The 104,430-nt window shown below is 52.0% G+C and overlaps 5 protein-coding genes across 12 annotated transcripts; 3 read left to right on the top strand and 2 right to left on the bottom strand.

Moving 5' to 3' along the window:
• Positions 1-7,169: 7,169 nt before the first annotated feature.
• Positions 7,170-30,374, top strand: LOC308566900 (scavenger receptor cysteine-rich domain-containing group B protein; the record flags this gene model as incomplete). Its single annotated transcript, XM_081157913.1, has 17 exons — positions 7,170-7,473; positions 7,594-7,623; positions 11,018-11,200; positions 12,533-12,577; positions 13,665-13,982; positions 14,111-14,140; positions 15,141-15,179; positions 15,528-15,675; positions 16,943-17,133; positions 19,255-19,296; positions 20,376-20,429; positions 20,989-21,303; positions 23,981-24,292; positions 25,821-25,853; positions 26,334-26,509; positions 29,132-29,514; positions 30,092-30,374. 17 exons carry the CDS (start codon positions 7,170-7,172, stop codon positions 30,372-30,374), a joined length of 2,886 nt encoding a protein of 961 aa, XP_081014039.1.
• Positions 30,375-33,457: 3,083 nt separating this feature from the next.
• Positions 33,458-48,130, bottom strand: LOC308567088 (ATPase PAAT). Its single transcript, XM_081158331.1, has 6 exons — positions 47,379-48,130; positions 46,439-46,636; positions 45,703-45,775; positions 45,055-45,261; positions 42,552-43,006; positions 33,458-40,592 (listed from the first exon to the last, which is right to left on the bottom strand). Exons 1-6 carry the CDS (start codon positions 47,540-47,542, stop codon positions 40,358-40,360), a joined length of 1,332 nt encoding a protein of 443 aa, XP_081014457.1. The 5' UTR covers positions 47,543-48,130; the 3' UTR covers positions 33,458-40,357.
• Positions 48,131-48,182: 52 nt separating this feature from the next.
• PSTK (phosphoseryl-tRNA kinase) lies at positions 48,183-53,014 on the top strand. 2 transcript variants are annotated; one of them, XM_081158355.1, is made up of 6 exons: positions 48,183-48,407; positions 49,060-49,351; positions 49,585-49,783; positions 51,023-51,098; positions 51,551-51,644; positions 52,799-53,014. In XM_081158355.1, the coding sequence occupies exons 1-6, from the start codon at positions 48,192-48,194 to the stop codon at positions 52,996-52,998; spliced, it is 1,077 nt and encodes a 358-aa protein (XP_081014481.1). In that variant the 5' UTR covers positions 48,183-48,191; the 3' UTR covers positions 52,999-53,014. The 2 variants fall into 2 exon arrangements, with proteins under 2 accessions (XP_081014481.1, XP_081014482.1); XM_081158356.1 differs by having other exon boundaries at positions 48,190-48,389.
• A 2,053-nt stretch (positions 53,015-55,067) lies between these two features.
• Positions 55,068-68,270, bottom strand: IKZF5 (IKAROS family zinc finger 5). 7 transcript variants are annotated; one of them, XM_081158345.1, is made up of 5 exons: positions 68,061-68,270; positions 66,527-66,667; positions 61,146-61,320; positions 59,176-59,358; positions 55,068-57,458 (listed from the first exon to the last, which is right to left on the bottom strand). In XM_081158345.1, the coding sequence occupies exons 3-5, from the start codon at positions 61,276-61,278 to the stop codon at positions 56,515-56,517; spliced, it is 1,260 nt and encodes a 419-aa protein (XP_081014471.1). In that variant the 5' UTR covers positions 61,279-61,320; positions 66,527-66,667; positions 68,061-68,270; the 3' UTR covers positions 55,068-56,514. The 7 variants fall into 7 exon arrangements, with proteins under 7 accessions (XP_081014471.1, XP_081014472.1, XP_081014475.1 ...); XM_081158346.1 differs by having other exon boundaries at positions 66,519-66,667; positions 68,061-68,202; XM_081158349.1 differs by having other exon boundaries at positions 61,187-61,320; positions 68,061-68,196.
• Positions 68,271-68,381: 111 nt separating this feature from the next.
• Positions 68,382-93,692, top strand: ACADSB (acyl-CoA dehydrogenase short/branched chain). Its single transcript, XM_081158344.1, has 11 exons — positions 68,382-68,519; positions 80,296-80,455; positions 80,661-80,761; positions 83,127-83,333; positions 83,832-84,002; positions 84,648-84,773; positions 85,562-85,654; positions 87,999-88,088; positions 89,882-90,019; positions 90,298-90,397; positions 91,256-93,692. Exons 1-11 carry the CDS (start codon positions 68,478-68,480, stop codon positions 91,324-91,326), a joined length of 1,299 nt encoding a protein of 432 aa, XP_081014470.1. The 5' UTR covers positions 68,382-68,477; the 3' UTR covers positions 91,327-93,692.
• Positions 93,693-104,430: the final 10,738 nt, after the last annotated feature.

The following is a 104,430-nucleotide window of genomic DNA, read 5'->3' as shown; positions in this document are numbered from 1 at the left end:
TGTTAGTGGCGCTCAGAGGGCGATCCAGGGCCCTTAAGGACACCAGGGAGCTCAGAGGTGCCGCTTCCCCACTGACAGAGAAGGAACGGGGCTTGATAAACTGAAACAGCCCTGACCTTTTCTTGTCCCGTTGATTGCGAGTCCAGGCCACGAATCGTAATCACAAGCCCTTGACCAGTTAGCAATCACCACGGTCACTGTGGGCCCGGGTTTCGCAGCCTCAGCGCTGTCGACGTCCGAGGCCCCGGAACTCTTTGCGGGGGGCCGTCCCGCGCGTTGTAGGCTGTTCAGAGTTATCCTGACCTCCAGCCACTGCTTAGTGACCAAAAATGTCTCCTGACATCGTCAAATGTCCTCGGGTGGGGGAGGGATGGGGGGCAAACTGACCCCTATTGAGAATCCCTGGTCTAGATACACAAATGAATCTCCACCACCAAACACGTGATGAATATTCCACGCACTCCCCACGAGGAAGTGACGGGAAATGACGGAAACGGTTTAGTGCCGAGCAGCGAACTTGGCACGTGCTAAAAATTCCCGTTGAAAGCACCAGAGAGACACTGACGTCATTAATAAGTTTTAAAAGTCAATCGAACGGCTCAAATACTGGGGCGGGGGGGTCTGTGCGTTGATTTGTTCACACGCAGTTTCTTTTCTCTTTTCCCCTCTGGTCTGGCTTTGTGCCGGGGGTTGGGGTTCAGGGCCCTGTGAAAGCAGCCTGTCCGCTCGGGCCTGGGCTCCCCCGCCCGTGTGTGCGGCGAGCGTGGCCTCCCGGTTGGGGTGTCACGGGGCCCGCGGGGTGAGCGGGCGCGGCCACCGCGGAATGAAGGGCGCTCGCGTCGCCAGACACGCCGCAGCGATAAACATTTAAGCCTGGCGGTTAATTAACAGTCCCCTGAACCAGGGCAGGAGAGGCAGCACGTTCATGTCCGGGCGTCATAGTGCTTCGTGTCAAGACGCATTTGAACGGAAGTTTTCCCGGGAAAACAACGGCCCTTCCCTAAAGCCAGCTTTTCTTTCCCACATGTCAGCGGAGACCGAGCCTTCGCAGCCGGCGCTGGGTAAGTCCCTGCTTTCGTTTTACCCGCCTGACATTTTCCGTTCTCCGAGCCACCTGGGCAGGCCACAGGCAGGTCGTAAAGCGAGACGTGGACTAGGCCCTGGAGGCCCCGGTGGCCCTGTTTCCACCACCGCTTGTCATTCCCACGTTCCTGGGCGTTAGGATGCGCCCGACGCCGGGGGAGGTGCTGCTGGGCCGCTTCCTTCCGCGAGAGCTCCCCTGACCTTCAGGCGCGAGGGTGTAAAGTTACTCTCTAGTATCGGAATTTTCATTTTTCTGGTGGAATAGCTGTTACGAGCGCTATTCCCACCACCGTGCCAAGGAAAATCTCCGTAAACTATTTGCGCAGCTCCTGCAGCTGTTCCACGCGCGTGCTTTCCGGCCGGGTGGCCCGGTGTGGCCGGCGAAGGGAGTGCAAACTCTCCCACCCCGGCAGCCACGGGAGCCTCGCCCCCTCCGCCGAAGGGAAGGCCCAGGCGGGAGGGGTTTCCACGCTGAATTTTTCCTGTTGAATTCGCCCGTTTTTGGACAACATTTTCCCTTGAGTTTAAAACCACAACTTTTCCTGTTGGCCTTGGGGAGCCACGCGGGGAGGGGAGAGCCTTCCACGTGTATCCTCCGTGAGCTGTTCATTTATCCGTGGCCTGGGAGCCTGGTGAGTCCTGCAGCTGGCGAGCCCCCCGGGCGTGTGTTCGAGACGGGCGCGTGCCCAGGCCCAGGGCGGCTGGGAGGCAAAGGAGAGACCGAGGGGCTGGCAGCGGGAGGTCCGAGCCTCAGGCCCGTCTCCACCGCTCGCCCAGCGGGACCTGGGCCGGGCCGCGGGCGCCGTTTTCTGAGGAGGGGCTGGAAGCGCCGCCCCGCAGCTCACAGAGCTCCGCCGGGTTAAATGAGATCACGGGCACGAAATCACAGGAGGCGACTTCCGCTGCGCGTCAGTGATGCTCCAGGCGCTGGGTCACGCCTTTCCCTGCGTGGCTCTGAACTAATTCTCTCGTCCCCACAGATGACGGGAGCTCCGCCACCATATTATCAGGTAAGAGAACGTTTTTGCTGTTTCCCCCGGGCTGTTTCCAGCGGCCCATCAAGGACAGAAAAGCCGTAAATAAGACAGTCGCCGTTGAGGTGTTTTCCTCAGTGACTCCTAACCTGCTCCTGATGGTTGAGTTTGTGTGGAGCCTATTTTCAGGGTGTGGCCCCCAATAGCGTCTCTAAATTCTTAAAAAAAAAAAAAAAATGACACTGCCGCTGTTCTGATAAATACTGGAGACCATTTGCGCCTTGGTGGTTTCCTGGGTGTCTCGGCATCCTTTTGGCCCAGGGCTCTGCCTCCGGCCTTGGCTCATGGCCTCCTTCCCCGTCTTCAAAGCCGACCGCGTGGTGTCTTCGAATCTCCCTCTGACTCTTTGCCTGCCTTCCACGGCCACCTAAGACCGCGTGTGACCACACCGGGCCCACCTGGATAATCCAGGCTCATCAACCAGCCGATCGGCAGCCTTAACCCCACCTGTGGCCTTAATTCCCTTTGCCGGGCGACTAACACATTCGCAGGTTCTAGGGGTTGGGCTGGGGGCACCTTGGGGGGCAGTGTCCTGCCTCCCACTCTTATTCATCAGGAGGGTGGCACTCAGGACGGAGGCTGAGCTATGGTGACTCAGCAGCGAGCAGAGAGGAGGGGCCTGGGGACCGCAGCATCCCCCAGGCCAACGGAGATCAACAGAGGCCGCCGGCCGGCTGTCCTTCCTTCGGCCAGGGTTCCTCATGGATATTTTACTTTTTAATTCTCACCGAGGATAGTTTTTCCATGGCTTTTTAGAGAGTGGAAGGGAGGGAAGGAGAAAGGGGGGGGAGAGAGAGAGAGAAACATCGATGTGAGAGAGACACACGGATCGGTTGCCTCCCGCACGGGCCCCAACCACGCCGGGGATCGAACCTGCAACCTAGATACGTGCCCTTGACCGGGAATCGAACCCCGGGCCCTTCAGGGTGCAGGCGGACGTACCCCGAGCCACACCGGCCAGGCTTATGGATATTTTAAGTAATTCCCATGGTCAGGTGTGGCGTGGGGTCGGGGCTGGAGACAGGAGGGACGTGGGCGTTAGGGATCACGGGGAGGTTTCACGCGGGGCAACACCTGCGACACAGACGCACGTCGGCAGTTACTCAGCTGAGGAATGAAAAGAGCAGAAGTGAGTAGAAGCACCAGGGGCCCGGCGGTCCAGACCACCAACCATTAGGGGGCAAATGAAGGCCCCGAACACGTCGCCCTCGTCCGAACACCAAGCACCTGCGCTCAGTAGGACACAGCGTCCGGGGGGGGGGGGAGCTGGACGGACCCAGCGTCCGCGGCTGAGGCGCGTCAGCACGGCCGCCACCTGCGCAGTGGTCACTTCAGAGCGGAGGCAAACGGCCTCTTGTGACTCATGGGGAGCCCTGGCGGCCACAGCCCTCGTCATCACTGCGAGCACCGCTGTTCACGAGCGGTTTTTAATTTATCTTTATTGCCGGAGGTACTACAGATGCCCCCCTTGCCCCCACTGACCGCCCCCCAAGCCCCTCCGCAGGCGTCGCCGCCCATTGTCTGTGCCCCAGCGTCCTGCGTCCACGCACACGAGGTCCCTGGCCAGTCTCTTCCAGCCCCCCCCCAGACCCCTCCGTCCGCTCCACGCTCCCTCGTCTTTGGGCCGGTTTTGTTCGTCGGTTTATTTTGCTCGTTAGATTCCACGCAAGGCTGAGATCGGGTGACGCCTGCTGGCTCCGCCCGGCTCACGTCGCTCGGCGTCAGCGAGTGTCTCTTCGTTTCAGTGCTGCCGGCCGCCCTCGCAGCCCGGCTCCCTCCCGTGACGGCGCAGCCCCCGGCCTCCCCAGGTAGGCCCGCCCGCCCTGACCGCGCCTGGCGGCTGCTGAGCCCCTGCCCCCCCGCAGCCCGCGGTTCTGCCCGTCGCTCGGGGACGCGAACGTCCCACGTGAGGTCGCGCGGCCGGAGGAGGAACGGACAGGGGGACCCTGGGTGTCCGGATTCACGCCGTCCGGCTTCACTTGATGTTTGACCGTCTGTGGTTTTAGCGTCAGAGAGCCTGGTGGCAGGAGGCTCCTCCTCTCGCCCTGTCGCAGGGAGGAACGGGACGGGGAGGCGGGCGCGGGCGTCAGGGAGAGAGGAGCCGTGAGGGCCACCTCACAGCCTTGAACTTAGGACATCAGTGAGAGCAGCGGCCTGGCCTCCGGGAGTGCCCGGCTGGGAGGACGTCACCGTATTCCCCTGTCGGTGTCCCGCAGACGGGACGCGGCTCCCCGGTCGTGGCGGGCAGGGGCACCCACGCGGGCCCTGCCTCTCATCACGGTGCCGGTCCTCCTGGGAACCTGAGGCGGGTGAAAAGCCCTCCCTTTCGTTCAGGAGTAAACGTCGGGGTCATTTTCCTTGAATTGTCTTTTCCCAGCCGCGCGCTCGGCTTCCTCCGCCCCGGGGGACACGGGCCACCCAACGCCGTCGTCAGGTGGGTCAGCCAGCGATGGGTTAAAACGGCAGCAAAAGGGACGTGAGGCGTTGTTTGTGCCGCTTCCAGCCTTTGAAGCCCATAGTGAGGATGAGCCGAAGCTCAGGGCCGGGGAACATCCCCGACCAGGGCTCTGGGGACAGCGCGGTGCCCGGCGTCGCCTTCAGCGCCGAGCTTAAGCTCCACGGGGAGGAGGGTTTCTGTGCCTTGCTCGTCAGGGCACCTCCAGCACCCGTCACCGTAGGTGGCACGGGCTCGGCACCCCATCAAAGTAGATGGGCGTGCGGGGGGTGCGTGTGGGGACAGGCTGCTGGCCCCTCCTGGGTCACTTCGGTCCTGGCGAAGGGCAGGCCCGCTGGGCGGCGCACAGTGGGGGCTGAACCTCTGCTCAGAGGCGGGGGCATCGCTCTGGAAAACGCACCGTCCCCCGTCCCCCCCCCCCCCCGTGTCCTAATCTCCCCGCTCGGAAAGAAGCAGAAGCACCCCCCTGAGCAAACTAGCGCAGCCGGTCCCTCCAACAAACATTTTTATTTTTCAGCCTCAGCAGATACTGAAATGATACCAACCGTCCCACCAGGTAGGACCGCGCTTCCACCGCTGGGTCTGCAGGCTCATGGCTCGCCACCCGGGGGGGGCGCAAGCAGAGGGACTGCGGCCCTCGGTCACACGTGTCGTCTGGGGGGCCGTCAGAGGTAGTCAGCATCCTGAATAATCCTCAATAGCCGGCATTGTGAATATGATGATTTTTAAAACTTTTGCCCCGCTCGTCAAGGGCTTGTTCTGCTCCTGCTGAGCACCCCTGGCAGAACCTGGAGTTCGTGCGGGTGAAGGGGGCGGGCATCTGGGGGCAGCAGGGTGACACTTAGGAGCTTTCTACCAGCCGCCTGGACTCGGCTCCGACCTCGTTAGAAAGCGGTTGTTCTTTACGAGCCGGTGGCCGGTCCCGAGGTTTTGGTAACGTGCGGCGCAGCAGGTAGCTCCTCGGCCGCTCCCGGCTGAGTCTTTCTCTAACGTGGTCTTGTCTGGCTCAGGACGAGAGGTTTCAGCCCTAACCACCTTCTTCGTGCCGTTCTAGTGCCACCTGTGGCTGACTCGCCACCGTTGAGTCGTAGAGCCGATGTTCCTTGGCCCAGCCCGTCAGGTGAGCCAGCTCCTGCCAGGACACAGCACTACGCTCGCGGGCCCCAGGGGAGAGCATCACAGCCGGGGAAGGAACCTGGGGGCAGCACAGCCAGAGGCCTCGGTGGTGCACGGGGACCGTAGTGAGAGGACCACGGCCCCCAGGACGCGGCCGAGCACCTGGGCCGCCCACGCCGCTGGCACCTGAACATCCCACTTTCCTGCTATTCCAAGGATGCATTTTATTTTATTTTATATTTTATTTTATTATTTTTAAATATATCTTTATTGATTTCAGAGAGAGGAAGGGAGAGGGGGAGAGAGAGAAACATCAATGATGAGAGTCATTGATCGGCTGCCTCCTGCACGCCCCCGACTGGGGATCGAGCCCGCAACCCGGGCATGTGCCCTGACCAGGAATTGAACCCCGATCGCCTGGATCCTAGGTTGACGCTCAACCGCTGAGCCACGCCCGGCCAGGCACAGACGCATTTTAAAGTTCAGACAATACAGAGAATAAGAAAGAAAATGATCCTGTCCCCTTTGCCTGCAAGGATTGCGGCTCACATTTTGTTATATTGGTTTTCCAGTCTTATCAAGAAATAGAACATTATAGACACAGGTGCAGTTCCCCCAATTCCCACCCCCACTCGCTGGTCTCTCCTCCTCCCTCAGAGACAAAAGCTCTCTTGAATTTTGTGTATATCTTTAGAGTTCATTTTTAATATTTTTACAAATATGAATTATACCAGCTCCATATATGTTATTTTGTGGTTTTTGTTCACGCAAATGATATCAGTCCCTGTATATCATTCAGTACTTTTTATTCTTTACTCAATGTCACATTTTTGAGATTTATCCATGTTGATACATATAGAGACAGATAGATTTTTACTGCTCTTAATGACTATAGTGTTGAATTTTTTTTTTTTTAAATCTTCACCCGAGGATATTTTTTCCATTGTTTTTCAGAGAGAGTGGAAGGGTGGGAGGGAGAGAGAGAGAAACATCGATGTGAGAGAGACATCGATTAGCTGTCTCCTACACACGGCCCAACTGGGGCAGAGCCTGCAACCAAGGTACATGCCCTTGGCTGGAATTGAACCCGGGACCCTTCAGTCCAAGGGCCAACACTCTAACCACTGAGCCAAACTGGCAGGGAAGTGTTGAATTTTTTAACGAATCCCTTAATTTACGCGTTCCCCCACTGGTGGAAATACATTTCCTTAATGTTTCATGTCCACCTGGCTGATATCAGGTCCTGACCCACCAGCACACGAGAGACACGTGTTCCATCATCTGATCTGATCTATCGAGTGACTAACAGGGGCCGCCTCACGCAGTGGTGGAGCTACCCAACAGTTTTTCTAGGATGCGCTTATGGATGTGGAGTAACGAAAAGATCCCCCCTAATTTGTGAGCTGGGCCAATAAGATGCATGCATAAGTGAGTGTCAAAAACGTCCCTTTATTTTCATTTCCACAGAAGACTGGCCCACGATGAGGCTCGTGAACGGGACCGGAAGGTGCTCTGGACGGGTGGAAGTTTTCTACCAGGGCACCTGGGGGTCGGTGTGTGGTGACGGCTGGGGTCTGGAGGAGGCGCAGGTGGTGTGCAGGCAGCTTGGGTGTGGCTGGGCGGTGTCTGCCCCACTGGGTTCCCACTTCGGCCCCGGCTTTGGGAAAATCCTCCTGGACAACGTGCACTGCAGCGGTGAGGAGAGCCACCTGGCCCTGTGTGCCCACGACACCTGGTTCACTCACAGCTGTGGCCACGAAGAGGACACCGGAGCCATCTGCTCAGGTGAGGGGTCTTTTGCACTCTAAGTACCTCATGGACAGAAGGGGCTATTATAGAAAATGGGAAATGAGCCAGGGGCCTCCTCCAATGAGGGTTGATGGTTTTCTCTCTCCACACGTGCAGGTTCTCTAGTCGCCGCCTACTCCCCTCCAGGTAAGACTGATTTGGGCAGTTTCTATGTCCCATTCTACTTACTTCTGTCTGGCTAATATTCATTTTCTGTGGTAGACGTGGAATGAAAATGACCTTGTTAAATCGAGCTTTAAGCAGTTTACAGAGCCTGGTTTGATTGGTCCATTTCACTTGAAACCTGAAAGTCTTTCCCAGTCTGTATGCCAACCAACCATAACAGATAGAGCTCAGAACTCAGGTCTGGTGTTGACCTTGGTCTCTTGCACTCAGGCTTTCCTGCTCCAAGAAACCTGCTAATCCTGGCCTGAATTGCCCCTCTTCTGGGCAGGTGCCCGAGGGTAGAGCACAGGCACCCCTTAGGGTGTGTCTTAGAGGACAGGTCAACGTTCAAGAGTAACATCAGCAAAAGAGACTTTGGAAATTAGCTAACAGTACACAACATCCAAGTGCAGGAACCTTCCCAAATCAGAACCAAATTACACGGCAGCTCCAGGCAACTTCTGGACTCTTTTGGGGCCACTGAAGGACTGTAATTGATAGTCATGGACTTTAGGATAGAGTGTTTCATGACTATGCCCATCAATCATCACAAATCACTTATTTGAGAGAAAATTGCCATTCACTTTCCAGAGAGATTAGGTCAGAAAATGATCTGTCTGGAGTCTGTGCAGCCTGATTATTTTTAACAGGCAATGAAATGACATCAGTTGAAAAATTATAGTTATGTGATATTAAAGTAACTTTGTCACTAGAAAAACCCATGGGGCTATTTCAATCCTTTCTTTTTTTATCCTAAAGCAGTGGTTTTAGACGTTACTTTTCATCAGAATTACCCCTGAGGATTTATTAAAAACACATACTGCTGGGCCCCACCCAGAGTTTCTGATTCAGTAGGCCTAGAGTGCGGTGTAAGAATTTGCATTTTCTGCAAGTCCAGGATGCTTACACAGTGGTAGGGGACCACACTTTGAGAACTGCTGCCTTAAAGAAGAAATCTTTTGATTTTTATCCTAATAAGCAGAAACAGAATTATCATCGTCTTCATCATCATTATTATCCTCATCATTGCCACCATCATCTTCATCACCATTGTCATCATCACTGCCACTGTCATCATCATCACCATCATCACCACCATCATCACCATTGTCATCATCACCACCACTGTCATCATCATCACCATCATCACCACCATCATCACCATTGTCATCATCACCACCACTGTCATCATCATCATCACCACCACCGTCATCATCATCATCACCATTGTCATCATCACCACCACTGTCATCATCATCGTCATCATCATCACCACCACCATCATCATCATCACCATTGTTGTCATCATCGTCGTCATCATCACTACTGTCATCAGCAGCAGCATTATTATCATCAGTATCACCACAGTCATTAATGTCATCTTCATCATTATTATCATCATCACCATTATTACCATCACCACTGTCATCATCATCATCACCAGTGTCATCATCATCATCACCATTGTCATCATCATCACCATTGTCATCTTCATCATCACCACTGTCATCTTCATCATCACCAATGTCATCATCATCACCATTGTCATCTTCATCATCATCACCACTGTCATCTTCATCATCACCAATGTCATCATCATCACCATTGTCATCTTCATCATCATCACCATTGTCATCTTCATCATCACCACTGTCATCTTCATCATCATCATTATCATCATCACCACCACTGTCATCATCATCACCACCACCATCATCATCATCATCACCATTGTCATCATCACCACCACTGTCATCATCGCCAATGTCATCATCATCACCATTGTCATCTTCATCATCATCACCATTGTCATCATCACCATCATCACCACTGTCATCATCTTCATCATCATCATTGTCATCTTCACCATCATCATTATCATCATCATCATCAATGTCATCATCACCATCATCACCACTGTCATCATCTTCATCATCATCATTGTCATCTTCACCATCATCATTATCATCATCATCACCAATGTCATCATCATCACCACTGTCATCATCATCATCATCACTATTGTCATCATCGGCATTATCATCATCAGTATCACCACGGTCATTAATGCCATCATCATTATCACCAGCAGCATTATTATCACCACTGTCATCATCATCATCATTACCACTGTCATCTTCATCATCACCATTGTCATCATCATCACCACCACTGTCATCATCATCATCATTATCATCATCATCACCACTGTCATCTTCATCATCACCATTGTCACCTTCATCATCATCACCTTTGTCATCATCATCAGCATTATCATCATCAGTATCACCATGGTCATTAATACCATCATCATTATTATCATCATCACCATTATTATCATCACCATCATCACCACTGTCATCTTCATCATCATCACCATTGTCATCTTCATCACCACCACTGTCATCATCATCTTCATCATTGTCATCTTCATCATCATCATTATCATCATCACCACTGTCATCTTCATCACCACTGTCATCTTCATCATCACCATTGTCACCATCATCATCACCATTGTCATCATCAGTAGCACCATGGTCATTAATATCATTATCATCATCACCATTATTATCATCACCATCATCACCACTGTCATCATCATCATCACCATTGTCATCATCATCATCACCACCACTGTCATCTTCATCATCACCATTGTCATCTTCATCATCATTATCATCATCATCATCATCACCACTGTCATCTTCATCATCACCATTGTCATCAACATCATCATCATTATCATCATCATCACCACCACCACTGTCATCATCATCTTCATCATCATTGTCATCTTCATCATCACCACCACCACCATTGTCATCATTATCATCATCACTATTGTCATCATCATTATTATCATCATCACCATTATTATCATCACCATCACCACTGTCATCTTCATCATCATCATTATCATCATCACCACCACTGTCATCTTCATCATCACCATTGTTGCCTTCATCATCATCACCACTGTCATCATCATCATCATCACCACTGTCATCATCATCATCACCATTATCATCATCATCATCATCACCATTGTCAGCAGCAGCATTATCATCATCAGTATCACCATGGTCATTAATGTCATCATCACCATTATTATCATCACCATCATCACCACTTTCATCTTCATCATCATCACCATTATCATCATTATCATCATCACCACCACTATCATCATCATCTTCATTGTCATCTTCATCATCATTGTCATCATCATCACCACTGTCATCTTCATCATCATCACCATTTTCATCATCATCACCACTGTCATCATCATCATCACCATTGTCATCATCATCACCACCACTATCATCATCATCTTCATTGTCATCTTCATCATCATTGTCATCATCACCACTGTCATCTTCATCACCATCACCATTGTCATCATCAACACCATCATCATTGTCATCAGTATCAACATTGTCATCTTCATCATCATCACCATCATCAACATCACCATTGTCATCATCATCAGTGCCATCATTATTAGCATTATTGTTACCAGAAGCAACACCATTATTAGCAGAAAAGAGTCTACCTGGTAAGTTCAACTTTGTATTTCTGAATCACTACCCTGGCTCTTTTTAGTTTGTGTGTTTTTATGGTTATGTATATAGAGAGCTAAGCATTCAAGCAAGAATATTTAGTAAATTATTAAGATATCTGGTATTATGCAAACAGACAGGTCTTTGTGGATGAATTAATTTTCCATTTACAGCTAAGAGGCTGAGGTGGTATTCATGGCCTTCTCTTCATCTGACAGCCTTTATCCTGATCCAAATCCTCATCACTTCCTCCTGCCTGGACAACCACAGGCTTTTCCTAATTGACTTCCCTGCCTACAGCTCTGGACATTCTAATCCATTGTTTGCATGCACTCAGAGTTACCTTGTTTAAAGTCAGGTTTAATTGAGATATAATTTACCTTCAGTAAAAATCACTGTGTAGTTTAAAGAATTTTGATAAATGATTACAGTTGTGTAACCACCACTATCCTGATATAGAACATTTCCATTATCTTAAAAAGTTCTTTGTGCCCCTTTATGGTCAATTCCCTCTCCTAATCCCCCAGATCATGGCAACAACCAATATGATTTCTGTCCCTGTAGGTTTGCCTTTTCCAGAATATATAACATAATCAGACAATATGCAGCATTTTGTGTTGAGCTTCTTTACTTAGCATAATGCTTTTGAGACTCTTCCATGCAGTTCCATGTATCAGATACTCTTTTTTTTAGTCTGAATGGTATTCAGTGTGTGGATGTACCAAAACTCGTTTATCCACTCACTACTGGATGGACATTCAGCTTATTTTCGATTTTGACTATTATGAATAAAGCTGCTAAAAACACTCACATACAAGTGAAACTATTTTCCAAGGTGGCTGTACCATTTTGCGTTCCCACCGGCAAAAGATGAGAGTTAGAGTTGCTCTACATCGGTACCCACAATTTGGATTTTCTGGGTTTTTGTTTAGCCATGATAGTCTCTACTACAACGAGATGGTGATATCTCTGTGTGGTTTTATTGATATATATATATATATTACTGATTTCAGAGAGAAGAAGGGAGAGGGAGAGAGAGAGAGAAACATCAATGATGAGAGACAGTCACTGACAGGCTGCCTCCTGCATGCCCCCGACTAGGGATCGAGCCCACAGCCGGGGCCTGTGCCCTGACCGGGAATCGAACCCTGATCGCCTGGATCCTAGGCTGACGCTCAACCACTGAGCCACGCTGGCCGGGCTTGTCTCCTTTTTTAAAAAGTGAGATATGTGAGGCAGTTCTTCACGTATCCTGGATATGGGTAATGCCTATGTTGTTCTTTCCCCACTGCTGACTGACGGTGACCTCGCTTTGTTGCTCCTTCTAGCACATGGCTTCTCAGCCCCTGAGGCCCGGACACCGCCACCTGCAGGTACGGAAAGCAGTTCCTGGGTCCCCATGACCATTGGTCCTCTTCGAATTGCAAATCGCCGGCAGAGAATTTGGCCCAATTCCGCACAGGGCTTGGTTCCCCTGAAGTCAGACGTACCCTCAATCGGACTGGGCAGCCTCAGTCATGGGTACATTGGCATCGGCCTCATGCCCCCGCCTGGCTCCGGGTAGGACAGGTCATCTAGGAAGGGGGCATGGGTGAAGAAGACATGTTCGAGTTACCTATTGCTGTGTAAAACCACCCCAAACACAGTGGCTTAGAACAACCACCAATAGAATTGCCCGGGAGTCTGTGGGTCAGCAGGGCAGCCCTGCAGATCTGAGGCAGGCTTGGCTGGTCTCGCCTGGTCTCGGCTGGTCTCGCCTGGTCTCGCCTGGTCTCGCCTGGTCTTGGCTGGTCTCGCCTGGTCTTGGCTGGTCTCTGCTGGGCTTCCTTGTGCATTAAGGTCGGTTGAAGACTGCCTGGCCTAGGGCAGCCTCCCTCACATGCCTTACATTTCCATAGCTGTTATCTGAGGTGACGGAGGTGACAGGTCTTTCATCACCCAGCCCCCTAGCTGAAGTTTATTCACATGATTGTCCCAGAGTGTCCATGGAGCACACGGGAGCCTGCCACACCTCTCCGGGGCCTCGGCTCCGCATGGCTCTGGGTGGGACAGGTTATATGCACCATTATTGCTGCTACATTCTATTGGCCAAAGCGAGTCACAGGCCACCAGCCCAGAATGAAGGCGGAGGGAAGTGAGCCCAGCCTCCTGAGAGGGGGGCTGCAATGCCCCACTGTGGGGAGCAGGCCACAGGGAGGAGACAAACTGGGGCCGTTCATGTGAACAGCCGGCCACAGGCAACTGCTTTAAAATAGGGTGTGAAAGAGGAGGGCGTTGGAGGCCCCTCGGAACACACACATCTGGGGACACATCTGGGGACTGGCATGGGACCTCCATGGCAGCGGGAGGGTGTGAGCAGCACAGCCAAGGGGAAGCAAGGGGAGCCAGGCTGGGTAGAAGCCAGTCCAGCCCTCAGCGGGCAGGACGCTGCTCTCACCCCGTGTCCCCTACTGTTCCCAGGAGACGGGGCCCCCATGAGGCTGGCGGGGAGCCAGAGGAGCTGCGCAGGCCGCGTGGAACTTTTCCACCAGGGGACCTGGGGCACCGTGTGTGATGACCTCTGGGACCTGCGGGACGCCAGCGTCGTTTGCAGGCAGCTGGGGTGTGGCTGGGCCGTTTCAGCCCCGGCCGAGGCCCACTTTGGGACGGGCTCCGGAAAGATCATGCTGGACGACCTGCGCTGCAGGGGCGACGAGAGGCACCTGGAGGAGTGCCCCCATTCGGGCTGGTTCTCCCACAACTGCGGGCACGGGGAGGACGCCAGTGTGATCTGCTCAGGTAAACTGGCCCCCTTCCCGGGCGGGGGCCGGCCCTGGCTCGCCCAAAACAGTGCTTTTCAAAAGACGGCGTGAAAATAACGGTGGACAATGGAGCTCACAGCAGACGCTTTCGTCTCTCACTTGCAGATGCTGCAGACCCGGCGGGCACGTCACCAGGTAGGGGAGGCGCCGCCTGCAGGTGCGGCTGCTCAGAACTGGGGGAAGGGGTCCTGCCGGGACTCAGGTGTTCCTTGTTCTCTGGCCGGTGGGCAGGGCCGTGGAATCCCCGATGGCCCCGTGGAGGGGTGGGCAGTACCCCAGAAGCCGCCCCGTCCTGACTCGCCTCCTGCCTCTCGCCTCCTCTCCACCGTGCATTCTACACACAGCACGCAGGCTCTAAACGCCTCGGATTCTGTGCAGCACTTTCAGCTCCTCACTTCCGAGGGCTGCGAGGGGGTGGCAATGAGACACGGGCAGGGGCCGGCTAAGATCCGAGAGGCAGCTAAGGACACTTCCTGGCCAGGGGCAGGTGGCTGGCGGGCCAGACCTGGCCAACGTCAAGGTGACCCAGTTCCATTCCCACCCTCTCCTTGCCTCTGCCTTGTTCTTGACGCAGCCCTGGCCCCGCAGAGCTGCCCTTGCGGTTGGTTTTCCCGCGTGCCCTCAACGCCCACACCCAGGTGTTTTCATGCCAAGTGCCATCTCTCTTTCCTCAACCCCCCAGGTCCCCGACGCCCTGCCTTTAGCCAGCTCTGGGCCAGAGAGGGAGTCGTGAATCAGGCCGAGGGGACTAGGTCTAGTGACTCTTCAGTCACCCCCCCTCCTGGGTTGTCAGCTCTAGCAGGTGGGGATGGATTGGTCCTGGGAGAGAATCTCCCATGGGAAGTCCAGGGCCAGCTGCCACTGGTCGGAGAGAGGTTGGGGCATGAAGGAGGACTCCAGAGCATCCTTAGGTCCTACCCACCACCCTGGGCAGCAGGTCGAAGGAAGCAGCAAATCGGTGCCTCTTGCCAGTCGCACATCGTGACATCCCTCCACACCCTGGCTCATCCCGAGGCTGGCTCCGTAGTTCTGGGCGGGGCCCAGACAGCACACGTGCCCCTCAGGTCTCACGTGCCAACAGGGCTGTGGGCCTCAGTGCCAGCTGACAATTCGGTGTCCTTTGTATGTCTGACAGGTCACCCTCTGGCTGCCACGGCAGGGACGGTCACCGAAGGTGAGACTTTGGTCATGAAAGTGTCTGAATTTTTTTGTGTGTGTTTTTTTAGGGTGAGGAAGGGAGATGGAGAGAGAGATAGAAACACTGACGAGAGAGAAACATCATCGATCGGCTGCCTCCTGCACGTCCCCTGCTGGGCATCGAGCCCGCAACCTGGGCACGCGCCCTGACCGGGAATCGAACCAGCGACCTCTTGGTTCCTGGGTCGACGCTCAACCGCTGCGCCACACGGACGGGGCAAACTGTCTGGATTTTGAAAAAATAAAAGAAACAATGTGTCAACTACAAAATTAGTGAACTGAGTGATGAAAAAAGGGAAATTCTAAAATACCTTTCTGCCTTCAGTGAGAGCTCCATGCGGCGGCGTAATTACGAACGTGTCCGGAGCCATTCGGAGCCCCCCGCAGAGGGAAATGCACAACAACACGGCCTGCGTCTGGGAGATCAGGGCCAGCGCCTCCCACCACGTGCTGCTGGCCTTTCCGTATCTCCGGTAGGTCGTGAGGACGTTACCTAAGCACATGGTGTCGTTTAAAATTCCAGGCCTTTATTTCCTTGGTTGGTTCTCACAACTAACAGAGTCCTTCGTGTCTTTCAGTTTTATCTTGAAATAATTATAAACCTGCAAGAAGCTACAAAAATAATAAGAGTCCCACGTACCCTTCCTCCTGCCCCCCCCCCATTGGTGGCATCTTAATATAACCGTAGAACAACATCGAAAGCAGGAACTTGACGTTAGTACAATACTGTGAGCGCGACTACAGGCCTCTTATTCAGTTGTCACCATTTTTTAAAAAATATGTTTTTATTGATTTCAGAGAGAGGAAAAGAGAGAGAGAGAGAGAGAGAGAGAAACATCGATGCGAGAGAAACATTTATCGGCCGCCTCCTGCACGCCCCCTCCTGGGGATCGAGCCCGCACCCCGGGCATGTGCCCTGACCAGGAATCAAACCAGTGACCTCTTGGTGCAGGAGTCAGTGCTCAAGCCACTGAGCCACACCGGCTGGGCAGTTTCCACCATTTTCCACATGTACGTGTGTGTGTGACAGGGATGGGGGTCAACGCGCAGTGTGTGTCTGTAGCTCAGCCTGCTGATTAAAGGTACAGATTCCAGGGAAGCCCAGACCTAACAAATCAGAACATGTTAGATTTTAATGCCGTAGTCAAGGTTGACATCCTTATAGATAAATGTCTTATGGAAACTACCCCCCAGGAACAACTTAAATTATTTATTACTCTTGAACTTTGCTTAATTAAAATCTGACTGGGAACAGAGGGCCTGTGGGGCCGAGGCCTGGAAATGGGTTTCTGATTGGAGCACTAGTGGCATCTGGACAGAACCTGACAATGGAGAAAACAGCTAACTAACCGGGTGGCTTCCGCAAGGCCAGCGGGGCGCACGTGGAATCGAACTTCCCTCTGGGCAGGTCAGCCGTGAAAAGCTTACAAATGGCCTGGTGGGAACCGGTAGCCGAGTCCTACGCGGGCCCTGCCCTTGGCCTAGGCTTTGAGGTACCCTGTGGCCTCGGGTCTCAGCACGGGTCCACCTAGAACTTCAGCCTCCCCTTGCCTGTTCCAGTTAAAATTCCACTTCTTCTCGGAGAGAAAGTGAAATCAAAGGAATCCACCCTCCGTCTGAATGACTGACAAGCCCTTCACCGGGTGCAGCCTCTTTGTAGTCACGCACACAGGGCTGGCCCGCAGCACGGCTCTGAGGTCTGCCGGTGAGGCACTGAGAGGCACCGTCTGTCTCCCCCAGCCTGGACTGCACCAACGAATATTTCGAAATCCTGGACGGGCCTCCGTCACTGGCCAAGTCCCTGGGGAAGGTCTGCTCTGGCTTCCACCTCACCTACGAGTCTTCCTCCAGCTCCATGACCCTCAAGTACTTCCGGAGATTCAACAGCATAGGGAAAATCTTCATCGCTTATTACTATTCTGAAGCCAAAGGTAAGAATGGGGGCTCAGAGCCAGAGCCTGGAGCTGGGCGGCCTGCCTGGGGGCCAGTTACAGTCCCATCGCTACCCTGGGACCTCGGGCAAGAGACTTGACCTCTCTGTGCCTCAGCCCCTTCCCGGTAGGGCGGGAAGGACGCGATCACCCGAGTTCCAGGTCTGCCGCGTGGGCGACTGAGGGCACCAGGAGAGCACTTATTATGGGACATCACAGGTGCTCGGTAGTTGGCAGCTGCATCGTGGGCTATTTAGTTTTTTGTTTTTAAAATACGTTTTTACTGATTTCAGAGAGAGGAAGGGAGATGGGTAGAGAGAGAAACATCAGTGATGAGAGAAACGTTGGTCGGCTGCCTCCTGCACGCTCCCCCCTGGGGATCAAGCCACCTGGGCCTCTGCCCTGACCGGGAATCGAACTGTGACCAGGGGTCGACACTCAACCCCTAAGCCACGCCGGCCGGGCATGGGCTATTTAGCTTCACACAAGCACCTCCTTACAGTCGGCTCAGTAGGAAGCCTTTTCTGAAGTTACTCTGAATTAGCTCCGGGCGGGGGTGTTGGGACCTGCAGAGGAAGGTGTGGTCCCAGCCTAGGAGGGGCTGTGCACATGCAGAGGGAGTTCAGGACCGAGTCAGGTGACTCATAAAGGACAAACAGAATATAGTAAATTAATGTGCGCCTGCATCTCAGCAAGACATTAGGAAAAAGAGAGAGAGGCTAATGTAGGCTACAGAAAAGTGTTAAGGAAAATAGAGGACCCAGCCTCAGATCCGTCTCCAAACCTGACTGGCCGTGAGCAGAGAGGCAGGCGGGGGGCACAGCAGGTGAGAGCCGCGAGAGCGCAGATGGGGTGGAAAAGGCGTGCGGCGAGGAGGCGCGCAGGAGCTGGGCCGAGGGTTCCGGGAGGGGCCGCGTGCTCGGGTTAGGCCGTGACAACGGAGCGGTCGAGATAACTATTTTGAGCCGGGCAACATTTTAAGCACCTTACATGTGCTGCCTCCTTTCATCTTCACCAAACCCACGGTTCCTCCCCTTCTACAGACGGGGAAACTGAGGCTTGAGAGGCACAGCCTTTATCCCGAGGTCGCCCAGCGGCGGGTCCTGCCCCACTTGCCTCCGAGGGGCTGCGCACACAGGCGGCTCTTCGAGCTCCCACCTCGGCCCACACGCTGTTCAGAACAGCCTCCCTTTAGCAAGCGCCAGGGCGACTCGCTGAGCGGGCGTGGGAGACGCGCCGTAGACACAGCAGAGGCCCCGCGTCGCACAGTGGATCAGGGACGTCGCCGTCATTGACATTAAACAGTTGTTGGTTGACTGATTTTTTGAGAGAGAGAGAGAAACGCCGACTTGCTGTTCCACTCATCTGCGCATCATCGGTCGATTCTCGTATGTGCCCCGACCCGGGATCGAACCCGTAACCTCGCGGTATTGGGACAGCACCCTAACCAACCGAGCTACCCGGCCAGGGCGACGTTAGACAGTCACTGACCGCGGTTTCCTTGTATTTGCAGAGCCGGTCACTCCGACGCCGCATCTGATCAGTAAGTCACGCGGACGGTTGTGCCTTAACCTCCATTCCCAGTTCCCGAGCCTCCCTCTGTCCCCACCCCAGGGCCCTTCCGGCCATGGTTGCTGTCCCATACGCGGCTCCCAGGTGCCCGCCCGAGCCCACCTTAGCTGGGGGAGTCTGTCCGCACACTTTCGCCCAAGGACGATGGTCGCTCACAGTGGAACGTTACCCATGTCAACAACCGGGCCACTGTGCATGGATCCCTGTCGATTTGATTTCCTGTCAAAAACAATGACACGCACGTAACAGGCCACGTTCGGGGAAGGTCGACAACAACGAAATGAAGCAGGCCCGGCCGCGAGCGCGTTTCCGCGCAGAGGGGCGCGGTCCGACTGCCGCCCCTCCGGCCACCGGCAGAGAGGGGGCGCTGTTTCCATTGGATCCACACACCAGGGAAACATCGAGACCCACGCAGAGAAAGCCTGACTTCAGAGGTCACGTCTGATAGTTGGCAGGAGAAGGGACCTGCCGCCCGCTGAGCGGGGACTCTGCCGTCTCCTCTGGTCCAAGTTCTCCCTTTTATCTAAGAAGGTTTTCTTGTACCCACAGCCACCCCAACAGCGACGCCCGAGGCGGTGACAGCGAGACCAGGTAAGGCCCGGGATGCGCCCGTCGTTACCAGGCGTCCTTTCCGTCTCGTGCCCGCGTTCCTACCCGCTCCGCGGGCAGAGGCTGGGCCAACGGCGAACGGACCCGTTGACTCTACCCAAACTTCTCAGGGCCGTTCAAAACCATTGGCAACTTTGGGCTCTAGCACCCCAGGGTGAGCAAAGTCCATCTTTTCAGAGCCTTTCAAAGTCTTCAAACTCTGAGCAGGTTACAGCGCCTCCCCGTGGGAGCCTGTCTCTCCGCGGCCCGTCGGGGTCGTGGTTAACGGCACTCATGGACTTTCGAAAGGGGAGCGAGGCAGTGAGCTAGAACAGCAGGGACAAAAAGGAAAATAGTGAACTTTTTTTAAACCAAGGAGCGTTGTTCATTACATGTCGCTTGATCGAGTTCAGTTTGTTGGTTGCTGGTTAGCATAAGGTTACACATGTCCTCTGGAGCACGTCCACCCTTCCAGACGGCGAAGACCCAGCGTTGTTTCCGATTCTCCCGGGGCCCTGCTCCTCTGCTCTGGGTGTCCGCAGGTCGAGGTGTTGTCCTTTTCTTACTGAATAACGCCTGCATCTGTGATTCTCCGCAGCCAGGCCACCCTCCCCCTCGAGGCAGGTGGAGGTGGGGCTCTGACCGGATGACAGCAAAGTCAAGGGCACGGGTCTTTCTCTCGCACTTTATTGCTCTGTAGTTTTTTAAACCGGAAGAGTGAGTGTTTCAAACAGGCCCTGGTGTCTCCTGATGGAAACTCAAGAGTTAAAATGGCACCGAGCGCCCAGCTGTTTATTTTGTAGCCTCAGGTCTCCTGAGGGGCATGGCCCTGAAAAAAGCTCAGGTGCTTCCCATTCATGTCCAAAAGCCAGGGTCCCACCCAGGTGAGGGAAGGTGGTTCAGAGACGGCCCCCGGCTTGGACTCGGGCTTCAGAAATGCCGACGGGCCCAGGATGGTGCCTCCTTGGCCAGAACGTCCTGAGAGCCACCCTGGCACAAGCATGGGTCCTGTGCCCACTCTGCTCCCGCCCGCGAGTGTTCTGTAAATCGCTAACGTGGGTGCCTTGGGCTTTCTCTTCCAGCTCCCAAAGTCACCCCGGATTCAACAGAATCGGGATCAACAGCCCCCACAGCTGGTAACCCTCTCACCGTCTCGTCCCCGCCCCCTGGTTGCTGAGCCCTTCTAGTGGGCTCCCTGGGGGCGTAGCCAGCGTGGCCAGTGCCCGCCTGGATTCCCGGCCCCCAGCACCGAGAACACGCAGGGCCGGTGTGCCCGCGGCGTGACCACCACGCGTAGCGGCCTGTCTAGTCTCCGGTGCTCCCCAAATTTTTTAACATTGAATCTGGGCCAACAGACAAGTTTGACCTAAAGGAAATAACGATATATTCGGAGGCTTTTGGTTAGCAACCTAGTGAAACTGTCTCTAAAGTTATATTTATCTGGTCCTTACATTGACCATGTCCAAGGATGGCAATGAAGGGACAAAATGCATGAAATAAGGAACAGCCTGGAGAAGCCAGGGGCTGCGTTTGCGAGCACGTGTTTCCCTTATTCCTGTGGGGCCTAGAGAAAGGAAGGGAGAGACTCCACAGGGCCCGAGGCCAGGGGCGGCTGTTAGAGTCAAAGAAAAGCCCCACCAGGAATTCCTGGCCCGGCTGCCGATCCCACCCCAGTAACATCCCTGGGTCCCCCAGACTTGCCCTTCGTCAGGCTGGTGGACGGGCGGAGCCGCTGCGAAGGGCGCGTGGAGCTCTACCACGCCGGCGCGTGGGGGACGGTGTGCGACGACCTCTGGGGCATCGGCGCTGCCCACGTGGTGTGCCGGCAGCTGGGCTGCGGGACGGGCATCGGGGCCCCGGGGGACGGCCACTTTGGGGGGGGCGCGGGGAGCATCCTCCTGGACAACGTGCGGTGTCGGGGCGACGAGGCCACCCTGGGCCAGTGCCAGCACCTGGGCCTGTCCGTCCACAACTGCGGCCACCACGAGGACGCCGGGGTCGTCTGCTCAGGTGCCCACTCCCGGTCCCTCCTGAGTCTGCCAGGGAGGTTTAGTTACTCCCTGCATCCTTAGCTCTATTGCAGTCTCACCCAAGACGTCTTTTTTAAAAAATATATATATATATGTTTTTATTGATTTGAGAGAGAGAGGAAGAGAGGGAGAGAGAGAAACATCACTGATGAGACAGAGACATCGATGGCTGCCTCCTGCACGCCCCTGCTGGCATGCGCTTTGGCCGGGAATCAAACTGGCGACCTCTCAGCGCAAGGGGCTCAACCACTGGGCCACACCGGCCAGGCCCTTTCTTATCTTTAATTTCACATTCAGAAGTCATATTTATCTAATTTTTGTATCTCTGAGGTATACATTTTTTTTTTTTTAAATAAAAAGTATCTTCTAACTTTCCTGTTGGTGGGTGGGATTTTTGTTTGGAGTTTGTCTTTAGTTTGTTTTGTTTCACAGTTTCAGCATCAGCCACGGTAATGACCACCTCAGCAGGTAACTTTGTTTTCTTGCTTGCTTTTACAAATGGCATATGGTTTGGGTTGGAGTTTATATGAAACTAAGTATCAAGCTCACATCAGACTAGCACAAGGTGCTCGTATATTCACTGAATGAAACAGGAAGGTGGGCCGGTAGCGACTGGGCACCTTTCGCGTGCAGGACGCAGTGTGTCCGGTCCGCCCCCTCCCGCCTCCGGCAGCAGCGGGTCTCTCAGATCAGCACACAGCGGAGGGAGCGTCCTTCCTGTTCTCTTATTGCTGTCTTGTTGTTTTTGTTCATTTACAGCTTCGATCTCAATGGCTCCGACCTCCGCGCCAGGTAAAACACTGTCTCCTGTCCCTTAAGTGCCTCTCCTTGGAGCCCCGCTTATCAGACCGGGCTCTTCATGGAAGCACTGTCCCCAGCACGGACTCAGTAAAAACAGAAACCCGGCCCCCTCTGCAACGGTGTGTAAGTTCTCTCTTCTTTTTCCACAGATACCTCTTCAAGCTCGGCAGGACCGTGGGGTAAGGGCTCGCTCACTGTGATGTTTAAATCAGCGAGACCAGCTTCAGACTTGTCATGTTCTAGTTAGAAAATGAGCCGCTTAATGACCATTTTTCACCACAAAGCCAACCTCAGTGAAAAGACACAGAAATGTCCTTTCTCTCGTTTTTAACACACAGATGTGTCTTCCACCTCGGCAGAAGTGGACGCCCCGCCTGGTAATGTTTCCTGTGGTCACTTCTCTTAAGTTAAACATGATCAACTCTCCCTCTTTCTGTTTAACAAGTGGCCATATATACCGAATATTTTGTCTACAGTATAAATCCCAATGTGAGCTGAAGTCCCAGCATCCTTTCCATGGAAAATAAGCTCAGTGTTCTCCCTACTCATCCAGAGACACGGGACTGGTCCCTGTACCAGGGACTGCCTTCCGCTTGCTGCACTGGTCTTGACCAGACGTGCCCAGGGAGGCGGGGAGGGCGGGGGCTCCACACCTCCACCTGCTTGCCGGGCGATGCTTGACCCGTCCAGCCCACCCAAACACACACACAGAGAACTGTGTTGTGGCAGCATTGATTCTACCCATCGCTCTTCTGTTTTCTACCAACTGTTGTTAAAAAAAAATTCCTTTTTTTTTAAACTGATAGTTGAGTTTGGCTCTTGTTTGTTTGCAGATACAACTCCCACTCCAAGCAAAGAGCCTTCCTCACCAGGTACACTCTCTGCGCCCCCGGAGTGGTACCGATGGATGACTGAGAAACCCCAGCCCAGCAAGATCACACCCCAGAGCAAACCCTTCCTGTTTCCCGGGAGGGGGCAGAGGGGAGGGGAGGTGGGGCAGGTTCCAGGCCACACCCCACCACTGGTTACTATTCTGAGTAAAGCAGATTGGGGGGCAGGATGAATAGGCTAAAGTAACGTCAGGTGTCAGCCCTGGAGGAGACTCGGAGATGAGCTACACAGCAAGTCTCAAGCATCAATGTGCACGGGAGCGGCCTGGAGACTTGTTAAGATGCAGGTTCGGATCCAGGGGCTCCAGGTGGAGCCTGGGCTCTACAGTCCTCACAGGCTGCCAGGTGGCGCCCGCTGGGGGAGTTAGGATGCTGAGCAGCCACCCTGTTCCGAAGGGAAGTGAGGCCCAAAGGAGGAAGAGATTTGCCTGAGGCCACTGTCTCAGTCAGCCAGGGCTGCTGCGACAGAACCACAAACCGCAGGGCGTACAGGGCAGGAATTGATGCTCTCTCGGTTCTGAAGACTAGGAGTCCAAGGTCAAGGTGAAAGGAGGATCGATGTCTGGTGAGGGCGAGAGAGACAGAGAGAGACAGAGACACAGAGAGAGAGAGGCAGAGAGACAGAGACAGAGAGAGACAGAGAGAGAAACAGAGACAGAGAGAGACAGAGAGAGACAGAGAGAGACAGAGACACAGAGAGACAGAGAGACAGAGACACAGAGAGACAGACAGAGAGAGAGACAGAGAGGGACAGACACAGAGACAGAGAGAGAGACAGAGACAGAAAGAGACAGAGACAGAGAGACACACGGAGAGAAACAGAGAGACAGAGAGAGACAGAGACAAAGAGAGAGAGAGAGAAACAATGAAACAATACAACAGGCGGAACGCGCCCAGTGCTACTTGTTTCCGTTTTGAAGGACGAGGGGCCCCAGGTCCCCGCCCTGACTGGCTCTCCGCCCGCAGCCCCGCCCCTGCGCCTGGCCGGCGGGCGCAGCCGCTGCGAGGGCCGGGTGGAGGTCTGGCACCGGGGCCAGTGGGGCACCGTGTGCGACGACCTGTGGAGCCTCAGGAACGCCCGCGTCGTGTGCCGCGCCCTGCGCTGCGGCCGCGCGCTCGGCGCCCCGGGGCGCTCGCGCTTCGGCCCGGGCGAGGGGCCCATCCTGCTGGACCGGGTGCGCTGCGCGGGCACCGAGGACGCGCTGGAGCGCTGCGCGCACCGAGGCTGGGCCCGGCACGACTGCCGGCACCGCGAGGACGCGGGCGTGGTCTGCGCAGGTACCTCCCGGGGCGCTGCCCCTTCTCCCTCCCCGAGCACCCCCGAGGTCAGAGCTCGGCCCCCGAGGGCTGTCAGGCGGCCAAGGCGGCAGGGTCTAGGGTAACCAGAGCATGTCTGTTACCCAACCATTTTGGTAAATGTTTCCGTGATTTTATGAATCAGTTTTGTCCAATTACAATTCAGAGCAATGTTCCGAAATATAGCTGCAAGGTCATGAGGCCAAGGGAAGAAGCGACAGTGTCATAAGTGATTGAGGTCATAGGAGTTACAATGTATCCAAGTGCCTTTCTCAGTCTCAAGGTCATCGAGGACACATCCTGGGCTGAGGCCCTTCTTCATCTTGCCCTGGCCCTCAGAAGTCAGACCCTACAATGTTCTGAGCTCCCCTTGTGCCCCTTTCATCCAAGACTTGGCCCATACCTTTCCTTAAGTACTCTGATTATCTCCCAGTATCTGTCTTGTCACCCTGACCTCCACAGTTGTCACCCTGACCGCCACAGTTGTCACCCTGACCTCCACAGTTGTCACCCTGACCGCCACAGTTGTCACCCTGACCGCCACAGTTGTCACCCTGACCTCCACAGTTGTCACCCTGACCGCCACAGTTGTCACCCTGACCTCCACAGTTGTCACCCTGACCGCCACAGTTGTCACCCTGACCGCCACAGTTGTCACCCTGACCTCCACAGTTGACCCCCCTCCTCCCGTGGGGAGTGGTACTTCCTTTATCTCTCCTAGGCTTACCCACGTAAGTGGGATTCTTAGATTTGGTGACCACGTCTGAGCTCACCTTGTCTGCCCCATTCTTGGTTTTTTATGGGTAAACAAGGTAAAGGAATCTCTGCCATTCGTTTTACCTTGATGTAGGAATTGCCTTTGTTTTGCATAGAAATGGGGCCCAAATAGAAAAGGGTTCAGAGATCCCTTGAGACAAACGTGAATCCCGAGGGAGCCTGAGCGTCTCAGTTTGCCTGAGGCCGTGGGGTCTCTGTCCTCCAGATCCTCACTTTTATTGTGTCTGTTCACAGTCTGGGGCCGACAGTGCCTGAGGGGGCTGAGCGAGTCCGGCCAGCCACACGCCCTGGCCTGGGCCCTGGCCCTAGGTCACTGTCCCGCTTGCGTCTGGGCTGGGGAGGCCTTTGCTAGCCACAGGCTTCCTGTTTCCAGCCCGAGTTTCCAGGTGTGCCAGGTGCCTGGGAAGGGGCACCAGCCAGCGTTCAGAGATGGGACAGCGTTTGTAACCTGCACAGCCCTGTGTTTGCTGGTCTCTTGCTTCCACAAACCTTCCTGTAGACGACACCGTGTTCTCAACACTACTCCACACGCTCAGCATCCCTCCCTGTGGCTCCATCAGGGGCGTGGGGCTCTCCTTTCCTTTGCGTTGCCCTGGAGCACTCTCCTGCCCTAGTGCTAGCTTTGTAGCTAAACCAAGTGAGCGGCGTCCCTACATTTCATCTACTGCTGGCTACACCTCCTCCGGTGTCTCTGCACAGCTGACATTGCTCCCCCCTTCTCCCCCCCCCCCAGATGGAGCCGACCCTGTCGTGCCCAAGGACCACGGTAAGGTCTGCTCTCCTGGGGTCTGAGGCTGCAGAGGGGGAGCTGGGAGAGCCATTGTCTGGGGAGAAGAGGACAGGCGGGGAGGGGGACCAGCCTCCCGCATCTCCATCCACTCACTGGGCTTCTGGAGGTTGGGGAAGAAACCCCTTTGAACCCCCCTTTGCTCCCACTCTTTTTCCAACCGGACAGCGTGTGAAATGAGCTGTCCTTTACCTCCTTAGATGAGGCTCTGACCCCGGGCCCGTGGGGTGCACGTGGTGGGTAGGGTTCCCCGAGGCTGCTGTGTGACTTTTGGAAAAGGGGGTTATAAATTAAGTCAGTGAAAGTGAAGTCGAAAGTGGGGGGCGATGAGAGCTGAGCCCCCCACCCAGGGCACTGTTGGTACTTCTATAAAGTAAACAAACACCCACAGCCCACGCCCCTGACCCACACGCCCAGTGGATCAGGTTCTCGTGTGAGTGTCCCCCTGTCTTCCTGCAGCCCAGCTGACCTGCCTGCCTCACTTCTTCCAAGTCACCATTGACCGGGGCTACCTCTGGAGGCTGGGTTACTCCTCCTGGGACGTCCACTTAAACGACGAGCTGTGTCGCCCCCAGGTCATGGGGCACTACCTGGTCTTCAACGTTCCTTACGGCCACTGTGGCACCGTCCAGCAGGTGAGAAACTGTCAAGGTGGTGGTGCCCTTCTGTGGATGGAGGCCCAGGAGAGAGGCTTGGAAAAGTCAGCCACCTATTTAAAAACCTTGAGGAGAGACATAAGCCGTGACTTTATTCCTGAGTTCAGGGAGGCCTGGAACAGCTCCCCAGTTTGTCTGAAACTTTCCTCCCATTTGGGAATGTGCTGAGTTTAGAACACACAGTAACAGCGCTGAGTGCTGGTGGAGGGAGGGGTGGGGGTGGGTGGGGGTGGACGGTGGATGGGTGGGAGCTAGTCCCTTAGCTCCAAAGCCACATTTCACAACAGGCTTCGTCAGCATCAGTGCACACCTGCCACGTGAAGCGTGGCGCTGGGTGTGGGATAGGACAGAGGGTCCGTCTGACGGCTGTGTGTCTGACCAGGGCGCCAGCTGTGTCTCCCAGTCCAGGAACTAAATATCCAGGACATTTCTGTGTAAAGAAATGCACGCTTATTTCATGTTCCTTAACCACCCGCTTATTTCACAAAACAGCGTCACTGGAGTCAAGGAGACAAGACCACCAAAGGCAGGGAGAGTGTGTAATCACAGAACGGTTTTCCTCAGTACACACAGCAGTGTAACATGTTCCAAAGCGAGATCCCCGTGTGCTCCCTCCATCCTTCTGCACCTGTGTTCACGCTCGCACACATTCACACACACACTCGCACACACACATGCTCGCACACACTCGCACACACATGCACACACACTTGCACACACTCACGCACACACACTCACGCACACTCGCACGCACACGCTCGCACACACACATGGAAAACACGGTGTTGTTGGAGTCAGATCCATTCTGATGGTCTGCACAGTGCCAAATCATTGCATTAATTCCACACTTGACATCTTGTCTTCGGTTGGGCAGAACACGGTCATTCTTACCCTTTGTGCTCTGGAAACTCCAGTTTTCGCCCCAGAAGTTTCTGCCCCAGGAGCGGTGAAGCCCCAGGGTCTGGGAGGAGGGCAGCCCCAGGAACTCCCGGGCCTCAGAGAGGGCCACCAGCTGTCCTCCCTGGCCCTGGCTGGCCCAGCTTCCCCAGCAAACCTTGTGTGCCGGCCACAGTGCCGGGGCCAGAGGACACCGCAGGTTGGGAACCCCTGGGGTGGCAGCCCCCAGGCTGCCCGCAGGGAAATGCCCGTCTGACGTCAGAGTCAGCCAATGAAGAGCCCTCCGGGCGCTGAGGACACAGGGCCAACCAGACTGGCGGGGCCGGCGCCCCGGCTCCTACACGCTCGAGAGAGGGAGACGGGCACGGAACCAACGCACCGACGGGCGTCCTTTACACTGAAAAGGGTTGAGAGGGACAGACAGCCCTGCCGGACGCTCAGTGGCTGGAGAGTCGGCCTGTGGGCTGAAGGGCCCCAGGTTCGATTTCGGCCAGGGGCACGTACCACGGCTTCAGGCTCGAGCCAACCCGTCGATGTCTCTCTCACATCGATGTTTCTCTCTCCCCCCCACTCTCTCTGAAAGCAATGGGAAAATATCCTCAAGTGAGGATTAAAAATATATATATGTTTTTTAAAAAGAGTGATAAAACAGGAAGGGAAGGGAAAGTGGCTCGGGGTGGAGGGCGGGTCACGTTGAATGGGGTGGCCGAGGGCCGGGACCTGGTTGAGAAGATGGAGCCGGGGAGGGCGAGCGGGTCGGCCCCGGGCACAGCAGCTGGAGGTCCCCCGACCCAGCGAGCTGGGAGGGCTGGGAGGGCTCCGGAGGCCCGGGAGCACTGGAAGGCCCCGGGTCAGGGGTCAGGTTGGGAAGGGCGGGGCCTGGGGGCCTGGGGGTTCGCTTTCCTTTAAAACTGCGTTCGCAATGCGATGCCACCCTCAAGGGGGAGGAGAGAGCTTGGTTCTTAAGGGCAAAAAAAGAAAAAAAACACCCTCCCTTGTGGGTAAAGCAGATACACATTCAGAATATACACAATGTCCTGTACTAACATTTCGTAACGGGGGGAGGGGGGGCGGGAAAGAAAAGTCCCAGAAAGGCAGCGGGTGAGAGACTGGTCTGAGCAGCCCCGAGGGCTCCAGGGCAGAACGTCACAGGACCCCAGGACTCCTTGGACAGATGTCCCCGTGCAGGCTGTGTCCCCGGTGAGACCCAGGGCAGTGGGAAGGAGGCTGCCCCAGGGCGTCAGCCTCCGTCCCCCCTCGGCCCCTTGGAGTCCGGCTGGAGGGCAAGGAGCAGGGCTGAGAGCGAAGGTCGGAGGTCAAAGGTCGGCAGGGCCAGCCTGCCGGAGCAAAGGGTTAGAGCCCCGATGGGGGGGGGGCTGTGCTTGTCTGAGCACCGGGGGCGGAGATGGGAACTGAGTAGCCAGCGTGGTGGACCCACGGCCCCCTCTCACACCACCACGGCCCGGCCCTCGCAGGAGGGAGGAGGGAGTCAGGCTCACCCACCGGAGGCACCCTGCACACACCCTGAGCTCCCAGGAGCAAGGTCACCGGTCAGGGCCTTAGGTGGCACAGAGCTCAGGCCCGAGGCCTCCCGGGAGTGCCCGTCAGCAAGCTGGCCCCGAGCAGCAGAGGTCCCTGCTCACGGAGGAAGGTGCCTGTCGGGAGCCAGGAGCGCTGGCCACCGACTCTCCTCTCGTCCCCCAGGAAAGCCTCGGCTTCCTCAGCTACTCCAACTCCATCCGAGGCCGGGTGTGGGGCCACCCTGGCCAAGTGGTCGTGCGGCACCGGGTGCCCCAGCTGAAGTTCACCTGCACCATGAGTGGCCCGTCAGCAATTGAAATTGTTCCTGGGGCAGCCGTCCAGAGGCAGGGCGCCCGCTACGACGTGTCCATATCGTTCCTCGAGCTGCCCGTGGCCTCGCCGGTGGGGAGCCTGGGGCCCCACTACGCCAGCCCGAGAGAGAAGGTTGTCCTCCAGGTCACAGTCCACAGCCCCGATTGCAGCCTGAAGGTCTCTGTGGACACCTGCGTGGCTTCTCCAGACCCCCGTGACTTTACGACTGTCAAGTACGACTTGATCCGGCGAGGGTAAGGGAGGGGACGGCCCTCCTGGGTGGACTGTGGCATTCCGTGGCATTCCTTTGGGGGAACCTTTGGCTTCTCAACTGGTCCTAAATCATGAGATTGTGCGAACGGGTCCCCATCCTGCCGCAGAGGCGGTGTCAAGGCCCTCACCTGACCTCCGACCCCAGCAGGGGCAAGTAGTTACGGGACATGTGGACCACTTCCCTGGACTTTCCCGAGTCCTGGCACAGCCCTTGCTGTCCCATCCCCCCTCGTGCCCACTCCCTTCTCTCTGAGTTTTATGACTGTTTACACTCCCCACCCCTCGGGGCACCGGGCTGTGGCGGGTTAGCCCAGGCTCAGCACCGGCTCCTCCAGTTAAACAAAGGACTTGTCAAGTTAGAACTGGGGTGTCATTTCACCTTATAGCTCCCTTGCCCCCCAACAGGCAGTGTTATAAATTTTTTTATGTAAAACAAAGAGTGGTAGTGGGGACAACTCCACCTGGAGTTCAGAGGCCTGGGCCCAGGCCTGACATTGGGGTCGGTGATTCTCCTGTGCTGCCAGTTACTCCTCCTGCTCTGGGTTCTTCTTCCTCCAGGTGCATCAAAGACGACACCTTCGTCAACCTGCACCCCCCCCGGGACAGCACGGCCCAGTTCAGGTTCAACGCCTTCGGCTTCCTCAGCAGCTACAGCGTGATCTACCTGCAGTGTGAGGTCACCGTGTGCAAAGTGGGGGACCCCTCCTCCCGCTGCTCCCGGGGCTGCGCAGGGCGGGGCTGGAGGGGTGCGGGGGCCGCGGAAGAGCAGGCCCAGCACCTCCAGGTGGTGGGGCCACTGGAGATCCACAGAAGAACTGATCAGAGCAAGAACGTTGGGTGATTTCTCCACTTCCCCACGAATCTGTTAGAAATTAGAAGCAACGTTTCTTTCTCTTCAATAAAGTAATCAGTCTGGTCAATCAGGGGTTGTCCGCATGGAGACGGGTCAGGAAACGGCTACGGAGGTTCCGTCCGAGGTGTGTGCTAAATAAATGTTTTCTGATGACTGAACTTCTCGGCAGTCGCTCTCCGTGACGAGAAGGGCTGTGTTGCCTCCTTACTATCAGGACTCGATCAGTGTCTCAAACTGAGCAAAGTGTCACAAAGAACAGTTCTCTCTATAACATGTTGCCAACCTGAAGGGTTTCTTATTTATTATGTTTTTATCAATTTCAGAGCGAGGAAGGGAGAGAGAGAGAAACATCAATGACGAGAGTCATGGATCGGCTGCCTCCTGCTCGCCCCCAACTGGGGATGGAGCCCGCAACCCGGGCCTGTGCCCTGACCGGGAATCAAGCAGTGACCTCCAGGTTCATAGGTCAAAGCTCAACCACTGAGCCACACTGGGCGGGGAAGGTTTTTATTTATTTTTTATTGGCTCCTTAATGTTGAGATGCGCTGGTAGGTGGATCTTTTTGTTTCCATCCCTCTGGTACTGTGAGAATTTATTTTCAGATCTGGCTAAGAGTCTTAAAAAAAATAAACTGTCTGTGGGGAAGGCCCTGCTCTCTTTTAAGAAACTCTAATAACTGGTCTGTCGAATCAAACACATCCTTTATTCTTCATCATTGACTCAAAACAAGCTTCGTCAGTTTATTTCAAAGGGAACAAATTGGCCCCCAGCTTTGTTCGGTTCTGGTTATAATTTGCAAGTTAGATTCTGAAACAAATCACCAGAACCACTCCTGCCCCCATCCCAGCCCGCAAAGGGGAAGTGGGGAGCCGAGGCTTCGGCTTGCCCCCAGCGCCCCTCACCTCTCCCCCCCAGGGTGGTGTCGGAGGGGCAGAGTGGGGAGCTTCAACTTTTATCACCTCCGGGCAGTAACCAGGGCCTCCCCTGCACCCCCTATGTCAGGTCGGGACCAGGCAGGGAGCCTGGACTTGCAGCCCACCCAGCAGGTACGAGGCACCCCTTTGAGACAGCTCTGGGGTGCTGGCAGAGGCCCAGAAGAAAGCCAGGACTCCCTGCCCCACCCATGGGTAACCCCACCTTGCTGACAGGAGGGGGCAGCAAGGCCACGTGGGCAGCCTGGCTCCTCGCTGCTGGTGGTGAGGAGATGGCCTCCCCTTCCCGTTTGCACCTGCTGCTACTCACCGGTCGCCGGTCCTTTCTTCCAGCCTTCCCGAGACACTTTGTCAAGCATGTCTCTTGAATACAGCAGAGCCAGGCTTGACCTTGTGAGACGGTCTGAAGATCCTGTCCTTTAAGGAGGGATGTTGTGCCCACTCTGGTGACACCCAGACCCCCTCGGATGAGTCACTCACTGTTCACTCCGAGCAGCGTGCCGGTGGCCCAGCTCCACTGCTCTCAGGACCTTCCCGCAGCTCAAGGCAGCTGCCGCGTCCAAGCTCACAGCCTTCGACCAGCTATGGGTCATAGAGGCACTTAGAGGCCTGAGCACCGTGGCTGAAGGGAGTCCACCCCTGTCCGGCCCAGTCCTCCCCCCCTCCTGGGGCTGATCCCGAGCACAGGCCCCAGGGATCCTCTGCACACAAACCTCTGAGTCCGAGGTGTTTCCCAGGAACCCGACACGTGACCGTGAGAATCAGGCGTAGTGGACCACGCAGTGTGGCTCAGTGGTTGGAGTGTTGGCCTGAGCACCAAATGGTCTCGGGTTTGATTTCCGGTCAAGGGCATGCACTTCAGGTGCAGGTTCAATCCCCGGCCCTGACTGGGTGCATGCAAGAGGCAATCGATAGATGTGTCTCTCACATCGATGTTTCTCTCTCTCCCCCTCTCTTCCTCCCGTCTGCCTCCTCTAAAAATCAATGGAAAAATATCCTATGTGTAAAAAGAGCCTAAGTGTAAATATTCTCTGTATTAGGGCTAACAAAAGGCATTAGACGTTTAAAAAATTTGGGCGGAGGCCTCTCACAAGGTCTCCCCTATTTTGATTGCCTTACCTTCTGACTTGACGGCATTAAAAAGGCCAAAGGGATGAGCCTGCCCGTGGCTTCCATCCTTGCAAGGGGAGGGAAGCCTGAGGGCCAGTGGCTTTTACACCCCGTTTCACCTGCCTGGTTCCACAGGCCTCCCAGTGACCTTCAGGGCAGCGTGTCCGTGTGAGCACCTAAGGGGTAGATTTGTGACCCGCTCACTATCGGCATCCTCCACGGAGTGTTTGCTCCCCTCCCCTGGTTCCCGGAGGCCCCGTGGGTAACCCCAGCTAAAGCTATTCATGGGGAGCCTCCAACACCTGGCACGGGGTGGGCACTGAGGAATTCCTCCTGGCACTGATAGGAATCGGGCCTTTGCCTGTGACATGTTCAGATCACTGAGGGGAGAACATCACTGCCCTTCTCTAAACACTGAAGCCTGTGGGGTCCAAAGAATCAAGCTGGGAGGTGGCCCCTGGGAGGTGGTCACTCTGATGTTGCCAGGCTGCTGGCAGTGAGGCAGGAGACACAGGGTGGAAGAAGTCTGGGCCAGGGCCAGGTTCAGTTCTGGGAACTTCTAGCTGGTTATGTCCAGAGAGCCTGAGGCAGGTGAATTAAAACCCTCAGACACTGTTTTACAGGTGAGAGGAAGGAATCCTGACGCCCAGACCCCTCGCTGGGCTCTGGAGTGTTGGGGTTGCAGAGGGCGCAGGCCTACGCTGACCCGGGGCAGGTTTACGGGGTTCACCTTCGGGACAGTCAAGCAGGACCGTCCGCCGTGGAGTAGCTGGAAGGGAGCGGATGACTCCCGGGAAGGAGAGGAGCCTGAACGAAGGCCGCCAGCTTCGGAAGATTAGCTGGGGCCGAGACAGGAAACGCCCTAAGATCAGTGTGAATCCTCCGGGGGCTGGAGAGGTTTTATTTCCTACCTCACTCTCCTTAGACTGCAAGAGGACATCACAGGCTGGTTGCCAAGTCCCAGCGCGGGCAATACACCAATTTAAGAACATCTGTAACTAACAACAAACATACGCGAGGCGGCGAGGGTTGTTTTCAATACTGCGTTTATTCAAAAGTACACAAACACGTTACACAGCACACACTACAAACACTATAAAACTTGCCTTGAATATAAAACACTCTGCTAAGAAAGAAATACTGCTCGTGAAGATGTTTATGCCCGCCCGAGTCAGAGACCCTCGTTTACATCACAGAAGCATGGAGGCAGGGAATCAAAGTCAGCATAAAACTGGCAATCGTCACAGTACCGGAGGTTGGGGTAGTAGCCAGCGGTTATGGCTGTGGCCGCCGTGATCTTGTCCTGGGTGACCATGGAAGGATGATTTTTTACAGCCAAACAAGTAGGTGGATTTGGAGAGCTTAAGAAAAGACAGACACACATGTGGGATGAGAACTTCCTTCTTAGTCCACTGGTCACAACCGTCAGGGGTTTCTGGGAAGCTGAGGGCTGGAGCCAAACACAGGACACCAGCCTCAGGTGGACGCTTCCTGCCCCGGCCCCCGCTCGTCCAACTCCTTCGTCTCCTGATCACTAGAGACGCACAGTCAGGTTACAGCCCGTAAGGGGGAGGGGACTGTGCGTGTGGATCGCCCAGCTGATCGCTGTGGGCCCCTAAATGCAGAGCATGGGGGGGGGAAGGCGCCACGACCGGCCGCCCCAGGTTCTGCAGTTACCTTCAGGTTCACGGGCTCCCTTCCTAGTGTGGGAACAGCACGGCTCCTGACAACCAATCTCCCATATTTGAAGGGTCCTCGCCCCCAAATGTAATTACCTGTCTGAGCTACACTCCTCCATGCACAGCTCGGCTTCCCCACACTCCTGCAGGCTACAGGCCGCCTCCCTGTCCCCAAGGCCATGGACGGTGAACGAGAGAACATCCTGAGAGCTCCCCGCTCAGGCACCGGGAGGTCACCTCAGCCCGGCCTCTGGGTGAACTGAGGCAGAGGCTCATTCACACGGCCAGCCCCACAGTCTCCAGTGTGCAGGGCCTGGGACACAGGGAGGGACCGGCCAGTGCCCCGCGTCTGCCAGCTGAGGGTCAACTCCAGGAGGCCTCAGGACAGCAGACGGAGCTGACACACAGCGCCTGGCTGAGAACACGCACTATGAGCTCACAACCCCAGCCAGAGGGGAGGAAGCCAGGATTCTACCCTCACCTGCCTTTGCCTTTTCACACCTGCCCGCTGATCCGGCCTCACCCAGGGTGTCACCCCCAGGCAAGGAGGGACCCTGCTCAAGCAGAGCCCGGGTGTCCCACGTGAGGGGTGTCACCCACTCTTACGTGACTTACTTCAGTGCCTTGGCCACTTTGAAGTAAATACAGGTGACGATACCTATCAGCAGGAGCATAGCTGCCAGGATACCGCCACCGATGCTGAAGGAGATTATCGAGTTGATCTTAGAAGACGTTTCATCTGGGCAGAGGAGGGTGGGTGGGCAATGAACATGGCTCCCCTCCCCACACAGCCAGGCAGCAAGCTCTATAAGCTTCTTCCGGGGAAGGGAGAAGGAGCCCAAAGCACAAAGTCTTGTGCGTGTAAAACACAAACCAGCCTACCCACCCGCGTGGCTCAGCGGTTGAGCATCAGCCTAAGAACCAGGATCGATTCCCAGTCAGGGCACATTTGCAGGCTGCCAGCTCGACCCTCAGTGGGGGGCGAGCAGGAGGCAGCTGATCAATGGTTCTCTCATCATTGATGTTTCTCTCTCTCCCGCCCTCTCCCTTCCTCTCTCTGAAATCAATAAAAGCATTTAAAAAAACAAACACAAACGAGTCTTCCCAGGGAGGCCTAGGAGACTAACCTGGCCAAGCGATGATGGCTTATTTATGAATGAGATGGACTGAAATGAAAATCCGGAGGAAGCGGGGGGGAGGGAGAACCTCCCTCTCCCTGTCACAGGCAGTAATGTGCAGCCACGTAACAAACAGGCCTGCAGTGAGCAAGTGGTTTTACTCCCAAGCACCTGGGCCCCTAAAATATGTTCACTTTCAGAGTAAGAACTAACCCCTCACTGTACATCAGGCTTAAAAATCCCCTATGGGAACGACTGTGAGAATAGCTTTTTCAAAATGTCATGATCGAACATACTGAGAAGACACAAATCCGTCTGGGGTCCTTGTTCTAGGAAACAGGGTTTCCATTCTCCCACTCACAACTGCCTTTTCCCCTCCTGAATCCTAAACCCTCCCAGGAAGTCCAATTTGTCTCGAACGAGCAATTTGCTGAATCTGACTTCCTGAAACCAGGGAACGGTGAGCCAGGAAAGAATAAACGACCCTCCGCCCAAGCATACTTACTGTCTAAGACATTAAGGCTGGACGAGTGCCGACAGTAAAGAAAAAATACAATGAAAACAAGCTTTAGGGGACAGTACATCTTAACGTGAGAGAGAAGATCCTAGCTGTCCTCGTTCCGAGCAGTTAAGATATAAGCTTGAAGAGCTCGCTGTTAGGGGCACAGTCTGCACCAGAGCCAGCAGAATGGACGGCACCCGGCCGGCTCCACCTTCTGTGCTCACCAGGCCGCAGGCTGTGTGACATCAGCACTGTGGACACCCCCTCTCCTTCTCGAAGTTCCGAGTTCCGCTGCATTCAGACACATTTCAGCCCCAATGGAAATCTGGTTGCCCGAATACTATTTTAAATCATTTGATCTCAGTCTCACCTTTTGAGGCTTTGTGTCCCTCAGAGAACCTTTTAAAGTTTGACTCTTAGCAAATTTGGGTTTGTAACAAAATAAAATGTAATGTGGAGGGACCAATATCTAAACATACTGCTCCAGACATTTAAGATAATCTCTGTGCAATCCAGGAGCTGACCACTAAGTAATCAAGAGAGGCTTCAGCGTCCACACACAGCAAGGAATACAGACTTAACCGAATTTGTTAAGAAAAGTCGCTAAAAAAACCACCCAGTAAAACCTCAATATAACGAGCTAATCTGGGAGAGGGGGTGTCCGTTAAGGCCAAAAGTCCGTTATGTAATAAAGTAGGTTTTCCAAATGCGTATGTCAAAAATTTGACAAATTAGTTGACCTGTTTTTACTTATGTGGACACACTTGTGTAATTAAGTACGAAAAGTTTATTTCACAAAAAAGTTTTTTGTATGTATCACTGTAATTTTAAATTTATGCTGAGTAGGTCTAGTAAATGCATCCAGTCACCAGTCACCATGAGTAAACAGATGCACAGGCTGGAGCGGGGCTTAGTGCCTGAGAACATCAGCCTGCTTGAGTTAAAAGTGCTGCAGAAAGTCAGCCAGTGACAACAGAACCAATTACTGTGCTTGACGCAGTGTGATCACGTGCTAATCATTCACCAAATATTGTTTATGGGCGGTGACTCTTGGATTTAAATATGTAGACTATAGCTGTAGATACTTATTTATGTCGACGAAATTACTACAGTGTTTTTTCCAATATATGGCCTAATCACTAAAATTTGTTAAAAATTAGTGACAAAAAAATAACCTGTTAATTATAAGTAAATCTTGGTTAAAAGCATTTTAAAATTAACAGGGTGTTAATTTTCACATGACATATGGACTGGAAATTGTATCCATTAAATCTGAAGTCTGTTAAATCAAGGTCCCCAAAATCGAGGGTTTATTGTAACAACTATAACAAGCAGTAACAATAAAAATCCTTGGAGAGTGGGGAGAAGCTTATTTTCAGAGTTGCCATGTTATATTATTTTAAATGTCCAGTTTTCAACAACAGACTATAGGACTTGCAAAGAAACAAGAAAGTACGGCCCATAAAAATAGGCGGAGGGAAGCAATTAATTGCTGGTCCAAAGAACCCCAGACATTGGCCTTACTAGACAAAGACTTTAAATCAGCTATTTTAAATACATTCAAAGGAACCATGTCTAAAAGAGCAAAGTATGATAGTGATGTCTCTAATAGAGAACATCAACAAAGAGATAGAAAGTCATTTTTTAAAAAAGAACCAAATGGAAATTCTGGAGTTGGAAAGTAAAATAACTGAAAAAAACTCACTAGAAGCTTAACATCTGACTTTAGTGAGCAGAAGAAAGAGCCAGTGAGCTTGAGGATAGGTCAGCCAAGATTATCTAGTCTAAGAACAGAAATAACAAAGTGAATAGAAATGAACACAGAACTTCCAGTTTTCACTGCACCATGTAAAGAGCTTGTGAGTTGTCATCCTCAAAACAAGAAAAAAGCTGAAAAAACTAAACTGAAAGTCAACCAGTCTTCTTAGGCCAACCAGAGAATTGGAGTCACAGGGCAAAGAGCCACCCCAAAAACTGAAGAGACAACTGACTGCAGAGAAGAGAATCAGCTTAGCAGGAGCAGGCCACTGCTCAAGCAGCAGCTGGAGGGAGCAAGTAAACGATAATTAATGAATTGCCAGAGGCCGAATGAGGATTAGCTTGAGAGTTTAAAAAAACTGTGGACCCAGATTTTTTTTTGGGGGGGGAGCCGGGGGAAGGCACGCTTTCATGAGTTTTACCTCTAGGAGCTCAATGAAGTCCTTACGGTTAATACTGCAGGAAAAAACTTCATGCTTCCTCCACTGGCACCACAGAAGTGGCCTTGTTACCCCGGGTGCAGGAGAAAGTCCTGGATCTCAACTAGGCCTCCTCTGATGCCACCCCAGGAGGTAGGTGGAATGGTGCCTCAGTGCCACTGGGTCAGTGAGGAAGTCGACTCCCAAGGTCTCCCCGACACCACAATGGATGGGCAGGGGTGTTACAACTCGGAGATAAGCCTCAGTTCCCCATTCGGCCTCCTGGGACACGGCCCTGGGACACCTCTCTACAGCCCAGTGAGCGCGGAAGTCCAGGCTCTCCGTTCAGTCTCTGCTGGGGGGGTGCAATTTTTTCTGTGATCCTCTTGGGTCAAGAGAGGGTGAGAGGCTTATAACAAACTGCTTCAGAGAGAGCTCGCGCTTGCCTCCCTCTCTCCTCTGGGGGACTATCATGAAACAGCTTCTTATCGCCCCTGGTTCTGATGAGGTCTGAGGCTTTCTGCTTGCACCCCCCGCCCCGGCAGAACCTCAGAATAGGAAACCACTTGGCTTCAGACTAGAACTTCCTTCTCAGCATCAAAACACCCCACAATGTGCTCTGCAGTCACCCGGCCCCTTCTGTTCTGGCATCATCCCTTCTGGGGTGTGGGACAAGCTTCTGGCACCTCTGGCTCATCTCCCTCCCCGTGTGTGTAAGTCATAACCGTGTGGCTCTGGAAGTGGGCGGCTGCATGTCTGCCAGCAGGACGGGCCAGGCTTCACCCTCTCCCGTGTGTTCCCAACGGCGCCGTGCTGTCCACTTTCATCCAGGCCGGTCTTTTCATCTCTAGATTTTGCATTCTTGGGGAACAGCAGAGAGGGTTTAAATATTCAATGACGCCAACTCGTCTATAATCTTAGCAAGCAGTAGGGAAAAGCAAGGATGCCAATTTGATTGCACGGCGAACACAGCGCCAGCCATGTACTGGGTGTGGAGGTGGCCGGGTGAGGGCCCAGGAAGAGCCGCGCAGGCCCCGCCCCTCTGCCTGCACCCAGCCAGGCCCGTGGGAGAGACGCTGCTTCCTCTCTCGCCCGGTCCCGTTAAACCGGGACACTGCCGGCCCCCGTGCTCCACTTACCAAAGTCACAACGTGCGTCAAGTTCACGGAACAGGCAGGGAAACCATTCACACATGAAATTTCACATTGACGAACATTATTTTTTAAAATGATCGTGATATTGCTCCCCAATTATATTTTCTCATCATATACATGCAGGAGACTCTATCATCAGTTTTTCAACCCCTTCCACCCGTTTTTATCCATGGTCCTGGCTCTGAGGGTAGTGACTGTGGCTACAACCACGTGGCGGCATTTTTGTAAATCAGTGAAGAGACTACAAGTACCAGAAGCTGTAACCTGAACTGAGGGTTCCCCTTGAGGTGAGGCAGAGTTCTCATGAGTGGAAAGGAAAGGCTACCTTATAGCTACACGCGCTGTGAACGCCTCATAAATTAGAGACCAGAACAGTGACACGCAGGTTCTCCGTGACTGAGGCCGCAGTGAGGCCCACACACTGTCACCTGAGCAGTGTAGGAGTGAACACACCGTGTGAATGAGCAGAGACTCACTGGCAAGGAAGCGTTTCTATTTACTTAAGACAAGGCCTGTCCAAAACGAACACTCTTATTTCTTAGATGCAAATGCATCACCCTTCAGCACACAGACAAGAGTTAAAGTTTCTGAAAATCAAGCCCGTCCCCGAGAACTGCCGTCTCCTTGTCACTGCCTTACTCCCTCCCGCAGCCTCGGCACGTCCCACACCCACACCCAGGAAAGGGCTCAGGTCCAATACACTAAATCAACAGTAATTACGCCAGCAGGGAAGAAGCTGTTCTGACTTCCTGTCCCAGTTACTGCAGCACTCGACTGGCACGACCACCACACCAGTAACAGTCGCCAACGCTGCACCTTGTTATCTGAGATAAACAATACAGAATGTGACCTGGTGACCTGAAATCAAAGGCTGCGTGTCCCAAGTACCTGGTTTTCCAAGAACAATGAGAAGAAATCAATCAAATACTCTGAGCACTTTTCCCATGTCCCTAAAACATAGTCTGTGTATAAACTAAAAAATACGCAGCTCAAACACATACACATCACACTAAGGAGCTGCACCGGAAACCCTTAAACGTTTTAGACACTTAAGCACAGAAGTGCGTGTAAACTTCCACAGCGCGCACAGCACTGCAAACACGGCCCCTGACCAACCGCGCTCCCTCTCGGGTGCAGGACGGGTCCCACCTCAGGCACAGCTGAACGAAGGCCGAGGTCACCTGGTGCGAGGAAGATGACGATTCCCAAACGACACTAACACGCCTGCTCGGGACTCTTTGGGGTTTGCTTTGAAATAAATAGGTAATAAATATCTGCAGTTCATTGCGCATGGAGCCCTCATCTTTCCCCATTTGAAAGCCCTTCCCCGGAGTCGTCGTGTGTGAGACGCAGCCCAGCGGGCGGGGAGCTGGGACTTTGCAGCAAGTCCTCCAACACAGCGATCTTGCTGTCGATGTGCTCCTGGAGCTGACAGATGCGCTGATCGATGTGGTCCATCAGCTTCTTCTCCATCAGTTCCATCTTTTTAGAAAGAATCTTTTCCAGGTAGGAGCAAACAGGTTGCTCTCCCATCCTAAACACAAATTTAAAAACAGTAACATTATCTCTAATGTGGTAAAAAAACCACCCAACCCTACAACAAGCAGCCGGCAGACAGCTTTGTTTTACATGAAAGTCCATCATCCACCCAGAGCTCATTTTTGTACAAGGTGTGAGGATTGGGTCAGGGCTCACTTTGCCAACTGGAGAGCCAACGGCTCCTGGACCCTGTGTTAAAAAGACTATTCTTGTCCCATTGAATTGCTGAGGCCCCCGTGTCAAAATCGGTCAAGCATATCTGTGTGGGTCTATTTCTGGGCCCTCGAACGTTCCACTGACCTGTGCTCCTCCCCCTCTGGCAGGACTTACTCCAGTCTCAACACTCTCACCATGTGAGACGACATTAGGAAGAGTGACCCCTCCCAATTTAACACCTTTCAAAGTTGTTTTAGCTGCTACCTCTTCTGCAGTCTCTTAATTTTAAAAAGAATCATGTCTATGTCCACAGAACATCGTAGTGGGGTTTTAATACACATGTTCATTAACCTCTACATTAATGGGGAGAACTGATACCTTTACCTGCCTTAGAAACTGAATTTATAATTGAAAAGTTTCCAAGAAAGAAATATCCAGGCCACCTGGTTTCACTGGAGAATTCTATTGAACATTTTAAGAAAAGATAACACTAATTTTATGCAATTTCTTCTAAAACACAGAACTGGTTTTATGAGGCCAGTGTTCCCCTGATATAAAGCCAGACAAAGACCAAGCTGTATAAAGAAAAATACAGACCAGTATCTCTCCTGAGCTAGATTCAAGACTACTCAACAAAATATCAGCAAATCAAATCCAGCAACGTGTAAAAAAGAATTACACCCCTGCCATGCCATGCCTTACCTTAGGTATGCAAGGCTGGCTCAGTTTTTCAAAGTTAGTAATTCCCCACATCAACAGACTGTAGGGAATTCATATGATCATGTCAATTGACACCCACAAAATATCTGACAAAATGCAGCACAATCTCTGGCAAAGCAAACCCTCAGGTAACTGAAAATGAAGGGGTGCTGCCTCCCAGTCCCCACGCAGTCCGCCCCCGTTCCACCTTCTAGCCTTTGGATGTTTGCTGTATGACATGCAGGATGTCTGTCTGCAAGGGGAGGCTCTGAGGGCACGGGGGCATCCCATCTCAGCTGGACCAGAAGCAGCTTCGAAATCTGTTCAGTTTTTTGTTTGTTTCTTTGCATTTCTGTTTTTTGGGGGTTTTATTTTTGCCATATCACATGCTGGCCAGTTACCGTCCTAGACTATCAACAATTAAAGACTAATGTTATCTTTCTCTACCCTTACTAAGAACCACGTTTTTAAAGTAACTCCTCAAAGTTCAACACTATTGAAGACCTTAGGAAAATTTCAAACAATATAACTACCTCATTTTATATGTGAAAAATCTAAGCCAAAAGATTGAAACAGTTAAAGCAAAACAGTTAAGCCAGGACTGGGGCGCAGAACTGAGTCCAGGGCAATATTGGGACACATTGCAATTCTGTAAAGGACAGGCCCACACTGAAGAGCCACCTCCATCAAACCAGGGCTGCCAAAAACTGGAAGCATGAGATCAGGGGATGAGAGCCTGGGCGCTGTAAGTAATTATAAGCTTAGAAATGATTTGATGGTTCCAAAATTAACTTAGGTTAACACGATACAGAAAAAATAGCCTGTAACCATGGTTCAGCAAAGAGGCAAAACATGTTCAGTACGGTTCCCACAGCTGCTCGCCACTCAACAGGCAGCTCTCTACTCCAACCCTTCCCTGGTGCCTGCGCCCTCCCTTACACCTGAGAAGCCTCAACACCTCCAGGTTCAGGCTCTTCTTTGAAAACGATCCACTCTGCTCAGAATATTTATTTCCTGTAAGTGTGTTAGCGGGAAAGTGTAAAAGCTCCTGAAACGATCTGTGGAAACACTTTCAGCCAGCAGTTATTTAAATACTCACCCAACACCGACGACCCCTTCGCTGGGTCTGGGGGCATGTCCCGGCCACTCGGTGTCCTGTCCCCCTCGCAGGCGGCTCACCTGCCCACACAGGTTCTGGAGAAAGGGCAGCAGCTCGGAGTGAGCTGTGCCTGAGCTGTCACTTGCCCTCTTTGGGAGGAAGGAAGACACTGCATGCTTAAGGTCACTCTCGAGAAGAGAATGGTTCTGTGGCACAATTTTACATTCTCCCAGGTGTGACATATTTCCTCCACCGGGCGGCTGCGAACTTTTTTCAATGTAAGCTTTCAGGTCCTCAGTCCCGTTTCCCGAAGTCAGTCGGGTTCTAAAAGAAACAGGTGTGGAGGGCGACCCGTCAAGGGCTCCTGAGGCAGGAGATGACTGCAGGCCAATCATTCGCTTGTATGCTGCGTTTCCCAAAATCGACTGCAGCTGCTCTCCAATGGGAATACAATTCTAAGCAAGGCAAACAGGTAAACATTAATGATAATGACAGCTAACTTCTGGAGCAATTTAGAATCAGGCAATGTGCATTCTTTCACTGGACCCTCACAACCTCCCTATGAAGCTACCACTGCTGTCCAGTATGAAGTTGAGGAGACCAAGGTTAAGGTAACTTGGCCAAGGTCACACGACTAGTAAGAGGCAGAGCCAGGACATCAACCAGGCCACCAAACTCGAGTCTGAGATTTTAATCATTTCCACTACAGCGGCCTTCTTCATTTATGGTAATAAAATGCCGTGCTCTCAACTGAGTCACAGGAATTGGTAATTTTCAGAGAATTAAATAGTACCTGTGAACCTGCACATCTGGGAAGCCCACCTACGGACATCTTTAGCAACTGCTCTCATGGAAGATGCACCAGAGAGTTATGTAGTTAGAGCGTGATGTTCTATGGGCAAGTCTGCGATGTCCTCAATGACTAACACGAGCTACCTTGGGGCTATGTCTGCTTTAATAATTTGTAGGATCTTTCACATCGATGTTTTTGTCTTTCCCCCTTCCACTCTCTCTGAAAAGCAATGGGGGGGGGGGAAATATCCTTGGGTAAAGACTAAAGAAACCCCAAAAACCTGCTTTAAAAAAATATATAATAATAGTAATTTGTAGGATAACAAATTATGTTTTAGGACCTCAACTCAACTGAATATATTTTCTTTGAGAAAATGGGATACATCCTCTCACAGTTACACCGAGAGACAGCTACATGCCAGGCACTTTGATACAGATTCCCCTCCAATTATCTGAAACTGCTGAAGCAAAGACAAAGCCTACAAATTTGAACTTCAAGTACAAGAAATCATTAAGACTTTCAAAAACCCAAGTGCTCCCAGGCACAGGCAGTGCCGGGAGAGGTCTAGGACTTCTAACCCGGCTCCCAGGTCCCTCACGACAGGCCCTGCCCAAGTTAACAGGTGCAGGTTTGAACAGTGTGTGTGGCAACACCACTTCCGCAGAGGCAGGAGTCTGGGTCATGCAACATCCTACTTTATTCTCAATAAAGAGTCACACGGCCTACACGACACTGTCCAGGGAGACTGTCCACAGCCTGCTGGTTGGTAACACTAAGCAATCCTAGAGGACCAGGCATGTCCGGCAGAGTCACTCCATAAGCACGGCCTGCCCACCTGCAGGAAGTCTTTCATTAGCATATTTAAAAGAAGATTTAACGGGACCACTGTCTTTTTTCCCCCGGAGGGCTCCCCAAGTGTCCCCATAGGTAATGATTTCTCAGGTGTGTGGGGAAAGCAGGTTACCGCCCATGTGTTGGGTGGGGGGACTTGTGTGTGTTTCTACCAGGAAAGAAAACTCCAGAAGGAATCACATCAAGGTGGGGAATAGAGTGCCCATGAGGAAAGAATTAGAACATTTACTTAATGCCCTTCTGAACTGACAGAAATTCATGGCAGAGAAGCCATAAGATATTTGGAATTAAACCAAAAAACCCCCAAACCTTAAAAACATGACCAAAAAACCCTACTATCCATTCCTAGCTATATCCTGCCCCTTCTCTCTTTGAAGATCTAACCCACACTTCTACCCGTGAAACTGCATCCCTCCAAATTCACCTGCGGACTCCGAGCCTCCTCCTCGAAGGCCTCGGCAAAACGCCGCTTCCTTCAGCAAACCATCCTGACCACCCTCGTCATCTCTCACTCAGGCATCCTAACTGCCCTAATGAGACTGTGAAGACCCCTGAAGATGGGCTACAGAGAACCGATCTCTGAACCTCCTACAGTGACCCAAACAGTGGCTTCTTCACTGAGAATTTGCTCAATAAACACTCATTCATCAAAGCTACATGACTGAGTGAATTCATGGAAAATTGTGAACTCTGTAACAAAAACATTCTTTTGCAAGAGGGCAGGTATACAAAATGCTATCTTATACAAAGCAATAATAAGAGTTCAATGAAAACAATTAAGTCACTACATGTCCTTAATAAAAAGCCATCATTTAAGGCACTTTAATGGTATCTGGAAAGAAATCGCTTTCTACGTACCTGCTGCTGGAATCTAACCATATTCATCAGCTGCTGAGCCCCAGGAGAGAGCGTGGACCCAATGGCCTCCACAATGGTTTGGACCCTCTCGAGGTCCACCCTTGATCCCAGCGCAGGAGAGCTTGCTGAAGAATTTGCTGAAACAGGCCTCATGTGCACCACAACTTTACTGATGAAAACACACTGCTTTTCACCAAAGGAGAGCAACTATTTTAAAACAAAAGTTCAGTTAAATAAATAATGATATTAAACACAATCATCATGTGGTGCCCTTGTCTGAAACGTCTCTAACTGTGTTTTTTCTAAGTATTTTCGGACCAAATCTGCTTGTGGCTTTCTTGGCACCTAAGTTTTATATAAAAATATTTTTTTAACTTAGTTTTCCAAGGCTTAAGAGTATAAAAGTATTAACTGTATTAACAATGGTACATGGCATGACATTGCGACAGCTAGTAAATGGTCAAATTTTAAAAGGAGAACGTTGAAAAACATTTTTAGAAAATAACTTTCTTTTAATGTTTACTAAGTATTCCTGAACTAAAACCAGAGACTAAGTTGGACTAACTGCATTACTAACCCGACATAAAGTAGATATGCATCATACAAGAACTGCAGTCTCAAGTTAGTTCAGATTTAGTGATGACTTACCTTTATTTTACAAGCTTGTGTGGAGGACTCCAATTTTAGATATTTTTTGTACAAAATAATCTTTTCATGTTCACTAAAAATAAAAAATAAAAATTGACTTTTTTACTTTCAGACATTATCAGTTTTAATAGACACATTTAAAAATAAAGGTTTCCAGGACAACACCTTCCCTGAGATTCAGCTTGTCCGGGGAGGCATGAAGGTGCTGGCCTCCTACTACACTGCACTGAGCCTACATCTGCCACTTACTAGTACATGAAAGAATTAAATTTGATAACAAAGGTAGAATCATGGAGCACAGAGCATACTTTAAAGCTCAATAAACGTATTTACTATTTCCAACATGCATGGTACAAGAGAAAGATTAGGACAGAACCTTTGTAAAAAATCAGAAAAAAAAACCACCCCAAAAAGTGTACTGACGGGTTCACAGGCTGGTACAGCCCAGCGCTGGGCTCCTGCGCTGTCTGCAAAGGGCCTCCCAGGAGAAGCTATGTTCAAAGTTCCAGCCTGAAGCACAAATTACTTTCTGGAAAACAGACCCCCGGGAGTTGCAGGAAACAGAAGAAACCTGCACCGACGGGCTGCGCTTCTCCCGGCTTCCCTGCCTCTGGTGGCTCAGTTTCCACCCTCCTACCAACCAGGCCGACGGGGCGGCCCCGGGGGGTCTCGCTCCTCCCGCGACACCGACGCCAGGGACCGATCCGCCGGCGGGGGGGGGGGGGGACACACGCACCCGCCGCGCTCGCCGCCCGCGCGGCCCCGCCCGGTGCCGCAGTACTCCCCGCGCAGGTAGACCTCCATGTTCCTGGCCGAGCTCAGCAGGCCCACGGAGACCATCTCTCCCCCGCCGCGGGGGTCGCAGCGCAGGTGCAGGAAGCAGGGGCTGTCGTCCTGGCCCCGCGGGCTCCTCCTCAGAGTCACCAGGTCCTGGCTGAGGGGAGAGGCACGAGTGTTAGACCACACGCTCCTCTGACCGCCCGCGGAGCGCGGCCGTCTGCCTCCGGTCCACGCGCGGCCACAGAAACGGCCCCAGCCCGGCCGGGCGGCTCGGCGGCTGCGCGTGGACCTGGGACCCCGGCGATCGGGGCTCGATTCCCGGTCGGGGCACAGGCCCGGGCTGCGGGCTCGGTCCCCAGTCGGGGGCGCGCAGGAGGCAGCCGATCAGTGACTCTCATCATTGATGTTTCTCTCTCTCTCCTTCTCCCTTCCTCTCTCTGAAATCAATAAAAATATTTTCAAAAAATTTAAAAAAAAACTGACCCAGGAATGGGCGCCTCGGCCCCCGGGCCCGTCTCTGCCGGGTGAGGCTCGGGGACCCCGACCCGCCACCGGCGGGGAAAGAGCGCGCCCTCTGCCCAAGGGGACAGGACAGTCCCCGCGGCTGGGCCTTCACGCCTCGTGGCGGACACGCGTCTGTCCACCGGGGCAGCGGCGGGCCCGGTTCTGACCGGGGCCTTCGGGGCCGACCCGAGGGCAGGAGGCGGGAGTCGCGGCGCCCCGCGTCCAGGTCACCCGCCCCGCCCCCCGCGCCGGGCTCCCCGCGCAGGCCGGTCCCGGCTCCGCCCCCGGCTGCCGGGCCCAGACCCGTCCCCTCGCGGCCCCCGGGTCCCCTCGCAACCCGCCCGGAGCCGGCTGTCACCGAGCAGCAGCCCGTCCCCGCCGGCCAAGCGCACCCCGGGGGAGGCGGCGCCAGCAGCTCGTCCCAGTCGGAGTCCCGGGCGCCGACACCGTCTCCGAGGACGCGGAGGCTCCGGTCCAGGGCCCCGCACGCCGCATCCCAGGAAGAGGCCAGCGTCGGGCGGCGGCCCCAACGCGCGTCCTCAGTCTCGGTCTCCATTCGGCCGCCTGCAGGCCGGGCCAGCCCGGAACCTCTCTTCCGGAGGTTGAGTTTCCGCCCGGGCACCGGGGAAGTGGGGGTGCAACCGAGCAAGTTCCGGCTCGTCCGGCTTCACACCCAGCAGCAGCTGCTTCCGGCTCGGGCCGCGTGAGGCTCCAGCGCCGCGGCGGCGCATGCGCGTTCCGGCTGCCGCGCCCCGCGTGAGGGCGCCCCTGACCGTCACGGCGCCCGGCCACCCGCGAAGCCCCCCAGTGAGCGGCGGCCGAGCCCGGGGCGCGCGCGGCCAGCCTCCCCTCCTGTGCCGTGCTTCCCAGTCCCTGGGCCTCCGAGGAGCGCTGGGGAGAGGCTCCGAGTCTCCTGCGGTGTCCCGGGGAGGGGCGTCAGCGTGAGAGCCGAGGCCCCGGGCCTGACGCCTGCGGGTGCCCCGCAGGGAGGATGAGCCTGACCCCCCAGGCGGCGTCCTGCAGCGGGGGGCCGCGTCGCCTAAAGGGCTCGCGCCAGCGCCGCAGGTGGCCGCGGGGACTCCACGGACACGGCGAGCACCCGGGTCCCCCGGCTCCTGACGCGCCGCTTCCTCCCCGCGGCACCAGGGGGCGCAGGAGCGCGGCGGGAGACTGCGCAGGCGCGGGGCAGGGCGTCCCCGGGCGGCATGGAGACCGGCGCGGGCGCCGGAGCAGCGCGCGGCGAGGGCCCGCGGGGGCTGGCGCTCTGCGTGCTGTGCGGCCTGCCCGCCGCGGGCAAGTCGAGCCTCGCGCGGGCGCTCAGCCGGACGCTGCGGCGGGAGCGGGGCTGGGCCGTGGGCGTCGTCGCCTACGATGACGTCATGCCGGACGCGGCCGTGGAGCCGGTGCGCGCGCGGCCATTGGTCAGTCAGGGCGGGGGGCGGGGCGCAGGGGGCCGTGGAGCGGGAGCCTCGCGGGGGGCGGGGCGGGACTCCGGCGGGGGGGCGGGGCCGGGGGCGGGCACCGGGGCGGCTCCCGCGGAGCTGGGCCCCTGGAGCGTCCGCGCTCAGCGCGCCGGATGCGCTGCGCCTTCTCCCCACGCGTCTCCCCAGCGCGTCTCCCCGGGCCGCGCGCGGGGTGCGGGGGGCGTCCCCGCCGCCGGAGCCGGGCCCCCGGGAAGGGCTCGCTCAAAAGCCCCAGCGCAGCCGGCTTCACACCCGGCCGGGGCCCGAGCCGGCTCCGCGGGGCCGGGAGCGGCTCTAAGGGGGAGAAGGCGGGCGGCGAGGGAGCGGCGCCCGGGGAGAGGGCGGCCGTCCTCGGCCGGGCGCCGGGAGGGGGCGCGGCGGGCGCGCAGGGGCCGCCTCGTCTTCGGAGCGCTCCGGCCGCCCGGCGCGGGGGGCGCCCCGGGGACGCGCGGGAGCCCCGCCCCCCGCTCGCCCCCCGCCCCCCGCCCCCCGCGCGCCCCGCGGCCCCTCTGCTGCAGTGCCGGGGCTCGCGTGCCGAGCGCAGAGAGCGCGGTAAATACGGTGACCGCGCCGGCGCCCAACAGAAATCGCAATTCTTCGTGTTCCGCAGGCGCCGCCGTGGAAGTCGCTGCGGCAGGAGCTGCTGAAGTACCTGGAGTGCTTCCTGCTGGCCGTCACCGGCGGGAGTCAGGTGTCCCCGCCGCCCGGCCGGACCCCCGCCCTGTGGGACGGCTTCGTCACCTGCCTGAGGGGTCAGGACCTGCTGTCTGCCGCGGCGCTGGGGGGCCAGGCTCCCTGTCTCCTGACCAAGGCTGCCGTTTCCAGACCTTTGATTTTGATTTTAGATGACAACTTTTATTACCAAAGTATGAGATACGAAGTCTACCAACTGGCCCGGAAATGTAATTAAAACGTTTTCTTACTCACACATTTATTTGCATATCAAAATCATCCCTGTCTCTGGGGAGAATTTAATTGATTAGGAGGCTTCTGTGAATTGACTTAATTTTCAAAACTACACGCTCAGTATTGCAAACGGTTTTCCTGCTGCAGCTGGGATAATTTGTCTCATATGTTTATTTCACATTTTGGAAAATAATATACCAGTAATTGTGTGGTTTCAAATTGTTTTCAGATTCATTAGGCTTTTGCCAGCTCTTTTTAGATTGTTCTCTTGAGACCTGTTTACAGAGGAACAGCCAGAGACCACGGCCGCTGCCTCCTGAGACCATCCACAGGATGGGGAGAAAGATCGAAGAGCCCAACCCTGAGAAAAATGCGTGGGAACGCAACAGCCTCACGATTCAGAGCTCTGCGTGCTCCTCTGAGGCCAGGTATCCTGCCCAAGCTCTCCATCCCGTGTCTCCCAGAGGTGGGCACTGTGCTAACCGCTTTACTTGTATCCACTTGGTTAATCCTTGCAGGGGCCTCACACAGGCCATATATATATATATATATATATATATATATTTGATATGTGAGAGGAGTAGAGAGAGAGAAACGTCGGCTGCCTCCTGCACGCCGCCTACTGGGGATCAAGCCAGCAACCATGTAGTAAGTGGCAGAGCCAAGGTTGGATCCAGTGCCTCACTCCCTCTAGAGCCTAGGTTCTTTTCAATGAGAAAAATCATCTTGAGATTAAGATTTAACTCAGCGAGTTCGCTGCTTTGAATTTTTTCAGTGCTACCCTTTGTGCTCCCAGTCAAACCCAAACTCCTTACCGTAACTTAACGTGATCTAACCCTGGTGAACTCCCCAACCTCGTATCCTGCCTCTCCCTTTGCTACTTTTCAACCAAACCAGCGTTTTCTACACAAACACAAGTTTGTTCTTGCCTCAGGGCCTTTGTACTTGCTGTTCAATCTGCCCTTCCACATATTTATGCTTAACTGGCTTCCCTGACCATCCTAACCAACCATGAAGAATGTCGGTTAGATGACCCAGTCACTGTCACCGCTGCGTGTATCTTACCTCACCACTTGTCACTGTCTGAAATCATTATTTTGCTTAATTTATTGCCTCTCTCCATTACATTACCCCTTGGAGAGGGTAGGGATCTTGCTTTACCCCCAGCTTAGCACAGTTTCACGCACTTGGTTGTACAGTGTTCTTCATATAACGTGCTCAATACATACTTGTTGAATGAATGAACTATACCTCAGCCTTCCGTGGCCCCGGGTAAGTGAGGAGCATTGACGACCCACATCCTGCAAGTGAGCAGGAGCCAGGAAGTGAAGACTGAGCGTTTCCTTAGGGGTAAAATTGAGTCCTGGTGGCCGGAAGCTCAGTGGTCAGTGAGGGAAAAGAGAGAATGTCCTTCCAGAGCTTACTGATAAGTTTTAGAAATCAGTATTTTTTTAAATGAGGGGTGTTTTTTTGCTCATGATTTAAACTTCTACATTTGGACTCTTCAAGTGGACGGTAGCTTTTAAATCATTTCTCGTTTCCCCGTTTGTTTAGGAGCTTAGATTGTAGCCCCTCTGTTCCTTCAGAATTCAGCTTGGTGATCAGCAACACAAGTTCCTTAAAAACAGATGTTTGCTCTAATAATTTTATCCCACCTTCTCTCACAGGCTGGAGTTGACGGATCTATTGCTTACTGCTCTGGAAAATCCAGTGAAATATGTTGAGGACAGTGTGGAACAGAAGGTAAGTCTCCAGTTCAGGTTCAGTGTGAGAAGGAAGCACTTTTTGTTGGAAGGTTTTTTGAGCTGAGCGTAAAGCATGAGCGCCACGTGGAAGATGCTCGGGCACCGCCGCCCATCAGGCCAGCACTGGGCTCTGGCCGCCAGATGCAGTGGTGCCCTGGTGGCGGCCCACTGGCTGCTCAGCTGTTACATTTCCAGAAATGCTGAGCCTGTGTGCTGGTAGCTGAGGGCAGGGAAGGGGCTGTTTATACCAGAGACTGACAGACACTGCAGACAGGTCTTGTTTTTTTGGAGAGCCCCTTACTGGATATTTACCAGCACCCACCACCCAGATGGAGCGCAGTTTACAACTGTGTAACTGTTCTAATAACCTTTTCGCATAATGCTCCTCCACTCTAGCCATGTCTTTGATTAACTACGTAACCACTCTAATAACCTTGTCTGTGTTACTAGGAAACAGACAGAATTATTTGTTCAACTAACATCCTTCATCAGGTGGATCAGACCCTGCGAAGAATCGTCTCTCAGACCATGAAGGAGGCAAAAGGTATGTTGGGTGGTTTCATTCTGTGAAAACACGCTTGGTATCATGAGTCATCAGGGGAGTGCAAGTCAGAACCACAATGAGATGCCGCTGCCGCCCATCAGGACACCTAGTGTAAGTGCTGCTGAGGATGTGGCGAGGCCGGAGCCGTCACTGCTGCTGGGAATGGAGACGGTGCAGCTGCTCCGGCCGACAGCCCATCCGTGTAGCATTACCATGAGACCCGGCAGTGCCCCTCTAGGAACATGCTCAAGAGAAGTGAAACATGTTCATACAAAAATGTGTACACGTTTATAGCAGCGTTATTCATAATAGCCAAAAGGTGGAAGCAACCCAGACGCCCATCAGCTGACAATGATTCACCAAAATGTGGCACACACACAAAATGGACTATTCAGCCATAGAAAGGAACAAAGCACAGGTACCTGTTACAACATGGTGAACCTTGGAAAGGTATGCAAAATCAAAGCAGCCCGTCAGAACGGCCACATATGATGAGTCCAGTCCTGTGAAATGTCAGAATGGGGAAATGTAGACAGACAGCCACTGCATTAGTGGTTGCCTAGGGCTTGGGGGGGGCGGGGATGGAGGAGGAAGGCCACAGCTGAAGATGATGGAATAGTCTAAAACCGTGATGGGTGCACATATCTGAAGACTAAAACCACTGAACTGTAGTTAAGTGGATAAATTGTATGGTATGTGAATTCTCTCTCAGTAAAACTAACAAAAAATCCAGTTCCAGTCACACTACCCATTCGGCTGGTGGCCGCTGGGCTGAATGGGGCAGACACAGAACATTTCCGTCACTGTAGAAAGTTACAGGACAGCTGTGGTACCACCAGGTTCAAAACCAGATTGTCATTTTCTAGCTCTGCTTTTTTGTCTGTCTACCTGTTAGTTCAACACATACGTGAAGTCAGTTCTCAAACAACAAAAAAAAACCAGGCTTGTCTTTTTTGCTTGGCAGTTTCATACCGACTTATTTAAATGATTGTTGTCACATTGATGTGGCCTTTTGTCCAAATATTATACCAACTCAATTGTGATTATTTACAGAAGAAGCTGTTGGTTTGTCTGAAGTAAACTAATTTCCTGATGTGACCAGACAGCCCAGCTTCATTTAATTGACAGATAACCTGAGACTGTCTTGATTGCAGATGAGCAACTGCTGCCTCACGACCTGAAGCTTCTGGCCGGAGACCTTAACAAGCTCAAAGCCGAGTTTCTGGAAGACCTAAGACAAGGAAACAAAAAATACCTGTGCTTCCAACAGACCCCGGACATAGCAGATGTGGCTTCTTTTTTTCATTACGAAAAAGACAGCATTGTGCAGAAGTATTTTTCAAAGCAGGATTAAAGCTTCTGAATTTCCAGTCGAATGTCTGATTTTGGTTAAGATTTTGCAAACCAATCACAACAGTTTTGTATCACTAGGTGCTTTCTAGGCCAATGACGTGAATTGCCAGACTCATTTTTCACAAAAATCAGTCATTCTGAAAGATCCATTTGTCATAACAGAATTACTGCAGTCATTCGCTTGTCAGGTGTGACACGGATAACTGAGCCTCAGAGGCAGCCTTCATTTACATGCCAGAACCCTCGGGGCTGGGGGGCGGCGGAGACAACAGGTGGTTGTGTGGAGCTGTTTTTGTTTTTAACTCAGGTGACATCTACTCCTGGGTTAGGCACTCTACAAAGTCAAACTAATGTAGCCATAAACCCTTTTTATTTCAATTAACATTTTACATGCTGGAAAATGACTACAAAACTAATTGGACCCTAGTTCTCAAAAAAGAAAAATCGAAAGCATTAGAAAGTGTTATTTTTTATTCATGTATTACAAAAGCAAAGCTGTGACCGCGTGAACTACATACTGGGCATGGTTGCATGAAATCTCTTTCTGGGGCCCCTAAACAATACAGTTTTTGCAGCCATACTTATTTTATGTTTTGCATACAAAATATGTCCTTTACATCACAGTCCACATTAACAAAAACAAGCTCTAGAAATCATATACCCTCTAAGACTAATTAACCAAAAAAAAGTCCTTAGCAGGGAATTTTTAAAAAGTAACACGTCCATTTGATAAATATTTTTGTAGAATTTAAAATGAGGTTTATCTCTTAACATTTTTTTAGCAATATTCCCTTTGTCAAACAATTCTTACTTCTAAAGTGAAACAGCACTGGAAAGGGCCAAAGGAATCGTTTCAAATAAAAGTCGAGCCTTGACTAGAACTGTAGGAAGCTGTAGCTACACACGACATTAGTAAAACCTGCAACAGCCACTCCCCATTCATTTCTTCACAGTTGCTTAAAAAAATATTAGTGGAGATAAATTATCTACCAACTTTAAAAATCTAAACTTATGTTCACTGAATAAAAATAAATTTAGTTTCAGAACATTGCCTCTTACAGCAAAGTACTATAAATAGTGCACATTAAACATTTCCTGACAACTCACCTCTATAAAATAGTTGATTAAAAATAAATGGGATAAATATATTCAATATTTAATGGAGGATACATTGAACTCACAAGAGATTTAAGTAAAATCCTAAATCTTTTTAAAAATACAATACTAAAAAAGTGTCTAAGGTAGATTTGCTTCAAAAACCTTAGTGCATTTAGAAGTAATTGTAGCTTTCAAGCATCAACACCTTTGGAATACCAACTGTGCTCTTTAAGTCATAGGAAAATTAGAATTATATATTCTAGTTTGTAATTATGAACAAAATTTCTAAGTTTAAATTAAAACATACATTCAAAACATCTCTTTAGTTGTAAGAAAAGCATGTATTTGTCACTACCTGGCCCAGAATAATAAACTGGTTTAACAAGAGGGTTCTTCCTTTTGTTTAATGAAAACTTGCATTTTCTATTTTGCATATTGCTTTTATTTGAAGAATAAAATAAAAGGGAAAAAAATAAAAGCTTCCAAACAGCAACCTGTTTCTTTCTGGGAATAAATCCTGGGGCCAAGTAACATTTGGAAATGGCTGCACTGACACTGATCTGAGTGGCCAGCAGCCTGAGCAACAGCGCAAGAGGCTGGAGAATTTAGATGCAGAAGCCTCAGCTTGGACAGGGAAGAGGGGTGTGGTTGGGTGGAGAAACTGAGATGCTGCCGCTTTGAACAGTGCGACTGAGATTAGTTCAGGTTGGACATTAGACCACGAGCACCCACTTTAATGGCTTTCCAGCACTTGGGAGGGCAGAAGATCCGCTAATGGCACTCAGGAGTTTTGTGGACATAAATATACCATCAGTGTTTCCCTTTCATTTACTCCAACAAAAACAGTGGTCCTTTTGGGTTAATAAATGCTCCATCGTTAGGACATTCTCTTTACAAAGCCACTTAGTAACACTTTGAAGCTTTGAACCAAATTAAAAATAAAATTTTTGCAAATTACACAGAAACCAACAGTTAGTAACAATATAGTTTATTGTTTGACCAAGCTCTGTTCAGGGTAAGCTAGTTATTACACAATATATAAGCAACAGCCTCCCATTCAAAATTACTCTAGATTTATTTAGCAAGTCTTATTTCTGTAAACAAATTAAATATGTTTAAATGCATTTTATATCTATTTTCACATTTTTAAGTCCTTTCCCACTAAGGTGACGGTTGAATCAGTTTCCAGTTTGTCCCTGCACAGGGAGGATGGTACACCACAGGGAAGCACTCCAGCTTGAATTCACACAGATGTTTTAGATGGCCAATTCTGAAGAGGAGACCAGAGTTCATTTGGGATGTGTGTTCTTTTTAAAAAATACTACTTCACCATCACATTTTCCCGGGTGTTCCTATACACACCTTTTTTGGGAAATTATGGACAACAAATGGATACAAGGCAGGAAAAAGGAAGTTCAGAGATTTTGTTAAGGATTATTTCCTGGAACCAGATAGGACCTCCACTCACCTCTTTGGTCATCAAAGGAACAGGGCAAGAACAGATTCTTAGTATTAGCCTCACCCAACAGTAACACGTCAGAAGGAAGGATTTAAATGTAAGGTTCAAACTAAAAGAAAAAAGGCATCTCATGGATCATCAATCCTCTGATATTTCCAGCGTCCTCATGTATTTATATGTGGTTTTAAAAATAAAGTAGAAGTGTAATAAAAAGTCCAATAAAAAAAATGTGTTTTTAAACCAGAAATTGAACAAACAGGTTTTTAAAAATTAAACTCCATTTTCAATGTAAAGCCTTAAGTTGCATTTCTTTTCAGAACATTTCTCCCAAATTTTTATAAAAAGAATGAACTGTTTTATATTTTCCCTTATGGAAAAAAGAAAGGTTTACTATACTCTGAAATAGCTTTACTACCAGTCTAAGCTACTAATTCAACTTAAACTATGTGAATTAAATAGTATTCCAACTAAGAGCAATTTTAAAGGCAATTTCTCTGCTAAACATTGAAATAAGTTTTAACAAATTTTGTGAGAAAGTAATTTATTCTACCATTCTGAAACATGGCAGAAATGACATATAGCTGCAACGTGTATGTTGAAACATCTAGTATCAAGCTTTGAAGTTTATCTGGACCATAAATGTGGGAAATTTAAATGCACACCTGGGAGATTAAGATTGCACTTCAATCCTCAAATGTCTAAACGAAAGGGGAAAACAGACACCGATGTGTCTAATTGTTCTAATATATAAACGACCCTGACCAGGCTTTTATGAAAAAAAGGGAAAACATCTCTTTCCACTGTCAAATTTTTTTCTATAAATATAATGTATAAACTTTAAATTAGCATACACCTTATTAGGGATGGGCCCCTTCCCCCCCCCCCCGCCAAAAAAAAAAAACGATAAAACTACAAAACACAAAAAGTCAAAACCAAGTAAAGAGTAACGGGAGTTTCCCATCAGTGTTGGTTGTGTTGCCCTCTTGCAAAATGACAGGCAAAATCGTACTTGTTCTTACACTTGCACCCACAGATGTTACACTGGAAAGGGTTTTCATACCCGTGGCACCCCATGTGGATGGTGTAAAGGATGTTGTCAGCAAAGTACATGTCACAGTGCTGGCAGTGGTGCAGGAGCTGCGGGTCCTGGGCCGGCAGGGCTGGAGCAGGCGTGCTCGGCTGGCTGTTTCCCAGGCTGGGTGTGCTCGTGTGCGCACTCGGCTCGCTGCTCGGCCCAGCCACGGGACTGTAGTTCCTCTGGCTCTGTGACGGCCGAGGCTCAGGGCTGGTGGGGGAGGTACTCTGAGGGAGGCTCACGGACACAGCCGCGACCACCGCCTGGGCGGAGGGCTGCTGCATCAGGAAAGGCTTCTCATCTGGGCAGGGCACTACATCGGGGGACGCGGGGTTCGGGTTTTCAGGTGGCAAACTGGACAGCTGTCCTGCGAGAGTGGAGAGCTGATTTAAAGGGTTGTCGACCAGGAGTTCTTGGGGGTCCCTTGGTAAGCCTCCAGCGGATGTGGTCTTCGCCATACTTTCATAGGAGTCAGTCTGGATGCTGGGGATTTCGTGGGTGAAGTCGTTAAGGTAGTCTGGCTTCTGAACCACCATGGAGGGTGGGCTTAAGTTGATGAGTGCTCTTCGGCTATAGCCCAGATTGCTTGTTTTCTTCTGTAAAACCCCCCACATTTTCTTGCTGCTTAAGGAAGACCTAGCACCTTTAATTGGTACCATTTTATGCTTGCGCCTTCGATGATGGGACAGGTTACTTCGATCACTGCAGCGGAAGGAACATAATTCACATTTGTATGGTTTTTCTCCTGTATGGGAACGCATATGGGCTTCCAGATGACGCTCATAAGCAGATGCAAATGGGCATAAGTGACATCTATGAGGTTTTTCACCTGTTGAAAAAGAAAAGTGGAGGAGACATTGCAAGAGGAGCTCATTTATGTCTAGTTTCATGTTTTGTCCATTCATTAGATTTGAAATTGATCAAAAATAAAATGCTTGCCCTGGCTGGCGTGGCTCAGTGGTTAGAGTGTCAGCCTGTGCACCGAAGGGTCTCGGATTCGATTCCAGTCAAGGGCACGTACCTGAGTTGCAGGTCTGATCCCCACCCCCGGATGGGGCGCGTGCAGGAGGAAACCAATTAATGTGTCTCTATCACGCCGATGTTTCTCTCTCTCCCCCTTCCACTCTCTCTGAAAATCAATGGAAAAAATATTCTCACTCCTAGGGTGAATATAAAATGTTTTTTTAAAAAAAATGCTTTTCAGAAATTCACATTTGCACAATATGTCATTAGAATTTGTAAAGAAACCTGCAAACAAAGCTTCAGGACTCATCAGCAACAATTTGAGATACACAGGTATGTTCTATTAGTCAATATAGTGTGAACATTTTACAGCTTCCACTGGCATTTGAGGAAAGAAGAAATAGCACAACTGACCATAACATTCCCCACATGATGACAACTTTACCAAAAGGATGCCCCAGAGTTACATGTTCATGTATACATGACCCCTATTCACACATATTTACACACACACACAAATACCCCTTCCTCAGGAAAAAAATACATAAACCTTTTTTTTTTTAATCCTCACTGAGGATATTTTTTCCATTGCTTTACAGAGAGTGGAAGGGGGAGAAAGAGAGAGACACACACATCAATTGGTTGCCTCCGCCATTCACCCCAAACACAGGGCCGGGGATTGAGCCTGCAACCGAGGTATGTGCCCTCGACCAGACTCGAACTCCAGACCCTTTGGTCCATGGGCCAACGCTCTAGCCACTGAGCCAAACCGGCCAGAGCTACATAAATGTCCTCTTATCAAATGGAAAGTTGAAAACTGAAACAGGTTCGCTAGTCCAAGTGTGAGCTATGCAAAGTGTCTCTTCGAAACTGCCAGCCTCACCTCTACCTTCCCCCGCCACTTCCGTGGCCAGAAGGGACATTTTAGTTAGTGCTGTTAGTTGAAGATGACCAAACATGTAAAATAAATATCTGAAATATGAGATTTGGGGTCATTCATTTAACAACAAGCACAGAGTACCTACTATGTGTCAGGTGCTCTGCTGGGCTCTGGGGGCCCAAAGACGGCGATGACACAGTCCCTGTCATCAAGGTTTTCAGGCCACCACACGGCGTGGGGAGCCACTGGGGCACAGAGGGACCCCCTGACCGGGTCTGGGCCAGGACAAGGTGTAGTCAGGAAGGTTGCACAGCAGAAGGGAGAGCTAAGGTGAGACATGAGGATGAACAGTGTAGTCTGCAACCATAAAGAGACCCTCTCCCTGGTCTGAACAGAAACATCCTTAGTGAAGATAAAGATAGAAATGTGGTTATCACTTCCTGTTGCCTTCAGCATGAACGTGTCTGGCCTGAGAAGCAGGCAGGTGTTGAGAGACTGTGTGGATCAAGGAGAAAGGTGACTCAAGAAGGGGGAAGCTCTGCGAGGGCCTCACTTCCCGTCTGTATGTCATGCTATTGCTTTGTAAAAATGGAGTAACTTCCCCATTTATTCAAACCTTCTGCCAACCTTCACCTTTAAACCACTAGAACTACTTATATGACGATCAGCCTGCCCTCCTGGCCCCTCCCAGCCCTCTCCTTACCTGTGTGGATTCTGATGTGCTCAATCAGCCGGGCCGTCCCTTTGCTGGCATAGTTGCAATACCGACACTTGAGCTTCCCATCAAAGGTCCTTTCGAACCCATCTACTAACATTCCTGAGTTTTCATCCAGGGAAACTTCAACAGAAGGGTGATCAAGTCCATTCTGATCACCGTCTGTTCCAGCTATAAACAAAGCATAGCAAAAGAAATTACGCATCTCAGAATCAACTCAATATAGCATTTTAGTCTTAACTGGCAGAAAATCTTTTATAAAATGGTAGTTTACTTAGCTTACTTACAAATTTTTATCAGTTTCTACATGCTTTTGCAGAAGAGAAGAGGGCACTGCCCTTGAGACAGGTGAGGAAACAGGAGTGACCAGTGGTGGCAGCTAAACACACGTGTAAGGCTCTAGCCTCTTCTATAAATATAACTGGAAGTAATGAAAGTCTCCCAAAATCCTAACTCTACTTACTTTAGCCTAAACCAATTAATGTGGAGTTTTGCTCCGTTCCACTCATTTGTATGTGTCCTAGAGTCTGGGTTGCATTTAGAATCTTAAAATTCTAATTAAGCACATAAAGGAAAAGACTGCATTTGATTCCTTCAAATGTTAGAACTGTTAAGAATTTGAGAGCATTCTGCTCTTTACCTAATCCGACTGCTTCTTTGTAGAAGGGCCTGAAGGGGCCAGTGCTCACGATGGGGAAAGAGCAAACAGTGGGGATGACTGTGGTCTCCTGACTCCCCATCCGGCAATCTGAACACTAGTGTCTGCAGGGAAATTTTCACGCCTGCAGCTTTGAGGGAAAAGCACTTCTATTGCACTCCCCGGAGGCAGCAGCGCTGGCGTGAAGAATTCAGGCACCACCCTCCCGGGGGAGACACAAGCTTGCTGGCTGGTGCACCTCCAGCCGCTGCAACGCCACTGCACTGGAGGCATGAGGCTCAGCGCCCCTCCCTCCCGCTGCTGCCCAAGCCCAAGACACTCAACACCTAAGTGTGTATGAATCACCTGGACAGCTCACTAAGATGCAGACTCTGATTCAGTGGACTTGAGGTGGGGCCTTACGGTTTGCATGTCTAACAAGCTGGCAGGTCTCTGCTGCTGGTCTCTGAACTACAAGTCCACAGACCATCTAGGTCAAGGGCCAGGCAACTTTTCCTGCAAGGGTCAGACAGCACATACTTCAGGCTGTGGGGGCCACATGGTCTCTATCACAACTACTCAACTCTGCAGCTGTAGTACAAAAACAGCTACAGAAAACAGGTAAATAAGCACGTGTGCCTAGATTTCAATAAACCTTTACTTATGGGTGCTGAAGTATGAGTTTCATATAATTTTCACGTTATGACATTATTCTTCAGATTTTTTCCCAACTATCTTTAAATATAGAAACCACTTAGCTTGCAGGTGACAAAGAGATGGTTAGTGGTGCTGAGGGGGCTCATGGCTACAGCGCACGGACCCCTGGGTGAGGGTCAGGCTCAAATGCCATTGGGTGTGGAAAGCAGACTAGACAGACACAGTCTACCTGCAGTGGATCTTGGCTTTCTCCAACCGTTTCTCCTCCTAGACGGGTAAACATGGCCTGCCCTTTCTTCATTTTAAGAGAGAAGAAAAGGAAACCCCCATTTGTCTCAGGTCTAACCCAGATTTCCTAATGTGCCCTTTGTGTGCTAAGCTGATGCTCGACCCCTTTGGGTAACTGTGTCTCTTGTTACCAGAACCCCTGCTCTTCCAACAAGACCATAAAGCAGTTCTCGGCCATGAGTGAAGCCCTGGGGGTCTCCCTCTCCCTAAGCAAAAATCTGACATGTCCAAAAAAAGAAAAAAATTGCCCTGTATCTTTTTAGGGGAAATGGAGCGGTTCCCATCAGGGAATAACGGTTTCATAGTATGGACAGCTGCACACAAACACTCCTAGGTTTATAAAAGTGAGTTATCAATAGTATTAAGATGAGTCTACCTCCCTGAAGAGCCTCTGCTTCCTTGTCCCCACTCACGGACCCGGAGATCATGTTCACATGGTGCGTCTGCTGTGTCAGGTACTCCTGGAAATCCTTTACGAAGTCCAGAGGCTCTGGCTTCTTCTCACCCATCTTTGCCTTTTTTTTTCTTTTTAAGTTTACAGTTCGTTATACCTGGGGGAAACAACCGAAAGAATGTTACACTACTTGGGGAGATCCAGTACCTATTAAAACAACAACAGCGACAAAGCACCACTGCAAGGCGCCATGCGGAGCAACAGAGAACACAGTCCCTGCTTTAAATACTGTATAATCTTCCTGCAGAACCAGAGAAGACACACAAAATGGTGAAAAATTAATGTATTTAACAGTGAAATTAACTGGGATTCGAACTTAAGTCTTAGAGGCTGGAAGGAAATTACAAAGACTCTAGGGTAAGGAGAAAATAAGCCCAGGTGAAAGAACAGGCACGTCAGCCGGGATTATCAACAGCGAGTAAGGAAACCAAGTGGCCCACCAGGGGTGTCAGCAGCTGCTGGATGATGGCATGTGGCCCATCCGCATTAGCCAATACAGTTGCTGCCAGCTGCATATAGCTACTGAGCACTTGAAATGTGGCTACTGCAGATGATGTGAGTTTTAAATTTTATTTAATTAAATTTAAGTTGCTGGCCCTGCTCAGTTGGTTGGAGCATCGTCTCATACACAAAAAGGTGGCGGGTTCGATTCCCAGTCAGGGCACATACCCAGTTGCAGGTTCAGTCCCCAGTCGGGGCACATCGGGGAGGCAACCGACTGAAGTTTCACATCAATGTTTCCCCCCTCCCCCTCCTCTCTCTCAAATCTATTAAAAAAACAACAACACTGAAATAGCTCCACATGGCTAAGGAATATCATTATGGACAGCAAAGGCCCTAAGTTCACAGGGTTCACGTGAATGAGTGCCCCAGAAATCAGTGATCTAGAACAGGGGGTGGCAGACCTTTCTGTAAGAGGCCAAACAGTAAATATTTTAGGCTTTGCAGGTCACGCAGTCTCTGTCAAAACTACTCAATTTTGTCACTGTTGCTAAAAGCAGCCACACACAGTATGTGAATGAATGAGTAGGCCCATGTTTCAATAAAACTATAAAAACAAGCACTGAGCCGGTTTGGCCTACAGGCCACATTCCCCACCCCTGCCCTAGAAATCCAGAACCACCTGTACCACCACTCACCCCCTGCTCACTATGAGAGTGGGAGGAAATTAAGAAAGAAAAGAAAAAATCCCTGATGCTGACAGAGTGGACAAGTCCCATGTCGGATTTTGTAATCACAAACTAAACGGGTCTTCACATCGGTTTATGGCCCAAATTCACAAATCAAATCTCCAAACAGTTTTCTAGAAAGAACAAAATTAGGAAGTCCAGCACCTAAAAGGCAAAAAGTCTTTTCTTCCAATAAAAATATTTTTATGCAAAAGCAAAACGTTGTGAAATGAGAGGGTTCCATTCAAGTATTTTCCAATTCGCAAAAGCTTGACCGACATTTTAAGAACCAAAACTCCTGTTTTAATTGGTTAACTTGATCACGTTACTGCTATAGATCAGTGGACTACATCGTGCAGCGCTGGCCTTGGGAACCAGGGAAGAACCACCAGGTCTGTTTCAGTCGCTTTTTCCCATCTTCCCATGTTTCCTTGAACTGGCTCTGTTTCCTCAGCACTGTATCACTGTATTACTATTTGTTTTGTGACTACAGTTGATTCTACTGATTATTTGTCCTTTAAAATTTTGCCCTTTGGTTAAAGAAAAAAAATGTGAGCCAGTCCGCTCCAGTGAAAAAGATCATTAAGAATGAAACCAAGAACAACAGGTAATCATGTTATATCTCAGTAAAACTGAGGGGGACACAACTCAAAACACAGGGCAGTGGGGAGAACTGTGAAAATATGCATGAAAAGGTGAAGAAATCTAGCAGACAGAAGTGTCGAATGAGTTCCAGAAAGAGAAAACTAAACAAGAGAAATGGTTTTTAAAAATAATGATCATGCCCGGACAGGCGGGGCTGAGCAGCTGAGCGTCGGCCAAGGATCCAGGAGATTGGGTTCGATTCCCGGTCAGGGCGCAGGCCCGGGTTGCGGGCTCCATGCCCAGTCAGGGACGTGAGGAGGCAGCCGATCAATGACTCTCTCTCATCGTTGATGTTTCTATCTCTCGCTCCCCCTCTCCCTTCCTCTCTCTGAAATCAATAAAAATATATTAAAAAACAAACAAATAAATAAATAAAATATAATGATCAATAAATTTCCAGAATTAGAGATCTCTCTCAGAAGGAATGGGACCTGAAGTATAAAACAGGACATATGACGACAGACACATTACTGTGAAATGTGAAGACCTCAGAAACACAGATTACACAACACTGTCTAGAGAGAAAAGACAGTCCACCCACCTAAGAAAAAGTCAGCCTGACACGGGGCACCAACTGCAACCTTAGGGGAAAGACAACAGCAGCAAAACCATTTATTCAAATTTAGAACGTTTTAGCTTCAAGTTGATAAAGGATGTCTTCCAAAACTCTGTGTCACAATCAATGGTGAAAATTCAGACACATTGCCTTTAGAATCAAGAACAAGACAAGAGTCGGGTCAGCGTGGCTCAGTCATTGAGCATCGACCTATGAACCAGGAGATCATGGTTCACATCCTGTCAGGGCACATGCCCGGGCTGCAGGGTTGATCCCCAGTACGGGGCATGCAGAAGGCAGCCGATCAATGATTCTCTCATCATTGATGTTTCTATCTCTCTCTCTCCCCCTCTCCCTTCCTCTCTCTAAAATCAATAAAAACATATTTAAAAAAAAAAAAAAAAAAGACAAGAATACTTGCTATTACTATTTTTTTAATTGAATTTATTGGGGTGACTGGTTAATAAAATTATGTAGGTTTCAGGGATACAATTCTATATACATCACCTGTATATTGTACTGGGCTGCTGCTATTTAACATAGTACTGGAGGCAGAGGCCCCCACAATAAAAAAAAGGGAAGAAAGAAATCAAGGAGGAAGAAAGAAAGACAAGGTATGAGGATTGGGAGATTAAAAACCATGATGATGATGTTAATCTGGGAAATTGTCTTATAAACTGTAAAAGCTGTAAGGTCCTATAGCTTGTCTGTGTTCTACTTGTAAAAGTTATAATGAAGAAATCCTGGTATTTACCTTGCAACTTAGCATCACTCCTAGCCAATCAGTTTACAACAAAACTGATGTTTCCACTGGAAAATATCTAAATGTGCTTTGACCGGCTTCAATAAGCAAGATAAGCCTTACCAAATCCTGAATAAAAAGCGTAACACTGCTCGGATACGAGTGACAAGACAGAAAATGCAGGAGACTGCCAGCAGGCACGCAGAAGAAAATGGTAATTTTACACACGCATCTCAAGTTTTAAGAACATAAATGAACCTAATCACAGAGGGTAACTGGCCCATTTTGACAGTCTTGGCTATTATCACACTGTCACATTATAAATTTCACTGTTTTCCCTGCCATAATTGTGTGCTAATTTTCAATCATAATGCATGGTGGACTTAAAAAAAAACAAATCCGAGACCCAGGGATGCCAATGGGAAAAAAGGAAAATAACATTGTAAACGTGAAGGAAAACAATTTTTAGAGTTTTAAATATATTGATATGGTTTATAACCTCAGACCTCTCTCTTTGTAACAAACATACGCAGACACAGACACACACACACGCACGTGCACAATATGACAGGCCCTTGCACAGCTCTAGTCCCTGGAGGCTGTGAATGAAAGATGCCGAAATGTGAATGGAGTCTTTGGTTCAAGACCCAGGTTTCTCCAGCTCAAGTCAGTATATCCAAACACGATAAATAGAAAACAAACACTAATTCTGAAGCAACAGAAAGCTTCTTGACATTGAAAGAAAATACAGATTTTATACCCAAACCATCTGTCTTCAATAAAGTACTCAACAGTCTCAGCACTGAGAGTTTAATCTAAGAAATCCATAATTAACTGATATCTGGAAATGCCTCTAAAACACCGATGAATTTTAAAACCTGTGCAAAATAACATAAAAAACTGCTCTGGAAATCAGCAAACGATAATGTTTTTATTGAAAGTATCTTTCCTACAAGCCATGAATTCAACACCTTGGAGCTTGTTAGCCAAAAAAATTATACATTTCAATGTGTAAAATTATGCCATCAGAAAAAGCAGCATAGTTAAGAGTTCTCCACTTATAGGATAGATTTGGGTGATATATTCCAAGCCTTATCTACTCTTTCTGTAACTGATATCTAATTATATCAACCAAAGGGAAGAATTTCCCCTATACTTTATGATAACTATCCTTACGATACAGCAAAATTTCTGAGTTTTCTCTGTGGTTACTCTGATTAAAGTTAAATCGGGTACTCCGTGGTGTGTAGGTATATATGTACATAGAAACTGACTAGAATAAAATTCAATTATTTTTATGTCAATAGCTTCTCCCAAATTTTCCATTCAAGGCTCAAAAATAAGGTTCTCTCAAAACAATCAGAGGACACTCACGCCAGTGAAAAAAAAAGACATTTCTGAAATAAGCTTTGATATCCCAAGAACATGAAAACCTCTTTTCCTTAAGCAGGTAACTAACTATTCTGACCTTTCTTTGGTTTCTGATGAAGGATTTATTTGCATGATATCCTCTGATCTTTCTTCTTCAGTCTTGTATTACAAACGGGAAGTTTTTGATCAATACATACACACACACACACACACACACACACCCCTCTTAACCAGTAGCTGGCAATACAGGGTGGGCATGATGCAAATTAGAAGACAACCACCATGAAACAGAGGTAATATAAGAACCAGAAGACGCTCTTTAACCACCTTCCTTCCAAGTCTCTTTTCTAAGCTATAGGAGAATTTTGAGAACACATGATTAGGGAATAGCAGAATCTGTTTTATTCATCTGACATTTCTGAGAAGGGCTAAAATCATAAAATAGAATACTTAGCAACTGACTTATACAGTAACTTAATGTGGGGGTTAGGTAGGACTACATACGTAAAATGACTGCAGTTCAATTGACATGCTTACTTTCAGACAAATAATTATGGTCACTGAAAGATTTACTCTGCCATAGAACACATATCAACGGAGGAGCCTGACAAATTAGGTTTGGTTTGTGGAGGGGATAGCATGGACCTTCAAAGAGAATTAGAATATGTTTTCTCTGATTACAGAACTGTCAAAAAATACACAAATTCTTGAAGGCAAAAGGGGACATTATGAGGCTTTAGGAGGTCAGAAAACATAAAACATAAATGAATACAAGTTAGAAGAAATCCAAAAGCAGAGTTACACAATCTAACCTTCTCACCCCAAATCAGTTCCTCCTTTTTCTTGCCACTCCAACATTGATGAAATGTAGAGTAATCGAAATTTACTCTGGAGACACACCAAAGGACTCCAAAAGGCCATGAAGGGAATTTCAACTAAAATTGAAAAGCCACACAGAGTTCTGCAAAGAAAAACACACCACAAATCAAAACCTTTACGATAAAAGTTTCATTAGCATCTGCAAGTTTACTAAGCTCACAGAACAACTTGTGCCAATTCTACCACTACCAGAAAAAGAAGACTAGGCTAACAGATCAACAAAAAACAAAGCAGCAGACTCACTTCAACGAAAGCTCCAAAGCATCACCAAAGAACAGCAGGCCGCACAGGGACTGCTGTTTTTTGTTTGTTGCAACTGGTGGGTTTCATTTTTGGCAAAACTTTTCACATCTTCCTAAATTCAAGTTACCAATTTCACCTGTTCACAGGACACGTCTAAAAGGGCCAGGCTTAGTCCCAGCGGACCACCTAGAGTTGCATTAAAAACAGCACCGCGCTGGGGGAAACATTAGTGGGAAAGGGGTTTTAGAAAAAACACACAAAAAACCGACCAGGCAAGGCCAACAAGGGCACATCTGGTTCCCACCTCTCCACGGCAACCAAGACACTTAGGGTTTCAGGGGAACACTCTGGGCTCCCCCAGGGGCAGAAAACACCGCCGCAATCAATTCCCAAGAATATACAGGGTGTCCCCCCCCAAAAAATGCACACACACTTTAACAGCTGACTGCTGCAGCCTCTACTGCATCTTGAGAACGAGACGATTTCAATAAGCTCCGCATTCAAAGCGTGTGTTGCATACACTTGGGGGACACCCTGTACGGCCCGTAGCCGGGGCGAAGGCACGACGTACAGAGCCAAGGGGGATGTGAAAGCCGCGGCCCGGGCGCGCCGGAAGCCGGCCCCAGCTGCCCCCCCGGGGTGTCCCCGCGTCTCGCCCCCGCCGGCCGCCGGGGCCCTGAGCCCGCAGACGGCGCGGGGACACCGGCCGGGCGGCGCCGTCCACGCGCTCACGGGCTGGCCCGGCCCCCGCGTCCCCGCGGCTTAGCCGCCCAGGCCCCGGCCCGCCCAGGGCTCGGCCGCCGCGAGCCCCCGTCTCCCCGGCCAGGCGCCCGCAGGGACCCCGGCCGGCGGGAGCCTTAAAGTCCTTCCCGACAGTCGCCGGGGCCGGCGTCGGGGCGGCGTCCCCCCGACACCAGACCCCTGGGGCCTGTCCCGCCGGACGCCGGGCCCCGGACCCGCGCGGGCGCCCCGCCCGGGGCTCAGCCCCGCCGACGGCCGCTCCCTCGGGGCCGCCGGGACCGCGGGCGCCGCGCCTCCGCCCCGGGCCGAGGGAGGCCCCGGGTCGCCACCCCGCCGACCCAGCGGCCACGCCCGACCCGCCCTCCGCGGGGCCGAGTCCCGGGTGGGGTCCGCGGGTCAGCCGCGAGCCCGGCTCTCCCGTCCCGCCGCCTCTCCCGAGCCGTCCTGCTCGGTCGCGTGACCGCCGCCTCGGACCGCAGCCGGCCACTCACCGCCTGACAGCTGCCCCGAGGCACCCCCGCCGCCCGGTACAACGCCGCTGCCGTCGCCGCTGCCGCCGCCGCCGCCGCCGTCCCCATCGCCGCCGCCGCCATGTTTGCTGCGTCTCCGCCGCCTTCCCGCCCCGCCGCCTTCCTCGAGTCTCGCGCGATCAGGAAGCGGCGCAAAAGCGGAAAGGAGGCTTGTGTCCCTCCCGGGGTTCCGTAGGCAGGAGGGGGTGTGGTCTAAGGGGGTGTGAGCACTGAGGGGCGGGGCTGGCCGTGCGGACGGGGCGTGGCGGGCCGTGCGGACGGGGCGTGGCGGGCCGTGCGGAGGGGCGGGGCCTGGCGCCTCCCGCCTCGGGCGCCGGCGCGGGGCCAGGGACCGGGAGCGTCCCGGCGGCCGTGCGACGCCAGCAGCCTGCGGGGCCCATGGAGGTCGCGGCGGTGCGGCTGCTGCGCGGCGGCGGGCTGGTGAGTGCGGCGGCGGGGGGCGCGCGCTGGGAGTCGGGGCGACGTTGGCCCGGGCGGCGGAGTCCTCTAACGGGGCCGCCCTCGCCCCAGGCCCGGGCCCGCGGGCCCCGCTGCTGCCGGGCGGGTCGGGGTGGCGGCCGGGCGGCGGGGCTGGGCTCGCCTAGGGGCTGCGGGGCGCAGCGGGCGCCTCGCGTGGGGTGGGCTGCGCGGGGTGCGTGCGGGCTGCCGGCCCGCGGCCTCCGAGCCTCGGCCTTTGGAGACCCCGTGCAGGGGGGCCCCCGATGCCCCCCACAAGGGCTCTGCTCCCCCCGGCCGAGGCCGTTAAACGGCGGGCACGGCCTCCCCGCGCAGCCCCGCTCCAGGACCGGGAGGGACCGCGTTTGGGGACGAACGCCCGCCGGCCCTGTCCCCGGGCCTGACCCCGCCCCCTGCGTGGGGGGCTCCCCTCGCCCCGCTTCCCGCCGCGGGGCCTGAACCCGCGCCCGCCCGCGGGACAGCCTGCCCGGGCCGCCCCGCCGCGGTCTCTCTGATTCTCGGTCCTCAGCCGAGGATGTTCCCGCTGCCTCCCCGAGGGGGGAGAACCGTCGGCCGGTCACGGGACTGGTCGCCCCGCGGGAGCCCGGCCCGTGCAGCCTGCAGCCGGGGCGCGTGCCCCTGACCGCGCGGAACCGGGACCGGCCAGGGCCTGGCTCCTTTTATATTAGACATTCGCGCCCCCCCCCACGGCCTGCTGCCCCGAACCCCACACCTGGGGTCCATTCCCTTTGGCCCGTACACTCATTGGGACCTTCCTCGCTGCCGGCGGTTTACTTTCTGTGGTTCTTTTTATTTGCTTTGATGAGTTAAAAGCTCTTCTTCAACTCTGCCCGGAGGCAGGATTCTGTAGCATTAGGGATAATTACAGTTATTTGGTATTTAGGGGTATTAAGGAAATTAGTCAGGTAATGTTAGCTTATTGTCACAAAGAAAGAAATACGTTTTTATGGTTACTATTTAATACTCTTTTATAATTGTCGTTTAATAGTTCAGCAAAATTGCCTGGTCTCACCGTTGGACTCTTTCTGTTTGTTCCAGAGCCAGAATGTATTGAGTATATCCTGTTTGGCACGCTTTTTTTTTTTTTTTTTTGGTGCTCTACCTGCATCATTTAATTCTCACAACCATTCTCAAAAGTAGTTTAATTTTTCAGATGCCAAGCCTGAAGCTGAGTGACATTAAGTAACTTGCTCAAAGTCACCGAACCAGGTCTGATTCTGAACTTAACCTTCCGGCAAGAATGGCTCCCCCCTTCCTTAGAGAACACACACTGGTTTCGTTCCCCGTGTTGGTTTTGTGGTGGCTTATCTCCTCCATCAGCACTCTGACAGGTTAGGCGACAGTTTACATCCACTGCCCTGTTGACTGCTCCTGACTGCTTGGGTTTCAACCCAGCTGTCACTTCCTCATGGTATAGTCTTGGGCACATTACTTAACCTCTGGGTCTTCATTTCCCGATCTGTAAAATGATGAAAGTAATAGTGGCTATGCCCGTAGGGTTGTTGTGAAGATTAATGAATTTATATGTGCATGGGAGGCACTTAAAATAGTGCCCAGCATAGAGGTGGCTGTCCTTAGAATATTAGCCCTTGTTATTGCCACGCATGAGCATTGGGCACTAAGGCAGATACAATACAGACTAAACATCTTTAAGTTTATCTCCTAGTGGAGAGATTGGAACTGCATCCAACCAACTTCATATCATTTAGATGTGGTACAGATCCTAAGAGGTCCACAGTCTGCCTGTGGGTTTGGAGGAAGGAGAGATGACCTGGACCTTTGGGAGAGAGGCAGGCTCTTTGGAAACTGGGCTTAGATTTTAGGAGGGAAAGGATTGGGGAGAACACTGAATCAAAAAGGGAATGGGGTCATTTTAAGGAATTTTGGACTTTATCCTTTGGGTTGTGGAGAGCCGTGGGAGGTGTTGAGCCTTGGAGATGCCCAATCATAGCTATGACAGTTAAACTGCTCTCATAGCAAAAGGCTTGGAGGGTAGAGAAATGCAAGGCAAGGCTAATTTTGGTCCCTGGCCAAAGAAACGGAGAGTCAGTATTTTGAGGGCATTTACTGTGGACTAGCGTCAGCAATTTACATCCACTGCCTTGTTGACTCTGTGACTGCGATGAAGCAGGTGTCGGACCGTTTTCCAGAGAAGGAGCTCACTCGGTGTCCTGGTGTCACGCGGCAGTTGAAGGTCAGCACTCACCTGCTGTTGGTTTAGGGCCCAGTGTGTGGGGAGCTGACCTCCTCCTAAGCCTGGTTCCCAGGCCTTGTAGCAATTTTTGTGGCAAAGTTCCTCTGCTGCCAGACCGTGCAAATCGTGCTCAGCTTTCTGCTGTGCAAGGTCATCAGGACTCGTTTGCACATATATTTGGCCTCTGGCAGAGCTTGGTAGCCAAACAGAATCTGTTGGTGTGTGATTCAGCACAGTCTGGCGCCGGGCCGCTCGAGTTTGCACCCTCGGCCTCTGCCACCTCCTGGCTGGACGACTTGAGACAAGTCACTGCGCCACTCTGTACTGTTCCGTAGCGGAGAGAGCAGCAGTATTCAGTGAGATGGTAGGTGTTACGTGCTTAGAACAGTGCTTGGCACATTGTAAATACGCAGTAAACACTAGCTATTAATACAGGCAGAGCCCGTCACCACTAGCTCCAGGGCTGGGGTGTCTTTACTCACTGCAGAGTATTCTGATCAGTCTGAAGGATCTTAAGTTTACAGCAGGGTCCTTGATCTCCAGGAAATTAGTTTTAATTTGGGAGACGGGGCATGTATGTTACGAAATGCGTATCAGGACAGTAGGAGACAGCGACTTGCCACTGCTAAATAAACGGTATGGACAGATGTGCTTAGAGGAGCTGGGCTTGCGCTGAACCACAAAAGAAGGGGGTGCTTAGGGTTAGGTAAGTCAGCAGCGGGGTGGAGATTCCAGGCCAAGGACACATGTCAGCAAACGTGGAGAGAGGAATGCATGGAGAAACCAACTTGCCAGGAGAGCTGGTGTGGTAAGGTTTCAGGGGATGGAATTGATTCAGGTGGCCCCCACTGTCATTTTAAGGGGTTAGGCCTGCACTTGTCCCTATAGCAGCGAGTGAATGTTGCCCAGTCCTGAAATGCAGCCCTTTGTTTACCAAGACACTAGGATTTATAACGTATTACTCCTCTGTACAGAAATGTCAGCATTTCTTTGCAAATGCAAATCTTTGTTTCCCACCCTTCTTTCTGGTTCCTGGAAGACTAAGTAACCATAAGACCTCCTCTGGCTGCCATAAGATTCTTTCCCCTTTCTCTCAGGGTTGTTTAACTCCCCCAGCTGAAAGCCTTTTTTTTTTTTTTTTAATTGGGCCACTGCAGGTGATAGCCAGAGCCTCCTGAGTGAATGCTGGAGAAAAGCAAAGCAGGGGGCAATGAACGTAGCACATCAGTTCCAGCTGCCACGTCCGTGGTAATGTTTGTGCAGGTGTGAGTGGTCTGTCCATAAAACTGCCCGAGAGGGGAGCTGTGGCAGCCTCGTTTCCCAGAAGTTGCTGCTTTTAATCAGGGAGGGAAGCCCCTAGAAGATCTTTCTGCATCTGTTTAATCTCGTGTGTTCAGCTTCAAGTAACCTTTATGCCAGCGCTGGGTTCCTTGTGGGTCCCCACGCCACAGCCGGGAGGTACTGGGGACCTACCCTTTCACACGGCGAAAGACGCCATGGTTGCTTCCAGTTTTTGACTATTATGAATAAAGCTGCTGTGAACATTTCTGTTGTTGGTTTTGCTTGAATTTAAGTTTTCATATGTCTAGGATAAATACTCAGGAGTAAAGTTGCTGGGTCATGTGGTGCTTGCCCGTGTATGAGAAACCGCTGAACTGGTTTCCAGGCTGCTCCTGCCAGTTACAGCCCTACCAGCAATGTGTGGGCTGCAGCTGCTCCTCAGCCTTGCCGGCCGTTGGAATTCGCATTAATTTTTTTATTTTAGCCACCTTGCTGATACACGTGCAGTTACACCTCACTGTTAATTTACTTTTAAGATACTTCCAGCAAGATTGGAGAATGGGATATCCTGGCTATTTGAGTTAAAAGACCCTTTTATGTATTATACACATGTAATTATATTATAAAATAATATTGTTTTACTTTTCCTTGGTCCTTAAAGTGGAATCAGCCAAAGAGGGCATTAGAAATACCATCAAGCCCTGGCCGGTGTGGCTCAGTGGTTGGCCCCTCAGCCCATGGAGCGAAGGGTCCCGCGTTCGATTCCAGTCAAGGGCACGCACCTGGGCTGCAGGCCCGGTCCCCGGCCCCAGTTGGGGCACTTACGGGAGACAGCCCATCAATGTGTCTCTCACGTGGATGTTTCTCTCCATCTCTCTCCCCCTTCCACTCTCTGAAAAGCGGTGGAAAAAATATCCTCTGGTGAGGAGGGAAAAAGTCAAAATGTGCTTCCCAAGGTCGAGCGCGCTGGTCACCCAGCTTAGAATCATGTGATCTTCGTGGACTAGTAAGTCAAAAGGGACTTAGAAAAAATGAGGTTTGTTGAGCACCTGTTATCTCTAGCCAGTACGAAAAAGCACATTAAATATAAAACCTGGCCTGTGCAAGTCTCTTTATCATCTCAGAGTGAGGGGGGTCGTTCTGATTAAAAGCTGATGCCATCACTAAGGGTTGACTTGACAACAGAAAAATCAAAAACTTCTGCATTATAAAACAAACAGCACTATAAGCAAGGTCAAAAGACATGACAAACTACTGTCACCAAAGAGCTGATTTCCTTAATTTATATAGAGCTGGAAATAAAAAGAAACTGAATAGGAAAACGGGCCAAAGACATGAAGTAACAGTAAACAGAACAGGCAGGAGGAACCAGCGGGAGGGTTCTTTGTCTCGGGTTATAACTGGGAGCCTCTCCCCTGAAGCCTTCAGGGATTTGCCACGGGCAGTGGCTCCAGCTCCCCAGCCAGTTATCTTTGTTCCAGGTGAGACTGACAGGCAAGTCTTGCCTAGACACCTCACTGCACTGCACGTGGGCCCCCCCACCTGCACGCCCCCATCCCTGTGACTGGCGAATGGGCCTGTGGTCCCCCTGGCGAGGGTGAAGTTGCAGCTTCCTGGTGAAGCCGCCCAGGTGACCAGGTTGTAATGTCGGGCCCTCCCTTTGCTCCCCGCCCATTGTTAATATTAGCTAGCTAGTTACATTAACAGAACCATTCACATACCAACCGTTCTTTCTCTATAACTTGTTAGAGCATCTCAAAATTTTCTCCTTATTAGAAAATAGGCACCCTTAAACATTTGCCAGTGGGAGCTAGAATGTTTAACTGCTACAAAAGACAATTTGGGAAATTTTATCAGAATTTTGAATTTTGCCCTTTGACAGAATTCGTGCTTCCAGATTGTGTTCAGGTAGAGTGCACAGGTGTGAAATGCGAGTCAAAGTTTATCAAAGTGGGTTTTTCTTTTTTTCCATTTTGTTAACCTAACAATAAAAGGCTGGTGTGAGAAGCACCGAGTGGTTGAGACTCCAAAGAAGAGCTACTCAGGAAGCACTGATGCAGAGATGCTAATGGGTCCCAAGCCAGAGGGGACGGGACGGGACGGGGGCAGCTGCGACTGGGAGGAAGGGATTTCTGTGGGCGTCAGCAAGCTGAGGGAGGAGTTTCTCAGGGTGCAGTAAGGGACCCATGGTACTGTGCTAAAGAAAGTGAATGCATCACACTGAAGGGGGTGGGGAGAAAGAAACATTTCAGAAACAAAGTATCCATTGGTGAAGGGGAGCCAGGTTTGTACCCAATAGATGTTTCTTTAGCATAAGGATTATTTTAGGCTGATTAATTTTAGGAAGCAGACATGGGAGAAGTTTTGAAAACCAAGTAGAAGATGACCTTTGTAAAGGACACTTATGTTTGTGGGGTGTAGAAATCTGTGAGGGTGTTTCCCTCACTGTACCAGGCCAGCTGTCACTATTCGTGGAGAAAGCCTAGACTTTGTGGGTGAAAAGGGCTCACATACTAACCTGACAAGCTCCGGGGAGGCCTGTAGAGGGGTCCTTAAAACTCAGAGACCTAAGTAACCCCATAGGATGGTCTGAAATTAAAACTCTAACTGAAAGGGAGTCATGGTGGGCAGTGGTGTCCTAGGCCGGTGTCTTCGTCCACAGAGGTCAAGCTTTACCTTAACTGAGCCTGTCTGTTGCCTTTTTGCATCTAAGATAACATCCCTTTGGAATGTCCGAGTGATCCCCTTTCCAGACCCCGGAGGGCACAACCACCCACCAGAGCACAGTCCACAGAGCCCCTCATTGTCACGTTACTGTTGTAGGTGGCAGCGGGTATTAGACTGGTGGGGTCAGACCGGATCTGGGTTCAGCAGCCTCAGTACAAGAGAACATTTACTTGGAAAGTCACAGAGGTAGAAGTAATTCGGAGAACAAATGGGTTTAGGAAACAAGTGATAGAGGCAAGAGAAGGAGCCTTGGAGTCTGGGAGTGAGGAAGGTGAAGGTGAGACGCCTGGGGGCGGGGCAGTCGGGGCTGACCCGAGAGCTCCTCTCACCTGAGGGTTTTACCGGTGGAGATTTTAGGGGAGGTCTCAGAGGAGGAGCTCAGTGGAGTACTCAGCAGCTTTCCAGGCGTGTCCTTTCAGGGTCAGGGTCTCCACTGATTGGTTGGTTGGTTGATTGATTGGCACCAGGGCGTGGGGGGGAGTCATTATCCAATGCAGCTGGTCCTGAGGCCAGCCTTGGTTTTGCTGCTTTTCTGGCCTGGGGCTGAAATACAACTGAGGCCTAGATCTTATCTCTAGGGAGGAAACGCTCGAGGGTCTGGGCCAGCTATATGCTAGGAGGGGAAAGGGCCCCCTGCAGGGGAGGTTCCTCCCTACAGTTGTCCTTTGCTAGCTGCCCCCCCTTTCCGCCCTGGTGACCTGTGCCTGGCCCGTGGCCCTCGCTCTGCTCGGCCTGACTCGTGCCACTTACAGTCTCTCGCTCGGGTGCTGTGGTTTTCCTGGTCACCTCCAGAGCTGGTCTCCATCCCCAGCAGCTTGCTTTTGGTGTTTCAGGTGCAGGCTTCTGCCATTTGGGCGAGTCACTCAGTGCTCTTGAGTTTCTACCATGTGTACAGGGCATATGCTTATTAAGAAACTTTATTTTTCTCCTGATAATCTTACCGACTTGAGTATTAACCAGCCAAAAGAACTTAAGGGGTAGAAGTGTGACGGGATAGTAAGAAGTCAGGAAAATTCCTGGAGAAGTGGAATGGGGAAACAGACAAAATTAAACACGGCCAGACAGTGTGGGCAGCGTCCGGCCAGCTTGTGAATCACAGGCCTTCTCTTCCCCGCCAGGGACCCCCGAGGGCAGGTGGTTCCTACCGTCCTCCCCAACGGAGAACACAGCTCACGGCACCCCGCCTGGGGAGCAGAGAACAAAGACCCAGCTAATGCCGTTGGTGGCAGCTAAACCCAAGGGCAGATGTCACTTGGGGCTGTTAGGCAGGAAGGGGGGGCAGAGGCGTGTATCTCACCCACTGAACGGCGTCCGCCGCCTCAGGACTTGCCAGACCAGATGACCGGGTGCATGTAGACCTCGGGGGTGAGCCTCAGCGGTGAGATGGGGCTTTGAAACCTGCCTGCTGCCCGAGACGCCTGGCAGGGGAGCTTTGAAACCTGGGGGGGGGGTGTAAAACCCCTGGGACCCCCACCAGGTGGGGCACTCCGACCAGCTGCGTTGCCCACTTGTGCTTTATGCCAAGTGTGTTCTTAATCAGTTAAATCCACTTGCTTTGCTTCAGTGCTGCTATCTGTCACTTGTTTGAATTTCTTCTCGAGAGACTGACAAGAGCTGAGGAGGGGAGAGCCCGCCCCCGACTCTTAACAGAAGGGCTGTCTGTTAACAGAAGGAAAATTATTTTTCTACCCCAACACTGGGTACTGTAGGCTAAAGACAAAAAGAATGGTACTCAGCCCTGTACCCTGAAAAATGTTTCCCGGGGGCATGTGTCAGCAGCACCGTGTCCGAGGGCGTAAGAAATTCATCCTGCAGAGCGTTGGGTTTCTCACTGTCCTAAGTGACCAGTAAGAAGAGGGGAGGGAGGGCAGAGCAAACCGTCAGGCTCCGTGCTGCCGGAGTGGCATCAAAGTCAGGCGTGCACACACGTGCACCCCCCCACGCACCACCCCCAGAACCCCTCCCACCCCCCCACACACACACCCCACACAAACCCTCACGCACACACACCCCCACACACACCCCCCACCCCCCAACCCCACCCCCCACACATACCTGCCTGCGGGAAAAAGAGGCGGGGGCGGGGGGCCTTTGGTGAGAAGCAATGAAAACAGGACTTTAGGTGAAGCATCCTCGTGTCTTACTGGGACATTTCCTTTGGAAAGTCTAGGTGGCCGGTCTTTGTGGGCTAGCACCCCTTTCCTCGGACTTCCGTACGCTGGAGACGCTTCGATCTTTGAAGCACTTTAAGGGTGTTTGGCGCCCATTTCATCCTGCGGATGCCAAGGAGGAAGGTCGTGGCTCACGTGAGGGCTCAGCTTAAGGAGCTCAGCAGAGGCTTTGCCAGAACGTTCGGCAGCCGGGACCTTAACCGTTTTTGTGCCGGGGTGAAAGGTACAGCAACACGGGAAAGTTTATAGACCGTTTCTCAAAATGTTTTAAAATGCAGAAATATAGTTTGGGATTACAAAGGAAATAAACTGATAAAAGTTACAAAATATTTTTAACTGTAATATAGTAATGGGTGCTTCTTAAATACAATCTGGCAGCAGTTTGAGTAACTGCTATAGTTTCGAAGTAGTAAAGAGCACCGACAGCGTTTCAAGGTATTCGGGTCAACTGTTGCGTAACATTAAAATACCTAATTCCTTTTGGCGACAGAGTCACTTGCCTACATTCATAATGGAAGAAAATGCTATATTTCAGTTAGAGGTCAGTGAAATGAAGGTGTAATTTTAACCCCACCCAAGTCCGTGGACTTTGGTTCTGTCCGAAGGAGCCCAGAGAGCCCAGGTTTGACCACCAGGCCTCAGGCGGGTGGAGTAGGAAGGAAGCAGATGAGACAGAAGGACTGGGAAGGACTGGGTGAGGCATAAATAACCATTATTCCATTCAGGGAGCGACCACCGCTCTCTACAAAAAATGTGGTGATGTGGTGCCGTGGGCCATAACTGTGGGAAGTCGTCTGGATGGAGGGGGCGCTGGAGCTCGGAGGCTGCAGTCACCACTGAAGGGCGGGGGGACTCGGAATCATCGAAACCTCGGCGGGAAAGGAAACGTTTCCCTGATCAAAGACTGTCGTGTTAAAGGGAATATTTTTTCCTGCCAAAAAGTATAGGGAATAGGTACAGGTCAGTGCTTTGGTTAAAAATGGATTCCATTCACTCAGCACACAGCTACTGTATTTTCTGGTGAGCATTTTTTTTAAAAATATGTTTTTATTGATTTTAGAGAAGAAGGGAGAGGGAAGGAGAGAGAAAAACATCCACGAGAGAACATCGACCGGCTGCCTCCTGCACGCCCCCTACTGGGGATGGGGCCCGAAACCCAGGCCTGGGCCCTGACCAGAATCGAACCGGCCACCTCTTGGTGCAGGGGACGGACGCTCAACCACCGAGCCACGCCGGCCGGGCTGGAGAGCACTCTCAGGAACCCAGCCTACATTTGTATAGCACTTCATACTTTTTAAAGCACATTTGCCTCTTGTCTCATCTTATGAATCTAAAATAATTGCTGTGTGTTAAACAGCCATATACTTTCTCACTAGCAACATTGAGGTTAAGGGGGTCACAGCTGTGTTAGGAGAAAAAATGGGTATTAAGACCCACTGGCTTCTTAAGTTTCTCAGTGGTGGGCTTTCTGTTAAAGATAAACTTAGGTGGGAAGATGATGCATTGACTGAGAGGCCCGAAGAAGCTGTAGTGGGTTTAGCGAAGTAAAGATCTCCCCTAGAAGTAAGACGTGTGGGCAGTGGATTGCAGGTTTTTAAATGTTATAGGCCATTTTCCTGAGCGTTTTGTGGAGAAGACAGCTGGCTCATTCATTCATTCAAATGCGTGCGGAGGGCCCTTCCCAGAGCCCACTGGGCAAAACTGCACCCCGCTCTGTCCCTTCACAATCCCACTCCTCCCGTGCCTGCTGCCCTGGGGCACCCCCTGCCACCCCTCCCTTTGCTGAGCCCCTCACCTTCCAGTTCTTCCCCCTCTCCTCACCGTCGTCTTAGTTCCTCCCCCGTGTGCCTCGTGTACCCTTCTCCTTTCCAGCCCAGAGTGTCCCTGTCCCAGCTCTCAAAACAAAACAGAACGAAATGGAGTGGAAGAGCTGAGACAGCTTTCCTTCTGTCTGGCCCATGCTGCTAAATCCGTAGCAGAGCACAGGTGCTCCCGGGCGCGGAGCTGCAAAGGTTGGCGGGGCCGAGGGGAGACGGCCCGTGGTTTCAGACAGGGTGACTTGTTCCTTGTCTCTCTGTGTCTCCATAAACTTCCTGCGTGTAACCAGAACCCGTGAGAAGATGCGTGGCTTTGACTAAGACATCTGCCGTTCAGCCCCGCACCCCTCGGCCCCCTCCTGACACGTGCCTGGCTGTCGCACCCGGATGGTCAGCCTCTCGCGGAAGCTGCACAGGCCCTCCCGCGGGCACGCCCCATGCCCGACGCCGCGCGCAGCCTCTCTTGGTGGATAAGAGGAAGCACTGATTTTCTTCTAAACAGCTTTATTGAGGAATAATTTACACGCCATAAAATTCAGTCTTTCTAAGGGTATTAATACAGTGATTTTCAGTAAATGTAGAGACTTGTGCAGCCGTCACCGTCGGCCACTCTGGACACATTCCTGTCGCCCGGAGAGCACCGCCCGGCTGCAGCCACTCGCCTGCCCGGACGACCCGCCTCCCGCCCCGAGTGCCCGTTCTCCCGCTGTCTCTGGGCTTTTCTGTTCTGGGTTTTCATATAAATAGACTCATATGACACGTGCTCTTTTGTGGCGGCTTCTTTTACTTTATGTGGCTTCTCTTGTTAATCCTCACAAAACTCCGAGAAGATATTCTCCGCTCTTTACCAGACTGAGGGATTCTAACTGGGGTTAAAAATCACTTGTCCACAAACAGAGTAATTTACTGTCAGACACTAGGGCTCGAAGCCAGTTCTTTCAGACGCCAGAGCCTACGTTCCTAGCCCTTGTTGTGCTGTGTCTTCCTAATGAGAAGCTGAAGAAACGAAATGAACTGTGGACTTAGGAGTCAGTTCCATCTAGAGGGTTCTGGTTCCTTGAAGGTAAAAGTTAACATCTGGGAAGTGTGTTAATTTGGGACAGCTCGTTGCTGGATAGAGGGGTTATATGTCAGCAAGCCAATTTCTGTTTGTGCTCCCATGACAGTGAATTTTAAAATGAGCCAGGTTGCCCTGGCCGGTGTGGCTTGGTTGGTTGGTGTCCCGCACACGGAAAGGTTACCGGGCCAATTCCTGGTTGGGACACATGCCTGGGTCTTGGGCGCGGTCCCAGGTAGGGGGCACGCAGGAGGAGCCGGTCGATGTTTCACTCTCACATCGATATTTCTCTCCCTCTCTCTTCCTCTCTCTCTGAAAGTCAATAAAAAATCTTAATAAGTAAATAGTGTGCCGGGTTAAGCTCCCTTGATTGGTGACACGTTGCGTGAGAATGGGTTACAGAGTTATTCCCCAAGAAGCTGATGTTCTGCCCCTCCTCTTAGCTCCTCTTAGCGTGTGCTCGCCCCCTGCTCAGTGGTGACTGTTTTTACAGCTAAGAAGAAACTTCCCAACTTGCCTGTCTTCTTGGAAGACTCCTCCTCGCGCCCTACAGTCCTCCCAGTCGGAAGCTCTGCTCAGTCCAACAAACAATGGGCTGCCCTGCGCCCCCCTGCAGACGCTCACCGACGAGGAGATGCTGATAAAGACCTCAGGTGAGCCACCTCTCAGCCCCGTCTCGTTGCCCCTCTGGCCAGGGGTCGGGTCTGTGATGTGAAATAGGTGGCACATGGCACGACTGGCCAATCCGTTGGTCTGTGTTCGTATATGGAAGTTTTTGACATTAATTTAAAAAGTGTTTTTTTAAAAAGTATGCCGTACTGATAGGATAAATACTTACCAGTATTTTCCCCCCTACAGTTAAAAAATTTGCCCAGGAACAAATTGCTCCTTTGGTTTCAACAATGGATAAAAATGCAAAGATGGAGAAATCAGTAATACAAGGATTGTTTCAACAAGGGGTATGTGATTCATAATTCCTCCAGTTTCAAGCTTCTGTAAATGCTTTCCGGGGTTAAAATGTGTGCACAGTTCTAAATTTAGGAAACAGCATCATGAGCTCTGCATTTCCCAGTGAGAACTGTCCGTGTTCTCTGTCAGGCGGAGATCCTAAAGATTTTTTAATTGAACTAAAACAAATTAGAAAAACTTGGCTTATAAGCAGATTGGCAGCAGGAGAGGGATCCCCTAGACGGCTGGTCCTTGTCCAGGAGCCACTTCGTCCCCAGGAGACGTCTGGTGGGGTCTGGAGGCGTTTTGGGTCGTCACACTGGGAGTGGGTGCTGCTGGCATAGGGGGTGGAGGCAGGGATGCTGCGAACGCCCCGTAGGATGCACCCCTCCCCCACAGGATCATTCCGCTCAGCCACGCCGGCTAAGGCGCCTCCCTCGGTAAAACCTCCCAGCGCAGCAGATGTTCTCCCCGGCCGTGTGCGGGGCGCTGGGAGGCAGAGGCTGCGTCCGAACTCCGTCACCCGGGCAGCCGACCTCCGCCTGCCTGAGTCACAGCCGCCACGAGGAGCGCGCTGCCCGGACGGCGCCTCTGGTGTGGGTGCGGGAGAGGCGGCCGGCGTGGGGAGAGCGTTTCGAGAGCCCCGGCGCTCCTCGCCGCCGCCAGAAGCAGCTGTGGGTGACCCTGTTCGTACCTCGAACGTGCAGACTGTCCCGGAGCTCGGCTCCACTCAGAGCCCCTGGCCTAAGTCTCTCTCTGTTACCCTGTTTGGAAAAGAGCCTTTTCCACTTAACTAAATCGTTTTATTTATTCTTGTTTTAAAGAGAGCTTTTTATCCCGTGAACAGTCGTGGTTTTTCCAACCTCCTTTTGTAGCAGTGAGACTCTCGGGGAGACGGAGCCCTCCGCCCGTTTCCAGGCCCGCTGCACCCTCACCGGCTGAGGAGCTCCGGCTTCGCTGAGCCGCGGGGCTCCAGCTCCAGGCCGCCCTCCCGGGAGCTCACCTCGCCAGGCAGGGCTGCGTGCGCGCCCGCCTGCTCTTGCCAGACACGGGGTCCCCGTCCTCGGGAGGGTCTGCCCGGCCGCGCACCCTCCCCCAGCCTCACCGCGTCCTCAGTCTCGTGTTGCCGCGGCCACTTGCCGTGGTAGCGATGTGACAGTGTTTCCAGCGTGGGAGGAACTGCTGACTTTTGTGGAGAAGGGTCTCTGACCGCCATTTGGGGTATAATAGGATAGTTACCCTGCTCTCCTCAGTCCCCAGGCACCAGGCGCTTCAGTCCTTCCTCACAGACATCTTTTCAGTTCTCTGACCACTGGGACCTCTCCCCGTGTGGCTGTCCCTTCACACCAGCTAAGAGTCCCCCACTTAAAGCCTAAGAGCCACCACCAGACGGCAGCATGCGGGAGTCCACGGTGCCTGGAGAGAATAGAAGTGTTATCCTGTCATCTGCTAGCAGCTTTGGGTCTTGAATTACGTGCACCCACAGTTTCTTCCTGAATGAGGGGGTGCTGGGGACTGTGCACGGTCCTGACTTAGGAGCAGTTACTGAGCAGCCGCTGTTACGCGGAAGCCTTGGCCGAGGTTGGTCGTGTCGAGCAGGCACCTGGGCCTCATCCCCTGTGGTTCTAGGGACGCCACCAGGTCCCATCTGCTAGCCAGATGGATTTGCTACAGTGGCCCAAAAGGAGTGGTCATTTGATTGTTGAAGAGTCAGGTGGGAGCACCTGCTCGAAGATTATGCCAGAAACCTCATTACATTGAACCCAGGAGAAGGGGGTCGTGTTGAAAACCAGGGAAAACATCAGGGGCAGTTTTTAGCAGCAGCAAGCGCCCTTAGCCTTGAAGGTCGGGACGCCCTCACAGGGGCTGTTCCCCGGTCCCCCCCTGCCTTTCCCAGCACCCACCCCGTAGTTGTCCTCGGAGGCCTCAGATGGAAACAAGTAGTTGCAGCATTTGGTTGTTTCATTCTCTTCACTGTGTGTGGTTCCTGTGTCATAGAACAAGCAAAGTAAGATGGAACTTACGTGGTTACAATGTGTCTCTTCACTGTGTGTGGTTCCTGTGTCATAGAACAAGCAAAGTAAATGGAACCTACATGGTTACAATGTGTCTCTTCACTGTGTGTGGTTCCTGTGTCACAGAACAAGCAAAGTAAGATGGAACTTGCGTGGTTACAATGTGTCTCTTCACTGTGTGTGGTTTCTGTCATAGTACAAGCAAAGTAAGATGGAACTTACATGGTTACAATGTGTCTCTTCACTGTCTGTGGTTTCTGTCATAGTACAAGCAAAGTAAATGGGACCCACATGGTTACAATGTGTCTCTTCACTTGCTCTTGTGAGAAATGTGCCCGGTGCTTCCTTGTTTGTCCCGCAGTTGATGGCTGTGGACGTCGACACCAAGTACGGCGGGACCGGGGCGTCCTTCTTTTCCCTCGTCCTGGTGGTGGAGGAGCTGTCCAAGGTGGATGCCTCTGTGGCCCTGATATGTGACATCCAGAACACGGTGGTCAACGGGCTGATCAGGAAGCACGGGACGGAAGAGCAGAAGGCGACCTACCTGACCCAGCTGGCTACGGAGAAGGTGGGGCGCCGGCGGGGCGGGTCTCAGTGTTTTGGGAGAAAGGTAGGCGTGGCGCTGAGGTGACTGTCGCATCCGCAGGGAGCGTCGCTGACTGAGGGTCCCACTCAGCAAATGAGCGCTGCCAGAAACACACTCTGCCTCCCGTCGCCACTGGGAAACGTAGAGAATAATCGAGGGACAACAGAATGATTATTTTTTGCTCAGTTATGTTCTGTAACACCCTCATGGGTGGCTTCATTTACATCGAGATGTCTTTCTACTGTAATTATTAGAACCGATTTAATTAAACCTAACATCGAATATGTGTACTTAGGTCTTAAACCTGTCTTAGACAAATAGGGTATTTGGGGAAATACTCCTATCAGAATACCATTACTGTTTTGATAAGTACAAGTTTTAAAAGCAGCAGCACAGTTGACTCAAAGCTGTTTGTTTTCCATGAGTGTTGGTTACACAGGATAATACAGGTATTAACCAGGGACATTTCCTTCCGTGCAGGTAGGAAGTTTCTGCCTCTCAGAGGCTGGAGCCGGTAGTGATTCATTTGCTTTGAAGACAAGAGCTGATAAGAAGGGAAACTATTACGTCGTCAATGGGTCAAAGATGTGGATCAGCAACGCTAGGGAAGCCGAGATCTTCCTGGTGATGGCCAACGTGGACCCTGCCATGGTCAGTCCCCAACAACATCCCCCCCTTCTCTTTATCTCTCTCCTGCTCCCGTGTCCCGTTAGGACTTGTCTTGGGTTCTTCATTCTTCTCAGGCTGGAAGGGAGACAACCGACACCTGTCACCCTCCTGTTCACTGACCACCTAAATAGTTTTGGTGCAGTTATTGTACCCAGATAACCCTTTAATTGTGTAGAATTTCAAATTTTCTATTTAATAATGAAAAATTTAAGTACCTATTTAGTACATTCAGTTTTAAGGGTATTTTATTCAATTGGGAAATAGACATATATATAGCAAAATAAATGCATTTTAACCTTTGTCTTTTCTCTAATGTAACATTTAATTGAATTAAATTTTAAACCTTTGAAGTGTTTAATAAAATTAAATGTAAAACATGGAGTTCTCATGATCCTCTAACACTGTAAAGTAACTTCTTTGACAGCCCTGGTGGTTTCTGAAAAAGGGAGAGTGGCGACGTTTTTTAGTTTCAACCTAATGCCCTCTAACCCTCGTTTTGTAATGTAATGTTGCGTCCGAGTCCCTTCGTATTTATTGCTAAAGTTCATTTTCAGTTTTCTGTTTCCTTTGAACTCTTTGGAAACACGGATCTTGTCAGCCCGAGTGATCACGTTGTCGATCTCCTAGGGCTACAGAGGAATCACCTGCTTCGTGGTCGACCGGGACACAGAGGGCCTTCGTGTAGGGAAGAGGGAAGACAAACTGGGGATCAGGGCCTCTTCCACCTGCTCGCTGACGTTCGAGGACGTCAAGGTGGGTGTCTAAGGGTGTCCAGTAGCATTGAGACTGATGTGAACTCTGTCTGCATGGAGCCCTGATGTGCAGGACAGGTGTCCCCACCACAGGGAGGGGTCCGTGAGACTCTAGGCCAAGTGCTGAGGTTCGGTCACGATTAAGTGCCCTTTCCCAAGAGTTCAGGCCACAAGTGGAAGCCTCGTTGCCCAGCTGCCGGCCTCAAGAGCCAATGTGGAGAATTAACCTTGTTTATACATGTGAACCAAGCCGGCTTCAGAGAAGGAAGCCTGGTGTTGGGTACACTGAAGGCCACAAGATGGGGGTGTTGCTCAGGGAGAGGTGACCACCACCAGGCAGCTGAGAACACCCCAGTTTTGAGCAGAGTCTGTTGAAAATGAGTAAGAGACAGTTGCTGGATGCTGGGGCTCTAGGACTTGACCGAGATTGACCAAGACAGAGCAGCTGTGACGGGTCCTCTGCCACGTGAGCCAAAACCCGACCTTTCCCTCAGGGCTGAGTGCTCACGGCTGACCGTGCTCATGGGCTGTTCACAGATGTCATGTGAGCTTCATGCTTCCCCAGCTCTCTCTTTTCTTCTAGATTCATCCATCACTCAGCAAATGCCGGCTGGGCTCTGGGGGCCCCGGTGGTGCCCCCTCTCCCAGCGCAGTGTAGGGACTGTGTGTTTACTGTGAGACACAGAGATGTGGCCGACGGCTTCCTTGGAGTAGATGGTGCATTTACAAATATAAGATCAAAATGAATTATGTCAAATTAAATTGAGAAATAACTGCATTTTTTTCCAGGTTCCAGAAGCCAGTATCCTGGGGCAAGTGGGCCACGGCTATAAGTACGCCATCGGGAGCCTCAACGAGGGGAGGATAGGAATCGCCGCGCAGGTCAGTCGGACCCTACTGCTTAGCACGCAGCGCACCTTCCACGCTGGCCCGTGACGATGTGGGCAGAGAAAGAAAATATAGGGAGGGAAAATGCCGTGAAACTAGTGAGTCCTGGAAGCCTGTGGACACAAGGTGGCACCCTCTCCCTCCAGGAGACGGGCTCCTGGCTTTCCTTAAAATTCCTCTTTGTTCAATTACATAATATCCTGGAAACCAAACAGCAACTTAGTGGTGACCGTCTTTCTGCTTTGAGGATGTGAAAGTATTACCCAATACCCAGATCCGTAACTTCTAAAACGTATCATAAATGTGGTATTTTTTTTATTTAATCAACTTTTCAAAGCATGAAAATCATTCTGGAAGAAATTTTAAAATTAAGAATAATATTGTACTATGTTGTAAAAGTCTCTAATCTATAGATAATGAAATGCTTGTTCTTAGTGTTCTGCATGTGAAATTCAGGCGATTTTTGTGTGTGTGACACTGGAAATAAAATAGCCACAGTTAAGCAGATACGTAAGATGAGCGCTGTTCCATTTTTTTTACCGCATCTGCCCTGTGTGATGCATATCACATGCTTCTATTAAGTGATATCAGTTATTTTCTAGATTAAGAAAATGAATAAAGTCTTCAGTTTTATTATAAGTTATGTCATTTTTGTAGAATATATTTATTTACTTTCATCAGTGAGTATCCAGAATTTAAAAACTGAAGCGCTTTTAGATTTTGAAGATGCTACATATAGGTTAGCTGCTCGATGAGTTAAATGTAAAATTACTCAAGATTTTTTTGCTGCTGTTAATTTGCTAGCAGCATATTCTTGGATTCCGCACAAAACTGGATACTGTATTACTAAAGAGAACTGGCGCGTCTGTTCTTTTTAAAGTTTTCCTGGGATTGCGCTTCACCAGATGGGGCATTAAAACTACAGTCCTGGATCTCTTGTTCCCAGACACAGAAATAGTGCAGATGTTCTGGTAGTAAAATGCCCAGCAGGGCTTGAGCCTGATTTCTCCAAGTTAACTTATAACCTGGTTAAGAGTTAAGGTCAGGGAGTGGTTAGTTCCTGGTTACACTGCGGGCGCCTGTTAGAGAAAGAGGCGCGTGTAGCAGCGGACTGAGCGCCCATCCTCCGGCCTCTGTAGCCGAGGACAGGTAGGTTTCCAATATTGACGGTGGAAACGTCTCACAGAGGTGGCAGGGCCCGTTTGGACTGGCATCCGGTCATTTCTGTTTTCACGTCAGTAGGGTGGTATTGACAGACCATAGCTCTAGTTCTAGGGGTAAGACGACATCTTAGCCCCCAGCCAGGAGCGCGGCGGGTCTGCCCCGCTTCACGTGGCTCCTGTGGAGATTTGTTTGTTCGTGTCCTTTAGTTGTTCGCATGATATTCTGTTCTCCAGAGAGTTTAAAATAAAAAGCTTAAGGAAAATGTGATGAATGCTAATGAAATATTGATGTTTTCGGGCACTTCCCCCAAAAGCTTTAGCTATCGATTCTCTTTTCCTCCTTCTGAAGCCTCCATAGTCTGACATAATTAGATAGTGATTTAATGACGACGTAACGTTGAGGTTTAGGAACCACTCCCGAGCGTGAGCCGTCCAGTAGATGTGGAGGTGGGTCGGCAGTGAGAGGAGGCAGCTAGCGTCGCCACACGCCCTGGTTTGCTCTTCGAGGGCGTGAGCTAACGGCTCCCCGTCGCGCCTGAGCGTTCACCCCAGCTCCGCGTTGTCACCGGCGGAGTTTCCTGAATGCCCGGGCTCGGGCCACCCTGGCCCCTCCACCCAAGGCCTGGGCTCAGTTGTGAGACCCCCACGTCGGGGTTTTTAATGAAGGTCCCCAGTGGTCCTGGTGGCAGCGGGTTCACGTTCTAATGCTCCTTCCACCGGAGCCTTGCTCATCCTGGTCGGGACGTGAAGGTAGGAGGTTAAGTGACCTCCGCGTTTGACCTCTGGAAGGGCTGCAGGGGCTGCTCCCGTCTCTGAACACAGTTCTGAGCAGAGTTTCTGGGGCTCACGTTATGCCTGGAGAATTGGAGCTAGGAGGAGGCGTTTCCCAAAACGTAACCTGGCAGTGTGAGCACAGCCGTGCGGGAGATTCACCTCCATGCCGAAAGTTAAACACGTGTTTTTGTAGGAAATCGCTCTTTTTCTTGAAGTCACTAGGAGTCCGGTCCTGCATTTCAGGGGTGACGGTCACTCACGTGCCCCCCAGCACCTTGGGATCTCTAGTTCTTCCTTCCCCCAAGTCTTCAGTCTGCCTGTGAAAGAAATTTGTAGCTTGAATAATTAAGATCGTTATAGTTATAACAAAATAAGAAATTCTGACCTTTTTTTTTAAACAGATGCTGGGAATAGCTCAAGGATGTTTTGACTACACGGTTCCATATATTAAAGAAAGGATGCAGTTCGGCAAAAGATTGTTTGATTTTCAGGTTTGTAATTATTAGCATTTTCTACTGCACTGGACTCCCTGTCGTCCTGGTAATGAAGAGGGAGGGGTGTCACAGGCAGAGGGGTCCCCTCGGGATGTTCATGGGAGAGAGTGGGGAGGAAGGATCTCGGGGTGCTTGTGAGTGCCTGACCTTCTCCAAGGGCAGAGCGGAGTCCTCGCGGCCCGGCTGGCGCTTGATTCGGGGTCCCTTGGGAGAGCTCTAGAGCTGTCTCCTCACAGCTTCGGAGGTTCCAGGACGTGGGGTCTGCACTCAGACATCCGGTGTTCGAATCCTCTGTTTCACTAGCTTTAGGCCCTGGACAAGTTACCTCCCCTCTGGCTGCACCTGCCTCATCTGTAAAATAAAGATGATCCCGCCCGTCCTCTAGAGTGGTTCCCATCAGGTAGATGTGAAGTGCTAGCACGTCGCCCGAGCCTGGCAGTGTTCGTAGCCGGGACCGTCGGGCCAGGTCTGCGCAGAAACCCTCAGAGGGCCCTGCTGCCCGACGCGTCCGCTGCAGGAGGCGCGGGGCTGAGAAAGTGCCTGTGAGCCGCTCCGGCCGAGTGTTGGGTGGCGCTGGCCTGGCCCAGTGACGTGGCTTCTCGCAGCTCCCCGGCCGGCGGGGTTGGCTGGTGGCCCTACGCAGGCTTCCTCTCCACCCACGTTCCGTCCTCAGCAAGTCTTGGGGGGGAGACGGGGCAGCTGATCACCGAGGGAAGCAGGGGATCCCTTTGCATGCCGCGATCTCCCTCTCAGCAGCTCTGGCTCCAGGCACACTGCTACGCCACCGGCTTGGCATGGTAACGACTCGGCAGCGCCAGCCCACAGCTGCGGGTGTGCAGGACGCTAGGCCGTGGGCGTGACAGGCAGCTGAGGGTCTGGGACGCGTGAGCACGCAGGCCCGCCCAGGGCCGGCCGCAGCTCACGCCCCCATCCTGCCGCGGAGACTGAGGGCCCAGCTCATGCAGCGGGCACGGCGTCAGGCACAGGGGCAGTGTCGTGGCTTCTGGTCAGGTTTTCACCTTTTATACTTGAGTACTTGCTCCACGCCAGCACCACGCAGATGGCAGCAGGGTCCAGAGCGTGACGACCGTGTCGGGAGGCTCTGGCCTCCTTAGCGCCCAGAAGCAGGGTGCCCGTCGAGTGGGGAGCAGGGGCCAGGGGTGCTAATAGGTATAATCGTGACATTTCTAGGGATGCCTGGGGTGGGTGATTGAAAGAAAACTTAGAAATATGACCGTGAAAAGCAACATTGTTGGTTTTATATATCTCTGTGAAGCTTTGAGTAAAGTTAGAGGTTTTTTCTAACTGCTTTAATCTCACAAGAATGCCTTGTTTTCTGCTCTGCTCATGACCATATCTCCTGTCCTCTAGACTACAAGCTCCTTGAGGGCAGGGACTATATGCAGAACCGAAATTTTGTTAATTCAAACAAATAAAAAATATATTCAAATTTTTCCTTTGCTGGAATTTTGTTTAACGGGAATTTGAATCATAAAGAGCATTGAAAATAATAATTAAATGTTATATTTTTAAACTTAACTTTGTGATCATTTATTTTTTCAATCTTGACAGTTATACAGAATTACATGAACTTTGAAAAATTCTTAAATAATACACGTAGTATCATATTTCAGTTTAGATTGCAGATTTTAAATATTCTTACAAAATGAGTGTGAATTTCCTTTTGGGTATGTCCTGAGTCTCCTAGTTTTCCACGTCCAGGCAGGACTTCGAGGATGGGCTGTCACTTCAGAAACCATAATTCTCTAACCTGAGCCTAAACGACACAGGGGCTGCAGCACCAAGTGGCCCAGGTGGCCACCCAGCTGGAAGCCGCGAGGCTGCTGACGTACAACGCGGCCAGGCTCGTGGACGCGGGGAAGCCGTTCATAAAAGAAGCTGCCATGGCCAAGTACTACGCGTCGGAGGTGAATAGCAGTAGTAATAACACCAGCAACAACGCAGCCCTTTCCCCCCAGTGCACTTACTGACCTTTTCCCTTAGGACGTCGGTTGAGCATTCCTTAGTTTTTCACACATTCATTTAACTCCTTCACCCCCAAAATTAATCTGCTTCAGCGTCCCCTTTGAGCGCCAGGCTCCTGGACCCAATTTCAGCTTTATCTACCCGCCCCACCGCAGCACACGAGTGTTTGTAACGCTTAAGCTGTGGGCTCAGCAGGTGATTTGCTGCCTGTTTTTGGCAGACGGCGGGACTGACGACCAGCAAGTGTATCGAGTGGATGGGAGGTGTGGGCTACACCAAGGACTACCCCGTGGAGAAGTTCTTCCGAGATGCAAAGATCGGTAAGTAGATTTCTCCGTTTTGTTCCGCTTTGTTTTGTTTGACTCTGCAGGCGTCCAGGCTGCTATGTGTGGTTGGTGTTATGTGCTTGGTGCCCAGGCTGGGGCAGTTTTCATCTCCTCAGTATTATGGGCTTTGGCTCCTTTTCTGTGGCTGGGCTTTTTCCCACCTCTTCCTTCAAAAAAAATGGATTTACATTTTTAAAAACATCAGATTGCCTTTTTAAATGCCGCAAAAGACTTTTTAGTAAAACCACAACAAAACCTGCCTTGCCGTGGCCGGGTGGCTCAGGTGACGGAGCCTTTGCACCAAAGGCTGCAGGTTCAGTCCCGGTCGAGGCCCCTGCGGGAGGCGGCAGATCGGTGTCTTCACCTCCATGCCCCTGCCTCCCCCTTCCTCTCTCTAAAGACCAATGAAAAAAACACATCCTCGGGTGAGGTTTAAAAAAATATGTCTTAGTTTTTCTTTTAATAAAAAGGTAGTGTTTTGGGTTTGTTTAGTGCTGTCCTTTGAAGCTTCAGTTCTAATTCAGAGGCTAAGTGCCTTCAAGCCTGAGCGTCCCGAGGCTCTGTACCAGCCGGGAGGGCAGAATCCACGGCACTGAAAGCTGGGCGTCCCCGAGTCGCACTCAAGGCCTCTGTGTTGATAGTTCAGGAACGAAAACCTCCACCTGTTTAGTGCTGATTCTGGGTCAGAATCTGATTTCCAAGTGGAAAGTTGGCATCGCTCAGGCAGCCACCCCAGGTAGCACGTCCAGAGGACATTGGATGACGTCGGTAGTAACGATCTCTAGCAAACGCGGGGTATGTTTGCACAGCTGCCCTGTGTCCACGCCTCACTCGCCCTCCCTCTCGTTTAAGGTACAATATACGAAGGCGCCTCAAACATCCAGCTGAACACCATCGCGAAGCACATCGATGGGGCGTACTGACCGCGCGGGAGGGCCCGCTGCCGCTCGCCGGCTGGCGTGAAACCCTGAGCTCGCGTGCCTCTGTGGGGAGTAGCCCTCCGCAGCGTCGGGGCGATTTATGTGGGGCCTCGGTCATGGATCTTGGGCGGACCTTTTCTATTTTATCTCTCAGGCCTGCTCAGCTTCGGCTCAGGAAATCATTTTTAAATTTGGGAAGAAGTCTACTCATATCTTCTCGAAAACGTTTTTAAGTTCTTTCGGTATAATTCTGCCTTCAGGGAACACAGAAGTTTCCCTCTGTCCACATCTGGAGTATTAGTAACAGGCAGACATTCAGTTCCAAGCTGCTGAACTAGGTGGAAACTGACAAAGATGTTCTTTAGGAAACTCTGGAAGCTGTAGCTGTAGATACTGAGACTGGTGGGAGATGAGGGTGTGACTCTCGGTCCCGTCGGTGAGGAATCACTTCCACAGAATAAAGCCGGGGGCTCTGTCACGACGACTGGTGTGTGGCAATGCGTCCGCGTTCGTCCTCGGGCGAGGAGCTTGCCTGGTGGTTTAGTGAGCAGAAGGCGCCCGGTGTTGTCAGAGTCGCCCGCCGTGCCCGTTCCAGCGGTGTCTCCGTTAAACGGGGCACCGTCTCCTCGGGCTTGGTTACCGGCTTCGTCACGGGCGGTTCTTCAGGACTTGTGTTCCCTCGGTTCAGTGCCTCTCAAGGGGAAGGTGTCCGGGCCCCACGAGGAACTGTGTCCGCACCACATCGGGAATGAGGGGCGGGGGGCTGTAGAGTTTGAAAAGGCACGTTCAGTAATGTAAAAAAATAAAAGACAACTCCATGTCTTGGAAAGCAGAAGTAAGCGCACTGCTTCACCAACGACAGAAAGGGCGGAGGTCAGAAAACACGTAGCTGGTGCCACTCCTTCAGATCGGGATTCCCCGCCGGGAGAGACCCCGAGGGCCTGTGTCCCGAGTTCCCGCAGAGGGGCGTGGGCAGGTCGGGGCGACGGCTTCCATCTCCCGACCGGGCCTCCTGCCCCGCCGCGTGGCCGAAGCCTGGGCCGTGGCTGCGGGGCCTGGCGCGCCCCTGTCTGTGGGGGCAGCTGCAGCTGCAGGAAGAAGTCACTTCCAAAGTCCAGTTTTTTGTTGTTGTTTTTTTAAGAATAAGTTGAGCCCGGCCGGCGTGGCTCAATGGTTGAGCACCGACCTAGGATCCAGGAGGTCGCGGTTCGGTTCCTGGTCAGGGCACGTGCCCGGGTTGCCACTCGATCCCCATCAGGGGCGCGCAGGAGGCCGCCGAGCAGCGACCCATCATTGCTGTTTCTCTCTCTCCCTCTCCCTTCCTCTCTCTGAAAACAATAAAGACACATGTAAAAAAAAAATTGTTTTTGAAAAAGAAAAAGTTGAAAACAAAATAAGGTAGAAATATAGCCAGACGTAGTAGTGGTTACAGGTATAAGTTTAAAATCACCTATTAAAAATAAAAGATGTTAAGATGGGACAAAAGGAAAATTTAAATCCTAGCTACGTAAAGCTAAAAACACCTTTTAAAAAACAAAAAACGAAAAAACAGCCCCGGAAAGTTGAGGCCGAGCCCACAGTCCTGCGGAAAGGAGAGCAGGGGTCCTGTGCTTCCTCGGGCTGAACACGCTCCTCACCCCATCGACCCAAAACGTATGCAGATGTTTGCCTCGTTCCAGCTGAGTTTTTGGTCTGAAATCGCTAGCGGGTCTCCGCAGTCGGGGGCAGTCTCCAGAAGGACAGTTTCAAAGCCAGTTAACTTCATCACCTCTGAGTAACGACAGAGATGCCAAAACCTGAGCCCGAGGCCAGCGCCGAGGCTTTCGCCACTGACCCTGGGGGAGAGACTTGCACACGGTCACGCAAAAGCCAGGCTAGTGCCAGGCGTCTGAGGGGACAGCTCTTGGGAGAAACTCCCCTTCCTCCAGCCCGGCTGGCGCTCGGGGCCGGGCGGCCGCGGGCTGGTCGTGAGCCCTCCTGCTGCTTCAACGCTCACTTATTTCCCTTGTACTCTTCTGATCGTGTCCTCTGCCCTTAACTTCTTACATTTTTTGGCCCCTAGTCCCCCCACTGTTTTTACTGCCTCTGCCTGTGGGTTTCCCTCGGAGACCCAGGGTGACCGCCGCGCCCCGTGTCACGGAGAACCCCGACTCTCGGAGTCTCCGCACACCCCTCCGGAGGCCCCCCTGCGAGTGCAGCCCCGCTACGGTCCTATTGTTTAGATCAGTAATTACATTTTTAATAAAGAGGGTGAAATTGCAGGGATCTCGGCCTCCTCGTGTTGTGGATTTGATGAGACTGGTTTCCGTATAGATTTTCATTGTTCTGTCGGTAATTAAATTTCCATTAAATAAAGACTGTGCAATGCCCTGTTTGTGCTCACTTTATTATTACGGAGTTTTAAAATTTTAAGCGGGCCACCTCTCTGAAGATTTTCCATTCCTTGTTCTCTGTAGCTTTTTTTGTTTCCTAGCCTCTACTTTCGTACTTTCTATTTGTATTATGATCTTATACATACTCATGGTGACCCAGCGGATCTCAAAAAAGTAACCTTATTCAAAGTGCACAAAGTAGAATGTATGTTCATAGAAAAATGCAAATTAAAGTTAATGCTAAATAGGAAGAAGGCTCGTGGCGTCCACAGCAGAGAGCCAAGCTCTGCCTCAGCCCTGAGGTTCAGGACCCGAGAGGAGGCGGAGGCTGCGCCCCCTTTCCCGTCCAGCTTTCCCTGAAAGCAGGTGGTCGACAGCCTTCGGTTAGGGGTGAAGGTTAGCCCAGGAAAGGAGCCCAGCATTGTGCTCAGCGAGGGAAGGATGAGATGCGGCCTGGAGCCAAGGACAGTCCGACACTGGCTGTCACGTGTGGGGTAAAGGAACCGAAGTAACAAGCAAAGAGGCAACCTCGGGAAACGGGCAAGAGCCTGGAAATGCCCAGCGACGCTGCCTGGGGGTGAGAGGGGAGCAAGGGGGACACTCCAAGGCAAGGCCCCGGCGGTCCTGGCCCCAGAGAAGCAACATGCACCTGAGGGGCCCGCAGGACACGCCAGGCAGTGAGCTGGAGGGGGGCCCGCAGCTGAGCCCCGAGCTCGCGGGGTGCTGAGCACATTGCGGCCGGAGGAGGGCCCAGCTGCTCACGGGGGGAAAGGAGGGGAGTGGGTCGGCGACGTTTATATACCCAACGGAGCCAGGCAGCCCGGGGCTGAGAGCCAGGCGAGTTATGAGGGCGTCTCAGCGAGGAGGCGTCTTTTCCTTCTCGGAATGGGGGAAGCCGGGTCGGGGGAGAAGCCTGGAACGGGAACCGCTTTGTGGGGTTACCTGACACGTAGAGAAAGAACGTTTTCATCTGCTGTGGACCGAAGGTTTGTGTCCCCCAGATGCCTGTGTTGAAATCTTTGGACAAGGTGATAGCGTTAGGAGGTGGGGTGAGTGGGATTAGTGCTCTTACAGAAGGCACCCCAAGAGCTCCCCGCCCTTCGGCCACCTGAAGTCACGGGGAGAAGACCTGAGTGAGGAACCAGGTCCTCCCCGGTCACCGAGTCCCGTGGCACCGTGATCCTGACCTCCCGGCCTCCAGAACTGTGAGTAATAAACGTTTCTTGTTTGTAAGCCCCCCGGTTCGGCCCCGGCAGACTAAGACACCACCCCTGCTCCAGCCCCCCAAGAGCTGAAGGAAGCATTCCTGTGGTGTGGATGGCTGGACGGGAAGCCCTGTTTGGTTCACGCGTTTTCATAACCGACTGTTTAGTAAAATGCTTTTACGCACTGTCTTCATTCAAACGGAGCCAGCTGGGAGTTGCTCGGGACAGTAAACCACCACTTGGAAAATCCAGGCGGGGACGGTGGTTCTCGCCAGCTGTCAGTGGGTTTGTAGCTCGATGAGCCATGTGGACCGAGGAGGGACAATGCTTGACTCGGTCGCCTCGCGTTGCTCGAAACCCGCGTCCTCGAAGCCCCGGCTGGTCGACTGGGCAGCTCACAGTCGCGAGCCCAGGTGCCCTCCACCTGCCCCCGGGCCCTGCAGGCAGCGTCCCGAGGGGACAGGTGTCAGGAGTGATGAGTGATGGGGGCAGGCGTCCACACTCCTCCCTCCCCTCCTCCCGGCCAGCTCTGGGTCACGCACTCATTCCAGAGCCATCGCTGGCCTCAGGTAGGATTGCCTTGGGGTTGGCCGTCCCACCCGGGCAAGGTCAGCCTCCTCGGGCAGCGGTCACTGGAGGGGGCGTAGTTACCGGAGCGAAGCCCAGGTCTGCTGGGCGAGTGGGTGCTGGCTCAGTGTATCTGCTCCCCGGGGGGGCTGCTCTAACAAAACACTGTAAACTGGTGTTTGCAACGGAAGTGCATTCTCACGGTTCCGGAGGCCAGAAGTCCAAACTCAAGGTGTCGGCAGGGCCAGTCTCCCTCTGGAGCCTGTGGAGGAGCCTTTCTTTGCCTCTAGCTCCCGTGGTTGGCAGCAGCCCTTGGAGGTTTGCTCGTGGCTCGTGGCTCGTGGCAGCACAGCTCCAGCCTCTGCTCCGTCGTCACTGGCCCCCTTCCCTCGATGCGAATGTCTGCGTCCAAAGTTCCGCCTTTTTCTAAGGACAGCAGTCATGTTGGGTCAGGGCCTAGTATGGCCTCGTCTCAACTTGATGACAGCTGCAGAGCTCTCGTCTGCAAGTAAGGTCACCTTCATAGGTTCCAGGGGGACATGAACTTGGGGAGACACTACTCAACCCACTGCACGTGCCGACCAGCTGCGTCCATCACTGGGGCTCGTTAAAGACTAGTGAGCGGCTCACAATGACTTGTACGGCAAAATCTCCATATACCGGCTGAATTGGGGCAAGGGGGTGCCCGTTAGAGCCAAAAGTCCTCTATATCGTGAAGTTTTCCAGATGCTTCTGTTAAAAAATTGACAAACTAGTTTACCTGTTTAGACGCATTTGGGTAATTAAGGTTAAGTAAGTATGAAAGGTCTAATTCCACAGAAGAGTTTCCTCTGTGTCCCTGCGGTTTTAAATTTATAGAGTAGGTCCAGTAAGTGCGTTCGGTCACCAGTCACCACGAGTAAACAGGTGCGCAGGCTGGGGCGGGGCTTAGCGCACGTGGGACCACCGCCAGCACGGGTTCAAACTGCAGAAAGTCTCGCCCACGCGTGACTGCACGTGATGTGTGATCACGTGCCCATCACTGTCCAAACGTTGTTTACCCGCAGTGACTCCTGCATTTAAATATGTAGACTATAGTTGCAGATATGTAAGGTTTATTTATGTCGGCGAAATTACTGCAGTGTTTTTTCCAACATATGGCCTGCTCGCTAAAATCTGTTAAAAATAACAGTGAATTAATGACAAAAAAAAACCTGTTAAGTGTAAGCAAATCTTGGTTAAAAGCATTTTAAAATGAACAGGGTGTTAATTTTCACATGAAGTACAGACCGGAAATGTCTGTTAAATCTGAAGTTCGTTGACTCGAGGGTTTACAGTAGAGTGGGTCTAACTGCCCATGGGGTCCTCAGTGGGTGCGGAGCCCAGCCCCCCGCGGGCCTCCCCCGCCTCTGCTGGCTCCTTAGTCCAGAGGCGGGTCTCCCTCTGCGGACGCTCAGTCGCCCCCCAGAACCCACCCCTCCCACAGCCAGTCGCCCTGCATCTGGCAGCCAGAGACGGTCCTTTAAACACCAGGTGGGTTGTATCTTCCTCAACAGTTTCCCTCGAGCTGGGCTGCCCAACACGACAGCCACGTGTGGCTCTTTACATTTAAACTAATTAAAGTGGAATCAAGTTAAAAACAACCCCTCAGAGGCAGTGGCCACGGTTCAAGGGCTCCTTGGTCCTGCTTGGCCAATGGCCCCCCACCGGGCAGCGCAGACTCAGCTCCCTTATCCCAGAAAGAGCTGCAGGTCTTTGCTGCCGTCGGGGGTGCAGCCGCTGTGCCCACAGAAACGGGTGCCCAGGGCAGCGACCAAGCAGGTTCTCCTGGTCTCCCCAGGCCTTTGGCTTTGGAACGGTGACGAGATTCATTTCGGAGCCATGCAAGCGTGTCACAATCAGAACTAAAGAAACGCCCACTTCCTCCTGCGCGCCTGTGCTGTGCATGAGCACCTACACCTGCCACCCTGTCCTCCCGGGACATTTAGCTGCCTGAAGGCCCCTGACCCTCGGACACCTGACCCTGTCCTCTCTCTGCTCTGGGGGCTACACAGGGCTCTTCAGAGGAGGCCCCCAAAGCAGACAAGCCCAGGGTAACCTAAAGGTCTCCTGAAAAAGCTTGTCATTGTCAAGCTGCCTGGGACGCTGGGGATTCACCAGCTGGCCCTGTGTTTACGCCGAGGGAACCTGGGCCCAGGAGGCACAGCCCTCGCTCCCAAGATCACGGCGCAGCCCAGAGCCTGGGCTCTGATGTCAGACGGCGGGGTCTGGACGCCTGCTCCCCGCTTCCCTGTGTAGCCCGGGGTGGGTTAGTTGACCTAAGGCCTTTTTTTCTTTAACTACAAAGTGGACGTGATAATACTGACGCCCGCCTGGGGGCCTGCTGTAGGAGAGAGGTGGACCGTGTGTGTAAAACCACCAAGAGCACCAGGCACGTAGTCAGCCGCTCAGGAAACCTTCGCTCTTGTCACCAGCTGGGGCCACAGCGGTGCCCGGGAGCCTCATTCCGGGTCTTGTCCCATCAGATCAAACCATCAGCCAACCAGCAGGTCGCAAGGCAAACTTAAAAATACTTCTGAAGCCCCAGCTTGGCTCACAGGGCAGCCCCTCCCTCCCCAAGGGTAAGGCGCTGACCTGCGTGGCTGGAGGCCGGCGGTCGAGGCCGTGCCGCATCTGGCTGTGCAGCCAGCAGAAAATGCGGAGCCACCGAGCGCGCTGGCTCCCCCCATTCGATCAGCATGACATTTGGGTCAATCAATCTAGAGGGAATGATTCTTGCCGCTAGGATGTGCGTGTCCCATCGCGGGGAATGGGGGTCCCCAGCCGACTTCTGTGGGCTGGTTTCATCTCCTCCGATAGCTTTTCAGGTCACACGTGGGCGGGAGCCGGGGTGCTGACAGGAGGTGGCACGTTTCCATCTACTCTGCCCGGGAACGTCCGGCTCTCGCTGTGCTCCGTGGAGGAAAATTGAAATCACCGAGCCCTTTGAGGCATTGCAAGGACATTTTTCAAGCAGGATTTTCAGTCCGGGGGGTAGGGGGGCGAAGACACGGAACATCTGCCCGGAGGACACACGCTCGCAGGCCACACGCGCGCACACTCTCTTCCAGGGTGCGTTTCTCCCCAGCACAGCGAGATTCGGGAAGCCGGGCGCTTCGCCTGCGTCTGCCTCAGGGAGGCTTCATCACAGCAGCCTCGGGGTTAAAGTGTAAGGAAACCTACACGAGCAGTTCAAGGGCGATTAAAAGTAGGCAGATGGCCTCACTCCTCTCCTACGCTGGCTGGTAGATGCCGTGTTGTGGGTTTTTTGAGAACACAAAACTATTAATTTATGTGCGCAGAGAACAGCAGTTAATACCGAAGAGCCCTGTGGCCTGTACAGACCCGCGTCGTATGTTGAGCTCGTTTGGAACTTGCTGAGGGAAGAAGGTAGAATAAGCCCTTTAATTTGAAAAATGCGTCTCTGTGGCCGTCCCTGGGATATCTGCAGGGTCATTATCCAGAAAGGTTAAGGGGGGCTTTATTTTTTCACACTCGCCGCGTATTTGCCGGCGCCCGCCCACCGCGGTCCATCTCCCCGTCTAAAGGGAAGGCGATAACGGGGGAGGGGGCTTTTTATTTCCTCCCCATTTAGCTTCCCCGCCGCCGGGCCAGTCCCAGCTTAATGAATGTAATTCCTGCCTTTGATGAAAACACTATTATCAAGATCACACATTACATTGGAAAACAGTTTTTCTTTAAACTCGGCGACTGCAGCCTCTAATTACGCATGTAACAAGTGTCTCCCGAACAAAAGAGCGTGTTGTCTGCAATTGCCAGGAATTGGAGCAAGGCGAATTCGAACAAAGGACAGATTAGATTCCCTCCCCGCCGCACAAAGCCCGGCCCTCTGATTAATTTCCTGCGAGAACTAAAACAATTCTCTTAAAAGGCGCTCACCCCCTTCTCCTGAACGATCCATATGCCATTCGGGGTCTTTCTATAGGGTAACAATGGCCCCTGGTTTGAACTCCCCTTAGAAACTGAGCCGGGGCTTTGTGCGCTCCCCCTTTCATATGCAAATCAGCGGCCGAGATCTGGGCGTCGGTGAGCCCCCCAAAGAGTGACTTTCAGGGGCTACCGGCGGTTCCAGGCGGAAGTCCACCTCGAGCGCGGTCAACCCAATTATCTTGTTAGTTTCAAGAAAGGAGGCGTCTTTGAGAAAATGCTCCCCGGGCCTGCTGAGATTTTCTGGAGGCGCCTCGGCTCCCGCACAGAACTTTCCAAAGGGATTCGCAATTACACATGAAGAGCACACCGGTCAGAGTAGGAGACCCTGGGTGTTTACTGAGCCTTGCTGTTCAGTTTGGAGGCTGCGTTTGGCACCTTATTTCTTCACGTATCCCACGTGGGAGAGGGGCCGGAAGACCCTGCAGCACCCCGACTCCGCTCCCCCAGCATCCGTCAGACCCAGAGGGAAAAGCAAGTCGTTTCCAGAACGACCTTGGTCACGAGCATGGGGCCTGCGGTCCGGCTGCCCACGCTCCAGTCTCAACTCGCAGTGGCCCACTTGCGCGACCGGGAAAAAGTCATCTTTCTGTGTCTTTATTTCCTCAACTGGAAAACGGGTAACAGGCGAAGGATGGTGAGAGTTAAATCGAACTTGTGATGAGTTTGCCACAGTGCCTGGCACATGGAAAACAGTCCATGCATTTGACTCACTACTGTTATTATTTAAGACCCGGAAGAGGCTGGTGTTTAATGAAGCGGGTTCCCCAGGTTCTGCTCACCACCTCCCGGAGTCCAGCAGCCCGTGTCCCCAGGGAAAACGGCACGGGAAGCCCGTCTCGGGTTGAATCCTGCACCCAAGGGAGCAGGCTGTGTGAACCCAATTTAAGGAGGTTCTGTTTAAGTCTGCAGTCATATATACATATATATAAATATATGACTACAGATATATATAGTCTCTCTATATATACGTGTGTGTGTATATACTTTTTTTAAAGCCTCACCAGAGGATATTTTTTCCATTGCTTTTCGGGGGGCCGGGGGAGAGACATCAACAGTTGCCTCCCGCACGCACCCCGACTGGGCCTGGGGATCAAGCCTGCAACCAAGGTGCGTGCGTGCCCCTGACTGGAATCGAACCCAGGACACTTCAGTCCACAGGCCAATGCTCTAATCACGGAGCACACAGGCCAGGGCTGGAGCTCTTTTTGACAGTTCTGCTGGGTGCGCCTGGGCCTGAGTCCTATCAGGATGAGTCTCAGAGTCAGCCCAGAAGGAAGACCTGGATACACAGCAGGAGACCGACCGCACCTAGGTCCTCACTCTCGGATTCAGTCCCTGCAGCCCCTGGGCATGCAGCTTCCTTAGGGCAACCAGAGCCATCCTAACACGATTCGCATAAAAGTAGTGCCCACCTGAATGTCCTTTCCTGCTAAACTCCAGTGTCTGTCTGCTCACCAATGCAAAACCCATACCAATTGATTGCAAAGTGTAAATGGGCCGCAGAGTAGAACTACAAATTGTGCCAAAATTGCGGGATTTCGTGCAGTCACGAAAATGGTGCTGGAGAAGCGTTCGAATTCTCTGCAAAGCCATGGACCTATACGGGTCTGGCCACTCTTGATTTGAAGAAAGAAGACGGGGAAGGGCGATGACACAGCAGACACTCAGAAGAGAGCGACTCGAGTGCCATGGGTTAAGATACGACCTTGTGAAAATGCAGGGAGCCTGGGATAATTTTGCAGAAATGACACTTGGTGAGACCATGCTGTGAAAATCAGCCACAAAGAATGGCCCACAGAGCGAGCCTTCAGACCATTTCTTGCTAAAAAAAAAAAAAAAAAGTGTTGATCTGATAGCTCCAGATCCACGTTCGAGTCGTTAGCTCCGTCTGATTACAGATGCAGGGACAGCCTTGACTCAAAGACAAGGTAATTCACTGTAATAAATTATAACACAAATTTCTTAAGTCTTAAGACAAATCCCACATCAAGCCTCTTCTCTTTTTCCCATTCACCAGGCAAGGAGGTCCCTGCTTTAAACAGATCCACCTAAAGTGGGCTTTTTCCAGCAACAATTTTTCTAAAATGACAACCACATGGGCCTCCATACGCTGGGTGGTGTCGCAAGATCCCTAGGGAAAGGCACACATTTAGATTTTTTTATTGATTTCTAGAGAGAGAGGAAGGCAGAGAGAACTCAGTGTGAGAAGGGAACGTCGGTCGGCTGTGGCAACCTTTTGGTGCGCAGGACAGTGCCCAACCCACTGAGCCACACTGGCTGGGCCCAAAGGCTCACTTTCCCATGTTCGGGCTCAGAGCTGCCGAGCCCATCACTGTGTTGTGTGGTGGGGAGGGTTTGCCCGCTTGGGCCTCCCCACAGCGGAGAACAGTGTAAATCTCTGTAGCTGGTGGTCAGAGGAAGGGGCCCAGGAGGATTGGACTCGGATGGGAAGTTCTGGGGCTGCCAGGCTTGGACTTGAGCGGTTGAGGGGCAGCCAAGGAGGCAGCCCCAGGTTTGGCCTCAGGCCTGTCACGAAACCTGAAAATCTGCAAATACCAGGCAGTGTTCTTGCCCTGCCCTCCCCCTCCCCCCCTACTGCTCGTTGGGGGGGGCCCACAATGGGGCTGAGAGTCTGCGGGGAACCCTGAAACGCTGTTGGGCACAGAGCCGTTCTGTTCCCTTCCCGGAGCCCCATGGCCCTTGAAGCAGCTGGCCTGCCCCCCTGGTCCTGGCTGCAGCCCCGAGAAGGGGGCCTGGGGAGCACAGAGAAGAGGCGGAGGCCGGGCCTGGGCCAAGGGCACCCAGTGGGTGCTGGGATGTAGGACAGTCTGAAAGCATGGGGGGGCTCCCGTGAGGACCCGCACATCCATCACCTGCCCTGTTCCTCCTGCCACTGCAGCTCTGGAGATTGGCTGGTGCGATTGCGCTGAGGAGCCCCAACAGGGGACAGTGTTAAAGACAAGTGAGCTTGAGGCGGCATCTCCGAGTCTTGATGGCGGCGCAAATGACCGGCCATTTGCTGGTCCACTGGGTAGCGGAATTAGCATAGTGCGGCGGGAGCGGCCCCATCCGTCTTCATGCTCCATCATTATCAGCCAAGGTGGAATCGGCACCTAACCTTTGAGTCCATGAAGGGTAATGCCCCCCACTCCCGAGAGACGGCTCACCCAGGATGGCACATGGGGGCCCGGAGCATCCTCAGCAGGCGTCCAGGCCACTGCAGTCACGGGGAGCTGCTGCTTAGCGAGGGCTCGGGGTGAAGGTGGACCCCAAGCAGAGAGGACGGTGAGGGGGGCTCTGGGCTTGGGGTCGAGGCCTGTCCTCTCCGCTGCTCAGGGCGCCGTGGCCGGTGCTTGTCCGCGCGGCCTCATCAGTGAACGAGGCCCGTCCCGCAGGTTAGACGTCCTCCAGGCCCTGCTCCAGGGCTGCCCTCCCAGGAGACCTTTCCAATCCTGTCCTCGCCTGTCCCCCAGCTGAGGGAACCAGCCGCAAGCCACCCCTGGCTCCCACCGTCACCAGGGCTCCCACCACATAGAACTGAACACTGGCCCGCGAGGCTGCAACCCCAAGTCTGCTCAGGCTCGGCAGCCTCCCCCTCACTCAGCCGGGGCAACTGGCCCTGCCTCCTCCTGTCTTCGCTCTGGCCACAGCCACAGGCTGGGTTGGTGGGCAGAGTCCCCAGGGAGTGGAAAGGGAGACAAGGCTGGGAAACATCCTCCCCATGCCCCGTGCCAGGGCCCCCAGGATGCCCGGGCCATCTGCCAGCGGCTCCACCTGCCTCTGGCTGGCGATCTTTAGCAGCCGCCAAGCAGAGTTGCCTACAGGGCTGGGGTCTGCACCTAAGGGGGTTCGACCACTGCTGGGGAGGGTGGGTAGATACACAGTCCAGGGCCTCTGGACAGCTCTGTAGACACCAGGAACCAGGTCCATCACTCAGCTGCCATACAGGAGGCAGGGTGCCCAGTTAAATCTGAATTTCAGATCAACAATAAATAGTTTTAAAATATAAGTATGTCCCAAATATTGCATGAGACAGTTATACTGAACCAATTATTTTTGTTTATCTGTTATTTACATTAAACTGGTAATTTGGGGGGGATTTCCTTTTTTTTTTTTTTGTATCTTATTTTGTTAGTTGGGGTTTTGTTTTGTTTTGTTTTTGCTCATCTGGCAGCCGACCCTTCCCTCTTTCTGCTTTGCCATCCCTGGCTCTGTCCTCGGGATGACTTCAGCGTCCCAGAGTGGCCGCTAGAGCTCCAGCCCCATCTCTGGAGTTAGGAAAGCAGAGAGATAGAAGGTGGAGACTTCCTACCTTAAACATGGGCTGGTTCTCTGATAACAACGAGAAATTGTTATTTATTTTGTGAGGTATGATAGGTATTGTGGATATATAAGAAAATGCCCTTCTATTTTGGAGATGCACCCTAAAATATTTAGATGTAAAATGTCATCAAGCCTAATCATTTTTAATTACTTTGCGGGGGGCGGGGGGAGAAGCAAATATGGCAAAATGTTAATTATTAAATCTGGTGATGGGTGTATATGGGTGTTCATTACCCTAGTCTCTCTACCTTTCTTTATGCTTGAAATTTTCTTAATTAAAAGTTTGTTTTTTCAAGGAGAGATTTCTCATAATCCTTGCCCTACAACTTTTGCTTTCTCGCTGACCAGTCCTTGCAGAAAGGGGGGCTGGGAAATGTAGTCTTTTAGCTGCCAGCCTGAAGCCTGGATGTAATCCGCGTTCCGTCAGTGAGGAAAGTATGGAGAATGGACCCAGGCAGGAGCTCACAGCCGATGCCCAGGGCGCGATTTCTCAGCTCACTCTACCCAGGTCACAGGAGGCAGGGCCACCGTGCCTGGAGCTCTGCTCTGGCTTCGTTTGGGAACCAGCCCCTCCTGGTCTCACTCAGCGTCCCGGTGGGATTTCCACCCTTAGAACAGCGACTTCGTCACAGCCAACCTCTCACCCAAAGGTGGGTATTGAGAGGAGCCCT

Source organism: Miniopterus schreibersii (genome assembly GCF_964146895.1).
Source record: "Miniopterus schreibersii genome assembly, chromosome: 14".
NCBI lineage: Eukaryota > Metazoa > Chordata > Mammalia > Chiroptera > Miniopteridae > Miniopterus > Miniopterus schreibersii.
Note: the sequence above shows the minus strand (reverse complement) of the source record. Positions and strands in the feature narration are given on the sequence as shown.

Coding starts and splice junctions, on each gene's coding strand:
- LOC308567088 (XM_081158331.1), bottom strand. CDS start 47,542: ATGGAGACCGAGACTGAGGACGCGCGTTGGGGCCGCCGCCCGACGCTG. Junction 45,262..45,702: donor CACAAGCTTGTAAAATAAAG/GTAAGTCATCAC, acceptor GTTTTAAAATAG/TTGCTCTCCTTTGGTGAAAA. Junction 40,593..42,551: donor GAAGGGGTCGTCGGTGTTGG/GTGAGTATTTAA, acceptor ATTTGTGTTTAG/GATGGGAGAGCAACCTGTTT.
- PSTK (XM_081158355.1), top strand. CDS start 48,192: ATGGAGACCGGCGCGGGCGCCGGAGCAGCGCGCGGCGAGGGCCCGCGG. Junction 49,352..49,584: donor CTACCAACTGGCCCGGAAAT/GTAATTAAAACG, acceptor AATTGTTTTCAG/ATTCATTAGGCTTTTGCCAG. Junction 51,099..51,550: donor AGGACAGTGTGGAACAGAAG/GTAAGTCTCCAG, acceptor CTGTGTTACTAG/GAAACAGACAGAATTATTTG.
- IKZF5 (XM_081158345.1), bottom strand. CDS start 61,278: ATGGGTGAGAAGAAGCCAGAGCCTCTGGACTTCGTAAAGGATTTCCAG. Junction 59,359..61,145: donor AGCAGAGGCTCTTCAGGGAG/GTAGACTCATCT, acceptor CTTTGTTTATAG/CTGGAACAGACGGTGATCAG. Junction 57,459..59,175: donor GCACATCAGAATCCACACAG/GTAAGGAGAGGG, acceptor CTTTTTCAACAG/GTGAAAAACCTCATAGATGT.
- ACADSB (XM_081158344.1), top strand. CDS start 68,478: ATGGAGGTCGCGGCGGTGCGGCTGCTGCGCGGCGGCGGGCTG. Junction 83,334..83,831: donor CCCAGCTGGCTACGGAGAAG/GTGGGGCGCCGG, acceptor CCTTCCGTGCAG/GTAGGAAGTTTCTGCCTCTC. Junction 85,655..87,998: donor GGATAGGAATCGCCGCGCAG/GTCAGTCGGACC, acceptor TTTTTTAAACAG/ATGCTGGGAATAGCTCAAGG.